Source organism: Saccostrea echinata, unplaced genomic scaffold (genome assembly GCF_033153115.1).
Source record: "Saccostrea echinata isolate AGI-Se365-2 ecotype Australia unplaced genomic scaffold, CSIRO_AGI_Sech_v1 ptg000051l, whole genome shotgun sequence".
Lineage (NCBI taxonomy): Eukaryota > Metazoa > Mollusca > Bivalvia > Ostreida > Ostreidae > Saccostrea > Saccostrea echinata.
The window spans coordinates 8,485,293-8,629,471 of NW_026889800.1; the positions used below are offsets into that span (position 1 = coordinate 8,485,293).

At 33.8% G+C, this 144,179-nt stretch overlaps 5 protein-coding genes across 5 annotated transcripts in view; 1 reads left to right on the forward strand and 4 right to left on the reverse strand.

Moving 5' to 3' along the window:
* Positions 1 to 24,139: 24,139 nt before the first annotated feature.
* Positions 24,140 to 59,034, forward strand: LOC133203604 (TBC1 domain family member 30-like). The gene is made up of 13 exons (XM_061339373.1): positions 24,140 to 24,246; positions 25,196 to 25,474; positions 28,420 to 28,584; positions 40,482 to 40,609; positions 42,755 to 42,880; positions 43,718 to 43,903; positions 51,720 to 51,888; positions 52,191 to 52,362; positions 52,587 to 52,692; positions 52,926 to 53,148; positions 53,298 to 53,495; positions 55,322 to 55,445; positions 55,690 to 59,034. Exons 2-13 carry the CDS (start codon positions 25,216 to 25,218, stop codon positions 56,888 to 56,890), a joined length of 3,057 nt encoding a protein of 1,018 aa, XP_061195357.1. The 5' UTR covers positions 24,140 to 24,246; positions 25,196 to 25,215; the 3' UTR covers positions 56,891 to 59,034.
* Positions 59,035 to 60,794: 1,760 nt separating this feature from the next.
* Positions 60,795 to 65,865, reverse strand: LOC133203618 (MICOS complex subunit Mic19-like). The gene is made up of 7 exons (XM_061339390.1): positions 65,757 to 65,865; positions 65,224 to 65,281; positions 64,005 to 64,018; positions 63,767 to 63,826; positions 63,105 to 63,175; positions 62,590 to 62,725; positions 60,795 to 60,963 (listed from the first exon to the last, which is right to left on the reverse strand). Exons 1-7 carry the CDS (start codon positions 65,814 to 65,816, stop codon positions 60,940 to 60,942), a joined length of 423 nt encoding a protein of 140 aa, XP_061195374.1. The 5' UTR covers positions 65,817 to 65,865; the 3' UTR covers positions 60,795 to 60,939.
* Positions 65,866 to 67,635: 1,770 nt separating this feature from the next.
* Positions 67,636 to 75,530, reverse strand: LOC133203610 (ADP-ribosylarginine hydrolase Tri1-like). Its single transcript, XM_061339381.1, has 9 exons — positions 75,450 to 75,530; positions 75,031 to 75,150; positions 74,637 to 74,786; positions 73,093 to 73,236; positions 71,404 to 71,558; positions 70,151 to 70,304; positions 69,202 to 69,360; positions 68,776 to 68,906; positions 67,636 to 68,490 (listed from the first exon to the last, which is right to left on the reverse strand). The coding sequence occupies exons 1-9, from the start codon at positions 75,528 to 75,530 to the stop codon at positions 68,439 to 68,441; spliced, it is 1,146 nt and encodes a 381-aa protein (XP_061195365.1). The 3' UTR covers positions 67,636 to 68,438.
* A 5,359-nt stretch (positions 75,531 to 80,889) lies between these two features.
* Positions 80,890 to 89,879, reverse strand: LOC133203548 (neurogenic locus notch homolog protein 1-like). The gene is made up of 7 exons (XM_061339318.1): positions 89,722 to 89,879; positions 89,515 to 89,638; positions 88,995 to 89,173; positions 86,861 to 86,979; positions 81,737 to 85,447; positions 81,402 to 81,549; positions 80,890 to 80,965 (listed from the first exon to the last, which is right to left on the reverse strand). The coding sequence occupies exons 1-7, from the start codon at positions 89,877 to 89,879 to the stop codon at positions 80,905 to 80,907; spliced, it is 4,500 nt and encodes a 1,499-aa protein (XP_061195302.1). The 3' UTR covers positions 80,890 to 80,904.
* Positions 89,880 to 104,874: 14,995 nt separating this feature from the next.
* LOC133203549 (neurogenic locus protein delta-like) overlaps positions 104,875 to 144,179 on the reverse strand; it is a 44,321-nt gene continuing 5,016 nt past the window's right edge. Inside the window, exons 6-7 of the mRNA XM_061339320.1 lie at positions 115,628 to 116,293; positions 104,875 to 105,812 (exon numbers count right to left, since the gene is read on the reverse strand). Of these exons, the coding sequence (XP_061195304.1) occupies positions 104,875 to 105,812; positions 115,628 to 116,293 (1,604 nt within the window). The remainder of the gene's footprint in view (positions 105,813 to 115,627; positions 116,294 to 144,179) is intronic.

Here is a 144,179-nt window from a genome sequence, read left to right on the forward strand (position 1 = left end):
GGGAAGTTGACGATAGAAAAGTTGAAGTCATATCACAGTAAATCATAAAGTTTAGTTGTTAGTTTGCCATCAATGATTCTCTGTCTTAAAACATCTAAATATGATACAGATGTGGTGTCTTTTATTTCAAGTTCAGTGGGATATATAAGGATGAAAATGAATATTTTTAATTGATGAAATATCGTCATATATCTAAATCGTAGAATTGAAGGCCACAAGAAGATACTTGTTTTCTTGCAGTAGTTTTTGAATAGATTCTGCTTCATAAGAATACACAACAGGTCTACTAATTGCACGTATCATAATTTTTGTGAAATATTAAGTCTTTTGTATGAAACATTACTATTTTTGTACCACGCATATTTCGTTACATGTCAAATATGAAAAAGCCAACAAAAAATGAAAAAAAAACTCGTTTTTTGACTCCCAAATGGCCTTTAGGGTGAATTTGAAAATTCTGAAACCATATTAAACATGTACAGGACATCACCAATCACATTTCAAAAGATGTTTGATTACCAGTCAAGTTCTGGGTTCTGGGAACTCGGCTTTTGTAGAAAATCGTCGTCTTTCCAACCGGCCAAATTGCATGACCCTCAGAGTAAAAATTTTAAAAAAAAAATTCAACACTATTGCAAATCTACAGGACACCACCAATCATAAGATGTACTGAGTAAAAATATGGTAGGAGTTATGGGAACAGATTTTCTAGGAAAAATGTTTTTCGACCCCATTTTGGACCCTAGGGTAAAAATGACAATTTCAAAACTTCAGTCCACTTATACAGATCTGACCACCAAATACTTCAAATGTAAAAGGTGAATATAACGAACAGTGATCAATCTTATAATCAAGGTAACAAAACGAATCGTGAACAGGGTAAATATACGGACCCCTAGAAATACCAGAGGTGGGATCAGCTGCCTAAGAGGAGTAAGCATCCCCTGTCGACAGGTTTCACCCATCTGTGTTTTGATCGGGAACGACGGAACATCCCGTAGTCAAAGAAAAAGGTACAGTTTCATTTCAAATCTGGCCCTGTATTTTTCTAAAATATGAAAGTGATGAAAAAAATTAAAATTCATGCTTTCTGAAATGTTGAAACTCCATGCACTAAGATCAAACAAATCGTTTTTGTTCAATTGACTTCCTAAATGCTTATTATGACGTCATAAACGTGCATTTTCCCGTATTTTCTTGAAAAAGTTGCAGAAGACATCAATTTTCAGTGAAATTTTCTTTCAGATAAGATAGTCCACGTGCATCCCCCACAAAGATTTTGAGAAATGTGATTTTTCAAAGAATTTTACATAACATATCCGATTATTAAAGTGGACGACGGCTGTGGACGCTATTTTCTCAAGGATATTAACCCCTGAAATGAGTCATTTTGAGGCTTTTTCTGCTTAAAATTTAGAGAAATATGGAATTCATGACGTCTTATTTCCAGAATGGTCCTCCTTCATGCCATATTCTTTCATGAATTATCACACTCATATACTCAACTCATATTTATGCCAATTTCAAAACTTTTTGAAAAATTTAATTTTTAGGGCACAATAAAGCCAAAACCGTACCTTCTTCTTTAGTATAAAAGCAATGAACTAACAAATGGAGCATGTCAGACAAAATACGACCCAACAAAAAATTGCTTTCACAAACAAGGACATTTTAACGACCATAGAATTTGCACAAAGCTGACTTTAAATGGGATTGTTTGATATCCTTGTAACATCAACTTATTTGTCAGTAGCTTGCAATGGTTTAAAATTTAATTTTATTCAGAGCATACTCTTGCTTATCGGGTCAGTTTGGAGACATAAACACCACAATTATGCAGGTGATGTTAGAATATTGCTACATAAATAAGGGAAGTGAAAAATTGTAGTCATCCGTTTGTCATACAGTTTGATTATTAGTTGACCATATATAGTCAATAAAACATCCAGATAGGAAACGGATGTGGCAGGCTTTAATCAATTTATGTCTTTTATTTGGAGTTAACTGGTATATATCGAGTCGACATGAATGAAAGTAACTATTTTATACTGATAAAACGTCGTGATATATATCAAATTGTCGAATTGAAGGCCACAGGAAGAGTATTCTTTTTCTCATGAAGAAGTTTTTGAATAAATTCTGCTTCATAGAAATATAAAAATCAGGTCGGCTAATATAGGAGCATAATTAGTGCCCATCGCAATTTCAACAGAATGGTGAAAGACCTGGTCTCCACAGATTAGTATATATATTGTCACTGAGGAACCCCTGCTTCCTTTTACTATCAATTTCAGAGTACCTGTATGTAGAATCAGAATAATTAACACAAGGTTATTTGTAGATGATCAATCACAAGATATGAAAATTTGCAAGTTTCGTTTTTATTGAGGAAGCAGTTGTCCGGACTTTTATAATTTATCGACAGGAATGGTTGTATAGAGCGTAGATAAGTAATATTTTTATGCTATTGATATTTGAAAAATTTGGAGATTTTAAATTTTCTAAAAGTTCCTTGGAGTTTATTTAGAATCAAAAGTTTCGATTTACACCACTTCTTGAATATGTTGTAGCACAAGACGTCTGAAGTTTCTCCTTCACAGCACTTAATATTTTGGTGAGGAGTAAGGATAGGGGCATGTTTGAAAAGATTCATTGGCTAATGTGTAAAATATAAAAGAAGTTTAAGGAAGAAGATAGTGTGCAAGACGGATGGACCAGTATAACAATATACCCAAAGGTCCTTTAGAAAGTGCGGATATAATGAACAAAGATTTCTGTACCAAATGTCTTTTCTATATCCATATATCATTGGTTTATGCCAAAGAAGTTAATTATTTCTAAAAATTTACACAACTTTTTTTTTGCCTTTTCTTTCTCCCTCTCCCTCTCTCTGGTATAAGTTGAAAAAATCTTGAGATTAAAAATGTTATAAAATATCTGAATATATTTTTTGCTTTCCATGTAATTAGCGAAATATGTCCTATTTCAAAGCATATTATATCTTTAGCATTCTTCCCTTTCTTAGGACATGAACCAAAAAAAATATGAAAGCGCTGCCATGTGTTTGGATGTCTGTATTTGTAACATGGAGAACATGGTCTAATTGTAAAGGTAAATGGCCATCACCTTCTTTGTTAAAAATAAGATTTTGATTTTTTGTCCCTTTTTGGGTGAAATATTGGTAACTGCATCCTAAGCTGGTCTGATAAGGAGCTTATATGCCAGAAATTGTTTTGAATTACCAAGGGCCAAAGACACGGTTTCTTTTTGTTTAAAATAGAATTCTGGTTTCTGATGGTAATGAAGACGTTTATCTCTTCATCATAATTTGATCGATGTACTATTTCGACTGTGATTGCTTTTAAAGTCACCAGGCTCAACTCCCTTTCATTCTAGAAACAAATGTTTTATAAGAGATGGAATAACGGATTCCTATGGAGCGACAATTTACAAACAGAAAAAGATTTAAAAAACTGAGTGATAGATAGTTTGATGAGGTCAGTTTTAATGGCAGAGGTGAAATTTCCTGTCTTTGCCGGAACTGGAAAAAACACATGAGTGAGGAGCCAATGACTAACAATGAGGGGCATTTTGTAGGTAATATATTACCATTAAAAGTTGCAGCTGGGTACTCAGGTAATCGTTAAGTTTGTCTTTTTTTTAAAAAAAAAATTCCTTGTAATCAGAAGTATTTCTGATATGCAGATACATGTCTTCTGCTGTTAACTGACATAAGTGAAACTAGCTCTCTGAACATTTCACCTCATGCATTGATTCAAAGGAAATGTCAAATTTATTAAGATTTCAAAAAAAAAGTTAAATAAAATAAAATATTTACATGTAATATAACCATCACAAAATATAGGAATACCTTTCTGAACGACGATACAAAAGCAAGAAAAAACTTTTCCCGCCCGAGATCTCAGGCTGCCAAATACTAGTATATTAATTCAGCTTCTTTTTAATATATCATATTCTGATGGGTGAACTTGAAGTCGGTAGTTATTCGATCCTGTTTGTAGCACTGATAGCTTCCTGTTTATTCCCTTCTGGTTGACTAAAATAATACAAAAGAAAAGATACTTATCACTTAAAACTGATTATCCAAAGAAATAAACATTGGTGGAGATTTTGTAAATTAATAAAGAGTCCTGTTATGACCTGTCGTAGTATGAACATTCGATGTTATACAATTTATTATTGTTATTTTGACAGTGAAAATTAAACATGAACTAAAATCTTAACTACACAAGGAGGTTTGCTATTTTAAGTATGATTTGATAAGTCATAATCACTCTTCCTGAATGATCAATTGTATTAATTAATTAATAAAACAATCAAAACGTATATGCTCCACTTTTAAAATTTCTTTGAATAAACTGTAGAATAGACAATAGTGTTGAAATTTAAACTTTAAGATTTTGATAAGAAAATAGACAATTGTGTTGAAATTTAAACTTAAAGATTTTCATTAGAAAGTCTCTCTTCTACAAAAATTCAAACAAATAATCATTTTTTATGAAATAGGTTTGAAAGGACATAGCATAAAATAATCTAGGTTTCAGATACAAGTAATTTTTTATAATTATTTAAAAAATTGACTTCTTCAGGATTTTTACAGCCAATATATGGTAAATAAGGTAGGATTCATATCTGATTTTCAGTTAGCTCTTTTGCCATACCAGCTAATAGAGAAAATTACCCAATACTTATCTCTGAATTTTCATCACATATATTGTGTGGCCAAAAAAAAAAATGTAATGCAAAAGATACCGGTAGGTGACTTACCAAACTCAATATTTATACATACTTTTAACTGAAACAGTTCCTTTTTCAGTTGTGCTACCTTTTCGTGTTTATTTTTCTGCAAAGTACAATTGAGATAATTGAGACAATTGATACTAAGACATATCAAATTAAGGAAGTTATAGTCTTCTTTGAAAGCTTAATATCAGTTAAATGATTTTTTATCAAAGTCCAGATCCAAACCTTATTCCTTATGCTTGCAGTCAAAGAATACAAAATGGGGTTCAAAGCCGAATTAATGGGAAGAACAACCAGGATCATCCAGGCATACACATCTGCCTGCACTTCAATTCCCAGAAATGTCAGCATTCCTTAAATGGACAGAAAGTATAAAAGACACGTGGTATAATTAGGTACCTGTTTGTCAAAACAGTTTTTTTACACAGCATGCAGATTAAAAGTAATGAGTTTAGGTGATCGCAAATATAATTGTCTTACCTATAGCTCCTATTGGTGTCCAACATAACACATCAGTGGATACGATCGCAAACAATGACATTGCCAGCGATGCTTCTTTTTGTCTTAATTTCATCGAATGGATACTTTCGTCTGCACTAATCACCGTTATAAAAATTGCCATCTGCCCAACAATGATGCCAAGAAAAAGAAGAAAGTTGATACCCACAAACACTATCATTGAATATTTCCATCCAGACTTTCTGGCGACTGAGAGGGGAAGGGAAATGCACACACCTGATTGTGTGTAGAATTTGTCGAGATCAATTTCAGGTACTAATGGTATCAGAGACAACAAGAGAGACAGAGTCCACGAAAAGATCAAGAAAAGTATTGTGCCTTTTCTGGTAAGTTTAAAATCTGAGACGGGGTATTTGACAACAATATATCTCTCAAGAGTAATTAAGAAAATGATAAATGCAGATACCTCGCTTGAAAGAATGGCTATTATTCCTGAAACAATACAAGTCATACTATGCCTCCACACATGATCATTCAGACCATATTTCCCTGTGTAATGAAGATTTGTGATGGCTGTGACAAACAAATAGATACCCATAAGAAGGTCTGCTAAACTTAAATTCATAATCAAAAGGTTATTCGCCCCTGCTCTTTTGTTTTTAAAGTTAATTATATGAAAAAGCAACACAGTCACATTTCCAGAAACTGCTATTAAAGCTATATACCATATAGCAACATTAATAATTGGTGAAGCGATCAAATTTTTACATGACGAAACTTCATTCGATGGTGCAATGCAGTTAACTTTATGTTTACTGTTTGGTTTTGCACAGCAGATCGTATAATGCCTAACTTGTATAATTCGTAGGTTATGAAGACCAGTAAACATCCCCTCAACAACATGAAAGGGATTTCCTTGCAAGAAGAGCTCTACTAAATCTCCCAGTGGCGAAAAGGTTCCGTCAATGATTTGAGATATTTCATTATACGACAAATCAAGAGTGATTAGAGATGTGGTGATGGAAAAAGCTCCTGCCTCGATAGTATGGATACGGTTCCTGGATAGATTTAAGTAAATAAGATTACTTGATAATAAGTCCCCATCATAGATGACTGTTATATAATTGTACGATAAATCAACTGTCCTTAGGTTGTCGTCTTGATCTTGAAGATATTTGGCTCTCCTGGCCGACTGAAGGCAATTGTTATTGAGGTATAAGACTTCTACACTGCTATATGAGTGAGAATAAGCTGTAAGCTTGTTGTAAGATAAGTCCACAACCCTGCTAGATATTTCATCTGCGTTTATCAATTTGTTATGACTTGCATTTACAATGTCATCAAAGTCCATAATGAACATAGGCAACATGTTTTCAAAGGTATTTTCAGATATGTCAAGAATTTGAGGTTGTAAAAGTATAATGACTCGGACAAGGTGGTATGGTGGTTGACTATTTAATTTCTTTTTCCCAAGTGAAAAATAGGTAGATGATGTATATCCATCTACCTTTCCTGTTTCAGTAAAGTAACTACCCACGAAAGAAGATAATGTAGTATTGACTATGTGAATAGATTTCAATATGGAGCGATCATGACCAATATCAATATCAACGATGGAACTGTCTTTAATGAGGATGCTATGCACTGAGTAGTTTTCAACTGTATTCATTTCTAGGATTCTTATAACCGTATTTAATATCTCAAGTTTGAAAATATGCTTGGTTTTAAAATCAGACACATCAACTCTATCACATTCAACGTTCTGTAATACGATTCTCTCAGCAAAAGCAGGGCATTCCTGTTTTACACAAATATAACTTACTGCTGAACAGTTGCATCGTGAAGGACAAAAAGGGTGACATTTTGAAGAACCTTCTGTATTCCGCTTACTGCATTCAGTAGAAGCATCAGTGTCTCCACAGTTTGTACCTATGTTTATATTAGATGAAGTGTTTTTCATACCTCCAGGTAAAGAAGATACATTTACATTCTCACAACCATCACATTTTGAGAAATTGTTTGGAATCGGGAAAATATTCTCTGTTACAACATCCAGTGTACAAACTCCGTACAGATTCTGTACAGAAGAGTTGGCAAGCTCTGAACAGTAGTCACAACTGATAAGAACAGCTGATACATTTTCTTTCCATATAGACATTGAATCATTGAGGATTACATTAGAAAAATTATTACTCTCAAAAGATGACAACCAACATTGTGTACAAAATGCTAAAGAACATTTATCAGTTTGGTTTTCAGGTTCGATGCATTTACGAATGGTCCTTGAATCACTGTTAGTGAAGTGATCACAGAAATATTCTAGGGTGAAATTTTGATGCTCATTCAACGATAAAACAAGCATTGTAATTTTGTTCACTCTGAAAACGTACACTGGCGAGATTGTTGAAGAATTATACACCCCATCCGAGGAACAATCAGTGCAAAAAATAAAATCAGACCCGTTGAGATCTAGAGAAATGTTAGATAGTGAAGTATTAAAATGAGGAGAACTCCCTTCATCTAGAAAACAAACACCACGAACTCTAACTGTTAAGTTCATACTTTCTTGTTGCTCGGAATCGTTCGAGATGCATTCTGTAGACAGTGCATTCACTTTTTGGACGGTTATATTTTCATTTATCTCTCTGACGTCATCAAAATCCGACTTGTTGTTTGGAAAAGTAATACCACTACAGTTCAGTTTGGATGTCTTATCTAAAAATCGAAATTCAACAGAAAAAATGTTTATCTGTATATATATACTTAAATTTTTTTTATCAACAATCATTCTGATTAGTCAAATACACATGTGTTGTCACAAAGAATGGAGAGACGGGAAAATATCTTATGATATCACAAACAAAAAATTATAGTCCCAGGGCATTTACAGTGCGAGTCTTTAGGTTCTGTAAATGTCCAGGATCTCTATATATCACATTCCATTGAGAAATATATATAGATATATAACAAGCAAAAATTTATACCTCTTTCAATCCTAAGATATAGTCAACAAGATGTGTTTGTGAAACACTGATGCCCCCGTATGGCAGCTTATGACGAAGGTTAAAGTTTCTCAAATGGAAGTCAAAATCCAGGACAAAAGATAAAAAATGTTAAATTTGAAAGCCCTAGCTCCAACCATTCAAAAGTTATGGCGAAGGTTAAAGTTTTTTAAAAGTAAGTAAAACATCAAGGTCAAGGTCAAAGTTGTTGGTATCCAAAGGAAGGTCTAGTCACAAGGATTACATATGTAAAGTATGAAAGCCCTAGCACCAACCATTCAAAAGTTATGGCCAAGGTTAAAGTTTTTTGAAAATAGGTCAAACTCCTAGGTCAAGGTCAAAGGGTCAAAGAGGTTGATATCCAGAGGAAGGTCTTGTCACAAGGAATACACATGTGAAGATTGAAAACCCAAGCACCAACTGTTCAAAAGTTATGGCCAAGGTTAAAGTTTTTCAAAAGTATGTCAAACTCCAAGGTCAAAAGGTCAAAGTTGTTGGTATCAAAAGGAAGGCCTTGTGACAAAGAATACATATGTGAAGTTTGAAACCCCAAACACCAACTGTTCAGAAGTTATGGCCAAGGTTAAAGTCTCATAAAATTTTGCAAAAGTGAGTCAAACTCCAAGGTCAAGGTCAAAAGGTCAAATATGATGGTACCCAAAGAAAGGTCTTGTCACAAGGAATACACATGTGAAATATGAAAGTCATAGCTCCAACCAATCAAAAGTTATGGGCAAGGTTAAAGTTGACAACAGACAAACAGATAAACAGCCAAACAGATAAACAGACAAACAGACAGACAGGACAAAAACAATATACCCCCGGGATCTTTCGATCCGGGGGCATAAAAATACTATAGACTGAAGAAGGAAACCTGGGCCTTGAGAAGATTTTTTTTTGTCTACATTTAATCACGATTTTCTCTATACATTCTTGACAGTGGAAGAAAGATTTTTGTGGAAAAACTGAAGATTAATCTTACTCACAACAAAACTTTTCATCTGATCTATCAGAACAATCAATGTGTTCATCACATATCTGCTCAGGAGGTATGCACTCAGAGTTGTCACATGTAAAAGAGTTCCCTGGACAAGTATCTACATAAAGAGATATTCAATTCATGGTTTCATGCAGCACAATAAATTGTTATTTACAAGAAGAATATTTTAATTATTACAGTTCTGATAAAAGTTTCGTATGCAAAGTACAAAGCTGTCTAAATTACATTGCCTATTAAAAGCAGGGTAAACGTTTGATATATATATGCAGCTCAAAAACCTTTATAACCTAATAGGCTTTTGTGACTTAATTAAATGCACATTTTGAAAATAAATACTGTACGATGGTTGTCCATAAAGTTCGTAGACATATGCTATAATTTTCTTAATAATGATAACCCTACCAAACGAGAACGATTTTTTAATTTAATATAGACCGTGATTTAGTGAATATATAAAAATTAAAGCAGTAAATAGTATTTTACGAATTTTATAGGTGTAAATACTTTGTATATGCAAGACGCACGGCAGGGTTTGACGTAAAGCTAAAGTTTCATGATAACGTCAAAATTTTTTATCACATGTTGTGTGTTGACACACGCAGTTTTTTTCTTAGTTGTGTCACTGCCAAGTGTTGGTGATAATATTTATATACAGAGCAGAAATAAGTTGTTTGTTTGTTTGTTTTTAAATTCAAAACAATATTTGATAATTTACGACCACATATTATATTAATAATTGATAGATTACTTTGTAGTACTTATACACAAATAAACAACCTTAATGCAATTAGGCATATAATAAATGTTTTCAAAGAAACCCCTTTTTCGAACTGAGCGTCATTCTTGTTATGTCATGCTGCTAAATAATACATAAGAATCATTTTCTGGGGAATATATACTTATCAAGCATACATGGTACTAATATATTTTAGTATCTCCAAATAAGCAGAAGAGAGGTTCTGATACGCACTGCATTTTCTACACTAACTCGGCCAGGAAACGATCCCAAATGAGACTTAATCTGAAACATTTAAGGTGAAATTAACTGTGAAATACGAGGATTCTGAAAACATGCCAAAGGTTAAAAAAAGATACGTAGAAGACACTTCAGAGGGAATGGAATGAAATATATGGAGATAACGAACAGTATTCAAGATCAAAAGTCCATATAAACTATACAAATCAGGAGCAGAGCAAACACAGACCTCTAAAACATCAGAGGTGGGATCGGTGCCATGGAGGAGTGAGCATCTCCAGCCGACCGGTCACACCCGCCGTGTGCTCCTTGTCATGATCGGGAAATATCGGAAAAATCCGTCGACAATTCAGTGTGTAAATAATGGCCTAACAATTAGTATGAAAAACATCAGTCAGCATTTGACTTAATGATAGATTGTATTCACAAGGTCATTGTATCGACCATAGATCTTATGAAATGAAGACTTTAAACCAGACTGTTGATATTCTTGTTTCATCAACTTGTTTGTCAATAATTTACCTTGTTTAAGAAATTGTTCATAAGTAGAGCATGCTCTTGCGTATCGAATCAACTGAAAGATATAAATCCTGTATGTAGGTGAAAATGGTATATTGTTGCATGTAAGGGAAGTTGAAAAGTTTAAGTCATCACGTTTATCATAAAGCTTAGTTGTTAGACTACCATTAACATCTTTTTCTAGTAAAATATCCAGATAGAAAACAGATGTGTCAGACTCTGTGGTATCTTTTATTATATTATATTATATGAAATATTATATTATGGAACTCCACTCCAAAATTGTTCTATGAAAACTTAATTGAAAGCAAACTGTGACATAAAGACTGCTTTTCGCGCAAGAGGGGTGGAGTGAGGTTAAATACTTGATGCGGAAATGCAAATTATAAATGTGAAAACTAATAATAAAAATTCAAAATTGGTCATATCTTAAGTCTGGGCCATTGTTTAGTAGAAATATTTATTTCCAAAATGAGCATTTAATCAGTTTACAAACGCATTTTAGAATAAAAAGTTTTTTTGAGCTGTATAGTTTGATATAGTAACCATTTTTTTTAAAAAATATGATGAAACCTTTAATGAACAAACCCAAGACTAATACATGTACATGAAGTACAAATAACTTAAATGAACTTAATGGCACTCGATTTCTAGGATCAATTTTACCGTTACTTAATGAAATGTTTTAAAATTTTAAACGCCTTTCATTGCCTGTTCATTCTTTTAAAAACACAAATATATCTGCCATAAAGTAAATTTACACTAATAATTACATATATATATATATATATATATATATATATATATATATATATATATATATATAGAGAGAGAGAGAGAGAGAGAGAGAGAGAGAGAGAGAGAGAGAGAGATTGAGAGAGATTCATGGTTTAGGTCTAAATCCAACAGTTCTTCATTGATGGCAAGCGAGACTCACAGTGAAATGTTTTCGTTTAAATCTATGTTAAATGTATCCTACCGATACAGAATCCGTCCAAAAGGCGAACATAATCCAGAACTGCAATACCATCTAGCTCATTCAGAAAGACTGCTCGAAATTGTATCTGCAAATACAGAAAATTATATGCTTAAGGTTATTGATTACAGGTAGATTTGCCCAATCAAATGTCGACTTTTGTTTTTATCATTAATACTGTTGTTTAATTAATTTTGTGGGGCCCAAACTTAATTTTCGTGTTTTAACAAAAATTACAATTACTTGAACATTTTGGATATGTATCTTGTTGGACAACTATGTTTCGTACTATTCTAACTTTAGTAAATTTTGTATTTTGTTGATTACTTAATTTCGTGGCTCTAAAATGAAAACAACGATTTGGTGTTCAACAAAAAATTAATAAACTACAGTAGTTGTTTAAAACAAAATTTAAAAAACATGGAAATACTGAAAGTCCTCAATCTGATGAAAAAGTTTTCTCTAATTAAAAACCAAAACAAATTATTCCTTGATGTTATCGATGTATTTTACATACCCTGATATCATTGATAAATGGCATATTGATGAATCCGTAGGTAAAATTATACGGGTCAAGAGGCGCATGCGCAATCAGTGGAGTGCCTGAGTAGATATCGTCATCAAATGCTGTCAAATATGAAACCAAGATATGGGCTTTCCCAGTTAAGAGATATCTATACTTTAAACAGCGGGGCGAATGGGAGGCCGAAATAGTTGGTGAATATAAAAGACTCGTTGTAAAGTCTTGTTGAAAAAGAGTAGTTATATACTGGTGGGAGTGCGTGTTGTCACTGTATGCAACTGTTTTGGCTTTATCTTTCAGATCTGAAAGAAATCGAATATAAATATATAAGATAAGACAAGATAAGTTTATTCCAATTTTGGGCCCCCCCGGGGGGGGGGGGGCATAGCAGCGAAGACTGTTTATAAAAAACGAATGTTCAAAAAGAACATAAACTACAATCTACATGTAGATGTAGCAATTTGCAAATCAACAGATACATATGATTTGCAAATATGGAATCATCAACCAGATCAATTTATCCTTATTTGTTAAATAGATAAGTTGTTTTTGAACCTGGATATATCATGAAAAAGACGTATCTCTCTCCTCAGTATGAAATGTGGAGATAAAGAACAATACAAATCGGGAGCAGAGCAAACACAGACCTCCAAAAACATCAAAGGTGGGATCAAGTGCCATGGAGGAGTAAGCATCCCCTGCCGACCGGTCACACCCGCCGTGTGCTCCTTGTCATGATCGGGAAATATCGGAAAAATTCGTCGACAATTCAGTGTGTAAATAATGACTTAACAATTAGTATGAAAAACGTGAGTCAGCATATGACTTAATGATAGATTGTTTTTGCTGACAAGGTCATTGAATCGACCATAAAACTTACGAAATGATGACTTTAAACGAGACTGCTGATATTCTTGTTTCATCAACTTGTTTCAATAACTTATCTCTTTTTAGAAAATGTTCATACGTAGAGCATGCTTTTGCGTATCGAATCAACTGACAGATATAAACCCCGTATGCAGCTGATAATGGTATATTGATGCATAAGTAAGGGACGTTGACGATTGAAAAATTTACGTCATCACCTTTATCATAAAGATACAATGGACAATCAATGAGAAAATGAAATTTATCTTATTTCTATACAATTTAAGTTACACAATTCACATATTCTTGCGGTTTTTTTTTTAATAATTTCGCCATTTGTCCATTAAGCGATAGTTAAAATACCAGAAAACGAAGAAAACCGCTTTCTTTGAGAGGCATTTAATTTTTATTAAGTTTTGGTTTGTTTTATGAAAAAAAAAATCATTTAAAACTCTATTTCAAAGTATATGATATTTTAAGCTCTATATGCGACCTTTAAAGACCGCAATTTTTAGAAAAAAATATTTAGTTCAAACAACCAAAACACTTTTGACTTGGATTTTCATAACAAATATTTTGGTATACAATAAGTATATCTAGGAACATACACATGATACAATTTGACAAAAACGTCATAGTTCACGAACTTTATGGACAACCCTCATACAAACAACATGATGACGTCACAATAACTGAATACTTCTGAACAATAATTAAACGTTCTTTATATAAGTTTTCTATACCTGAGACATTCGCAATTTTAAAATTCTGCAGAAAAAGTTCGTTTTTATTTCAGCTGATCAACATTCTTGAATAGGGGATCTCGTCTAATATTTTTTTAAAGATATTTTTATGATATAAAACGCACAATGCTTAACCATTGGTATAAAAATCGAATGCAATGCTTGTGTTGCATAAAAGTACATATTTTACCGAGGTACGATATTCAAAATGTTTGGGTCGAGGATTATGCTTTGATTGGAACAAAGAACATTTAGCAAGGAAATAAGCTCTAACATTTTTACAAATAAATGTACATGCATTCTGAAAATGAATGATAAAGATTTCATATTTTCATACCTTGTGGAATATTCTGCAGTAATAACGTGTTATTTGTGAAACTGGCTATCAGCCAGTGCCTTGCACTAGCAATAAAATTTGTAGAACGACAATTTTCAATCTCTCCACTAAATCCACAGAGTCTTTTCTCAATCTGTAGAAAGTCGTAATCTTTCCCCAGCATTTTCCAGCTGCAGAAATTTCTCTCAAATTCACAATCCACTATTTAAACAAAAAGACATTTACCTTTCGGAGTATAATGAAAAAAAAAAATGATGCATAGAATATATCTGAAAGGAACGTTTATGCTATTATGTTTAATTAACCGTAAACGTTTAAATTTTATGCTTTTTCATCATTAAAAAAACTTACCCAAAGAATCCGTTGAGGCAATGTGGAGAAGAGGGTAGAATAATAACAAGGTTACAACTTTGTTCATTTTAATCTGGAAGGAGAACTATCAAAGTCTATAGCAAAGAGAAATTGGATTACATAAGGGTTCATCGTCAATCTTATATACATGTACTAGATCTTTTAACTTAATTTGTTTTATTTGGCATATTGATTTTAAAAAAAAATGCAGCATCGTTAAAACATGTTAGATGATTTGAACATTTTTTTCAAGTTTGACAAGACGGAGATTCATATCCCTCTACGACCTGAGGTAAGAAACATTGATTGGTATCTTATTTTTGTTAGTTAGTTAGTAAGTACACGATTCTGCAATTTCAGGTAGAAAATCACTTTCTAAATTATAAGAAATAAGATACAACTAGAAATAAAAAAGGGACGCAAACATTGAATCATGTTTCTAAAATTCAATGAGTTCAATACAAACAGTAACAACAAAAGATGTTTCCCCATTAGCCAAACATTATTTCACTTTTAAGAAAAAAAAAAGATATGAGGATACATAGAAAGCACATAAATATACGTGTTCTTTGGAGAAAATCTAATGTAAAAATCTAGTCTGTAATTAATACCACAAATTTACTCCATGAGCATTGTACTTTACCCTTTCAGATTTCAGTATATTATAATTTTTTTTATTTCTCTTCCAAATCAACTTATCTCGTGGGGAACTTTAAATGGGAAAACTGAATTTTCCTCTATAATAATAAACACACAGAATTTCCTCCTGATTAGTTTATGATTAGTTTGAAGTTGGTTCTTAGAAAAAAAAAGTTATGGAAGTTTTGCTCAGTGCCCTGCCTTCCAATATGTTCTATTGGAATCATCATGGTTACAATTGTGTCCCATTATTTGCAAGCCTCTTTTTGTATAATTAGTATTCAAAAACTTCTACATGAATATAAATCCCTTCATGTGGCCTTCAAATTCGACATTTGAATATAAATATTGATGCTGACGTTTTATCAATCAACATTAATTATTTTTATTCCAGCTTGATATATCCAATTGAAACTCAAAATGAGAGACACTTGGATTCTGACTTAACTGCTTCATATCTGGATATTTTACTAGAGAAAGACATCGATGTCAAACTAATAAGAACTAACCTTAATGATAAACGTGATGCAATCTAATTAAAATTAGATGTTACGAATCCGCTACCGCTTCTCAAACATCGTTTGAGAAGCGGTAGCGGATTCGGAACATCTAATTTTAATTAGATTGAAACGTGATGACTTCGACTTTTCTATCGTCAGCTTCCATTATTTATGTAGCAGTCTACCATTATCACCTACATATAGGGTTAATGTCTCACAGATATAATTCGGTAGGCAATAGCATGTTCTTCTTACGAACATTTTTTAAAACAAATTTTTAAAACATTTTTTAAAGCTACTGGCACTCAAGTTGATGACACAAGTCAGTATTTCGCAAATTTTATGGTCAATGCAATGACCTTGTTTACAAATACAACTTGTCTTATAGCGATTGTTAAATATTTTATACAAATTGTATCATTTTTTTCATACTGAATTGACAGATTTCTCCCTTTGCCCACTCACGGTAAAGAGCACACCATGGGTGTGACCGCGGTCGATAGGGGATGCTTTCGCATCTATGATATTTGATTAACCTCTGATTTTTAGTCCCCTACCGGTGAAACTGGAGGGGACTATAGGTTTCCTCTGAGTCTGTCCGTCCGTCTGTCTGTCTGTCTGTCTGTCCGTCTGTCCCTCTGTCTGTCTGTCAGTCTGTCCCAATTGGTTTTCCGCACTTTTTTCCTAAATGATTGCAGATATTGAGCTGATTTTTGGTATGTGAGTGTAACTTGATGAGTTACAGATCAACTTTGCATTTCGTTCCGCTTCATTGATTTTTGACGGAATTACGGCCTTTTCAATTTTTCAGGGTTTTCCGCAATTTTCTTCTAAACACTTTCAAATATCGAGCTGATTTTTGGTATGTGACTTTACCTTGATTAGTTATAGATCAAGTTTGCATTTCGTCCCGCTTCATTGATTTTTGACGGAATTATGGCATTTTCAATTTTTAACGGGAACCAGATTACACTTGCCGGTAGGGGACTAGTATTGCGAATGCAATACTCAGAATGCTTGTTTAAATAGTGGTCGATGTTTGCTTTACTCACAGTTTGTATTGTTTCAATGGACTTCCGAATTTGAATATTGTTCTTTATCTTCATATTTCATCTATATCATTTCAGAAATAAAAAATAGAACATATTTCACCTTGAATGTTGCTTGCTTTAGATTCTTTCAATTTCGAAACCCTTCCATTTCTCATTCATTACATTTAGATTGCTTTTAAGTTCTCGATATTGTTACTAATAAGCAAACATAGTTAAACACAATCACACAATTGGTTCCTTTTCAGCAAAGCTTCAGATTATCCAGTTAAATGTGATATTCTGATGAAAAGACATTCTGGGTTTGCCTCTATGCTAAACAGTAATGTCTATATATTTTGATATATTATAATTTTTAAAAGTGACGATAATGAACAGTGATCAATCTCATAAACCCACTAAACAATTAAAACGAATCGTGAACAGGACAAAAACACGACCCCTGGAAACACCAGAGTTGGGATCCGGTGTCTAAGAGGAGTAAACATCCCCTGTTGACCGGTTACACCCGCCGTGAGCCCTTTGTATGATAAGGTATACGGAGAACTCTGTAGTCAAATTTGGTATAAAAGCAATGACTTAAAAACCGTATCAAAGATTTCGGACAAAAAACGACCAACGATAAGCTGTATTTATGAACAAGGTCATGATAACGACCATAGAATTTGCGAAAAGCTTACTTTAAACGGGGTTGTTGAAATCCTTGTAACATCGGCAGATTTAAATTGTCATTAGCTTGTTTCAGTTCCAAAATTGACAACTTCTTCTTCAATAAAAATGAAGTCTGGAATTTTCGATTTTTGTGATAAGTCATCAACAGATGATATTGAGAGGATGCTGGAGTTTCTCATTGATAACATTTATGTAGTCGTCGGAGACCAGGTCTTCCAACAAACTGTTTGGGTTCGGATGGGTGCTAATTGTGCTACTTTAATAAGGGAAAAGTTGAAGTCATCCCATTTGTCATACAGTTTAATTAATAGTTGGCCGTTATTATGTTCTGTAAAACATCCAAATGTGAAACAGATGTAGCAGACGCTGTAGCTAGTGTCATTAATTTCGATTTTACTGGGATATATATCTATAGTCGACAAATGAATGAAAGTAACTATTGTTTGTAATTATCAAAACGTCGTCGATATATCCAAATGTCGAGTTGAAGGCCACAGTAAGAGTTTTAATTCTTCATGTAGAAGTTTTTGAAGAAATTCTACTTCATAGGATATAAAAACAGGCCGAATGAAAAAGGGTCACAATTAATGCCCATCAAAATTGCAACAGATTGTTGGAAGACCTGGTCCCAAAGACTACAAAGATATTGTCAATGAGAAACTCCAGCATCTTTTAAATATCAACTTCAGAGTACTTGTATATAGAATCAGAAAGATTTTAACAAAATAATTTTGTATTCCTCTGCATGTTCCCTGTCACTAGTATTTTCCTAATCTATCCCAGGGTAATCTCTCAAGAACAAGTAGAGGGGACATTTTCTTACTTATTATAATTACCTTCGGGGTTTTCGGAGTTAAATTCTTCTCTCAGCTATTTCAGTCGAAATACTAAATTTTCCTGATTGTAAATTCAAACTGTCAAACGCACGTATTTTCATGAAAGTCTGTGTCTATTTTCACTTCATCGGTTAACATCTTATGGACATGCATAATTACACCAAGAAAATATACAATATGTACAATATACAATGTATATAACATTCGTCACATCACACCATGCATTTTATGAATTCTACTTTTTTCAAGACACTTTAACTATGAACTCATTTGTTCAAATGACCAATGGCCTAACGTGTCTGACTCCTCTGGAATTCTGTAAATTTATTCTTATGTGGGTCTGTGTTTGTAAAAACACCACCATTTTTCCAATCTTATTTACATTGTTGAAACCTTTTTAGCTCACCTGAGCTGAAGGCTCAAGTGAGCTTTTCTGATCGAAATTTGTCCGTTGTCTGTCGTCGTTGTAGTCGTCATTGTCGAAAACTTTTCACATTTTCCTCTTCTTCTCAAGAACCACTGGACCAATTTCAACCAAACTTGCCACAAAGTATCCTTGGGTAAAGGGGATTCAAGTTTGTTCAAATGAAGGGCCACGCCTTCTTCCAAGGGGAGATAATTATGATTTCGTGAAAAATTAATGACATCATTTAAAAATCTTCTTCTCAAGAACCACTGTGCTTGAAAACATCAAACTTACGTGGAATCATTGAGAGGTAGTGTAAAATCAAATTTGTTTAAATCATGACCTCCGGGGGTAGGGTGGGCCACGTTGAACGATCAAAGTTTTACATAGGAATACACAAGAAAAATCTTTAAAAATTTTCTTCTCAAGAACAGCAAAACCATGATTGGTCATATTTATATGGAAGCATCCTCAGGTAGTGTAGATTCAAGTTTGTTCAAATCATGACCCCCTGGGGTAAGGTGGGGCCACAAGAGGGGATCAAAGTTTTACATAGGAATACATAAGAAAAATCTTTAAAGATCTTCTTCTCGAGAACAGTAAAGCTATGATTGGTCATATTCATATGGAAACATCCTTAGGTAGTGTAAATTCAAGTTTGTATCATGACCACCGGGGGTTAGGTGGGGCCACAATGGGTGATCAAATTTTTACATAGGAACACAGGAAAAATCTTTAAAATTCTTCACAAGAACAGCAAAGCTATGATTGGTCATGATAATAAAAAGGCGTCCTCATGTAATGTAGATTTAAATTTGTTCAAATCATGTCCCCCAGGAGAATAGAAGGGCCATAACACCTAGGGGATCATATTTTATACAAAGGAATATAAAGGATATATTGATCAATAAAAATTTTGATCTTAAGAACAGCAAAGCCATTATGTATCATATTAATTCAAAAGCATCATTAGGAAGTGTAGATTCAAGTTTCTTCAAATCATACGTACCCACCCACCCCCGAACCACTTTTATATTTAACCTTTTAAATACTGAAATGATATTTCTGCTTTTTCCTAGCCAAATCACTCAGGTGAGCGATGTTGCCCCTAGACCTCTTGTTAATATTTCTTTATCACTCCTCCGATAATCTCTTTTGTCAGTTCCAGACCGCTAACCAGGCCCCAAGACCATAATTTAACGAGAACTCGAATTTGATTGTCATTTCTCCTCCCTGCACGTTACACTCCTATACTAGTAGGGTAAACTGATCGCAAGTCGAACGCCTATCTATATTCACCGACAGTGTTGACAACAGGGTACATTATGCGTGCCATAAACCCAGAGATGTATCGAAATGTGTGCCTAAAGCGTCATTTTAGCGTGTTGTTTACTGTGGCAACTGAATGAAACAATTGTTATTAAAAGAAAAAGCCCGAGATACCAAATAGATCATAAGTCGAACACATTCGACCACAAGTCGAACGGCTAGATATGAAGTCGAACGCCATTTATTCCCAGTCGCATGAATTACATAATTGTTAATAGGAACTGCTTTTCATGACATTAACATATTAAATAGACAAACTTCTGAAAAGATTTTTTTTAATCTCGTCTTTTTCTTTTATAGATAGATTTTGATTCATACCAAACATTTTGACATGATTTTCATTAAATTTATTTTAATATCAAGGAAGATTGTGAAACGTTGTTGGTAATACTGGAAATAATTTTAAATTGAAGGAGGAAAGTAATACATGTAATGTAGCATTCAGTCAACATTATCAATTTGCGGCAAAATTTTTCATTGATCCTCCACCTTTTCTGTTGATTTTATCTTATTTCTCTCTGTATTCAGTTTTTTTTTCTAGTTTTATATGCTTTGTCTCTCTTTTTTTCATCCTCCGTTGAACATGTTTGAAGCCCAATTTGAGTTATGGCAAAAAAGAAAAAAAACGTTTTGCTTTCTTTCTTTTTTTTTTTTTGACATCGATCACTGTTTGTTATCTTCATTTTTTACAACTAGAAGTCTTTTCTAAGGTAACATTTCGAATGCTTAAAGTATTCATTTCAGGCGAATTTATGTGGTCAGAACTCAATTTATTGTTTGAAGTTTCACAACTTTCTATGATAGGACTAATTTTCTTAAAGTTCGATTACTTTATTCAACGCAAAATAGTTTCAATCTAAACAATCTTGCCATGAAACAAATTCAATTTGACATATTTTAAAATCAGAAGACATAAAACGATTTACAAAATTGCATAAAAATTTGATGTTGAATATTTATTTCTTCAGAAATTTTTAAATCTTTCATGCGGATTTTAAAACCATTCAAATTATCTCTATAAGCTTTCGTTTTTCTTTTTCTTTAATCAAATGTTAATCCTCTGTTACGGCCCCTATTTTCCTGAGATCTCAACAAATCTTATTTTTTTCTGGAACTGGCGCAAATATACTTGCAGCATCGTTGTTTTTTTTTTAAAGGGGGGGGGGGGGGATTCAAGACAACCTACCAGAAAAAGGTGAAGATAGGGAACGGAATCGATCTCAAGAAAATCTACAGACAATACAAATCTGTGAAAAGGATATAAAACACGAACCCCCGGAAATTCCAGAGGTGGGATCAGATGCCTAGGAGAAGTAAGTTGACCAGTCACACCCGCCATCAATCTTCGAAATAACCCGGGAGTCCGATGCCCGGGACCTGGTAAAATTGCGGGCGGGCATGTAAGAAATGAAGATTCACGTGCCCGCTGGGCATGTGTAATGTTTTCTCCATTGTAGACTGACTTTTATGTAAAAATATTTTACACAGTGGATTGCAATCTATACTTTCGTTTCTGATATTAAAGTGTGTACGGTATTTTATTCCATGACACATCCTTTTCCCTTTTTGTTTCTAATTGGCATTTCTTGATTTTTTTGTGTGAAAATTTGAATAGTAGTTTAGTAAAATACCTCGGTAAATAAAATAAAAAGAAATTACATTTACGTCAGAAGTTATCGTTACCCCCCCCCCCCCTTTTTCAACATGTTCAATTGTTCAATACTCGTTTATTAAATTCAGATTTCTTCAAAAATAGCAATGATTATCACATTTCGGTAGATTTATTATTTATTGTAGATTCACTGACCTCTTTTAATTTTTTAACAGCCGTTTATAAATGTATTTAATGTACCAAATAAATATGCCGTCAGTAGTCAAGTAAATAGGTGAAATTTATTTTTTATTACCTAATGTAACAGTATCATTAAAACAGAGGAGTATATATACTAAATAAGTTGACCAAAGAAGTGCATACACATTTGAAATCAATTTCACAGGTGTCATATGCAATGAAGCGTAACTAACTAATCCCTGTCGTCTTTCTACTGTTGTTGAAATGCACGAGATAATCATGCCACATTGTGTACACAAACTGTAATTACACTGTAGGATTTTCACATGGAATCCAAATTCAGTATGTTAAAAACTGCATGCAGGTTTTTCCGTAATGATAAACTACTATACATTGCAAAATTTTCGGAAATGCATTCCAGCAATAAAAAGTTTATGTTCTTGACCACCCGAAAGAATATTTTTCATTCTTGGAAATTTTTGGTTGTTGGTCCATTCTTGTATAAACAATGGTTCATACACTGTAAAGACAGCATTTTTTTTTTATTTCATGAAGTTAAATTTTGAGTAGGGCATGTAAACTTGGTAAAAGTAGTAGATGAGATGCCCGACGGGCATGCGTTGAAAAAAATTGTTGTGTAGACTGCGCCATGAGCCAGCAAAAACAAAGAAGTAATTATCCAATCTCGAAAATTTTATGCGGTTGGGGGGGGGGGGGTCCAACTGTTTCAACAATAAGCTTTTTGGCTACATAAAACGGGGCGATTTTACCGTGCTGCAAAAAATTAGGGGAGGGGTTTACAGTAAAATATGTTCGAAAATATACTTCGTGCTTGCGGAGCGTCAGATCTTCTTAATTAAATATTCATCTTTGTTTGTCTTTTAACTGTCGTGGTAAATGGATAAAGCATTAAGAACCCACATGTATTGGGCTCTGGAGAGCACTGAAAACATTGGCAGGCGCAGACCCAGGAATTTTTTTTCCAGAGAGAGGGGAGGGGGCACTACATTAAAAAAAAAATCCAACTCACAAATTTGTTGATAAAAAGAAAAGAAAACTCCTTTCCCCAGCAAAAGGATTTTTGCACAAAGTTTAAAACTTGTTTTTAGACGTAATTGCCAAAATAGATAGCCTACATATAAATTTGCTATATTACGACTAGATGTTTACAGTTAAAATGATCAAGTAAATTGTGATCTGAATCATGGAATAATTAAAGTACTGGTGCCACAGGTTTGTTTGTTTGTTCATTCGTTTGTTTTTGTTTGTTTGTTTTTTTGTTGTTGTTTTTGTTTTGTTTTGTTTTTTTAATGGAAAGAGTTTGATTCATTTTCTTCTATAATATTATAATTTTTATAAACCTTATAAAGCTTTTATTCTCTCTTGTATAAATTGCGGTATTTTTATCGTTGTTTCTAGTGTCGAACACCGATCGACTTGCGATCATTTTCGGTCTTCGACTCCATATCATTTTTCGATATTAATTCAATGAGCTTTGGTTAATTTTTTTGCGAATTATGTATCCAAAATCATATAAACACAGCTTTTAAAAATATTGATTGGTATAAATCTGTCTTTTAAAGTATTGATTAGCTTATTTGGAAAATGTTTGGAGCTTTGAAACAACATGGCTAATTCATTTACGACAGAACATTTGGAGAAATCACCTTCAAATTTCCCGGCACCTACAACTATTTACAGAAGAGTTCGAATTAGAAAAGATAACTCTAATTGATTAAATGGATAAAAAAGAAGACAAATAATCAAGAGTTGCCTACTATTTATTGTTTATCAAAAGGTGTAGGTGAGGTTTAAAATGCGTTCGACTCGCGGTCATGTTCGACTTACGATCAGTTTACCCTATGCAAAACCAAGAAAGAAAAGTATATTTTTGCAGTACACTTTATGATAATATCTCCTGTGATATGGATATCTTATAGATTAGTTCTTGATTAGTTAAAAGTACACCCAGGGACGTGGTTTCAGGAGCATGGAACATTTTTAAAAAAAAAAATTATAAAATAAAAAAAATGCAATCAATTTAAGGTTATGAATATATGCACATGTTTTTTCTATTGTTAAAAAAAATTGGTTCTGCGTTGTGTTTAATTTTGAAGCTAAGACTAAAAAAATGTGTTATATTTAATGACATATTGATTTGACCATATATGATACTTAGTTATTGTTATGAAATATGTGTGTTTATATAGAGAGGGATGGGACTTTTTCGTTCTAGAGCTTTGATTGCTACTTACTGATGAAAGATCAGGTATCTGTGTACTAGATATCGAATTTTCTTTGGGTTTTCAAATATTCGCGCCATTAAAAGTGAAACAAAACTCTTTATCATTGGAGGTAAGAAAATCAGCGAACTCTTCAATGTTTTGCCAACAAGTCTGCAAGAAGCGTGAAATTTGGAATATACAACGAATGAACTTATCCGATAAATTAAATCATAATTTGTTGCACGGGAATAGGTAAAAATGCAATGCACTAGAAAATCAAGGTATGTACTGAGACAGTAAAGTAAATGTTTCTACGCTGATTCATTTCATAATGAGTTGATGGTCGTTATTGACAGATGCAGTGGTAGTGATGTTGAACTTGCAAATATATTAAATGTATTCATAGCCCGTGGCAGTGTTACTGAAAACACAGCTTAGATAAATGAACTGACCCTATTTACTGCCACAGCTGTGTGGTGTTCATTTCATTGCAAAGTGTCTTTAGTTTTAACTCAGTGGACGTTGATTATTTCTGATTTCAGTGTGCAGTCATGTGTTTTAAATTTAATGAAATGATCATGCAAATTATATATCAGACAGTGACAGTGGTTTAAAATTATTTATGACACTTCTGTTTTATCTGAAAACTAGTGAGGTCACAATAGTGTGGTCAACATGCATTTAGTTTCCATGTTGATCTTATTGATATGAAAAAAAAAATGACTTTGAAAGGAAATACTAGCCAATATTGTGAGTTGATTAGTCTTTATTGTCATATATAGATTCCAGCATGATAAAATGTAAAATCATTTATAAACTCCATTAGCAAGAACAATGATGTTCATTTTGCATATGAGTACATTATGTACAATGTATTGTGCAACTCGGACGTAATGGTGATGTTGAAATTTTGTACATTAAGCTTTTTAATTTTTTATGTATTGATTCTTACTGGGCACTGCAGATTTTAAATTGTGTCTTAACAATCACATTTTATGTTATAGTAAAATGTTCATCAATTACATGTAGTTTGTCGCTACCCAGATGGATATGCTGTGTTATGCTACTAGAAACATCTACTTTTACTCTGTGATTGTGCTAATGTATTTTTAGCAGGTGAAAGAATTGACATCCTCAAAATTGAACAAGCACATGTAAATATATACAGATAGAGTTTTATTCCTTTGCAAACATTACCATGATTACAAAATTGTTTTATTTTCTCTTTAGAAAGTGGGGAGCATCTTCAAATGCAATTTGAAATGTCCTCTTCATTTGGATTGGTAACTGATTTATCATACCAAGACCGCAAAACATCCATTGTGGATGATCTTCTCTTTGAGATATATGATCGTTGGCACGATGGGCGACATGACAGTTTTGAGAGCGACACCTTTACTGAATGTTCCAGCACGTCGGAGGTGTATCACTGGCGAAGGAATTCTTTTCAACTGGAGAATGACAACAAACACTCCTCTCGGATCCTCCCTTCTGTTCTACAAACACAAAGTACACCTTTTTTTCAGACATCCTCACAAGTCACTATCTCTCTTTCTCTTATAAACATCTGTTATGTATTTTAATGAATTTATTTTGCAATTTACACTAATTTCAATATCTATTTTATAATTTCAGTCTATGTGTTGTTTGTATAAAGTTTTGTCTACTAGTTGTACATGTACAGTTGAACTTCAATATCTCAAACACTTATATCTCGAATACCTTGGATATGTTGAAGTGATTTGAAAGTCCCAACCCCTTAATTTTTAAGTATTTTACCCTCGATATCTCAAATCCTCTGATACCTCGAAGTTTTCTCGCGGTCCCATCAAATTCAAGATAAGGAGGTTTGACTGTATTAAATTTGTTTTTGAAAGCAGGCAGTTTCATTTTCACCAAAATAATGCTTCTGGATTTTCCAAACAAGATAAAATTTTTCAGATACACTTCAATTTATACGTGCGTTTAATACATTATCAGAATATTTCCCCATATTGCTGTAGGATCTTTGTTTAATCCTTTGAGAATGTTATTTTTGCATTTATCCTGTTTGAAGGAAAACCAAATAAACAAGATAATTTTAAACAAGAAATACAGAAATTGGAGCTGAACCTGCTGGAGGCAGAACATGTAAACCCTCTGACTGTGATTTAAGTTTGATTTTTCAAGGTCATTTTTCACAGCTCATTTCCCTTTAAATTAAATTGAAATAAATTGACTGGTTTGGTCATAAAAACACTCTAGTTACTAGTACCATCTGATGACCTTTCCTTGAACCCATGGAGATGGATAATATTATTATTTCTTTATTTGTGAACTGCAATTGCATGTAAATGTATAATTTCATAAATTCTACAGAAATATGCACTTTTTAAAAAATATATCAGCTTATTAAAAGTGCCTACAGGTTAACCAAGTCTTAATAAATTGTATAATCTAGCTAGCTAATTCATACCAGAATATACAATTGTCAAAATAGATGTTATATGGTTATACTAAATACAATGTGCAATCTTCATTTTTCAGTCACTTGTATATAATATTGAATGCCTTAAATGCCTTAAATTGATTATACCTGTTCAATAGAAACATTTAAATACATGTATGCAAATTAATCTTGAAAAAGAGACTGTTCTGTATTCTGCATCATCATCAACTCCATTTGCTGAAGGCAAATATTTCTGATGGTCTATTTTTTCCAAAATGGAAAGTGGATTAGGTCTATATTGTTGATATTTACTTGAGTTTGTTATTAGAGGAAGTACACTGGCCACTCTACGTCAGGTGATGTTAGCCCCAAGCTGAGATTTAGATCAATCCCTAATGTGACGATTTCTGGTCCAAATTCAACTCGTAGAACCCCTAGCTGTTAATGTCCAGATTTTATCGGTGTTGTATTATTAATTTACACACCAATTACTGTACACAGTTGTTGATTTTAATGTACCTGTATATCAGTGGACTTTCATATAAGTCATTAAGTATTACCTGTCATTTCTGAAGCCCTGTGTGAGATATTTATAACTCTTGTTGACATATAAAACTTCTGGACATGTTAACATATACTTTAGTCTCAGTGTACCACTGAATTCGTGTGCTATATTATGTTTTCTATTGAATTTCCATACTTCTATCAATTTTATCCATCTTATTTACATAATAATAGGTTTAAGTCAATTCATTCATAATTATACAACATGTTCAATGGGAAATTATCTTTTTTTGTGATGGGAATGGTTTTCAGCAGGATGGTTGAACTTGAACAAGTTGAACTGGGGGATTGTAAAAATTTTATTCTGATTTGTAAATTGAGTGAAGAGAGTTAAAGGCAATAGATGTCTTCTAAAAAAATATGTTTAAATGTTATGCCATATTTACTATATAGGTGAAAAATTTATAATCATCTAAAAAAATGTGAAAACTTGTTTGATTATGAAATTTTAAAAAAATAAAAATCTTCAAATGGTTAAGGATAGAGAAAGGGGAAACATACAAGATGCTCTAATATTAAGGACATATTGATTTCTTTTGACAGTTTATTGCATTGCAAACTAATAAAACTTAATAAAACATTGCAACATCTGTTAGAAACAGCATAGCAGTGAATGTAAATACATCAGACTGGCAGGGTTTTACAACTACAGCTTAGGTTATATTCTGTGTTAATTTATATCAACTTAAGTCACACTCTATACTTCTCAGTCACGAGGTTAATACCTGTATAATTATGTCATTTGGAAAATATTGCTGATATTAATTTGTTATTGTAGTAAGTCTACTAAAACTAAAGTAATTGATGATCAGAATTTCATTCGACATATTTTTACAATACTAGCTGCTATTACACGTACTATGATTATTAGTCCCCTACAAGTAAAAAATCATGTATCCATTGTTTGTTTAGAAAACGAAGCTTACACTAAGAATTAAATAATGAGTGAGAAAATATTTTAAATATTTACTTAAAACGATTATATGAAGTTGAGAGATGAAAAGAATTTAGAGTCGATTTTCATGATCACTGGTTAGAGTTATCTTTCTTTCTCTAAGAGACCAGAATCAGCTGATTGAAGCAGACTCTATCATGGTACTGAGCAAGTATTGGTTTCGAAGTTAGCAGTGTTATTTTCAGTCAAGAGGGCTGACTATTAAAACTTATAAACAATTTGTCACATTTACATTTACTTTTATAACTTATGAAAAGATCTGCAGTTATTGTTCAATTGTAGCAGTGCAGAAGAGTTTCAGTGTAAGCTTTTAGGCGTACTCTTTTGTTCATGTTATGACATAACTGCTAGTTTTTATTTCTTTACTTTTGAATTATACATGTATGTCTATAATTAGGTGCATTTACTACTTGCAGAAAATGGTAGAATTTTTAAAGGTATTTCTCAGTTAAAACACATAAAGTATAAGTACATATAGAAAATTATATGATTTCAAACCTTTTGTAGGTGTTGATCAGTTGAAGAAGACAGTAGAGGAATTACAACATCGGATTAACTTTGTGTCATCTCGATTAGTCCGGCAACTGAAGAGGCGAGATCGGAGGGTCGCTAAACTCCAACACAACTCGGATCTTGTAACGGCCATACTGCAGGCTTCCTCACAGAAGAGAAGTAAGTATCAGATGTCTGGAAAAATAAGGTTTATAAATTTCTACTGTGGGTAATGTTTAGGAACTGTATACTCAGGTTGGATAGATATACATGTAGTCAGTGCAAAAGGCAATTTACTTTTTCATTTCTGACAACTGTAAAAAAAAAATGAAGCTGGGATATATGTTTGTGTTGTCCATTTGGTAGATTAATACTTTAAAATGGTCTGATTGATACATTATACATGTAATTGGTAATTAACCAACTATCCATTGAATGAGTCTTTTCACCTGCTCAGGGTTGTCCCTAAGACCCGGGGACCGGGGAATTTCCCTGCCTATAATTACATAATTCCCCAGTTATTTTGGTATTCCCCCTCAATCTTCTGTTAAGGGAGAAACCACAAACCCCCTTCTACTTTTTTAATGTCCCCGTCTACTTCAGTTCTTAGGGACAACCCTGCCTGCTGCATTTATTTATTTACAAAAATATTCCTAATAGATCAAGCATTGTCCATATGTGTGTATAAACACTGTCTTAGAACGTGTGAAAAAAAAATTCAAAATGGGAAGCTGAATAGAAGAATAGGTTATAAATTGTCAGAACATTATCAGGTTACTTGAGAATGTTCTGAAATGTGATAAAGATATCATGTTTACTTTTAATATGAGAGACATATACCAGTATATCAAAATGTATACTTCAGATGTCAACCCATATACTGCATTCAAAGCATATTCTTTTGACATTTTTTCTAATCTACATTTATATTGGTATCAGTGATATGCATTTTACTAGCTTCCAAAAGAGGATTATAGCAGTGAGATAAAAGATGACTATAACAGTAAGATAAAAGATGACTGTAGCAGTGAGATAAAAGATGACTATATCAGTGAGATAAAAAATGACTATAGCAGTGAGATAAAAAATGACTATAGCAGTGAGATAAAAGAAGACTATAGCAGTGAGATAAAAGATGACTATAGCAGTGAGATAAAAGATGAGTATAACAGTAAGATAAAAGATGACTATAGCAGTGAGATAAAAGATGACTATATCAGTGAGATAAAAGATGACTATAGCAGTGAAATAAAAGATGAGTATAACAGTAAGATAAAAGATGACTATAGCAGTAGGATAAAAGATGAATATGTCAGTGAAATAAAAGAGGACTATAGCAGTGTGATAAAAGATGACTAGTATACATGTAGCAGTAAGATAAAAGATGACTGTAGCAGTAAGATTAAAGATGACCATAGAAGTGAGATAAAAGATGACCATAGCAGTGAGATAAAAGATGACTAAAGCAGTGAGATAAAAGATGACTATAACAGTGAGATAAAAGATTACTATAGCAGTAATATAAAAGATGACTATAGCAGTAAGATAAAAGATGACTAGACTATAGCAGTAAGATAAAAGATGACTATAGCAGTAAGATAAAAGATGACTATAGCATTGAGAAAATAGAAGACTATAGCAGTAAGATAAAAGATGATTATAGCAGTGAGATAAAAAATGACTATAGCAGTAAGATAAAAAATGACTCTAGCAGTGAGATAAAAGATGACTATAGCAGTGAGATAAAAGATGAGTATAACAGTAAGATAAAAGATGAGTATAGCAGTGTGATAAAAGATGACTATTATACAATTACATGTAGCAGTAAGATAAAAGATGGCTATAGCAGTGTGATAAAAGATGACTATTATACATGTAGCAGTAAGATAAAAGATGACTGTAGCAGTAAGATAAAAGATGACTAGAGCAGTAAGATAAAAGATGACTATAGCAGTGTGATAAAAGATGACTATTATACATGTAGCAGTAAGATAAAAGATGACTATAGCAGTAAGATAAAAGATGACTATAGCAGTGAGATAAAAGATGAGTATAACAGTAAGATAAAAGATGATTATAGCAGTGTGATAAAAGATGACTATTATACATGTAGCAGTAAGATAAAAGATGACTATAGCAGTGTGATAAAAGATGACTATTATACATGTAGCAGTAAGATAAAAGATGACTGTAGCAGTTAGATAAAAGATGACTAGAGCAGTAAGATAAAAGATGACTATAGCAGTGTGATAAAAGATTACTATTATACATGTAGCAGTAAGATAAAAGATGACTGTAGCAGTAAGATAAAAGATGACTAGAGCAGTAAGATAAAAGATGACTATAGCAGTGTGATAAAAGATGACTATTATACATGTAGCAGTAAGATAAAAGATGACTATAGCAGTAAGATAAAAGATGACTATAGCAGTGAGATAAAAGATGAGTATAACAGTAAGATAAAAGATGATTATAGCAGTGTGATAAAAGATGACTATTATACATGTAGCAGTAAGATAAAAGATGACTATAGCAGTGTGATAAAAGATGACTATTATACATGTAGCAGTAAGATAAAAGATGACTGTAGCAGTTAGATAAAAGATGACTAGAGCAGTAAGATAAAAGATGACTATAGCAGTGTGATAAAAGATTACTATTATACATGTAGCAGTAAGATAAAAGATGACTGTAGCAGTAAGGTAAAAGATGACTGTAGCAGTAAGATAAAAGATGACTATAGCAGTGAGATAAAACATGATTATAGCAGTGTGATAAAAGATGACTATAGTAATGAGATAAAAGATGACTATAGCAGTCAGATTTAGCAGTAAGATAAAAGTTGACTATAGTTGTGAAATAAAAGATGACTATAGCAGTGAGATAAAAGATGATTATAGCAGTGTGATAAAAGATTACTATTATACATGTAGCAGTAAGGTAAAAGATGACTGTAGCAGTAAGATAAAAGATGACTATAGCAGTGACATAAAAGATGACTATAGCATTGAGATAAAAGATGACTATAGCAGTGTGATAAAAGATGACTATTATACATGTAGCTGTAAGATAAAAGATGACTAGAGCAGTGAGATAAAAGATGACTATAGCAGTGAAATAAAAGATGACTATAGCAGTGAGATAAAAGATGATTATAGCACTGTGATAATATACACTTATCCACTGGCTGTGAGTGGGATAGCTCTTTTATCAAACCCGCGACAGAAACTTTTCCCCGAGGGCTTGTCCGAGGGGAATAGTTCCTGTCAAGGGTTTGATGAAGAGCTATCCCACTTACAACCAGTGGATAAGCGGTTTATTATACTGATGTATATTATAATTTCTAAGGGTTGTAGACAAAACATGAAAACGTCAAAAGAATAATTATAAAACTTTTGAGGAAGTAATTTGAAGTAAGATAACACTGCAAGAATAAGCTGAAATTCCGATGACGTCACAATGCTCCTGAAGTAAAGATGACCTCATCAGTGTATAGATTTATCGCAGGAAATAAAATTGGCGTCAAAAATTGTATGAAAATTTTCCGAGGGGTGGGTAGCAAAAACTATACCCAGGGGTATAGCTTTGCTTTGCGTGGAAATTTCCAGACTATAAAAGATAGTTATTTTACCTTCTTAACTTTATATAGGAAACATTTTAACAGAAGTATAATAAAAGATGACTATAGCAGTGAGATAAAAGATGACTATAGCAGTGAGATAAAAGATGACTATTGCAGTGAGATAAAAGATGGCTAAAGCAGTAAGATAAAAGATGACTATAGTAGTAAGATAAAAGAGGACTTTAAACTATACTGTAGTTCAGTTATGTTTTAAGATTATAAATGAGAAATATAATGAAAAACCTAATCCCCCCAGCACCTCCCACTATCTGTGGTTAGCAACAGAAAACACCCTCCCCCTCCTCCCACTTTTTCTGTGGTTACAGATATAAAACACCCCCACTACAAGATCTCTAGAACAATACGTAGTTACTCGCAGATTGGCTGTCTCAGTGAGAAAAGATGATGGATTTTTAATCCTGTTAATGGTTGACAGAAAGTCCTTGTGTTTCTGACAAGGAATGATGTAGTCAACATTCATTAACTCTCTATTATCGTCCTCCATTTTCAATGATCTTTGTTTGAAACATTGGTAGTATAAATACAGCTTTATAAAGATTCAGCGTGTGTGGTAGTAAACTAAAACTATATATTATAATGTTTACTTGATTTGAAAAATCAATGTTGACTGACTGTTTAATGTCTTTTGAGGATTTGATAACAAGATCTAAATGCTTGTGATGTCATTAATGCTGCCATTTTTTTCTCACCATGTTTTGTTTACAGTAGAATATAGGGATTGTAAGGGCATCAGTTATACAGAAAAAAGATGATGGAAATACAGATACAGAAAAGATTTGTTAAAATTTGATGTAATCATATAACATTTTCATACCAAAATAAAGGGTCAGTCTTACAGGACAGGGTAAAATTGATGCAGGCACATTAAATTACTTTCTTAAGGACACTCTGTACACTAATAAAAAATGTTTTTTGGACTTTCAGAAAATCGTATTATATAAAGGTGTATATACTGAGTTTATTTAGTTCATTTTCACAATTTCTGTTCAATATGTGGGTAGAAAATTACACAAAATTCCAAAAGATTTTAGTATTTATAGTGGATTGTATTCCTTTGATGATCATGAAGATCAAAAAAGTTTTACAACTAAAGCAGCTTTTAATTGATTGGCTAATGCAATACTAGTATTTTTTTTTAATTAATAAAAATCTCTAGGAATGTACAATAAAAATAGAGCAAAATTGAATGGATGAAATTTACCATGATAAGACACCGATCATTCTCTGTGCTGTTTAATTGGATTTATTACTGAGCTTGCTACTTCTTTCCTGAGGAGGGGATTGGTCGGGATTTTTAAGTTGAGGAATTTCCATTAAGACTGCTCATATCTGCGTTTAGAATTGATTTTACCTTAAGTTTGTGGAAATGGTTTTCCAGTGGATATTTGGAATGCCATTGTGTTACTGTCAAATATAACATTTACTGTAAATGTACTTTTTTCCATTTAGTCATAATTCCATGGAATCGCAATTTCTGTTCAATCCGTGGGTAGAAAAATTATGTGAATTTCTTGTATTGCCATTGTATGTTTTAACTATGTCAAATTTCCTCGGAAAATTGATGACAGCATACGTAGCGTGAATTAATCCCACATGGAAAAAAATGTGTGTCTGCAGTATGCAGCATACTGTAAACTATTTATATTTTAATTTTATTTTTGCAAGACAAAAGCATTTTATGCTTTCACATAATATTTTAAATGACAAAATTTATTCATATTGTGTGGGGAAATTCCTGCCTAAGCTTGTTCTGACAAGAGTAACAAAATATTTGTAATAAATGTGAAACCATTACTCTTATAGGTTCTCAATGTGCCATCATCCAAATGTTAATTATGGGAATGTTGATGATCTCTATATATTTACATTCACTGAATATTCTCTCCTTTATTTCTTTTGAAGACCACAAATCATTTATAAATCAGTTAACACTACTTCCAGGTTACCTCTATGAAATCTTAAGCAGCATGCTTTTTAATCAATGAAACATATCAATAATACCATATTTAACATACAACCTACTCTGTTTGATTATTTATATAGACCTATGAATATAAACAATAAAATGTTTATCTTTGTGTGATAGTAGGGATCTAACAGTTGCAGTTATTTCAGAATCAATTATGCAGGTTATTTTTTTCTGCAATGACTGTAATGTTAATTCCCTACTAAGGCCAAAAAAAATAATAGTCTTGTTTCCTGCTACCCGACCTACCCTATTTTTTTGCCCCGACCCTAAAGTTTTTTTTAAGTTTTGAAGAAAAAAAATCGGGAATTTTCGGAATATCATCATTCTGTCATAGTAATCGGTTTTCGTGTTAACACAAAACAAGCATTTCATGAAATTCTTGTTTTAAATATGGACTTTTATAAAATACAACTTGAGTTGTGCATAAAAAGACATGAAATTTATTTTTTAAAAGACAATACTGACCTGTGACATTTTTAATTTGATCTTATATTAGTTCATATCCAAAAAATGCTGTCGGAAAAAAATAAAATAAAAATATAAAATAAAATAATTTTCCTACCTACCTACCCTATTTTTTTCAGGCTGGTAGCAGGAAACAAGACTATTATTTTTTTTTGGCCTAACAAACAAAGAAAGCATTTTATTGTTTAAGTAAAGCACCCCAAAAAATTGCAGAATCTTCCTCATCAACTGATTTAAGGGCAATCATGAATTAGCACACTTGGAGACAAAGTTCTATATTTGTCTAAATCATGTATTAATTATCATGAACTTGAATTAGTGGACAAGAAGCACTGAGAAAGGTAAAATATGATCATGGTTAATTTAAGTATGCGTATTTTAGTAAAATCCAAAAATACTTTACAACAGATGTGGAGTATTGTGAACCACTACATAATTTATATAAAGTGTTTTATAACTGAGGAATAACATTGACATTTTATATTATTTTGCAATGATTTTCCTTGATATGAACAATCATACTAACTTGAGATTCAGGTAGATCTTGAACTCTAATTATTATGTGTTCTTTAATTTACATGTATTTTACATGTATATACTAACTTATGAAGGAGAGAAGATAGGGCATTCATATTTGACAAATGCATTACCTGTGGCAAGACTGATTTTAAACCCATTACTTTTACCTTGTAGTTAGACCTTATTTTCAAAAATTTAAAATTGCATGCTGATAACTTTTGAATGAGAGATTATTTTTATATTTGACATGTGCATTACCTGTATATAAAAACCTGTATTTAAAGACCCAAATGTACATGTATTTTGGTTTTTGACCTCTTGACCTTAAAAGTTTAACCTACAGTCTTTTTTATTTTTTGTATACATTGGTAATAATTTTTGACTTGTGACCTTTACCCAGAAGTTTACCTACTTAACAAAAATTTTAACTTTGGCCTCCAGAAGAAACAGAGTTTTTATTTTTTTTCACATTTACATTACTTGTGACAAGACCTTTTGAGTTGTTTTATGATATTTGACCTTATGACATTGATCTTGAAGTTTGATGCTGAGTTTTGAGAAGAATCTTGTATCAATTCAAAAATTTATATCTCTTTTGTATGATGGACAGATAAGACAGTACACACAAACAAGACACTTACAATATGCCATATAAAATAATTGCATCCCAACCACAAAGACACCGAAAGTGGGGAACCACAATTCCTTGAATTTGCTTGTATATAAAACACAAAAATATGATCAATACAAAATTGAGATCTTTAAGAAGAGCAGATTCAAAGCAGAATAAATTAATTTTGCCACAGTGTTCTGAATGATAAAATATTCAGGTGAAACCACATTGATATTAGGTTCTGTATACCATTGAGTATTTGCATGGTAAAATCACTGCCACTGTAAATTCCCTTTTAAACTTCTTGATAAACATTCCACATACAAACCACAACAATAATGTTCTGAATCAGAAAATTACTTTAAAGCACCTTAAAATATTACTGAATCTTTGTCATTATTGAGATTCAGAATATTGCATAGAAATATACAAAAAAAGTCTTTGAACTTCTTTTCTGAAACAGCTGAGCCAAATTTTACCAATTCTATAAGTAAAGGGGGAGTATAAATTTGAAATTTTGTAGTTCTTACGTCCATGGGGCCGGATGTACAAGGGTCAAAACCATCAAAGTTGATTTACAAGATATGAGGAGCATAAACCACTCTACCAAAAATGTAAAATCATGAGTGCACTTGATTTAGGCAAGATTTGAATATGCATGAAATTTTTTGATTTTGTTTTCTTTCATGCAAACAGGCACATAGTATTACATGTATTTTTGAAAAGTTAAAAGGGGGGATGTGACAATTTACCTGGAAAAAACTTTGACCAAAAAAAAAAATTTAAAAAATTGTCCAAACTCACAAATCCTATTTCGTGCGGAAAGGGGTTGGGGGAGGGGAGGTGGGGGGGTTAGGTTCCAATTATTTTCATAACCAAATTTTGTTAATACATCACCATGATTCAACTGTACCGCAGTTAAAACCTGTGGAGGGAGGGGGGGGGGGGTGGCACCAGCTTTTCAAGGAACATTTTCAACAGTAAAAAAAGTCATGTTGGATCCCCCCCCCCCCCTTTTGATACTACGTGCCGGTCCTGGGTCCTGGACACTATAAAGTCACACATCATTATGTGAAGCATGAGCTCCACAGATATAATGAAATTGAACTCCAAAGTTTTTGCTCTTGCAGGCTACAGTTTGGGGCTAAAATGATTGGTAATGCAATGCATGTTTGAAAATCCCTTTCTGTCCTTGACATCTAATCAATTAATTAAACTGATTTCAGGATCTGAGAAGTTATTAGAGGGAAAACATTGAAACAAATCTTACATAAACGTATCATCTGTCAGTGATAATTGCCATTTGGCCTTTCTTATTTTCATTTACAAAAGTGTCGCTCAGCAAGTTCTTGTAATATTCTACTTTAATTTATAATCTGATCATGTTTATTTCTCTGAACTAGAAATAAAATATAGTTACTCACAGATGGTTCTGCTAAAAAAAAACAAAACAATATCCGTACTTTGGCCGTCTCCATTCCAATTTCAGCTGACGTCGTTAAGTTAGTTTTTCCATTTATTTTCATCCACCTCGTATAGAAAACAGAAGTTTTCACAGTATACTGAGAATTCTAGCAGGTGCTCTAAGTGGTTTACTTTTGTCTTTCCCTCGCGTTTGTCGGAACAACTCTCATCAAAGAATACTCGACAAACAAACACTACTAATAAACGTGGGTGTTTATCAAAGGTAGGGACAGCGAAAAACCATAAACGTGCACTGTCGTAAACGGTTATCGAAAGTCTCCTCTAACCTACGTCATTATTATTGGAAATTCTCAGAGCGAAAGGTGATAATAACCACAGGGCTTTCACCTTCTGAAGCCGGACTAACTAAATGTTCGATTCTTTTTTTGTAAATTTTATTTTTTGATGCTTTGATTGGAAATAACTTCACAGAGTGTCCGTATTCCATTACTGTACATATTCACGGTATACTTGATCTTCGGAGAAAAATATCGATATTAGACCCTCGTTCTGACCTTTAGATGCCAATATTGATCACTATGTTGTTACTCTATCTGTTTTTATTATTTTCTTCATCTGTAAAAGAAGGAAAATTTACTTAAGCGCAGAAAAAATGGATCGTCTTTGAGAATAGTTATTAAAGAGCGAACTCTTTGTCTTAAAGTCCTCTGGAGCGTTGATTACTAGTTTTGTGAATGATTTAGAGAACATCTATTGATAGAGCGGTGTTGTGAATAGAAGGAACATTGGACTTTCTTTCCATGATATCTTAGATGAGACCAAGAGAAAACGGAGAGCATAGAATCGATGTTTCCGGAGGAGGCTGCCCGTTTTTGAGTGGGTCGAACAGGCTCCCAGAGAGATAGCGAAATTACCAAACAGACTGGGTGATCATTCCGATGTGTGATTTTTAATGACAACTGAAGGCGATAAAAACTCTAAAATGGAGACGATATTTTATATTCGGACTTTTAAAAGTTAAAACTGAAATTAAAGAGATATTAAAACAAGATTTGCTCTGAAAAACTGCCGTAGATTTGACCGAAATATTTCTGAAATTATCACGACATCGAAGGGAACCTTTGTTTGAATTCCATAATAACGTTGATGACATATACACCTCAAAACTATCGATTTTTTGGACAGTGGATGAATTAAATCTATGATAGTCCCCAGGGATAACGAGTTATGACGACATCGTTATCTAAACTGAATATCACTACACCTGCTGTAACTTGTGTGTTACTTTAAAGACAATGACAATGCATTTATGTCAGTGTGAAAAGAATTTTTAAAACGATGTTTGGATTTTTAAATAGTATTGGACAGTTGTCATTTTCACCCAAAAGGACAAAATCTGGGAACGAAGGTACGTAGTTGTTGAAAATACAATTATGAGTAGGGGCTACGACCGTCATTATCTGTTTAATTCTTTCTAAAACGAATGAAAAAAAATTATCGTGTTCTAATCTAGCGTGCATGCACGAATAGAGATACTTTCAATAATTAACGGACATGTATTATTTCCATTAATCTAGTGTCGTAAGGGCTGAAACCATTTCAGTGTAAAAATAACCCCCCCCCTCCCAATTCAATTTATCAGACAAAATTGAACACTCCCTTGGTAAAATATTTGGAGAGACTTTAAAAAGTCAGTTTAAACACTGTTGTGTGACATACCTCCAACTTTTATGTGACTTGTGCGTTTATTATTAAATTTTTTCCCCTATCGAATTGTTAAAGTTGTATCCCACCTCAACACTATACCAAATTTATTTCTTACAGATCTGTCATTTTTTCCTACCATGAATGGAATAGCAGAAACGTTTGAATTGGCTAATGGTGTTTTAGTGTACCTGTTTTGTCACGACGAGATATTTTAAGAGTCCCATTTGCCCTGTATTAATTCTCTGGGTTTAGTTTCCTGAGAGATCTTAGAATTTTATCAACCAGTGAAATTAGGCTAATAATGGCCTTGTTCTTGTCAATTTGTGTGGGGGTGTATAATAAATCTATTTGCGTGCCATTGCGGTATTGAGGTATTGACGTAAAAGATTTGAAATGGGTTAATTTTGTCATCATCTCTGTAAGAATTTTTCAATATACTGCCTGTGATTTACATTGATTTATTTTTGAAATTCCTAATTGGATATGTTTGCCTGATTAAAAATATTAATTATTGTTGTATTTTGAGCTATTGATCATATTTAGAAAGATTTTATTCTGGCCTTATCTAACAGGTTGAGAAGTGAATGATTATTTTTTTGTTCAGTTTATTATTACATGTATTAAAATAAGAGTTAAAGCAATATGAGCTGCAACTTTGATGTTGGAAATATTTGTTGCAAGATTGTAATTAACTATTTCAATGACGAAAAAAAGGAACGTTTATAAACTTTTATTGTTTATATTTGCAATGGAAGAACTACAGTTAGAAGCTTTGATTGAAGCAAAATTACATTATTGTCATCCTGTACAATATTGATTTGTTATATAATACTATTAATTCCATTGTACAGAAATCTTTCTTTTGAAAAAAAAAATTATATCAGTCTAATTGATCATTAGGTTTAAATTACATACAGATTTATCGTAACATTTTAACAGCAAAATAAAATTCTCAAAAATGCAGCTCATATTGCTTTCAGCATGTGACTAGGGTTGCAACTTTAAAAAAAAATATACATGCATGGAACTTTTTTGGAATTCATTTTTATGCCTCTTTTTTATATGCAACTTTTAAAAATTAATTACGGTACATGTATTGTTATTTTTTTTTTATTATTTTGTGTATTATAAACAGAAGGGGGAAATCCAAAAACAAGAACAAAGAAAACAAAACTTTTTACCATGCAGAATGATGTTTAGGATAGAAATTTTGAATGGTGACCTTTTGCTAGTTAGACCCCCCCTCCCCCCTAAAAAGAAACAAAAGAAAAAGATAAGAAAGGGGGGGGGGGTATTTTTTTGGATAGTCCTTGTTTTACAGAAATTATAATTTTTAGAATTTGTTAAGATAATAAATATTTACTGTGAAATCACTAATTTTTTGGTTGGAGTTTAATTTCCATTGCATGTTTTCATGGTATAAAGAGACTCATGAAGTCCTGTCCTACTCAAAATGTAAAACAGTTAACTCAAATACTTTTCTTCACAAAATCAAATCCCCAGGAACCAATTTTTCTGCAAACTCCACAAAAATAAGTGATTTTACAGTAATTTGGCTAAGTAATAATGATGGTAAGAGCTCAATTTCAAGTCCAGCAGGCAAAGATAATAAAACAAGTACTTATCAGGGTAGTATTTGTTGTTTCAAAATTACACATGCTAGTTTCATAGAATTCTGCATTCTTGATATTTTGTGGTAAATAACAGATTGGTACATTTATTTCCATGTATTGTAGGAATTGACACTCGGATCAGATTTAGTTTGGAACCCCTGCCTGGAGCCAGTGCCTTTGACCAATGGAAGGACGCCATGAGAGCGGTGGCCAGACTGCCACATGGGATACCCGACAGCTTCCGGAAAAAGGTTTGTACTCACCTAGAAAAAGAAATATACGTACCCTGGGAGGAAAATTTCCTATATCAAAATGTTTATTAAAGAGATGAATTTAATTTTTGAGAATTCCTGAGGACATGAACTACGACGCTTCACGCCGGCATATTTCATGAAGCGCATTAGCATTACATTATTTTTCTGATGACTTGCCACATATTTTTGTCATTTAATGATCATTTTTTGAAAAAAAAAAGTTTGTACTATTTTTTGACTTCAGTCATATTGCAATGGAAATATTCTTACTCATCCCACAGTAGTTCATTAGAACATGAACTTTTTCTAATTTGCAAAGAATCGTAAGGAAAAATATTTGGAAATGTAAATGTAAATATTATTCAATTAAGTTAATTAAGTTGATTTTTCTTTCTATTGAGCCTATTATTTAGAAAAATATATTATGCAGCTGGACTTACTTTCTCTAATTAAATCTGGAAATATGAAAGTATTCAAAAGTTTAAAAAGCAGTATGCTAAATTTAGATCTTCAAACTATATCAGGTTATATGGATTCATTAATATTGAAAGCATTGGAAATCTACATGCATTATGTACAGTAAAATTATAATCTACTGGGTTTACAAGGAATTTGCATTAAATTGATTATCCATTGAAATTTTTAAAACAAATTTTCTTAAGGTATTCCATGGATAATGACCATATTTTGTATCTAATAAATGAAAGGTCCTATTTTGTAATTATGGTATCATTTTGATGGTGTTGTGAAATAAAAATACTCCACCAAAGAAATTAAAAAAAAAATTATTATTGTCAAATTAATTGCACCTTGAATTTTACATTGAAGTCTATGGGCAATGCATGTGTTATTAAGATACATGTAAAAAGTATTTTGAATTTCATAAAAAGCTCTTGGTGAAAATACGCATACACTCTCTCTTTATTAAAATATGAAATAAAATTAATCATTTAACACAGATATTTGATGAAATTAAAATTTTCTTCTTTGCATCAAGGGCAGATAAGTCTTCAAAAACTTTAAAAGTGCAAAATGACCAGCTTCTTATATGTTATCAGTCATGTGAATTTGGTTCATTTCACTTTCATCGTTATCTAGCAGTGCAATTTTAACTAGTATAAAATGATTCAAAATTGTTCAAAATCCCTTCATTATACTTTGAATACCTTAAGAGACTTTAAATTGAGTCTTTTTGTTTAAAAAGTCCAAAAATACAGTTTTTGTATACACAGTAACATTGACAAACTTTTTCGGAATTTGATCATTTAAGCACTTTCCCAGATATACATGAATTGGACTTTTTTATGATTGATATGAGAGGTGGATTTTTTTTAACCTGTCAAGAATATCTTAGTTATATGTATCCAGTTGAGTCAGCAGACATATTGTAGAGAGAATTTAATTAGTTTTCTGTATCCTGAATTAGCAACTGTTGAAATTTTATACACACCCACTGATGAACAGAAAAACTAAAGATTTTAGTAAGATAAGCAATAATGAACTTTATCAGAACTGCAGGCTTAATCTTTTTATGTCATATGCCATCTTTTAAGATTGATTTTAGAAATTATTCTATGCTAAATGTGGCTACAGCAGTCATGTGCGGGATGCTCATCTTTTGTACAATTGCAGGATGTACCATCATAATGGATTTCTTGTCTAGAGAAAAATACATTACCATCAGCTTCTAAGTCTATAGATGTACTTTAATGCATATCCATTACTAGCTTGGTTTGAATTGACATAATGTCAGGAATTCTGAATCTTCATACCCATCTTTAATTGACCATCACCAACCATCACCACATAAAAGGAATTTTGTTTTTGGAGTATTTTTTCATGATTGCTTAGTGCCATAGAGAATGAATGATAAATGGACGAAGTAAAACAACTCTTTTTTATAATTATTGATGAACAATTATGTCAGGTTACAAGACAAACAAATTTTGTGAGTTCTCAAATCAGACAAATTTGCACATTGATTATATGTAGAAGATCAATGCCTAACCATTGTAATATAATTGTCAGCTTATCATGAAAAATTGAAATGGAAGTTCTTCAGAAGTTCTTGTTCGGGCAGTAATGGTTATGAATTCCTGTAATGCCTTTCATTGTGTTTTATCTATTGAGTCTGTGTTTTAGGTTTGGCTAAGCCTGGCTGATAATTACATAAGGGAACAGAGCATTGATTGGACTAAGACTGTACGATTCGCATTTAATGACCGGAGTAATCCGGATGACGATTCTCTTGGGATTCAAATTGTCAAGGTAAACCATAACTAGCATGGTCCACTGTTTTATACATTTATAAGGAGAGAGAGAGTACAATTGCTACATATGGTAGTAGTAGATTCTATAAATATTTATCCCTCAGACAATGCTCTGCAGTTTATGCCAAAAGTATTAATTTTACAAGTCCATGCAAATAAAAGTTATGACAGACAAATATTTGAATTTAAAATTTTCCTAGATAAGAAATTTTTTTTAAAGATGACATTTCATATATTTTCATCATGGAAACTGACAAATGTGCTTAGATCAAATATTGTGATGCATGAAAAAATTACATGGGAAAAGAGTCAGCTAATGCAGAACCTAACATATTAATTAATATTTCATTGATTTTTTTCTGATATTTTTTTTAATAAGATACTGATATGTGTATTTGATAGCATAAGCTAGACTAGAAACATATGCTAGCCCTTTTGTCTCAAAATAATACAAGCAGCCGAAAATAAAAATTTCAAGTTTATGGTGAACTTGATCATATAGTTCATACAAGTTACATCCAGTGGTTTATTATCTCTGATCCACGATTAAATTATAACTGAAAACCAGAAAGTTAGTTATGCTTTGCCTGATCCTTATAGTAGTTTATCAACTATACAAAACAAGGATCTTTATGTCACCTAATATTTGAATGGTATTTTTAAATTGAATATTGTTCATCAGCATGGTTCCACATTTTGTCATTGTTACTACACAACTGCATTGCATTGACATGTAGAATTCAAAGTTATCAAAAAGACATATATAAAATATACCACAAACAGAGGAAAATATAGAAGAACAATATCTCAAACATTAAGATCTATTTTATGTCAGGACTTGCACAGAACTGGATGTAGTGGATTTAGTGGACAAGAAAATGATGAAGACCGATCAGTTCTGAAGAGGGTGCTGCTGGGATATGCAAGATGGAACAAGAGTGTCGGATATTGTCAAGGCTTCAATGTTATAGCAGCCATGTTACTGGAAGTGATGGACAGAAAGGAAGATGATGCTTTAAAGGTAACAGATGTCATGTTGTTTTGTCCATTCTGAACTCTCAGGGAATCTTATTTGGGGTCAATCTTCATTAATTGATTGGTCCAAAACTGAAGGATGGACTGAGAGTACAGCGTAACTCATTTAGTACAAACATGGATATGAATGAATTTACTAATACATATAGCCAATTTTTTTTTTTATCCTTGGCAAAATTCTTAGCATTTCCTTGTCATATCCTAGCAAACTCTGATGTAACAAATTTTTGGATGCAGAAAATTGATTCTGTGTCCTGTAGAGGTTAAAGATAACGAAACTGTGATTCACAAAAGTATATTGTTTTTATACTAGAGACAGAAAAGCTTCTTGTTTGGTACAAGTTCTTCATGTCAGTCTGTTCATCTGTTTGGCATTTGTAAACATATTTTGAACGCTTCTTTATTCAAATGTTTCATTTGAATTCATTAAAACTCAAGGATCACATATATATATTTACAACTAATTATTTTTGGAACTGATACACTATCTGAGTGGTAATCGACATTTCATGTGCCTTGGTAAAAATAGAAAGTAAAAGTAGAACAATCATAAACATTCTTTTTATCAATATTTCTAAGTTCCTGGCCTCCTTATAAAGTGAGATATATTACAAATAATGGCTCCTAGCATAGTTAATGATACCTTTGTCCTTTGTCAGAGAAGGTTAATGGCTCCATGAATCATATCAGAGGCTGCTTAATTTGTTCTTAGAGTACAGAGATCTGTCTTTTTCCCTAGGCTTCTGTTAAACATGCAACTGTAGCAAGTTTGCTTCTGTGTCATTAGAAATAGATAATGCAGATGAGACTGACATTAATACAGAGAGAGCAATTAAGGCTCAGATGATATCTCATTTGATTTCTAGATTTAGTACATGTATGGCTTTATGACAGATGATATCTCATTTGATTTCTAGATTTAGTACATGTATGGCTTTATGACAGATGATATCTCATTTGATTTCTAGATTTAGTACATGTATGGCTTTATGACAGATGATATCTCATTTGATTTCTAGATTTAGTACATGTATGGCTTTATGACAGATCTCATTTGATTTCTAGATTTAGTACATGTATGGCTTTATGACAGATGATATCTCATTTGATTTCTAGATTTAGTACATGTATGGCTTTATGACAGATCTCATTTGATTTCTAGATTTAGTACATGTATGGCTTTATGACAGATGATATCTCATTTGATTTCTAGATTTAGTACATGTATGGCTTTATGACAGATGATATCTCATTTGATTTTTAGATTTAGTACATATATGGCTTTATGACAGATCTCATTTGATTTCTAGATTTAGTACATGTATGGCTTTATGACAGATGATATCTCATTTGATTTCTAGATTTAGTACATGTATGGCTTTATGACAGATCTCATTTGATTTCTAGATTTAGTACATGTATGGCTTTATGACAGATGATATCTCATTTGATTTCTAGATTTAGTACATATATGGCTTTATGACAGATCTCATTTGATTTCTAGATTTAGTACATGTATGGCTTTATGACAGATGATATCTCATTTGATTTCTAGATTTAGTACATGTATGGCTTTATGACAGATCTCATTTGATTTCTAGATTTAGTACATGTATGGCTTTATGACAGATGATATCTCATTTGATTTCTAGATTTAGTACATATATGGCTTTATGACAGATCTCATTTGATTTCTAGATTTAGTACATGTATGGCTTTATGACAGATGATATCTCATTTGATTTCTAGATTTAGTACATGTATGGCTTTATGACAGATGATATCTCATTTGATTTCTAGATTTAGTACATATATGGCTTTATGACAGATCTCATTTGATTTCTAGATTTAGTACATGTATGGCTTTATGACAGATGATATCTCATTTGATTTCTAGATTTAGTACATGTATGGCTTTATGACAGATCTCATTTGATTTCTAGATTTAGTACATGTATGGCTTTATGACAGATGATATCTCATTTGATTTCTAGATTTAGTACATATATGGCTTTATGACAGATCTCATTTGATTTCTAGATTTAGTACATGTATGGCTTTATGACAGATGATATCTCATTTGATTTCTAGATTTAGTACATGTATGGCTTTATGACAGATGATATCTCATTTGATTTCTAGATTTAGTACATGTATGGCTTTATGACAGATCTCATTTGATTTCTAGATTTAGTACATGTATGGCTTTATGACAGATGATATCTCATTTGATTTCTAGATTTAGTACATGTATGGCTTTATGACAGATGATATCTCATTTGATTTCTAGATTTAGTACATGTATGGCTTTATGACAGATCTCATTTGATTTCTAGATTTAGTACATGTATGGCTTTATGACAGTTGCTCTTGAAATTCTCGGAGAAACTTTACTTAGTTGCTATTACATTAATTTAGAAGGAGGAATGAAAATATGCTCTGAGAAAGTTTACATTAACAGTGCTATATAGCCCTGGCATAATACCAGGTACTCTAACCAACAACCCAGTGAAAAATGTCTTCCTGTATTACTGTAGATTCCTTTTTTTACGCATTGGCAAGAACTTTATATTGCAAAATGACTCGTAGATGCCTAATTGTGAGATTATGAATTCGCAAATGGACATTTTATAGAGGGTTTTTCCATGTATTTCAGCTTTATAAAAATAAAAGTGAATATTTTTATTTCACAGTTGATGTCTCTTGCATAATTACACCATAATGAATTTCTCGCATATATTTAGGAATCTACAGAATAAACTGTCATAAATTCTTAAGTCTGAAGAGGTACCATTGTTTAGTTATTTGAATACACATAATATTAAAGAAAAGTAAAGGGAGAGGCAACATAAATTCATTATAAATACAATATTAGATTAATAGGATGAGAAATTATTAGGGACCCTCAAGGCATTGTTGGACAATCCATCTATCCATCTGTTTACTTATTTCTCATTTTTCTTAATGATTTTCCCCCATGATCATCATGTAATGTTCAAATCTGGTATGTTGTTTCATCAAATAGTAAGAATTACTTTGATGCCAAATTTCATTCTGTATGCTAGGCAATTGAGACTGGGATGGTGTGGTATATTTCTGACTTTTATAGTGAGAATGGTCATGGAGAGATAATTTTGTAAACAAAAAATTTTTACTAATTGCATGGAAGAGGAAAACTCTGATTACTTTTTCTTTATTTATCACAAGTAAGCCCCCTCAAACCCCAACACCTTTAGATATTCTTCAATCTTGCTCTTGCTGAATGGTCTTTTTTTATCATATGGTACAATTTTTTATTGGAAAAAATATTGACCAAGGCTCATGAGTTATTTAAGAGATGAATTTAATTTTTTAGAATTCATGAGGACATGAACTACGACGCTTCACACCGGCATATTTCATGAAGCGCATTAGCTTCATGTACCTCATGAATTCTAAAAAATTAAATTCATATCTTATATTTACATTATTTTTCTGATGACTTGCCACATATTTTTGTCATTCAACGATCATTTTTGAAGAAAAAAGTCTGCATTATTTTTTGACTCCAGTCACATTACAATGAAAATATTCTAACTCATCCCACGGTAGTTCATGAGAACATGAACTTTTTCTAATTTGCAAAGAATCTTAAGGAAAAATGTTTGGAAATGTAAATATTTGATGATTAAAATGACATACTCTGTAGTCATGGTACAGGTGAGCTTAGTTGTCCTTGAGTCTGAGGGAAGATCTGAGGAAGAAATGTCATCATCTCGTCTGTTTAGCTTAACTACAGTATCATAACTGCAAGAATTAACTGACAAGCAATTTTACAGTGTCAAAATAGTTTAACAAGGTTAATAAAAAGAATTAGACAAGTTTAAGACTTTTTGTTAAATCACCCTCGGATTTGTGTATTTCCATGGCTAATAATTTTGAATCTCTTTAGATAATTATTTAGTATAAAAAAATCGGTGAAACATTCTTTCTTTTAAATATGCAATGCTAAAGATCTTGGGAAACAGAAAACCTTATAGATATTTAATTAAATAGTCAGTGATGTAAGGTTCAATGTAGCTTTATTAAGAGTATACAGAAATCAATACCTATAACATCTCTCCATAAAGCTCTGTATAATTACGGGGGATAATAGTGAGAAATCTGTAGGATGAATATATATTAACACCTCTCTGTCATTTGATCTATTACTTGTTTCCAAGGTAACCATTTCTATTTAACACATAGTCTAAAGGTCACAGTTATTTAGTAAAATTGTCAAAGCAAAAAAAAATATCTAGCTGACTTCCTTCCTATACAGTGCCAATCCCCCATCCACCCCCATTTTTTTAAAAAAAATCTATATCAAAATAAAAAGATATGGGACACAATGAGTGGAGTAGGTAGGCGGAGATGGAAGTCTGAAAATTTGAGAGTTATCTGCGGACTAAAACACAGCAAACCATGAAATTCTTGTGGAAACAATTTTTCGATGGAAGGGATCTGATGGAAGCAACCATTCCTTATTGCTCAGCTATAATTAAGTTTTTGTTTCAGTAAAAAAATGCCTATCCCTTGAATATCGCTCTAGTTAAATTTTTGCTGTGGTTGCAATTCTATCACGCTCATAGAAAACCCATTCAGTCCTTCTGTGTGACAAACCTGGGCTTCCTGGGAGATTGGCAGGAAATTGGATTTTTTCTGAAGCCAAAGAGTTTGTGTGACATTCACACACTTACATTTACTATGAAAATTGATAAAGTGTGTATGTAATAAATTCCAACCAAGAAAAGCTAAAATTGTTAGATATAAAGCTTATAACTTGTACAAGTAAAGCCATAAAGGAATAATAATCAAAGAGGTAATGACATCAAATAAAACTCTGTAGATTAGTAAAGATCATCAGTCTTATTGCCACTTAATGAAATGTGCCACTTAATAGGCACATTTTCAACATCATCCCCCCCCTCCCCCACCACCACCACCACCACCACCACCACACACACAAAATAAAATAAACAAATCTACTTAAAAAAAAGTTTAACACTTTTTCTTATTAATTAGTATACTTTTACCAGTACATTTAGTATTAGATTGATGAAAATGAAGTGTGCATCTGTGTACATGGGTAAAAAAAGCTGCTACGTCATCAGGATAATTATGTGAAATTAGTTGAGCTGACTGACAAGGAATGTAAGAGGATCTGTTTATAGTCATTGTGTGGCAATAATTTATTGATATTCCCCGTATCAAAGGAACTTAATTTCTCATGAGGGAATTTATTGTACAAGTAAAAGCTTTTTATCTGTTGTCGACTTCTTTCTTGTATAAACATTTATTAATTCTGTACCTTAAAAAATTTCTTGAACTTGAACTTGATTGAAGATTAATTAAAATGATGATCAAACCTGGAGGACCAAATAGCAATAAAATTTTACTGTAATGATTCTGTTTTTTGTTTTGATTTGCTTTCATTGATGTCTGTTAAAACCTGTGCAAGCTTAAATGTATCTCCATCAGAATCTGTTAATAATTGTTAACATTTATTCAAGTGGCTAATCAAGATTCATAGAATGGACAAGGTCTTGAATATGAAATATTTTAAAAGATATCAATTAAGACTTGTGTTTCAATTTATAAGTATATTATTTTCTTGATGGAATGCTTTTCACCATCATGTTAAAACATTTTTGGTTAAAATAGATATATATATATATGTAATTACCATGGTATTCAAATTTGAGGGGGGAAATCATGTAAGAAATAGGCATGCAATTTTATTCTTCTGTTACATTGGTGACTGAAGACAACAACATTCATTCATTAAGTATTGAGGATATATTTCAATGTATATTGGAGGAAATTGGTGTGAATTTTTCAGAGATATCCCTATTAACATTTGGTTAATTTTTCCGGGTTGAAATATCTTAAGATTTGACTCATCAAAGTATTTACAATTTTTTTAAATATAGGGATAGAAATATTTTTTTTTTCCAGATTTTACTTTGTTTCATATTCCATTGTTGTATCAGGTCCTGTAAAGCAAGCAAATTCATAATGATTACACTTTCGTTACATGATGTTGATTAAATGTAAGAACATTTATAATATTTATTAAAATGTTAATGTTTGGTCAGTATATATACACTGTAGCAACAAGAATATTCTACTTCTCCTACATCAGTTCCTCTGACAATACGACAGTATTACTGTATTGATGAGTAATGGTAAGTTTCCTGGGTAATCAATTTGTACCAGTTTGCATGTCTGATTGACATAAAACCCTGGACTCTGACAGAGACTCGGAGGGATTCTTTCAGGCCAATTGCATGTGATGTGAAAGTAACAATGTCATTCTTCTTTCACCTATCAATTATCTGGTCAGTGAGTTGTCTTAGAATAATTAAGTTTACTGTAGAATTATATGAATCATCATTCCAGATTAGGACTGGCTCAAAGATCTTTTGATGCCCCCCCCCCCCCCCCCCCATTCCCTTCCTGACACCACCTGTTTCCAAATTGACAATATAGAATGATGTCTTATAAAACACCTATAGACATGATACTGGTTAAGTTGATACATTTGTTGCATTTTTTCCTGAAATGCCATATAGGGTCTTCCTTTTCATTCCATGAAATCTTTTATTGATTACAGTGAGTTATATTCAGAACACAATAATTTAATAGTTATACATGTATTCTGCTTTAAAATAGAAATTCCAGCCAAACTGTCTAGGAAAGGCTTTGCTTTTTGTATCAGTTGAATGCCATTCAGAATCTAGCTGCTACAGAAAATCTGAGCTGGCCTTATGTAGGAAGAGTTGTATGCATCCATGTATGTGGGTAATAAAGCTGCCGCATCATCACAGCTGATTTTCATGAATTAAGGTTCTAACATATTTGCGACAAAATTCCTATTTTAATTATATTAAAACAGAATAACATTGTATATGAGCTGTTAGTAGAGAAAACAGTTCAGTCATCACAGATGTGTGCATGGCTAGTAATCACTGGTTCAAATCCCATAGTGGGCTTGATGTGTGTTGTGTCCTATGTACAAGGCATTTCATCTGAATTGTCTCAGCTAGTCCTTACCAAGCTTAAAATGGATACTAGATTTACATTCTGCTGGTAGTTAACCTGCAATATTTGCATTTGCAAATATTTTTCTTTGATGAATTTATTGAAGAGCAAATATCTTCAATTCTGTATGAACTTATTAGGGGGTCAGAGGTCACAACATGACCGAATCACAATGCTCAATGATTTTCTGTCACAGTGGAACTTACCAGGCTTTAGAAATTCTAACTTGATAGTGATGACAGAGATAAAATAACTGAAAGATATGGATATTTTAGTCAACCAACAGATGCCCATTCAAGTTAATGAAGAGCAAATATTTAAATTCACCGAAATTTACCTTATCAATCTCTCAAACCTAAATATAAGTAATAAAAAACAAGGTTAAAAAGTTCACTAGGAAATGAACTTGGTTGGTATGTGATCAACCAAGAAGCCCTTGGGCTTTACAGGATTTGATCATGTAACCAACCAAGTTCATTTGCCAGTGAACTTTTTAACTTGTTATTTATTTCTTAAATGGACTGGTGTACCATCCAGGGGGATCAGGTCAATGATTGTCCACTTAGCACCACATGAACTTGGTACATGTATAAGCACCAGTCCTTAAGACCCCCCAGGTTGGCTTTGTAAGGATTTAACTCCTTAAATTATAAAGCTCAATATGAAGAGAAACACTCGTGTTCCTAAATGCTGAATTGAATAAGGGTTTAGAAGTGATGCTGATTCTGTTATTCTTACAGGTGATGATTTACCTGATAGACCATGTGTTACCTGAGGGTTACTATGCTCACAATTTGAGGGCCCTGTCAGTTGACATGGCAGTGTTCCGGGACCTTTTGAGGGTGACTTTTCCTAAGCTATCAAAACACCTAGACCACCTCCAGAGTGCTGCCCAGGACAAGACCACAGGTAAGTGGTACATCTCTCTCTCAAACTCATAAAGGTAACCATCACCTGAAGCTGGTACCTATTTACACTTATAGTGCAAATTCTCACTGCTAGATAAACTTAAAGAATCTGTGTTTATGTCTTTTTTCAATGGTCATTTTCATCAAAATTGATTGATATTGCAGTGAACTGCCTCAGCGCTTGCTCTTAATCAGCAATTTTTTTTTATCCTCATAGAAATCAAATGATTTACAAAGTAACAACCATATCATTTGACTAATAGCACCATTACGTTGCTAATATGGAAGTTTAATTTACTCTAGGTGCCAACTATGAGCCCCCACTGACAAATGTATTTACGATGCAATGGTTCCTGACTCTTTTTGCCACCTGTCTGCCAAAACATATTGTACTGAGGGTCTGGGACTCAATTTTACTGGAGGGCTCCGAGATTTTACTTAGAACTGCTCTGGCAATCTGGGGAAAACTCACCAAGTAAGTATATAGTCATATATACAATAATATATGATTGGTAGAAAATTTTAGTTTCCAGTGAGAAATGTTATGATATAAAGATGAAACGTAGTTACTCTGATATAAAAGTATACCTCTGTAAGCTTTCAGATTTGAGTAGTTTTGACATACTGTCAAAAGATTTTGAAAAATTATATGCATTGAAATTCAAGTAGACTGCTATGATTGTAAAATTGATTTTATAGGAGGATTCTGTCTGCTAGCAGTGCAGATGAGTTCTATTCCTTAATGGGTACACTTACTCAGGAAACAATGGAGGGACGAATCTTCAATGCTGATCTCTTAATCAAAGTAAGAATTTCTCTCTACAGTTTAAGCTGGCTAGTTTGAATTCCTGTTTATTAAAACTTTTAAAGATAAATTAAAAAAAAAACAAAGACAGACATTGTTTTTGTTACTTGACTTTGATAGTACATGTAACTCTTTCCAAAAAATACTCACAAACTAAATTTCAAATGTTTCCCAAAAAGGATTTTAAATTTTGAAAATTCAGTAACTTCATATTAAATTTTCTGATTTTATAGTTCATATATGCATGTGCACCTTTGCCCATGCAACAATTACCAGAACTCCGAGAGAAATATACCTATAATATAAGACCCTTCACTAGTGCTTCAAACACTAACAGGAGATCAGGGGCCAACAACATGTTGCCTAGCGATGAGGATGACCTTGATGAAGATGACCTTGAAGCCATAAGTTGTTTTACTGGCATCATGCCAGCAAGTGGGACCAGTAAAGGAAAAGGTAACCAAATGGCAGAAATACTCCATATTACTGTAGATCACCAAATTTTGTGACAACAGCATGAAATATTGTTTTTTTTTAAATAGGCATAGAATTTTAATGAAGTGTTCATGGATCTACTTGATAAATTCCTTTTTGTCTAATTGCAGGTGCTGATCATGACCCGAACAGCAGTACAGCAGACATTTCAATGGTGGGTCCTGGGGCATATGGAATGGGTGGAGACTCGAATCAATCTAACAATTCCTCTGTGTATCTGGAGAGGATGTGTACAGACATAGGCTCACTGAAGAAACAATATAGCAAGCTCAAACAGAGGCAGACACAGGCTCATGTTATTATAGCAGGTCAGTACAGTAAAATCAAACCGAGGCAGACACAGGTCCATGTTATTATAGCAGGTCAGTACAGTAAAATCAAACAGAGGCAGATACAGGCTCATGTTATTATAGCAGGTCAGTACAGTAAAATCAAACCGAGGCAGACACAGGCTCATGTTATTATAGCAGGTCAGTACAGTAAAATCAAACCGAGGCAGACACAGGTCCATGTTATTATAGCAGGTCAGTACAGTAAAATCAAACCGAGGCAGACACAGGTCCATGTTATTATAGCAGGTCAGTACAGTAAACTCAGAGGCATACACAGGTCCATGTTATTATAGCAGGTCAGTACAGTAAAATCAAACAGAGGCAGACACAGGTCCATGTTATTATAGCAGGTCAGTACAGTAAACTCAGAGGCATACACAGGTCCATGTTATTATAGCAGGTCAGTACAGTAAAATCAAACCGAGGCATACACAGGTCCATGTTATTATAGCAGGTCAGTACAGTAAAATCAAACCGAGGCAGACACAGGTCCATGTTATTATAGCAGGTCAGTACAGTAAAATCAAACCGAGGCAGACACAGGTCCATGTTATTATAGCAGGTCAGTACAGTAAAATCAAACCGAGGCAGACACAGGTCCATGTTATTATAGCAGGTCAGTACAGTAAAATCAAACCGAGGCAGACACTGGTCCATGTTATTATAGCAGGTCAGTACAGTAAAATCAAACCGAGGCAGACACAGGTCCATGTTATTATAGCAGGTCAGTACAGTAAAATCAAACCGAGGCAGACACAGGTCCATGTTATTATAGCAGGTCAGTACAGTAAAATCAAACCGAGGCAGACACAGGTCCATGTTATTATAGCAGGTCAGTACAGTAAACTCAGAGGCATACACAGGTCCATGTTATTATAGCAGGTCAGTACAGTAAAATCAAACAGAGGCAGACACAGGTCCATGTTATTATAGCAGGTCAGTACAGTAAAATCAAACAGAGGCAGACACTGGTCCATGTTATTATAGCAGGTCAGTACAGTAAAATCAAACAGAGGCAGACACAGGTCCATGTTATTATAGCAGGTCAGTACAGTAAAATCAAACCGAGGCAGACACAGGTCCATGTTATTATAGCAGGTCAGTACAGTAAAATCAAACAGAGGCAGACACAGGTCCATGTTATTATAGCAGGTCAGTACAGTAAACTCAGAGGCATACACAGGTCCATGTTATTATAGCAGGTCAGTACAGTAAAATCAAACCGAGGCAGACACTGGTCCATGTTATTATAGCAGGTCAGTACAGTAAAATCAAACAGAGGCAGACACAGGTCCATGTTATTATAGCAGGTCAGTACAGTAAAATCAAACCGAGGCAGACACAGGTCCATGTTATTATCGCAGGTCAGTACAGTAAAATCAAACCGAGGCAGACACTGGTCCATGTTATTATAGCAGGTCAGTACAGTAAAATCAAACAGAGGCAGACACAGGTCCATGTTATTATAGCAGGTCAGTACAGTAAAATCAAACAGAGGCAGACACAGGTCCATGTTATTATAGCAGGTCAGTACAGTAAAATCAAACCGAGGCAGACACAGGTCCATGTTATTATAGCAGGTCAGTACAGTAAAATCAAACAGAGGCAGACACAGGTCCATGTTATTATAGCAGGTCAGTACAGCAACCTCATATAGAGGCAGACACTGGCTCTTGTTACATGTATTTCAGTAGATTAAGACTTTTAATGGATACTCTGTATATATACCTGTGTATTACTAAGAAAGGCTTTAATGAACAACATAGAAGTAATTTTACTTATCATAAATTTTTCTTTTGTAGCTGCCTCGGCCAAGCAGCAGGCCAAAGTGAAAGCTTTAACTCCAAAAATGGAACCACCAAGAGCCATAAATCATCTGTTCGTTAGCAAGGCCATGCTTCCTAATGTTAGCCATGCCAGAAACAGGTACAGGAAATGTAACTTAGTCAGATCTAATATAAGACACATCAGATACAGATATTCAGAATCTGGTAAATGTCATTTCCATTGAATTGGAAAGATACAAGTATAACAGGTGTATTAACTAGATTTTTCAGTTTCAACAATGAATATGCTTACTGCAATTTATTGAAGTTCATACTTTTGTTTGATAAGGAGAAAATTTCTTTCATATAAAAAAGTGTAAAAGAATATATTATTCTTGTTTCAGGGGTGGGAAAGTGATGATGGTACCTCAATTTCTACAAAAGGAACAGAAAACCCCAAATAAATATGTACAAGAAATAGTTACTACAAAATCAGACAGTACAGAACCTCCAGTGAATTCTGAGAAATGTGTCAGTGGTGAAAACATTACGACAGAAAATCAGTCAGGAAAGGCATCAGAGATTAGTAGAGAGGAAAAGGAAGAGGAAAGGGGAAAACAGGGGGAAAATTCTGTAAATGAAAAGGAAAAAGGAGGTGCTTCAGAAAGAACTGATGGACTTGTTTCTAATGAGGAAGGTGGTGCCAATCAAAATGAAGATGAAAGAATTGCCAGTTGTTCAGAACAGAAAAATGGGGTACAAGAAAATGAGGAAGTACACAATGGTTGTGGAAATTCTATCGAGGCAGATGGAAGGTTGAAGACCCTGGACCGTCAGATCTCTGTAGAGTCAAGTGACTGTAGTGTGGAGGATTTCAATGAGAATTGTATCCAGAGGAGGAATAGGGGATACATGGAGCCAGACTCCGATGAGGAAGAATTAATGAGGGAGATTGATGATATGATCCAGGCTTGTTCCAGTCAGCTGACACAAGGCACTGAGGAGGAGGAGGAGGAGGATCCAACAGAAAACTCACAGGAGGATCCAAGTGAAAACTCTCCTAAAAATGTGAGGCAGGACAGCAGGAGGATGGATCTTCCTCTACGAAGCATTTCTCAGGATTCTGTAAGTGAAGATGAAAAATGTGTTTATTCTGGACAGAATGTTGAAAAACAAATGAGGAGGACTAGCTATGGGTCAAATTCAAGGGCTATTACCATGTCCCAGAGTTTAAGTTTAGCTCAGTATGCACACTCAAAGCGCAAAATGTCCAGTTGTAGTGTTGAGTCTAATGCTTCCAAACATTTGACCGATTCAGATTCTGGTTCGGTTTTCAGTCCTGATGATTCTGAGTCTCCAAGATTCTTTCCTGGTGAAAATGTGAGTCCAACAGCAGGAAAATCTGTGTCCTGGTCTAGTGACGTTAAATCTCCAAGCCATTCTCAGTCTCCCTTGTGTGCAATAAAGAAACCATTCAATCCTTTTCCAGTGAGGCATATCAATGAGAATCGTGCCAAGACTGGAATCAAACTGGGACTGTACAAAACTTCAACATTTAAAGAATTGGAGAAGCAATCTAAACGACGCACATTGTGGAGCAAATAAGTGTACGGAATTTTTTTTTTGTATGTATGATTTTGTTCCAAAATATTTCAGTTTATACTTTTGTTTTTGTGTGTGAGAATGCTTGTTTTTGAAAAAGGGAGATAATTTACATGTTTGTCTTAGTCAATAAGAACATTTTTAGACATAAAGTGGCTGTTGTGTGCAATTTAAAATTTAAGTATATTTCATGTATTCTACATTGTTCTAGCTCAATTTTTTTTTTTTTTTAAAATGTATCTATTGTTATTTTTTTCTTCACTAAATAATAGTATAACTATTTATATACAAAAAGAAATCCATTTACTTTTTTTTATTGGTGTTGGGTTCTATTTTCTGGATTTTTCCTCATGAGTTGTTTATTGAAATTTTCATAAGTATTGGTGTTAAGTGGCACAGGGGCTGGACACTTAATGTACACACTGGGGATCAGTCTGTTGACAGGTTACCAGCCCCTGTGGTAAGGGGCATTTATTACAGTACAGTTTTACAATGTGTACTACCTCATCCTAATTTGTGCAGAGCTGTTAACATTTTCTTTCTGGGTAAGCTATATAGATAACTCACGACAGATTTCGAAGTGCTGCATACTGTACATCGTGTAACTATTCGCTCCTCCTTTTCAGTATAACTCTGGTTATAACCTCAATGGATATGTACTTTTATATCTTCATGGTTCAAAATCTCTACAGAGTTATTGGACTATTTGTTTTCTTTTATAGAGTTGTGGCATGTTTAATATCTAAACATTTTATTTTGAATTCAAATCTTCAAAAATCTGGATACCTTAAAAAGATTTATTCTGCTATGTGAATCTCGATCATTATAGTATTTATCATTGTAAGCCGACCTGTATTAGGTATGACCTAATGTATAACAATGCTTATCTATTTGTTTAGTGCTGTTGTAATAAAGTTTACTACAATTGAACCTAAGTAGACCCATCAGTGTTGATCTCATACAGTGTATTTCAGTGTTTTCCCTAAGAACTGGCTACCGGCCAAATTGACCACTTCAATTGATAAAAATGCCTCTTCAGAATAAAAATATATATATAAATTTTAAAAAATCAAAATTAGATTGTTGTAAGGTCCACAGAGATTTTTCATAAACTTTAACCCAAAGCCTGTTACAATTGATATCTAACCTTTTGCTTTGAAATGAAGGGAAAACACTGGTATTTGTCTCGTGGAAAAAGAATTCTAATTCCTTGTGAGGATTTATAGTTTTGGGTTTTTTTATTCAATTTGTTTCTCCCTAATTTACTTGTTTTTCATTTGGAATATTCTATCTATTTTGATAGTAGTGTAACAGATTTTGTTTTCACAGCTGGGGTCAAGTTATATGAAACTTGACTGTTTGAGAGAGAGAGAGAGAGAGATTTGGAGTTATTGAGACACTGGTTAATAGCCATAATCTGGTGATACAATGGCTGCTGTTTTATATATCTGAATTGAATATCAAAGCAGAAATCACTTGATTGTTTTTTTAACAGGATTTTAAAAAATGCAGATGGGATATTATGTTTTTGGAAGTGGACCAATTGATTATTACAATCTTTGAAAAGTTTAGGCAATCTTAAACTGTATTATTAAATTGATTTATTCAAAAAACTTTAAAGAGGGACCCAGAGTCATTTTGTGATACTATTTGATTTAATAATGCAGTGATCACCCTTGGAATGTGTATTTAGTTATGATTTCATTATGACTCTTGTTGTAATCACTCAGATTTCATGGGTTTTTTTGGTTGTTGTTGTTGTTTCATTCATTCTTCATTCCCAGTGGTTGTGCATTAACATACATGTAATATTGACAAGTGGTTGTGAAATTTTAAAATTCTTGGTTTTGTTGTATAATTGTCCATGATATGAAATCCATTCTCCTTCTATAAATATTTACATTGTGTTCTTTTTTTCATTACATTCCTTTGTTGTAATTTCAAGGTTCATTTTGAACTCCTGTTATGTATTATATAATTCAGTTGTTATGATTTTTTTTCTTTGGGTCAGATTAGGAAAATTTTTAATTCAGCTTTATGAAAATCAGAAACCTGTTCTTAAATGGTTGTTATGATTTTTTTTTGTTCCTTGTTACAAGTCTGCATAATGGCTGGTTGAAATTAAATAAATTATATGGTGCTCATCTAGTTTGGAGTGATGTTTTGTTAATGTTTCAGGTAATTGAAAGCATGATAAAAGAAGATGGGTGTACTTGGCATGTGATCTGCAGGAATCGTGTGCGAAACATTTATGGTTTAAATGTGCACGATTTGGTCGGCTGACCAGAAGTGGACAGACTTTACCAAGTTATGCACATTGGAAAATGTTTAGATTTAAATTGAAATAACTTTCAAAGATATATGAAATGAATTAAGTTTCAGTAGGTTTGAAAAATTGCTTTCGCTCCCCGTGCAACTGAACCAAAATTTATCTCTTTTAAAACTTATAAATCAGTAAATAAAATTCACTTGATTGTTTGTATACAAAAGAAAAAACATCAATTGCTCCATGCGAGGATCGAACCAAAAACTTCTCGACTCCTTAGTGTGCTGGACTGTTACCTCATACTACTGAGCTATCATCGCTATATAAACATTCAAGAATTTAAAATGACAAAGAAGCAACGCATTTACACATTGGTATTTTTTTTTTTTGGAAAAGTTCATTTCTTATAGTCTGTGGGTCTTCTCTTCATTTTTTACCAATGTTTGTTCGTTTCTTTGAATACAAATGCACACAAGAGTCTTTTTTAAATCGTGGAGAGATGACCCAGAGATAACAAAGTTTTCGAAAAATGTTTAAAAATGAAACATTTTGTACCAAATGACGCATCAAGCCATGTTTCAAGTTATTTCTAAGGAAATCGAAACACATTATTGGGAAAATGTTTTCCTTTGTTATTTCATAGGAACATGAGACATCAAAAGAATGTTAAAATTTTAATTTTACAGTTTAATAAAGTTTTTACTTTTCAAGTGCGCCCTGATTCCTGCCAAATGTCAATCAAAAGCGCCCTTGTTCTTTAATATGTAAATAGTGTGGCAGATATTATGATATGGTTGCTTCTGCATTGAAGTGCTCTAGCATTCACAGACAAAAGGCCCATGGACCACAATGCTCACCTGAGTCACTAGAGTTCTCCCATGTACTTCTTTGTAAAACTTTGATCACATATTATGGCCCCACCCTACCCCCAAGGGGTCATGATTTGTACAAACTTAAATCTACGGTACCTAAGGATAAACCACGGCATTGCTGTTCTTGAGAAGGATTTTCCATTATAAACCTATGTTAACTTTGATCACCCAGTGTGGCCCTATACCCCAGGGGTACTATGTAATGAAGCTTTCACTTATTAAAGTTTTATCTTCTGGCCCGATGGTTCTTGATGAGATGATTTTTGAAAGATACCATTAAATTTTCACTAATTTTTAATTATCTTCCCTTGAAAGAAGGATTGGCTCTTTGTGTAAACAAACTTGAACCCCCTTGCCAGAAGAAGGCTTACTGGCATGTGGCCATCAGCTCAGGTGAGCTAAAATTGAAATGTTTCGCTTCTTGCTTTAAGTCAGATCTGTTGTCTCCCATGGATTAAGATGTAACACTTCTTTAAGGTTAGAATCAATTGCATACCTGACAATATGTTACAAATGTACTATATGGAAAGACACAATACGTAAGGAATTACTTTTGTAAATCATTTTAGTAAAATTTGTTCAAGAACTTTCAGAAACTGCAAAAATTTCTTTCCTCTTGGATTAATATTACACTCATTGCATGGTGAATGCTCATTGCTTGGTACAAGAATGCATTTTACATGTTCATCTGTGTTCTATAAAGGAGATACTGTAATAGTCCTTAATGAACCAGATTTTTGCAGTAACTCAGCAATAAGACAAGAGAAAGTATATATGCAATACAAACTTTATTACTGCATTGCCAATAATCACAACTAAAATGTCAATACCACTATTGTATAGTGGTTCTGTAACGTCACTTTATGTTATATGTGTAGTTAAGTGTAGTTAATAATGAAATGGACTCCTCCTCCTTATCCCTTTCTCATCAGAGCATTCTGTAAATAAAAACAGCATTCATATTAATCAGCTTTCTTGTTGACGCCAAAAATATTTAGCAAAATACTGAACCTACACCTCATCATCACTTGCATTTAGAATAAACGGAGAGCAAAAATCTCATTGATAACTAGAAAACTGACCAGTCAGCAAGGGCCCCGCCGAGGGGTAGAAATATAAGGGTGCAGCTTACAGAATGAGAATTTTAATTTAAAAATATATGAAGAAGAATATGCATTAACAACTGTATTTATAAAATTTAAAGATAATTCCTAAATATCCAACAACCTGTAAAGAGTATCCCTGTATTTACATAAGGCAGTAAAAAACATCACATCTATACTAACTCAATTAAATGTATATTTAAACAAGAATAAAGCATGTGTTTTCAAATATCAGCCAGGCTTGACCTTAACTTCAAAACAAACATCAGTTGTGGACAAAGGTTAATTTATCTTAAAGTGACAAATAAAGATAAGCCTGGAAAATTTTCTGCCCCAGACAAGATAATTAATCCCATGGGATTAATTGTACTGCTCTCTTATCCATTTCTTCCAAGTTTACAATCAGAACTCTTTCAGTAATGATAGAATGAGATTATTATTGGACTACCCATTAAAATTAATAGATTTCTTGAATTTACATAAGGCAGCCAAAAAAAAAAGAATAAATAAATAAAAACAAAAAAATAAAAAAAACATATCTTTATGTTTATCTTGTTTTTAGAATTCAATAAAATCATAACTCATTGTGTGTTTTACCAAAATAAAGTATGAACATTATTTAAATCCACATTTCAGAGAATGTAAACAGCATTCAAAATTGACCTTAACATTAAAACAAACTTCATTTGCAGACAGAGGTGTTAATTAATCTCAATTTGACAGAAACAGATAATGCTTTGGATTTTCTTCAAGAGGAAAGTTAATTAATCCCATAGGACTAGTTGCAGCTTTCATAGTTTACAATAGGAACATTCTCAGCAGTTATTTCTCTTTGCCCTGGCATTCATTCTAATGTAAAGTTAAGGTATCTACCCCACCACCCCAGCTCCAAACTGGATGACAAAGAGAACCAAACTTAGCATCAAAATATGTCTTACTGCCTCTTCAACCAGCATACCAAATTTGAACTTAATTGGTCAACTACAAAAAAAGTTATTAGAAAAAAACAGAAAATTTGTGGACGGAAGAATGACAGACGAACAGACAGACAGACAGAGTGATTACTATAGGGCACCCGCCGGGGCCCTAATTAATTTTGCAAAATATACAGAACCTAAATTGGAAAATTTCTTCTTGATTATTTGCATGTTAGTATCAAATGAGAACAAAAATCTTGAACACTGTATGGATGAACGAGTAGCATTGTAAAGACTTAGCATTTTGATTTTTTTTCATTCCAAGGGGAGTAACTCCTCTGTATAAAATTGTATTTACTCAGTTAAAAATGTACGTGTATTTTACATCTTTATAAAATGTCTTTCTTCCTTAATATTTAATATTTCTTCATTACTTAAAATTACTCTCATCTACATGTACTCTAGAAAATGGTAACATTTTTATAGATACTATTTTATTTTATTTTCACCCATTAGTAATCGTCATTAAAACTGTGATACATACCGCTCTTGCTCTCTCTACACATTCAAAGAAAGCTCTAACTTCGGCAGAACATAGCAATGTCTTTTTACTGTTTTCTGTGTAGCAGTGGAAAACCTTGTCCTGTAGGTCCTGACATACCGGAGATCCTGTGGTGTTCCTGCCAAGCAAAGGAAGATGTACATATGCAGTTAACAATTATATACAATTATTACGATCCCTCACATTTATCAAAGATGAAAGACAATATACTGGTGAAGAGGACGCTTAAACTAATGACAATATAGTCAGATAATACATATGTACCTGCGTTATCTATGAACTTAAAACATTAGTTAATTATGGTATACAATTTGGGATTTCAACCCTTGTAAAAAGAGACTACATGTATATAGGGTTCTTTACTGCAAGAAAATGTAACAGCTCATCAAGGAAGGCTATTGAATGTATTAGACAAATAGTTTGTTTCAATTCATTCATACAATAAATATCTAAGTACATAATTTTAACTAAGACTGTGAATGTATTCTTCTACTTACATAAATTTCTTTTCTACTTCTTGTACAGCTTGTGCAAATTCATTAACTCTGGCTTTTAACAAATCAGCATTCTAAATGACATCAAAACAAGTTCAATACAACAAGTAGTTTCATGATACATGTAGATGTGACTATACAATTAAATATTTATAAAGCTGACATTCATCATACGAGGTAAAATTACTGTGGTTTAGATTCTTAAAAGAATTCTAAGCAGAACAGGGTTTAGAATTCATTTCCTTGATCAGAACTCTTCTATAAAGGAAAAAAGAAAGATTTGGAAAAGAGCGACATGGGATTTATTCTAAGGAATAGATTCCCCAAATACTTCACTCTCTGTTGAAAGAGCTAATATACTATAGTATAAACTGCATGGTTTTTTTTAATTTCCTGATTTCAGTAGACAAGCTTGAATCATTAATTAATTTATTTTGAGGTAAAACTAGTCTTACAAGAATTAAATGGTTGTTATCTGAATTTAAATATTGCGTTTTGAAGATAATTATTCATTTTACTTGCAATTAGCATACTTAAGTTACTTCTCTTCCATGCCAGCCACATGATTTTAATCACTAAAATTTGTTTTCTCTTGTAAAGAGGACAAACGACCAAAGTAATTCATGAATATCCTATTCCTAGTAACCATTACAAAAAAATATCACCTTGGCCTCCAATTCTTTGATTTTACTGTTGTATAAATCTGTCAATTCTTCTTCACTCTCCTGTAGGCAAAGAGATAAACAGTAAATTGTCAAATCTATTGTTTATAATTATGCATTTTAGGAAAAAAAAACCTCATTGAACATCACAATCTGAATCAATCTCTATACATGTTATACATGTACAGGTCATAATGATTATTATAAACTTTATTTTACATTTCACTGTTAAAGTACTTACCAATTTCCTCCTTGCTACAATGAAAATATGAAAAAATATACTTTTTTCAAAAATTCATATATTTACAATCATATGATTTTTTTTAGAAAACCAATTGAAACAAACATAAATGCTGTGATACTGCAGATCATTAAAGTTAGTTTAAAACTTGGACTCTGTTGTGTGACATCAATAAAACATACAACTCCTTACTACATGTAGATAGAACATTCTGTCATCAAAATGACATTGTCCTTTCAACCAGTTTAATGACAGAATTTGGAATGTAGCAAAATGATCAGGGGCAGATAATTCTAATCTATGCTTATACGAGGAACAATCAAGAGAGTTCCAAATGTCAATATGGCATGTAAAGAAGCAAGGAAAAAACATTGAAAAAGTGTGATAACTTTTTTTTCTTATACAATACAATATACAAGTTCAAAAAGGTTTGTAATGATAAAGAACTATATATAGTAAAGGCATATCCCTGCCCCCATAAGAGTCAAATTTTGAAAATCTCCTGAAATGTGCACACCGTAAAAACTGTATGAAGCAAATCTGAATAAACTCTGAATTAACAAAATTCATTATTGATTGGTTAAAAATATTGGCATTTTTTGTTTCTGTGACGTCACAAACTATTGAGCTTTCTCAATATTTTTTTAAAAAAAGAGAGAAAATGCAAAAAAAATTTTCAATTTGACTTTAGTTTTTATAGAGTGCAAGCTTGCTCAGAAACTATTATCACATATTTTACTGATGCCATCAATCAATACATTATATCACAAGATGGAGTCGAAGCAGACCTATGCTCAATATTTTCCAATCAAATTATCGGGCTGAGGTAAAATGTACCGTTTTTTTTTTTTCAAAATCAGTAAAAAGTTGATTTAGCATAATTTTTTGATGTCATATCTAGCTTACCACATCACAATGGATTAAAATATTTATTGTTTTGAAATCTGTATATATCTTCCTGACTTAGAATTTAAGATTTCCCCAATCAAAGTTTAATATGTGGTGGTGGTGGTGGGGGGGGGGGGGGATATTGACCATCACCAAATAAGGTCCTTTAGTGGTTATTTTTAATGCAACTCCTTTTCTTCAAAATCATGTCAAAGCGGATCCACTCCACTCCAGTACCACATTGCAACTACACCACAGTCTATCTGACTGAGGACTAGGACTTGTCCTAAGAAGCAGTTTGATTTTTCTAACTAACGAGTCCTTTACTTACAAGGTTTACCAGGATTGTATGGATCCACTCCAATTCTCTTTGCCACATCTTGAGAAATCTGTATAATATATATTAATTATAAAAATTAAAGAAATGCTTTTTAGTTTTTACCAAGTGAAGATAACCAAAAGATTACACTGCATGATTTCAAAATGTGCTTCAGAAGTATATATTTATATACAGCAGTTATGATTTGAGAATTATGAACCCTCCATAGCTGTGTGTATGTGGAGGATTATAAACTATCAGTGAATAACTGAAGACAGCTGCAGGAGACTCTTTTATAGTTTGTTTCCATCTTAACACGTATTAATCTGCACCATTACTCAGAGATTGATAGACTAATACATAAACAGAAAACAAAGCCCTCTATTAGCTTATTCGCCGAATACTTTGCATTTTAAAGAAGGAGTTAAACACACGAACTAAGCCTATGGTTAGAAATTCATAGAGGAAATTCGAACTACAAGTTCTTTCATTAGTAATCTGTAATTTTCGTCCAAACGGTTCCAATAGTATAAGAAAGTACTGACCACAATTGGATCGTTTGGGTCATTAAATTCAACCCGTCTTTTACTGCTTGAACCCCCCATTTGTAGGGGAATTTTCTCCCGAAGCAACTTGCGCTTCGCAAGGTCGGCACCGGAAAGTAGGAAGTCTATTGTTATAAAGTAAAGGCAGGTTTACCTAATGCGGAATAGTTAGTTACGGAAAATAAGTTTGCAAAAATAACTTTCAAAAATAGTTAGAAAAAAATATATTTACTTCAAGATGTCACATAAATAAATTTGTAATGGCTAATTCATGCAAACAATATATTTTTTCAGTATTTCAAAATTTGGAGAAAGTTTTGGTATTTTTACTAGATAGATCTATGTAGACATAGATGATTCTTTCTAAAAATAATTTTTTTTTTTTAAATTCTCATTAACAGATAATTCACACTTTTTGCAAAAAATATGGTATAAAGTTCTATGAGTGGTTAATAATCACTTTAAAGTAAATTTATATCCCACTTTTTTATGTTTAGTAAAATCTGCATTTATTTGTTTGTCTGCCTTTTTGACATCTCACAATTCTGTAGTATGGAAAGAAGCCATTAAGAATTAGACATGGAAAATTCATAAATACAATTGATGAAGAAATATAGATAAATCAGGAATCAGTACCAGAACCATTGAATTACTGTTGACAGGTGCTCAAACCACTGAGCTACCAAGGCTCCATCTAGTCCAAATAACTACAATTTTAAAAATGAGCCAACATCAAATAATTTACTGGATATTTAATATCCGGCTAATAGCTGATTTGAATCAACCACTTTATAATCAAAGGTTTTCCATCTGTTAAACATGTATTCTGTTGAGAGCCAGCATTATCTTTGAAGATGTCTTGTAAAAACTTTGAATGATTACTCCAAATACTGTACACCAACTTTTAACCCAGTGTTAAAATATTTATGAGTTTTGCAACTTTCTCTTTTTTTTTTCTCTCTTTTACTTGCAAATACTTCTTGCCATGAACTGTTCATGTAGTGTGATTCCTATCACACATTCTGTTGTGAAGTTGACATTTAAAAAGAAAAGCCAAAAATAAGAAAAATCTCTTTATGTTTGTATACAGTTAACAAATTTACATTCAACAAAGCAGTATAACAATTTCTCACTATAAAATGTTCATACATGTAATATGTGATGTACAAGAGAAAATACTGACTAAATGTGTATAAATTCATAAAGTAATGATAACAATACTTGAATTTCCAGACGTAATGTAACAACGACACTTTTCTTGGGGTTCTGTTTGAATCTTAATTAAATAGATGACACACAATATAAATCTCCAGCCTGTAGCAATTCAATCTTTTTTTTCCCCAATGAAAGCTAAGAGTCAGAATTTAGTATATGGTTAAAAGGATCACTTCAACTTAAGGACATTGGCAAGTCAGGGTTTTCCGGGTAGAATCATCTATACAGCAAGAAATAAGTGGGTTTAGGAGAAATAATACGGTGAAAATTATGTAGGTCCCTTTTATCAACATTTTACATAGGAAATGCATTGAAAATTGTAAAAACACTGATTTGACAAAATCTAAAAAAGAAGGTTGGCTTGGTAGATTAAACAATCCAGAATATAGCATGTTTAGTACAATTAAACCTACTCAAGAGTTCTTGAAAAATTCTATACAATATCCAGGAACCTTGCCCAATGTCCTTAATCTATTATTTATCACTGACATACAGAAACAAATCAAATCATTTGATATCACTATTTTGATACAAACATTACAGTTCAAACATAGATAACTTTAAATCTCTTTCATCACTTATGTTGCAGCATACTACAAGAGAGGAAAAATACAACAGTATACTGAATAGATAAGACAAGAGATTTTTAAAAATGTTTCTTAAACAAAATATAGACCTTTATAAAATTTCTCAATATGGATAAATTTGGGCATCCAAACAATATCTGCTAAGAGCATAAATTGCAAAAAAAAAAAAAAGACAACAGCAGGCAACAACAAAGCTTTCTTTAGCCACAAAGACTGATATAGTGAAAATACTTGTGTATTTCAGACCGAGGATAGTTCTAGGCATTTGGATCCTTTGTACAAAGATGCTGCATTATTCCAACATAAAATCTTCAGCTTCTCCCAAAAGTTCAAAAGGTACAATATAAAAATACTTGGTTTAGTTGGGTAGGGCAGCTATCTAAAAAGACAGGATCCTGAATGAAATAGAAAAATAAGAGTCTGAAACAATCAGGATCTTATTAAAGTCCTTGTTCAAGGAAACAACATTAAATGACTACTATAACACTGGAATATTTCAGTTGGCAATCTACATGTACATCAGACAATGAAAACTTTCAACAAACAAATTATGTTCAAACTTGGTACATGAAATTATTGAAAATGAGGATGTCCACATATTTACTGATCACAGCACGGAACTGGTGCATTAGAAAGACAGCACAAACAATATAACAGATTGAGGGAATGTAGAGAGCACAGTACACTCTAAAAATATCATACTTAATAAAATTCATGGCTCTGACATTAACCCAGAAAGTTTAAATACTATAAGAATAACGTAACATACAAACATGTAATAAAATATGTGGAGAAATAGGTCATTTGGTCTTTACATTGTATATTGCACCAAATATATCTGATACTATGTATCTGTCCATATCACACAGGGTCTACAGTATCACAGCGTTGTTTCTTTCTTAATGTGTCTTCCCTCATGTATGTCAAAATATCTACAAAACAAAATGCAATGTATACAAATTAAACATTAAAATAATACAGAATGAAAGCACAACTCTACAACTTTCAGTCTGGATGTGAATAAAAGTGAATGCAAATCAATTTCAAAAGTCAAAGTACATAATATAAATTAAATGGATAACATTCAGAATCTAAGTTTTATTTTGTAGTACCACTTAATTATGACAATAAAGTTTATCCAACCATACATAATTAACATAGATATATGATAACATGTATGAATACATTGTATTTGATAAACAAATCAGAAAGTTTACCTATCCAGTAAAATGTCTAGCCATTCTCTGTGGATCAGGTTTTCTCTCCAGGATCTGGGTATGGCACTCAGTCCTAGCTTACAGCCCAATAAAGCCCCACCCACTGCAGCATTGGCATCAGAGTCACCTCCCTTTAAAAAAAATCAATGAAACCCGAAATTCACTTGCAGCATCATTTTGCTTGTACTCAGAAGTAGAATGATTCCATGCAACATTCAAAATGATTACAGCGATTAACCAAATGGACACGGATTAGAACAAAAATAGATACTAATTACCTTTTATAGTAAAATCTAAATTTATGATTCACGGTGTTCTTAAACTCTTAGTGAGATTCATTTGACATAGGCTTGTAAAAGTTAAACTTCAGAAACCATGAATATTCATTTCTGTGAATTTTAAAGCATTGTAAATGATGATTAGCACCTCTAAGACAATATCTTGTATGGCCTCTCGGAAGTTTTTCTGTCTCAATGCCCAGAAGCCAGCACCCAGGGTTTTATAGGTGTAGTTTGTCTTCCCTGGTTCATCTAATCTCAGGTCCTTCAGATTACTAGGATGCATAGCTCTCTTCAGCTCCTTAACCTGAAAATGTACAATTATTGAAAATGTTTAAAAGGGGTAAACAGTTTTAGAGTTTGGGGTGGGAAAGGTGTCATTGTCTATTCTTAACAAAAATAATAATGTAAAGATGATTGTAATAATTATTAAAAAGTAAGAGCTGTTTGTTGTTCAGACAAAAAAAATTTAGGTATCATTTTTAATCAGTCATTGTAACTTTTTCTAACCTTTACAGTTCTACTTAATACTTATGCAAATAGTCCAGTCAATTCATTGTTTATCATCCAAGGAATTGCAACAGAAATTGTTTTGAAAAAATAAACTGTAGTACATGTACTCACAAAATATATATGTGGTAAACAATCTAATAAAATTTATAGATGGAAAGCATTATTATGGGGCATACAAATTTTCTGTATAGACAACAGAAAAGGGGCATAACTCTTGTCATTATTGTGAATCTTGGTACGCTTTTCTGTCTTGAAGAGAGAGGAAGTGAATTACTTGAAGAGAGAGGAAGTGAATTAAACTTTTTATATTTGCATTTTCAGATGTAACTAAACATTTTTATATGGTACCCAGCAAAAAGTTTATTACAGATACAGTCAAACCTCATTATCTCAAACTCCATGGGACTGAGAAAGAAAAAAACTTAAAGATTTCCGAATATTCATGATATCAAGGATAAATACTTTTCTGTTGAAATTATTTTGAGGTTGAATCTATTTTTTCTTTTTGCTAGATTGACTAGACTAATGCATCTTGGAAAATACCCATATTTTTAATGATTAAAACTGCATCTTTTCAGACATACCTCTTCATAAGTTACTAGGAGTTTAGAAGCGTAAGTAAAAGACTCGTCGACCACAGCCTCAATGTCATAGCTGCCACTCTTCTTGATTTGTCTGTCATTTCTCTGAAGAAGTAGGGCGATTGTTGTCGTCAATGCAACACAAGATGCTCGACACCTAAAAAATGTCAATACAGATAGAAAAAGATTTCAAATACACACTTAAAATAAACCTTTTAAAAACAGAATCAAAGTTTCACTAAATCAATAACCACTTAATGTGGAATAGTGTAATACAGACAGGGCTCGACATTAACGCTTGTCCGCTTGCCCGGTACCAGTGAAAAAAAATTGCGGACAAGTGAATATTGCTGGGCACTTGTCCAATTGGACAAGTGTATTTTAATGTAAAGGAGTCTCTAAATAATAATAAGAACGACTGTGAAAGATAATCGGTAGTCTCAAGACAGAAGCTGTACATAAAAACCGGACTTCAATCCCGATAGGGATCGCTACTAATTGAGTTCACATTGATTCGGGATCGAAGTTCACTAATTGCATACTACTGAAAAGGCATGGAACTTACGAACTTAACGAAGTTTGCTTCACTTGTGGACATTTATGTTGTTGTCAGGACAGAAAGCCTAGATAAAATTTCGTTTTATGTGTTTGTTGTAAATATCAATGACATCACGAATCAATCAAGCACATGTCATGTGTAATGGACTTTATTTCAGTTTTCAAGTTAACAGTATTAGATCTTTATTGAAAAATTTTTGGACAAGTGAAGTTGAAGTTCGGACAAGTAAATGTCTTGGATACTTGTCCGAATGGACAAGTAGGAAAAAAAGTTAATGTCGAGCCCTGACAGATAAATATGACTTTTCAAAAAACAGGGATGGTAGCTTATGATGCTATTGAAGTTTTTCTACCAAAGATGAATAAAATACAATAAATGATATCTCAATATTTTTATTCAAAATAATTCTATATTTAACAGTTCCAAATACTTTGATTTTAAAATTTCTGTCCTTCAGTAACAAACATGACACACACACATATATCCATTCATAATCATATTTCTTTGTGACCTCATTCATGACATGCGTAAGGGGTTTTACGGATTCCATATACACATACAATTAGAATGAAAATGAAGACAAATTAAATATGGAGATGTGTGGGACTGATTGAAAAAGCATACAGACAAACAAATCTATTACCTCACAATTCATAAATAGACTTTAATGGTCACTAATTTGATGACATAAATGTACCTTGGATCTGGGTGTGTGATATTACAGATGTCCAGTGTGTTTTTTATCACAGTTCCTATTGTGTGGTACTGAAGAGTTCCCAAGATGGCTGTTCGTGACAAAGCACTGTTGGTGGCATTCAGCTTCCCAGAGTCTCGCCACATAATCTCAGAGGCCTAAACAAAGAACGTTTAATTTTGCTGTATTTTTAGCAAATTTTATTAGAAATCATTTTTTAGATGATTTGGATTAGAGTTTTTTCCAACAAAAACTGAATTCTTTGGAAAATCCAAAGAAAATGCATTTGGAAAGGTAACTGAACACTAGACCTGCAATGTTCAGTGTGTGCTTAAATGAAGAAAAAAAAATGAGTCTGATAAGTTTCTGTACTTTTAGGTGAAGCAGTAACTAGAGTTTTCCAAATAGGAACCCCTACCCCCATCCAACCCCAGAAAAGTCTAGGCAATTTTCTAAATATTTACATTCTCATACCATGATAACTTCAGTCTGATATGCAACTTTAGCTTTAAGTTATGAAACATCTTCTGGTTATACATGTATAAAGCAATGTATTTCACAAGAATAAGCTTCTAAAATACCTATCATAAATTATTTTAGCCAGGACAAAATTCAAAACTTCTGAACCTAGTGAACTTGTCTAAATGACTTAAAGCTGAACACGACTCATAAATAAGCATACACCATATTAGATTTCCTATCTCCTATATCAGCAGTGGGGTATATAAACCTTCGCATTCGATACACCTGATTGCTTTTAGCTGTGGGGTGTAGTACATGTATATCTCATGATGTCCTTTTTATTTACATTTTATTTCATTGAAGGTGCATTTGTGTTTATTTCACTTTTGTAATTCATTGACCTGTGCAGTTGATATCAAATATCTTTTGATGACTTTTTTCATGATGTGGCAGAGGCATACACAAGTCATTTTTGTCACTACCAAGAAATTCACAATGACAATGATGGAGACATGTGCTTAAGTAGAATCCATGAAGCAAAATACATTGAGCCTTGAACAAAGCTAAGGCTTATAATATGGCGGTTGGAAAAATGACAGGCTTGAGAAAACTAATACATGTATATAGCAAAAAAAAAAAAAAAATATATAACTCTTCCTTTTACAAATCATGTTCAACTTTAAGTTCCAACTCAAGATTCACTCTAAGGTCAAGAACAAAGAGATAGGGACCTAGTCATGACACTTTCTTGGGTCATAAGCAACATTATATCAGTTAGTTTTTTTTCAATCTTTGCTCCAAATAATAAAAAAATCACAGTTTTGATTCAAGATCCTTCTAAAATATAAAATGATTCAAATTAAGAGCATGACACACCTAAAGGTCCTCATCATTGTTTCAAATATCACCTTCTAGTGTTATAAAAGTTATAGCCCTGACACAAAGTTGGATGACTGTATGTAATATGGACATTAAGATAGATAGCATAGCGATTTCTGAATACACCACAATACTTGACTAGGGTGTGTATAATAACAATACATGTATTTCAAAAACAATGAGAAATTATTTCTGGACATTATAAAACTGGATTTACTTTCTTTAAAAGGAGAAAAAACATAATTAAAAAAAAAAACAGTGTCACAGACATTAAAATTTTTATACAAATATAACAAAGCCCTTCAAAGTTTACAAACAATTATTTTTTTTGTAAGTCCATGAACTGTTTACCTTCTCTGGTTCCTCAGAGAATTGTGGATGGGAGATAACTGCCTTTATTTGTGGACATAAGCCATTACCACAAACATCATCCAATTCTGGAAACCCCTTCTCTGCCCATTCCATTAGACAACGGGCAAAATAACGGGCATTTACCTACAAAAAATGTATTTATAATGGGCATTTACCTACAAATATGTAAGTATTCATAAAAGCCCACTCTATCAGACAATAGACAAAACATATGGACATTTACCATGTTAACCTATAAAGTATGCTAGTCTTTAAAATAGCCCACTTTGACCATCAGAAAATGGTCTAAGTAACAAACATTTACCAAGAAAACATATTAGACTTTAATATGTTAAACATGTTAAAATAGCCAAAACTTAAAATAAAAAGGATACTGAATGACTTTTTACCCAAAAAATCAATCCAGTTTATTTGACTGATTATATTATTGAGAAATGCAGCTGCGCATTCGTTCACATACAAGTCTTCAATGACTGGATCCAGAGAATCCAGGGGTCAACATCAGGGATAGACGTTAACTTTCAAAGTGACTTGTCCGAATGCAAAACTTGGTTGCCCAAATAGGAAAATAATTTATTGCTTTAAATATTATGATAAGAAAAAGTGTGAACAGATACACTACTGTAAATCTGGCAAGTTGAGGTACCTGAAAAAAATTAAGATGGTACGTTTGGACATAAATGTATACTACCACTTTCCTTGTCAATTTAATCTGTAAACACACACTGCAATGCATCAATAACCATCCGTTTCCTTTTTAATAAAAATCATTTTGGGTAGGATCGTTTTGTTTTGTGAATTTTGACTGATGCAACACTAAGGAAGATAGTTGCTATGAAACATACATATCTTGATCAGGATAGGTCATGTTATATTCTGTCAGTGTGAATGAATTAAGTAGTGAACAAAGTTATAATACGTAGAGCGTATTAACATGAAATAAAAAGAATAACGAACCCAATTTTTAATGAACAATATAATCTAGAAATCCAAGGGGGCAATGTCAGTCACGTATCTGGCGGAAATCAAGTGTTCAATCTATTGTTTTATTTATAATTAATGTAAACTAGATACCAGTACACATTTCTATCAGAAAAATTCACTTGCCCGATCGGACAAGTAAGTTGACAGTTTCACTTGCCCGAACTGAGAATTTACTTGTCCCGGGCAATCAGACAACCGTTAATGTCGATCCCTGAACATGGTCAACAATAACATTTCTTTCTCACTAGTCCATTTGGCCAAGTGACTAGGAAACTTGCTTGTCTTGACAAAATCTTAACTTGTCCAAAACATTTTTAAATAAAGAACTATTTGATTTTTACAGTTTGAAAAATAATATTGTCAATTTAGAGTCTATAATATACCTACTGAGTCTGTCCTACATAGTACATAATAGTCTGAAGTTATTAAAATTAAGATATTGTCACTAAATTAGAGGAATACACATATTCTATAATTATTTTTATGATTCCATGTTGACCTTGTAGAGCCTCCTTTTGGAATTATACATGTACATATACCTCTCCTTTATTCATGACAATTGTCTGAAGAATAAGAATCATCATGTCCGATTCATCTGTCCACTCTCCTATCAGCCATTTCCGTCTGTGTGCGTCAGGAACAATCTTTTTGTGGATGAGCTCTAAACTTTTATACACTTCTCTGTATCTCTGGATTAACAAGCATACTTTTACAAGACAGAATATATATGAAAATGGTATTATCAGCAGATTTAGAAGTTATAAGGTGGAATAATTGACCTAGTTTCCAAAACCAAATACAATCCAAATCAGTATACAATTTATGTACATATTATTATTTAAAAATTCCACCATTTCTGTTTCCTGAAATTTATTGTATGATATTTTTGTTATTAACACTGATCAAAGTAATAAAGATGCTACACAGTGGCACCTTTTTTGCCTCTGTTTTTGAAAATGTTTCTGTCAACAATCCAATTGCATCTCCAGCACAATGGCCATAGACACAGGCATATATTCTGTCAAATGTCTCATTCACTCCTTTACGAATTTGCTGAAACAATAAAAAAGTATAATCATGTTTACTATAAATACTGATACAAGACAAAAATGAAACTTTGATAAATAATCATTAAAATAATAATAATAAGTGTTGAGCACTGCAATAAACATGATAACACTATATCCCCTAAACAGCTGTTTGGTGTGTTTTCTATTGACAGTTTGTAACTGCAAGTTCACCGTCCTCATAAAATGTTCCCATGCTCCATACATGTACTTCCCCGCCTTCGAGTGAAACTGTCCACATCAAACCTAATGGATTAATGAAGAGTTCTGAATTACTTATTTTACCTTTGAGTAAGGATGATACTTTCTCGGAGTCAAAGGCGAATTTAAATTCCGCGGTCGCGGTCTCCGAGTTGGAGTCGCCATTTTGATATAAAACAAAACTAAGTCAATCAACCAAAATTATTCCGAAGTTGAACATAAGTATCTCGTACATTAACTTATTCGTAATCGTGGAAAATTAAATAAACTTTGAAAATATAGAATGAATATTATTACTTGATCAAACCAAAGTAATTGGTGTCATTTTTACAGTGACATGAAAATACAAATTGTGGGAATTGGTATAATTATTTTAATTATCCTGGTCTCAGTAGGCGGACAGCTATATATATATTTTCACAGTTGAACAGTTTTGCTTGATATACACATTTACAACATAGTTAAAAAGTTTCTGAATTCAGAGACAGAATAAACAGTTTCTCTGCATTGCTTTTGAAATTTAATTCATGGTTATAATTCAAAGTCATTATTGATGAATATTACTGACTTTCATGTTGCTTAGTGTGCACTTCACTTTCCAGATTTTTGTGTTATTTGACATTGCATGTGCTCCAATAGGCCCTTTTTACCATTCTCATTAAAACTATGACTTCCGAGTACAGGACTGTTGAATTTAAATCAGTCAGCTAGATTACGTTTGTAGTCTAGATACTCAGCATTGGGCTGATAGAGTTCCAAGATTTACATACTTTGCCTGCTACCTGGCCTTTTGGGGCCTAAGTCACGACTACTCTAGCTAATTCTATCCCGGTCTTTTTTCTCCATCTCTTTCCAAGTAATCCGTATTTTCTTTTTAAATTCTGCTTCCAAATCCCTCTTCAAAGTGTTTTTTGGGTGGGCTCTCTTTTTTATATTTTGCCTTGGGGATATCAGGTATAGTAAGTGCATGCCACGTGATATTAGTTGAGGGTTTAAGTGTACGTGTATACAAGCCATCTCCAACACCTCCACAAAATTTCTGTTTCAACAGTTTGTCTTGTGCCGTAGATCAGTTATGTTGATGGTGTTTGGCCAGTTTATACATTAAGGCATTATGACTGCCTTGACATTATTGTTGACTATGTCAATCTTAGTTTTGAGGGCAAGATCTTAGGATCCCAAAACTTTTTTTCACCTATATAAACGTTGCTCTTGCCTTTCCAGTTATAGTTTTAGCATCAACATCCTGGTCCTCAAACATGTCAAAAGTACCCAGGCCTCTAATTATTCAAGCTACATGTAGGGCTTTTATTTCAAGTTTTATTGCTTCAACATTAGCAGTGTTGGTTCTAAAGGCTTTTCCTATTGATTGTAAGTCCAGTTTGCGCAGCAAGTTCTGCCATATTTGCATTTGCTGTTCTGTATAGGGTAGTAGAGCTAAGTCATCTACAAATTCCAGTTCATCTGTGCCCACGATGTCCACTAATGCACTGGATACTATTCTTTGTGTCTGTTATGGCTTTTTTAATATTCCAGTCTACCATCAGTACGGACAAGAATGGTGAAAGCAAGAAGCCTTGTCTTACTCCTGTCAGACGAAGAAAAGTTAGTTTGCCTTCACGAATGACTCAATCTGCATGACAAACCTTCATACGTATACAATGGAAGACCATTTCTATTTTCATCAATGAAATACAATGTATACCTGATGAGGCTGCAATAAAGGCGGACATATCATCAAATTTCTCGCATTGTTGTTTATCCTTTTTGTTTACTAATCAATGTTTGAATATACAGTGACAATTTTGAAATTGTGACTTTTCATCCAAATAACGTCCTGCAAGATCAAACGCGTTCTTAGACATTTGTACCTGCTGTTAATGGATATGAATAAAATATATTTAAACTAAGATAAAACACTTGTAAAAGGTATAATAATGGTAATGGATTGTACCGTTTATCCCCTTTTCAATAATTGGACAGGAAATCATGGTAAAATTGGACATCGAACTTCATTTGAATTGGTACATTACAAATGATATATCAGTATTTAACAAAATGCCAGTATTTTCTTCAGTAATGTTTTTTGTAAGACTGTCAGACGAATGCACACTTCTGGTAACGCTACGAATTAATATTTCTAAAACAGACAAGGTAGGTGAAAACTAGTATCCTCTCAATTTGTAATTTATACTCCATCCATGGTATTTTTCCTAGAGATTTCTATTTGGTAATCAAGCAAGGCCATCTTTAAAAAAATGTTTTGTTGCCCTTTCCCGACAGACTGGCTGAAACTGGCCCGACTCAAACATTTTTTTAACCTCCAGCAAGCAATTACTTTTTTATGCATTCCAGAAAATAGATTTTGGAAATTCAGCATTGATTTTGAAATTTTATTTGAAAAAAAAATTTCTCACCTACCTACCGCCTCAATTTTCTCATCCTGAGTCGGGAGAGGGCAAACAAACATTATTTTAAAGTTGGCCCAACAGAGATTTACAAACCCTGTCAATGACTCCGATTGTGTTTGTCTACAATATGAGTAACACATACAAGATAGTGCATTAGAGTGACTCTTTACTTATTTTCTTTATCTGTTTCATTTGTTTTTCATACTGAAAGCCAATAAATAATTAAATAAACAAATCAATTAACTAAGCAATCAATAAAAAATAGGAGAAAGTTAAAAAAATTGGGACCTTTACAGGAAATTTATAACCAAGGATTTATCCTGAAGAAAAAAAGGAAGGGTGAATTGAGCTTAAAGATATTCCATGTAATACCCCATTCCCCTCCCCTTTCTTCGAGAAAAAGAAAACGAACAGTCGGATTAGAGGAAGGAACTGAAGTGAAGGTACATTCCAACTCAGCTAATAGAAAATTTCCCTGTTAAGACTTTGGAGACAGAAGCAGAAACAATCATTCATACATAACTGGATCCGCTTCGATTTAATATCATATTCAACGTTTTTTATACAAGGATGAAAAGTTCATGTACTCAGCATGTGGACAGAAATTTTGATTTTTTATTGACGGGTTCCACAACTGGATAAAGGCAATTTTCAAGAACAGGAAGACATTAAGTGTCATAGAAAAGCAAAGAAAAATCATTTGAACCTCCAGTTAAATAGATAATGAAGGATGGAGGAGAAAGTCTCAATACACAACACGTATATAGAAGGAAAGAAAGCTAACAGGAACATGGCATTGGGGGAAGGGAGTGTAAGGTTTAAAATTTCACGAGTTGGTTAAATTGTAAGCAGAGATCAATCCCTTTGTGTCCAAAAGAGACATTTCTATTTTAGTGGTTATTTAAGACAAGCCTTTCTTGAATTGAATTATAATGCACTCAGAAATGTTATGAAATATTTATAGAATGTAAACTTCCTAACCGCAGTGACTTACCACTGAAACATCTAATGTGGAACAGCTGTTATTTGCTTCTAATACCTTGATGCTCAATATGTGTGTCACAAGAATGTTTCTCGTTTCTATGAGTTCTGTTTTAAAAGTTTAAAGGATCTTCTCTACAACCAGATAATGCCTTTCTCACTTAATAAATTAGGTGACCGGTGTTTTGGTATCGCTGCGTATGAGTAAAAAGGAAAGTTTGAAATGAATGTACGAACAGTTTCTAAAACGACGTAAGTTATTGACAAACAAGTTGATGAAACAAGAATATCAACAGTCTCGTTTAAATTCATCATTTCATAAGTTGTATGGTTGATAAAATGACCTTATCAGCTAATATAATGTATCATTTAGTCAAATGCTGACTGACGTTTTTCATACTCTGATCTTTCAACTTTTTGACCCCAGTCTTTGGCAAGCTCTTCAGTCTTTTTTAATTAATATTTCGGATTTCCAACATTTCGGCATGAACATCACTGAAGAGACATAATTTGTCGAAATGCTCATCTGGTGCATCAAAATTGGTACCTTGTATGATTTATATACTTATTGTTAGGCCATTATTTACACCTGAATTGTCGACGGATTTTCCTGTCATTTCTCGATCGATCATGACAAGGAGCACACGGCAGATGTGACCGGTCAGCAGGGGATGCTCGCTCCTTCATGACACCTGATCCCACCTCTGATGTTTTTGGAGGTCCGTGTTAATACTGTTCGTTATCTCCATATATTTCATTCAAATAATGCATACTTTATCCAAGCTTAGGGTAGAAGTCCATAAAACGGTTCGGCATTTCATTTCACGGACACAAAAAATAAACAAAACCATTACACAGTTGGTTCTTCTACGGTACTAGAACATGCTTTTGAAGAAAAATATAGATTAAAAGAATTTTAAAGGTGACGTTGATATAGGATATATTGGATTGGAATAGAGGGTTCAATTATTCAAAAACTTTGGAAGGCGAGTCTAAACCCAGTTCACAGCAATGGGCCTATATTTCAGAGTTAGGCAGGAATTCAGAGAACATCATGTAGGTTTAGATAAGTTCTTCAGAAAGAAACAAATAAAGTTATCATTTTGCAAGTTCTATGGTCTATACAATAATATTGTCAGCAAATACAATCTATCATTAAGTTGAATTCTGACTGACATTTTTCATACCAATTGTTAGACAACTATTTATACACTGAATTGTCTACGGATTTTTCTTTACAAGGAGCATACTGAGGGTGTAACTAGTCGACAGGGGGTGCGTACTCCTCATAGCAGCTGATCACACCTCTGATGTTTTGGAGGTCCGTGTTTGCTCTACTCCCGATTTGTATTGTTTCATTCAGCTTTTGAGCTTGAATACTTTTCTTTATCTCCATATTTCATATAAATACTCAAAGAGTAAAATAAGCTGCAGCTTTTTCATGTACAATATTCCAAGAATGTGACATTAATCCTGTCCTTATTGAAGAGTTTTCTCTCCCCTGTCGTTTTTTTTTTAATTTTATCCCTTGCTTGGTATCATATCTGGACATCTTTCCCCATTGATTCCTGATGAGATAATGTGCATGTTTGTGTTGTCATTCAGAATCTGTGCTATTTCTATATCTGCATCCAACAGGAAGGTCTCAATATTGTTTTAGAAGCAGTTTGAATTGTGGTTCATGCCATTTCTCCTCCAACTGCTAGAGTGGTGCTTCAATATCCTCAACAGACTTATAAACACAGCCTACATCATTATAGAATCTCCTCGTCTGGCATGTCTATTGCATATAGCTTATTTTCCTTTTCCATGCCAAATAAAAAAAATGGCTGTATATTTTTGGTAGGTGCGTCATTTTCCCTTTAGGTTCTAACAATATAAATAATGATAAAAGTACAGGGATTAAAATTAAAATTTTCAGATGATTTACTTTTGTTAATAGATGATTGATTTTTCATAATTTACTCAAAAGCACTCAAAACAAAATGATGTGCACCATATTAATCTATTAAATGAAATCAATCATTCTCAAATGAATCATCAATCAATCAATCAGTTTAGTTCAATATATTTAATACAGCATAAAACAGGTAAATTTATACATTAAAGAACTAGTATAATTAAACTGAGTGGTCGCATAAACATCATCAGAAGTGGTCCTCTACCCCATTGCACCGATAGTTAAAATGTAGGTACAGTTTGCTAGTCCTGAAATTAAAAAGACCAAACTATCAAATTATTTATATTCCCTTATTATTTTTCGATACTGTTTTAAAACATACTGATAATTCATAATAAAATAATGTAAAGCTATAATAGAAAAATATAAAAACAAGGAAAAAAAACAAGCTCCAAAAGAGTCTCGGTGTCGATTGTTGTGACAAATTATGATAAAAAGAATGCGGGGAAGACCAAAATGGGGGGGGGGGTGCGGGGGGGGGGGGGGGCGCTGATCAACCCCCTGTTAAAGCCAAATAAGGAAAGCAGGATAAGTCAGAAAACATCAAATACTTTACTGGTATTTTGTGTAAATGATAATATTTAATTTGCTAAAGAAACTTTCAGTCTCAAAATTTTGCCTTGAAGTTAACGTCATAAAAATATCTTAAAGTTTTTACATCATAATTTAAAAATAGCAGATTACCCTTCTGATACCAATGATGTTGGTTGGAACAACGTTGGACTCGTTTGACAGAGCTTTTCGTCGACTAGTCGTTCAGCATTGACTATGTTTCTGTGTAATTCACTCTTGTCTATAGAATACTGCAATTCTAGGACACCATATTTCAACCCTATCAGAATAAACAATTGCATTTAAACTACAACAAACATTTTTAAGAAAGAAAAAAAATAAATAAAAATATCCGTGTAAAAACTCTTTTCATGAACTCAGTTGGATTATGATTTTCAACAGATTATGTTTTCAAAACACTTTTTAATCCCGAAATACTTCTGAAATAAACAAGATTTATAATTAACCTTTTGAAATGTATTCCCTCTTCTTCCTCCGCTCCCATAAACACAAATATCCACCATCTTGATTAAAACAGGTTGACCTTGCCGGACAAAGATTCATTTTGCATTCGTCTCTATCCTTTTCACATTGTGTCCCGATGTACCCGCCATGACATCGGCATTCATACTTAGTCTGATTCATTATACAAGTCCCATTATTTTGACATGGGTCTGAGAGGCACTGATTGAACACGTCGCATGTTTTATCTAAATAGCCCGGTAAGCAGGAACATGAAAAGGAATTTTTTTCACTCTGACAAGTCCCATTGTTGTGACAGGGTGAACTGAAACAGTTATTGTATTCTTCACAGTTGACTCCTTTCCATTCACCTGGACAAGTGCATGTGTAGGACGTATTCTTGTTGTTACAAATACCATCATTTCTGCATGGTAAATTTACACAGTGATTATATATTTCACAATCCCTACCCATCCAACCCTGTGGACAATCGCAAAAATATGTATCTAACAAATTCTGACAAACTCCAACTTTTTTACAAGGATGGTCAAAGCAAAAATTATAGAGCTCGCAACGTTCTCCATACCAGTCTTCGGAGCAAATGCAAATGAAGGAAGAGTTTCCATTATGACAAGTTCCATTATTTTCACAAACGTTTACTGCACAGTAGTCTTTTTCCTCACATAATATTCCTTTCCAACCAGATTTGCATTCACAGTAATATTCAATGCCCCTTTCAATGCATTTACCACTATGTTTACAAGGAGAGCTTTTGCAGGAGTGATATTCACAAGTAAAGGTACTTTTTTCATTGATGCAGATCTGAAGTGTCCCACATGGATCGTCTTTACAGAAATTGATTTCATTACACTGAGCTCCTGTCCAGTCTTGTGTGCATTTACAGACTGGCCCCCGCTCTGTATCAAGACATTTTCCCCCATTCAGACAATGAAAAATAGAGCAATCCTTACATTCAAATCCGTTTATTTTGTTAACACAGGTAGTGTTTCTTGGACAAGAAACATTGTTTTGACATTCATCTATGTCTTCTTCACAAAATTCTCCACTCCACCCTTTGGGACATGTACAATAAAATGACCCATATGTATTTGAACAAAATGCGCCATTTTTGCAGGGCGTTCTAGTCTTGCATTCGTTCACATCAATGTCACAATGTCGCCCAGTAAACCGATCGTCACATGTACAGAAGAATGTATCATCTACATCAAAACATGTTGCATTATTTTTACAAGGGTCAAGAGAACACGAATTGATGTGACTTTCACAATGACGACCTGTCCAGCTTGGTGCACACATACACTTATAATCTCCATACTTGTTGATACAAGTGCCATGAGACCCACATACAAAATACTGACACTCATTTATATCTTTGTCACACAGATCACCCTGGAAAAACGACGAACATAAGCATGTATAACCGTCAACAGCATCGACGCAGGTTGCATTGTTATGGCATGGATTCGATGCACATTCATTAATATCTACAGCACAATCAATGCCAATGAAGCCCTGCTCACATTTGCAAGTGAATCCGCCAACACTGTTTAAACAAGAACCTTGCCCATGGCAAGGATTTTTTTGCTGACATTCATCAACATCAACTGTACAAAATTCACCTTCCCATCCATTTACACATCTGCATGATGCAGTAGCATTAACAATTGATTCTATAGAAGAATTTGAATTTAATGGTGGAGTAAATAAATGGGCCACACATTTTCCACCATTTTCACATGACGTAGAGTTACACGGATTCACTACATCACAATCATCTCCAATCCAATCTGGATCACAGTCACAGGAATAAAGAGTATCCCTAGCGGCATGGCAACTTCCGTGAAGACACGTATTGTTTCTGCACGCATAAGCTTCACAGTTTTTACCCGTCCATTCTGGATGGCAGTTACAAACATAAGAATCTTCTAAGTTCTGGCAGGTTCCCATAGAACCACAAGGAGATTTATAGCAGTAATCTTTAATTGTACAATTTTCTCCTATCCAGCCCGCTGAACAGGAACATTTCACTTGCATATCAACTTGCAAACAATGACCATGTTGTCCACAAGGCTGAGAAGTAAAACACAGATTTTCCTTCTCACACAGCTGCCCTGTCCACACACTAGGACACGAACATGTAAATGTGTTAGCCTGATTGTGACATGTCCCATTATTAATGCATGAATTATTGTAACAATAGTCTGTGATTTCACAAAATCGACCATAAAATCCGTCTTTACAGGAGCAAGTGTAGTTGAACAAATTATTATTGCAAAGTGCACCATTCTGACAGGAAGTATTTGCACAATGATCTATCTCATCGCATGACGCACCTGTCCACCCAATGTAACAAGAACAGTTATATCCGATATCTTTGTCGTTACAAGTACCATGATCCCCACATGGATTTTTCAAGCAGTGGTCAATTCTATCACAGTTGCTTCCTACAACCCCATATGGGCATTCACACGAATATCCCATTATACTTTCCTTACAGACCCTTGGAGCAATACAAGACGATGATTTACAATACTGAGTTGATTCACACATTCTTCCCGAGAATCCAGGAATACATACACATAAAAAATCAGTACCACTGTTAAAACATGTTCCATGATTAGAACAAGATATATTGTGACAGTAATTATAAAACTGACATTCTGACCCAGTCCATCCAGCATCGCATTCACACAAGTAGTAGTTCTGCCCATTTGATGGGATTATTAACTTACGACAGATTCCATGTCCACTACATGTTTGATTAAAACAATGATCATACTCAGTGCAGTGTTGACCGTAAAAAGGAACAATACAAGAACAATTATACCCAGAATCACCATTACTACACAGTCCAGAATTTTGGCAGGGATTACTAGCACAATAATCACGTTTGTCACAAAGATCTCCCGTAAAGCCATATGAACAATGACAAGTATAGCCAGTGTTTGTATTTGAGCAGTTGTGTATACATGGATTACTATGACAATAATTATTCAGCTCACAGTTTTTACCAAGATACTGCGTCCTACACTGACAAGTGTAACCGTTTGGTCTGTTTAGACATTGTCCTCGGTTATTGCAGTTCTGTCCAAAACAGTAATCGTACGTGCTACAGTTCTGTCCCATAAAATGATCAGTGCATAAACAATTATATCCAAAAGCTGTATTAATACAAGATCCAGAATTTTTGCAGGGAAGCGTTGCACAGTAAGCAACTTTATTACAAAGTTCTCCCATGTAGCCTTTCGCACAATGACATATGTAATTTGTTCCAGATATCACACATGTAGCACCATTCTGACACTGATTATGAGCACACGAGTTTCTTATGGAACAGTCCGTACCGGTATATCCATTGTTGCACGTACACATGGTGTTGCTATGCTTAACATGACACTGTCCATGATTATTACACGTATCTCTGTGACATTGGTGAGCAGTCAACGATTCACAGTTTTTACCAGTTGTTCCGCTTCTACACTGACATGTGTAACTTCCGATCTTGTTGACACACTCTCCTCCATTACACGGCTCCAGAAGACATTCATCCTCATCCAGCTGACATTTCAGACCGTAAACAGAGGAGGGACATTTACAATGGAAACTACCAGCTGTGTTTGTACAGGTACCATGACCACAAAACCGTCGATTAGCACATTCGTTGATATCTTCATCACAATTATTTCCCTGCCATCCTACAATATATATAGTGATGCTTGACTTAACTGCATGTTATATGATCAATATTCTTCATTATACTCCCTTACTGTTTCAGGTTTTCCAGTTACTTTAATCAAATTACTAAACATTTTATTTGGTGCAGCATTTTCAGTTATCTAGATATTAGTGCTCAAAGATACTTTTGAAAAATAACTGTACATTATTTTGCTTGTTCTGGTGCCATTTCCCCAGATTTCATTTCAAGTTTTAAGTTTGGTGTATAAAATGGTAGCTTTTATTAGCCTTTATTTTCACAATTAGATTTTTCAATATATAATATTAATACTAATGTATGGATTTTTAATGACAATGGTAAGGCAATCTTCGATAAAATGATAATTCGGGATATAAAACATGAAAAATTAATTGTTTCAAATAGCCAGTTGAACAAAATTGATTTCTTAAGGACATAACAGTGTAGTTAAAAAGCATTGTTCACAAATCTATCTTCATATTTCTTGTAACAATTTCGATATATCCACGGTTAAAAGGGAATGTTATGGAAGTCAGTGCTTACATAGGACTTATTACCTAGTTCAATAAAAGAAATTAACATGAATTTGACCTATTATTTTTGATTTCTGGTGTTGAGTATAGAACGGAATAACATGGTTTTTGAAGTCTGACACGAATCTGATATTAACTAAAAATTCGGAGGAAATTGTTATGGAAGTTTATGGAACTTAATCGTTAAGAGAGTTAATTTTTAGCAATAAAAGTTGAAATTTTCTGCAAAGATGTAATTAAAGATTGTTTTAAGATTTTATCAAAAGTATAAAATATTTAGCTTTCAAATAAATAAAACTATTTTTACTGTAAATGAAAAAAAATCTATAATTACGGAAGTTAAATTCTGATTTTTGTTTGTTTGTTTTTAACGCCCCTCTCAAGAATTTTTCACTCATATGGAGACGCCACCACTTGCCGGTGGAGAGTTGCAAATTTTGACCTATACTCGGCACTCAGGGCCATTGAGCACTGAGGGTTCTTTTTCGTACCAGCACCTACTACGACACTGGACCTCGGTTTATACGGTCTCATCCGAAGGACCGGTCTCCACGTCCTTCAGTGGGATTCGAACCCGCGACGTAAGGATCAATTCCTTAATTACTCCTCGACTCTAGAGCAGACGCTCTAACCACCATGCATTAATGTCTAGTCATAGGGTTGAAACCGATCTTTAAATCATAAATATGATATTACAACGGTATAAATTTGTGAAGCAACATGATATATTTTTATCTAGTTTTTGTAGAATGACTGTAGCACAGTTCTAGCAATTGTAAGTTGGTTTTATAGTTATCCATTTTACAGGTATACCACTTTTTATAATGTATTGTTCTTTTTCATCGCAATTCACATGGACTAATTGAATGTTTTCAGCTTACCCATTTTACAGTAAGTATGACCGTTGACGACACACTTCTGTGGATTACCAGGACAATGAGCTGTACAGTCTGATCCATAGTAACCCTCAGAACAGTAGGCCTTGTAGGTTATCTGGATACTGAAATAAGAGTAATATGTAGGTAACTGTACAGTCTGAACCATAGTAACCCTTAGAACAGTAGGCCTTGTACGTTATCTGGATACTGAAATGAGAGTAATACGTAGCTAAACTGTACAGTCTGATCCATAGTAACCCTTAGAACAGTAGGCCTTGTACGTTATCTGGATACTGAAATGAGAGTAATACGTAGCTTAACTGTACAGTCTGATCCATAGTAACCCTTAGAACAGTACGCCTTGTACGTTATCTGGATACTGAAATGAGAGTAATACGTAGCTAAACTGTACAGTCTGAACCATAGTAACCCTTAGAACAGTACGCCTTGTACGTTATCTGGATACTGAAATGAGAGTAATACGTAGCTAACCTGTACAGTCTGATCCATAGTAACCCTTAGAACAGTAGGCCTTGTACGTTACCTGGATACTGAAATGAGAGTAATACGTAGCTAAACTGTACAGTCTGAACCATAGTAACCCTTAGAACAGTAGGCCTTGTACGTTATCTGGATACTGAAATGAGAGTAATACGTAGCTAAACTGTACAGTCTGATCCATAGTAACCCTTAGAACAGTAGGCCTTGTACGTTACCTGGATACTGAAATGAGAGTAATACGTAGCTAAACTGTACAGTCTGAACCATAGTAACCCTTAGAACAGTACGCCTTGTACGTTACCTGGATACTGAAATGAGAATAATACGTAGCTAAACTGTACAGTCTGAACCATAGTAACCCTTAGAACAGTACGCCTTGTACGTTATCTGGATACTGAAATGAGAGTATTACGTAGCTAAACTGTACAGTCTGATCCATAGTAACCCTCAGAACAGTAGGCCTTGTACGTTATCTGGATACTAAATTAGGAGTAATATGTAGCTAAACTGTACAGTCTGATCCATAGTAACCCTTAGAACAGTAGGCCTTGTACGTTACCTGGATACTGAAATGAGAGTAATACGTAGCTAAACTGTACAGTCTGAACCATAGTAACCCTTAGAACAGTACGCCTTGTACGTTACCTGGATACTGAAATGAGAATAATACGTAGCTAAACTGTACAGTCTGAACCATAGTAACCCTTAGAACAGTAGGCCTTGTACGTTATCTGGATACTGAAATGAGAGTAATACGTAGCTAAACTGTACAGTCTGATCCATAGTAACCCTTAGAACAGTAGGCCTTGTACGTTACCTGGATACTGAAATGAGAGTAATACGTAGCTAAACTGTACAGTCTGAACCATAGTAACCCTTAGAACAGTACGCCTTGTACGTTACCTGGATACTGAAATGAGAATAATACGTAGCTAAACTGTACAGTCTGAACCATAGTAACCCTTAGAACAGTACGCCTTGTACGTTATCTGGATACTGAAATGAGAGTATTACGTAGCTAAACTGTACAGTCTGATCCATAGTAACCCTCAGAACAGTAGGCCTTGTACGTTATCTGGATACTAAATTAGGAGTAATATGTAGCTAAACTGTACAGTCTGATCCATAGTAACCCTTAGAACAGTAGGCCTTGTACGTTACCTGGATACTGAAATGAGAGTAATACGTAGCTAAACTGTACAGTCTGAACCATAGTAACCCTTAGAACAGTACGCCTTGTACGTTACCTGGATACTGAAATGAGAATAATACGTAGCTAAACTGTACAGTCTGAACCATAGTAACCCTTAGAACAGTACGCCTTGTACGTTATCTGGATACTGAAATGAGAGTAATACGTAGCTAAACTGTACAGTCTGAACCATAGTAACCCTTAGAACAGTACGCCTTGTACGTTATCTGGATACTAAATTAGGAGTAATATGTAGCTTAACTGTACAGTCTGAACTAAAGTAACCCTCAGAACAGTAGGCCTTGTACGTTATCTGGATACTGAAATAGGAGTAATATGTAGCTTAACTTCTTCGACATTTTTGTTAAAGGAAAAAAGTGTTTTAAGTTAATGTACGATTGTGATGGTTGTTTATTCAGTTGGTTTGAATAAAGAACAACTTACAAAAAAGAATTTTTATCCGAGAAATAACTTGCCACCAAATTTTTTTGTCGCCAATGTTGTGAAAGTATGTTGTTTCCTATTTGAAGATTGTAATCGGCAAACTCTGTCTGGTAGATGAGTGGTGAGGAGGAGTGTTGTAAATCTACCACTCTCACGGATATCTTGTCCAGATATTTATTCTGAGTAAATAAGTTTGAAAATAGTTATAGGATCTACAAAACCGTTAAAAAATTAAAGAAATGTTTTATATAATATTCATACTGAGGGCATCTTTAAAATAATGCTTGCTTGCCCTCTCCCGACCAAGGATAAAAAATTGGGTAGGTAGGTAGGGAAAAAAACTTTAATAAAATAGTTATTTATGGGATTAGAAAATCTCGGAATGATTAAAAAAAATAATTGTTTCATGGGGGGTTAAAAAGTTTTGATCGGGCCGTCTTTAGTCAGTCGGTCTAGAGAGGGCAACAAAACTATATTCTAATGATGGCCTGACAAACAATTTGTATGAAAGTAGTTATACCCATGAATCAACTTCTAAAAACTGCGGGTTTGTTGTGTTCCCAACTTTAGAACCATAAAAGACGTCTTGTCGTCTCATGTTTAATGTTGTGGTAAAACTTGACGTACAGGAATGGTGATTGTTTCTGTGGCAAAGAAAAAATAGAATCCTTTACCTGCAAAATCAATGTTATTTAAATTTTAAGTTTTAAAGCCAAACATCACTTACTTAAGGCATATGGTGAGTACAGGATTACACAACTTGGTACAATGGGTACCCGTCACACCCTGACAACAGCCTCCCCCGTGAAGTTTATTACCTGGACTCTTTACTTCATCTATGTGCATGAAAAAAGTTATCCTCCCTACTGCCACCTTGAAAACCATGTTCAAAAATGTAATTGTGATTTGGAATATTTACAAGATTTTCACGAATGTGTAGAAAAACATTGTGACCAAATGGCTGTTCTGTATTAGATATAAGGTATCTACATATCCACATTAAAAGATGTCTAGTTAGTTAAAAATATCGTAGTTTTAGATATTCTAGTCCATGCTCACCTAATTCATTTATATCATTTTAAATAATTGTTATTGAGATTGGAAAATGAATGCATCACTGATATACAAGATTGATACTTGGAAATGTAAGATTGATTGATTGATTGTATGTTGTTTTTTCACTCATATAGAGACGTCACCATATACTGGTGAAGGGCTTCAAATTTTGATCAGGGCCATTGGGCAATGAGGGGTCTTTATCGTGAAAACGCCTTCCGTGACACGGGGCCTCGGTTTTTAAGGTCTCATCCGAAGGACCCGCAACTTTCACTTCAAAGTGCCGAGCGCATGGCGAAGGAAAAGTGGCTACCCATTTTTTATCGACTTTGGTCAGTCGCGGCCGAGATTCGAACTCACTACCTTCCGATCACGAAGCGAAATCTCTACCAACTGAGCTAACGTGAACGGTTAGGGAAATGTAAGAGAAGTTTGGTCTATGGAACCAAAATGATCACTCTATTAAACATTTCTTTGTTTTAGGTCAATGACTGTCGCACTTTGCTTTCTTGGAATATATGGAGATAACGAACAGTATTCAAGCTCAAACGTCTATTAAACATTACAAGATAGGTGCAGAGCAAACATGGACCTCCAAAACATCAGAGGTGGGATCAGGTGCCATGGAGGAGTGAGCATCCCCTGCCGACCAGTCACACCCGCCGTGTGCTCCTTGTCGTGATCGGGAAATAACGGAAAAAATCCGTCGACAATTCAAAAGTGGTCGAAATACGTTATAAAATAATTGTTTGTTAAAATGTAATGAATTACTTTTAGCAATTTCACGAATTATTACGTACCTTAATTATAAGTATCCATAGCATCAACAACAAAATGTGCTTTTCTTTAGCCATAGTAGAGTCGATATCACATTTAATGGATCATTGATAGGCAATTTAATCTATGTAAATGATAAATTCTTATGTTTATTTTGAATAAACCCTATTAGATAAAATGAAAAAAAGGTGAAGATAACGAACAGTGTTAAAACTAACTAATTCAGTAGAGAATACAAGTGAAACAGACAGAAACACGCACGATTGAAGACGCCGGTTTTAGGATATTTTGCTTGGGAAAGGTAGGCATTCCCTGTCCACCAACCAGCCCTCTGAATAATAAAAATATACAGCAGATTTGTGTAAAAGGGAACTTTTTGTATCTACGTGTTGTTGGCATCTATAGTTTGTTTATGAACATGAAGTGTCTGACCAGACTGACATCAGAGATCTACTATAAGCTCTTACTCCCGAGTTAATCCAATTTATTTCCTGAAAAGATAATCTTTAAATAATAAAGTATTAAATCCTTTACTAAGTGAAATATAACAGTATGTTTATTGTATGCGTTGTTTACAAAAATCGCTAATTTTCTTCGTTAATTCTGTGGTATCTTTTTAAATAGTGGGGATAAATTTTCAAGGACAAACCAAATTTCGTGGGGCGTAATTTCAGGTTGAGGCTATCTGGTACCGCTTGCAGGGTGGCTGGCAGGAGTTATCTCTCCATAAGTGCGTACGAGTTATCTCGCATTACAACGGTGATATCCATGAATTTATACCCTTATTAAAAGTTCCACATCGATCGTTCTCTAGAAAGGTTAATGTTTATTTAATATGTAAAACGTAATAATTAAGAAAAATAAAGGGAGATAGACAATTAAAGTCCTCTAATTGTTGATTTGGGAGCATATAGTGCATTCGAACGGGGGGGGGGGGGGCGAAGGGGTATCGTCACAATAATTTTAACATTATATAATATTTACTTGAAAAGAGTCTTACGGAGCCCTCTCTCTTTCTCTCTCTCTCTCCACAAAAAATGTATGATGAAGTTTATTTTTTAAATTATATAATTTTATATATACATGTATGTATATATATATATATATATATATATATATATATATATATATATATATATATATATATATATATATATATATATATATATATATATATATATATATATATATATATAATTTTATGTACATATTTATTTTTATTTATTTATTTATTTTTGTAAATACACACCTTTTGTTTATCACTCGAGACTGTGATGTTTTCAGTTACCTTTTGTTGTTATTCTTTTCTTTTGACAAATGTTTACTCGCTTTGTCATTCTCGCAGACATATGGCACGATAACCGAACGTATTTCTTCTTGAAATTGAAACCTTTAGCCTATAAATCAAAGTACAAAAAATTAGGAAATTTTAAATCCCCCTCCATGTATCAGCGAATGCCGGTGTGCAAAGACTCTTCATAGACCTTTTATTATTTACTTATTTACAATTTAATCAAGGGTCGAAAGGAAGTGTTTTTTAATGTCTCCAAGTTCTCTCTCTTTCTCTTTCTCTCTCTCTCTCTGACGGTGGTGAACCCCTGCCTCAATCCGTGCTTGCTGTGTTCTACATTTAGTCTAATTTTCAGACACTCTTAGCTTTCTAGTCATCATATTCTAATTCACCGAAAATTTTTCTGTTTTTTAAAAATATATTTCATTTCATATTTTCACAGTGAACATAACAATTCCATGATAACCTTGTACAATTTACTAATAATGATAGCGTTTATAATATAGGTCCAACTAGTATTTCAAAACTATCCCTAAAATAAAATTCGGCATCTATATGTATGCCCCCCCCCCCATGAAAAAAACTAAAATTCTTAAACCAGTATTTAATAGTGATATTTATTTTCTTTAATGTGTAATATGAATAAAGGAATGTTTTAACGCCGAGAATCAACTTTTAATATTCTAAACATGTGTATAAAAGTTAAGACATACTAAAGTCACCTCTACCGACCGCCTAAGTTTTGATAAGGTTGTCATATCTAAGCACGCTTTTAGTTACGGTATTAAATCAAACACTATACATTTAGCATCGTGTTAGACTTAAGTACCCTTTATGTTACGATCCCAAGAAAATGAAACATGCCCACCTCTAACAGGTACTACATTATGTATCAAGTTATGATACTTCCTACCTTTAACAGGTACCAGAGTTCAAAGTGACCTACCTCTAACAGGTACCAAATTTCAAAGCTACCTACCGCTAACAGGTACCAGATTTTAAAGCTACCTACCTCTATTAGGTACCATATTTTAAAGTTACTTACCTCTAACAGGTACCAGATTTTAAAGCTAACTACCTCTAACAGGTACCAGATTTCAAAGCTACCTACCTCTAACAGGTACCAGATTTTAAAGCTATCTTCCTCTAACAGGTTTGTTTGTTTGCTTGTATGTTGTTTAACGTCCCTCTCGAGAATTTTTCACTCATATGGAGACGCCACCACTTGCCGGTGGAGAGCTGCAAATTTTGTCCTATACTCGGCACTTACGACCATTGAGCAGTGAGGGATCTTTTTCGTGCCAGCACCTACTGCGACACGGGACCTCGGTTTATACGGTCTCATCCGAAGGACCGGTCTCCACGTCTCACAGTGGGATTCGAACCCGCGACGTAAGGATCAACTCCTTACTCCGCGACTCTAGAGGAGACGCTCTAACCACTGCGCCACGCGGGCGACCTCTAACAGGTACCCGAATTCAAAACTACCTACCTCTAACAGGTACCAGATTTTAAAGCTACCTACCTCTATAAGGTACCAGATTTTAAAATTACCTACCTCTAACAGGTACCAGATTTCAAAGCTACCTACCTCTAACAGGTACCCGAGTTTAACTTTCAATTTTTGTTTCAATTCCTGTAATTCAGGTGCTTCATTATAGTCTAAGAGGAATGTAAAAAAAAATTTCAAAGCATCTGAAAGATTTCGAAGATTAAAGTCTTTAATTTGCTAAAACCCACTGAGGTTTTGGAACACCCCCCCGGTCAGGACACTACCCTGGACCCACTTAGGAATCGGGTTTCCCCCCTACCCGAACCATTACCTCACTAAAAATTTGTGCCTAGTTACGGCCTTGATCTTATTGCTTAATATAGTCATACCAACAGTTTGACTGTTTGATGTTCAGGAGTATGATTTTAAAGATTGTATTACTTTTTATTGTTTTGACCCCACCTCTTAGGCCCCAGGGAGAACAAACCATGAATTATTAAAGTTTTGTTTTCCTTTGCCCTAGATGTTCTATGCCAAAATTGCAATACATTCAGCCATTCATGAGAAGAAGCAGCATGAAAATGTTAAAATTTTTGACCGATGCAAGACAGAAGGTGACGGACATACAACAAATGATGACTCAGGGGACCCAATGAACTAATAAAATCTTTGATTCACAAAGTAATGGATTGTTGGCATATAAATAAGATATAAATCCTTCTTGCTATTCTTCCAATTAAGCTTTTTCGTACAAATTTTCTGTATATTCCCATGAAAATGTTGCTCCCCTCTCTTCCACCCATCCTACACAAAGGGGTGATGATAATGCGCAATAATGCCAATTATGTTACCCCTACTGATCTTGAGAATATTGAAGATTTTTCAATTTTATTTTCGTGTAAAAGGACAGGTTTCCATAAGGCTGTTTTTGGCCCATATTGAATTTTAAATTAATTTAATTAGTAATGTCTAGTAATGTTTCCTCTGTTATATTTTATAATTTATTTGCAAAACCAATGTATACTGTCACGTGACCAAGGGGTATCTAAAGAGTCCGTATAAAAGCGTCTAAGACGGTTATGACAATTTATTAGATGTAGTAGACTATTCATTGTGAAAAACCAAAGAAAGATTAACAGTATATCATCACAAAATATAGAACAGGACTGAAGTAACACAAAAGGCTAACTGATTTAATATTTTTTGGAAAAGAAAACTTCTGTAACTGTAGCCATAAAAATTCAATGGAAATTGTGTACGCTTTCTTGTTCGATATATTTGCTATTTATAATAACATTAAAATGTATGAAAAACAATCAGTCATGAAAACAAAAGCTTTCAATATTAAGAAATATCATATATTGTGACGTATTATTAAAACAACAACTTTCCTTGCATCTCCTACATGCATTTACAAGTATAAAAAAAAGACCTCTACGCAACATAAGTAAGCACATCAATTTTAAAGTATTTGATTTAGATAGACACATAGAAAGTGTAATAATTTCTTAAATTGTTTTGCATGGCTAATGGGATTTTTAGAATAAAAATTCATTGTGCATTCAAAATGGATTCTGAAAGTGTATACTATGCACTATAATAAATAGGCAGTTATACATTATTTACATGTATATAATGCATAAAGATTTATAGATATAAAAATAGAAATTCCCATACACTTTTTTCTATTATATTTTATTTACAGAAATTGGAAGCAAGATTTCTCTATTATCAAACTTCATTTTCATAAACATTTTTTATTTTCTGAAGATATATCCTTTGAATCCATGTCTGTGCCTATTTTCGTGTGGAACGTATCATCAAAATGTTTCTGAAACCGCAAATACCAAATTGTGTTCATCAACCAATAGTTCTTGATCATACTTTGCACTGAAAATACAAACCAGTGATGGGGGAGGGGGGTTAATGGCAAGTGTCATCGAAGGATACTAGTATCTACAGATATCTCATGAAGATACATGGCATGATTGAATTCTTGCTCTCAACAGACCAGTATTAGTTTATGTTTAGAGATTCTGTTTGTTTTATTGGAGACAACTTTTTTACCATTACTTTGTTTGGCTAAATTATATACCGACTCTCAAAAAAAAAAATGTTCAAAAGTTTCATCAACTACGAACTCTTATACAAAATATAGAAAGTGTCCTAATGTTTTCATTTAAGTACATTATTACTGTGTCCCAGGGATGACCATTCAGAAAATCTCCCCTGACATCTGAGGTGCTCCTCCAGTCGCAAATTACAAAAGCCTTTGCAACACTAAAGATACGCGTTGGATTGCACATTTATCTTCAATATCCAGGTGTAAAAGGTAAAGAAAATATTTCTTTCTCGCAAATTCACCACCAGGGAGACATAAACGGCTTATGGTAGGGACTTTCAGCAATTCTTTTTTCAAAACTACAACTGACTCAAGCATTGATAAGACCACTGGTCATATGAGCAATAGCTTTTAGACTGATCGAGTACTGATCGAGGTAAAAACTACAAAATCAAGAACATCTTGTAAAATTCACATTAAGCTACATGTACAGACAGACGCACAGGAAGTTGACATTGGATTCAAATAAAAATGAATCCCACCGTACGACATGCCTAAACAAAGAGTGTGCTTAAAGCATCAAGCATCTATTATAAGTAGTTGCCGAGAAAACTGCGACGAAAATTTGTTACGGACAACACACAGCTAGGCAGACTGACAGACATGCAGACAGATACATAAGGGTGAAACAGTTTACCCCCCTCCTCCTTCGTAGTGGGGGTATAATTAATCTGTTTGATTAATTGGACCATGTTATGGATATGTATCGATCACTTTAAATATTTGAATGATTTAACCACAACTCAACAAATTGCAAAATTAGCAGTCATTAGTATCTTACTGCCTGTTGCATTGCGAACCACAACCATATTCCAGTATAATGTTCCTGTATATATAAGTAATCAATTATCAAAATATGGTTTTGGTTCTCAATGCAACACGTCGTGTACTAGAATGTTAAACAACATAACCCTCCAACATTTTCCCATATACTCAATATTAAAGTGGTTGAGGGCACCATGCTTCCATCATTTATTCCAATATTATCCTAATTTTTTTCTCCCAAAAAAATGTACAGCACAAAATAAGACATGTTGAAATAATGAAAATAAGTTTAAACTTGTGGACAATCCAATTTCATTTTTGGCAAAAATATGGGCCAGAAAACAGTCTTATGGAAACCTCTTCTTTTGGATCTTATTGCAGCCCCATACCTACTCCTGAGGGCCATGCTATGAACAAGTGGAATATGCACTACTTGAAGATATTTGCATATTATATGTCTAATCATGGTTCTGCTGTTCTTTTAAACAAGATTTTGCAAAAAGAAAATCGTACAAATTCGTAGTATAAATTTGATTCTGTATTGGTTTTCAGACCTCTCCCTAATGATCAAACTTTAAACAACCTTGAATCAACACTGTCTAACCTTAAACATAAGTTTGAACTTTTTTGGCACAATAGCTTTTGAGAAGACCCAACCATGTTTCCACTATTTCTGAATTATTTCTCCTTGAAAGATAGTGTAGCCTTTCATTTGAACAAAAAATAACATTTCTAATCACTAGAGACTGGTTTATGACAAGTCTATTTAGTGACTTGGAGAAGATTGCGAATGGGAATGGATAACGTACAGAGGACATACAATATACAGAGAGACAGACAGGCAGTCAGACGCTGAACACTCTAATCAGAAAAGGTTACTTAAGCTTCCGTCTTATGCTGTTTTGAGATAAACTTGTCATTGTGGCAAGCAAAACAAAGTCAAGCGACACATTCTTATTCCTAGACCTAAACTTTTGTCCACGAATATTCTCACAGATGGCTTAGAGAATTTTAATGGAATTTCAGAGATAGTCACCAACTCTAAATGTGCAATTTAGGTTTATGCACAGCAAAATCAAATGGCTTAAAAGGTTTTCAGGAACTAAATTGTAATACTAAAAATCATACAATTAAATTGCTTTCTAATGTTTAATTTATTATTAAAATCAATTAAAACTGTGTTTTACTGGAGACTTTAACGTATAAATAACAGCAGCAAGTAAAAGAACGGGATTATAATTGTCAAAACCATATTTTTGCTGCTGTACTTGATTCAAATGATTTTCTTATCTGTTGCTGATATATATTTTAATTACGCTCTGTAATCTTGATCAATCTTTTTAAAAAATTGAATTTTTCCTGTAATCTCAATTTTCCCTATTATGGCTCTTGGCAAAGTTAAATAAAACTCTGGAACTTGTTACAGGAAGAGTAATTCATCATTTAATAAATGTTACGGTACGTGATTCATAATCTGGTACCTGTATGAGTTAAATAACTTCAGGTAGCTTTATAATAAAGTGCTGCATAGAAGTATGTACATTATAATCTGGTACCTGTTATAGGTTGGTAGCTTTAAAATCTGGTACCTGTTAGCGGTAGGTAGCTTTGAAATCTGGTACCTGTTAGAGGTAGGTAGCATCATATTCTGGTACCTGTTAGAGGTATGTAACTTTGAAATCTGGTACCTAATAGAGGTAGGTAGCTTTAAAATCTGGTACCTGTTAGCGGTAGGTAGCTTTGAAATCTGGTACCTGTTAGCGGTATGTAGCTTTGAAATCTGGTACCTGTTGGAGGTAGGTAGCTTTAAAATCTGGTACCTGTTGGCGGAAGGTAGCTTTGAAATATGGTACCTGTTAGAGTTATGTAGCTTTAAAATCTGGTACCTGTTAGAGGTAGGTAGCTTTGAAATCTGGTACCTGTTAGAGGTAGGTAGCTTTAAAGTCTGGTACCTGTTAGAGGTAAGTAGTATTAAAATCTGGTACCTGTTAGTGGTAGGTAGCTTTGAAATCTGGTACCTGTTAGAGGTAGAAAGCATTGAAATCTGGTACCTGTTAGAGGTAGGTAGCTTTAAAATCTGGTACCTGTTAGTGGTAAGAAGCTTTAAAATCTGGTACCTGTTAGCGGTAGGTAGCTTTAAAATCTGGTACCTGTTAGAGGTAGGTTGCATCATATTCTGGTACCTGTTAGAGGTAGGTAGTATTAAAATCTGGTACCTGTTAGAGGTAGGTAGCTTTAAAATCTGGTACCTGTTAGAGGTAGGAAGCTTTAAAATCTGGTACCTGTTAGCGGTAGGTAGCTTTGAAATCTGGTACCTATTAGAGGTAGGTAGCATCTTATTCTGGTATCTGTTAGAGGTAGACTGCTTTAAATGTCTAATCCTTTTTTGCATATTTAGAATCAATTACCCTGAAAATAATTCAGTTCTCGATACTTTCTTTCTGTTTAATCTTAATGTTTTGTTTTAATTTCAGTAGAATGCATGAGGGGTTGATTGCTCAGTTATGTCTTAATTTTTTAAAACATCTTCTCATGTTTGTCCACATTTCTCAGAGTGCCAAATTTAGTAATACAACTTTAATAATAGTTGAAGCAGTTAAATTATTTGGATATAGGTCTATCATTTACCCAGTTACTGCGTGCAAAAGTTTGAATATATTGATGCGGGAATGAAATCGATAGTTGTCGCTCTCTGATCATTAAATTATTCGTCGCCCGCGTGGCGCAGTGGTTAGAGCGTCTCCTCTAGAGTCGCGGAGTAAGGAGTTGATCCTTACAGTGTACGTCGCGGGTTCGAATTCCAATGTGGGACGTGGAGACCGGTCCTTCGGATGAGACCGTATAAACGGAGATCCCGTGTCGCAATAGGTGCTGGCACGAAAAAGATCCCTCACTGCTCAATGGCCGTAAGTGCCGAGTATAGGACAAAATTTGCAGCTCTCCACCGGCAAGTGGTGGCGTCTCCATATGAGTGAAAATTCTCGAGAGGGACGTTAAAAAATTTAAAGACAAACAAACAAACATTAAATTATTCTCTACTTTCACAAACACTCTTTACAACCAATATATCGAATGATATGAAATAAACCGAGATTTTTGTCTAAATGTCTCTAGTTTGTTTTTTTTTTTTTATATGCATTTGATACTGCCTAATGGTGCCAAAGCATTAAAAAAAGAAATGAAATGAAGAATTATTCACTGAAAAATATCGAGCAGCTAGAATGAAAAGTTTTTGTTTGCAGGAACAAAAATCCATAAATTCTAAAATAGGAATATTATACATAGAATTATACCGTTAAACTATGTGCATTTTTTTGTAATGCTTTTTATATCAAGATGCATCCTGTTCATATAATTTCACATCTTACACCAATTGGGTGTATGTGTGTGTGTATGGGGGGGGGGGGGGGGGTTAGATATTTATTGGTCTGGGAATCGCGGCTCTCCATTGATCCAGAACTGTGCTCTCTAGGCAATATTACATGTAATTAAAAAGTTTGGGGGCACACAACCAAAGAGAAATTCCTTTAGAAGCCAAATTATATGAATTAAATACATTGTAAATAAATAAATAAATAAAATAATAAAATATTTAAGTAAATAAACTTCGTCATGCATATGTTTGTGTGTGTGTGTGGGGGGGGGGGGGGGGAGGCAGCTCTGTTAAACACCTAAGTTGTTTCCATTTTATAATCATTAATGTTAGAATTATTGAGACGACGTGACGACCCATCCCTTCCCCTTTTCCGCCCTCAAGTTCGCAAGATTTTAAGGTTAGCAATTAGAAAACATAAATTTCTATTTCCCTTTCTCTCTCTTAATTATTACTTTTTTACATATCAAATAAACATTAACCTTTCTAGAAAACGATTGATGTGGAACTTTTTAATAGGGTATAAATTCATGGTTATCACCGTTGTAATGCGAGATAACTCGTACGCACTTATGGAGAGATAACTCCTTCCAGCCACCCTGCAAGCGGTACCAGATAGCCTCAACCGTAATTTCATGGGTAAATCGTATATTTGTATGATTCAATGAATGACGACATTTAAGTTTGGTTCGTTGGGATATAAATCCGTGGGTAAGGTTGGTCCACGAAAATTTTCAAACACTGGTCCCGTACGAAAAATCAAAGTACTGAAAGTACTACTACGAGTTGATGGTATTGATTATATAATGTTTAAATGAGTTGAGGTCTCTAATTCATATTTGGATTATGTGATATTATGTGCAATGATGAAAACTATTACTTAATCTTTTCTTTTTGTTTTCTTTGAGAAATAAAATTGTATCATTTTATTTCCTCCTATTCTATCATGTAATTTCAAGAAGGGGGGGGGGGTCCAATGTCTTTTTTTTGCTTCAGTATATACTTTTAGTAACTGCAAATTCCAGGGGTGTTCGGTTCCCCGACCCCCCCCCCCCTCTAGATCCGCGCATGTAATTAGTTTTGGAATTTTTTGTAAAATGACAATGTAGCTTGCATTTAAAGTAATTTGTATTTTTACAAAATATTAAAGGATACTACCATCATTGAAATGGTCACAGAGCACATTCATTCATTCATACTTTATTTCCACTTTGCAGTGATTAATGAATACTGTACAAAATGCACAAAAAAGAATATCGTATATATAACATATAACTACATGAATTGAAATTCGTACACATACAAAGGTGAATTGCATGTAAACATATATATAGAAAAAAGAAATATTTACAAAGTTTGTGACCACAAAATAGTGGTCATTACCTTACTTCATACACTATGTCCTTGCGAGTTATCAAAAAAAAAAAAAAAAAAAAAAAACTATAGATGAACATTAGGAAAACAGAAAGATATAAAGGAGTGGGAAGCATCCCTCACTGACAGATTTGCAGTACGGAAAGATTGCGCTTATAGAGAGCACAAGAATCGGCAATGAGACGAAAGTTACGTAGCTGGAAGTTTCGGAGGTGGAATCAAGTACAGCTCATCTTCTGTAAGGGCACACAGTTCAGCACACAAGTTGATGTCAAAGTAGTTAATTACATCCTCCCACCATTGATTGCGTATATCATATGTGATACGACAAGTACACGACGCATGGTTAAAGAGATCAACATAAAGAGTTCCACAAAGGGGACAAATTTCTGTAGTTTCTCGAGGAGATTCGGAGACTAATTTGCAAATGAATTTGCATAACGAAATCTCATAACAGTTTTTGGGCAGTCGCCAGAATAAAGCCGGATTTCCATCCTGAAATATTTTCCGGAAACGGATGAATCCTGGATCACCTGAAACACGTGTGTCTCTCCGGAGCTTATTGTATCGAAAAGTCGCAGATCTCACAATTTGTTTCCAGGCTGACTTTGATGGAAATGAACCGAGCGAAAGCCACTCTCTCACATATTCGCAAAGGTTATAAATGCATAAAAGACTCAAAATATCAGGAATAAAACCTAGCTGCTTATGGGCGATCCCCTCCAAGTAAGAAAACAGCCTGGTTAAGAAGATTTTCTTAGACAGAGTTTTGTATTCCAGGCGACACAGACGGCCAAAAAATAGTAGTTTCCTTGTATCAATCTCGGCTTGTATTGGAAGAACTTCAAAAAGGTTTTCACAAATGTCAGACCTTGTTCTGGTAGGTAGATTCTGGGCGTTTTTGACCACTAGCTGTTGGAAGACATTCAAGCGATGTAAATCATTTGAGGACATGTCATTCCATAATTCACATCCGTAGAGTACCGATGGTAAGACGACTGATTTGTAGAGATGAGAAAGTGTTAAAGGGTTCAGGTACTGAGATCCAATATCATTAAGGGCGAAATACGAGTTTTTACCCTTTCGACATGTAGAAATTATCCTATCTGAAAGATTGTACTTATCATTGATAAGAATACCGAGATGATTGCAGTTGTCCAGACAAGGAATGGTTTCGTTTCCTAATAACCATACATAGTCGAAGTCTACTCTGACATTTTTTGCGCGGAATCTCAGAATGCAGGATTTGTGGGCATTGAACGTATATCGCCATCTCCTGGAATATTCGAATGAAATGTTCAGCATTGTTTGAAGGGATGCAGGTGAAAGTCCTATGCATGCTAGATCATCTGCCAGTGAGGGACAGCTACATGAAATATTAAGAATGCCTGAGTAGTTGGATGATTGTTCTAGAATATTAATCAAATCGTTAATGTACACAAGATAGAAGAATGTAGAAAGGACACCGCCTTGTCTGACACCCTGCTGGACAGGAAACCACCTGGACTGAGATTGATTAACTATAATAGCACTTGATGTATCAATGTGACAGTCCTTTTGTATAGACCAAAGTTTTCCTGTTACACCAAGTTCATACAATTTCAATAAAAGAGCATGTCTCCATACAGTATCAAATGCTTTTGTACTATCCAAAAAACTAACATAAACATTGCTACCCTGTTCTAAATTATGAAAAATAGTTTCATGTAAGTTGAGGGATGCCGTCAGACAACCTAGCTTCTGTTGAAAACCTTGCTGTTGGGGATTTGGGAATGATTTATTAATTAATACATGTTCAGAAATGCGGGTATGAATGATACTTTCAAAAATCTTTAAAAAGCACGACAATAAAGCGACTGGTCTGTAGCTATTGCACGAAGTTTTAAATTTATCCCCTCCCTTGTATAGCGGCACAATGAATCCCCGTTTCCATGCACAAGGTATCACCCCATGCAACACAATAGCATTAAACATTTTTACAGTACATGCAAGGGCACATTCGCCACCGAAAATAATGTGTTCATATGTAACTCGATCAGCACCGGGTGCTTTTCTGTATTTCAGCTTGCGAATGATGGGTGTTAACTCGGTTACAGTAATTTGGCCACCGGGAATGTCGCCGCTATAATGATCACACAGCTTTTCAATGTCTGCATACTTCTCTTCAATTTGGCGATGGAAGTCTTGGTCAAATGATGAATCATCAGAAGGAGTATAAATATTTTGAAAGTGCATTGCAAAGGCTTCAGCGACTCCAGAAGGATTGCTATAGGTAACTCCGTTTTCTCCGTGAATTTCAGGATAGGTACGGGAAGATCTGCATTTCTGTCCTTTTACCAACTTCCAAAATAGGCGAATATCGCTGTCGGCTGCTTCGTCAAGATCACGGTATACGCCACTCATATAGCGCTCGTTTTCTGTATCTAGTGCATTTCTGAACTGTCTTTTGGCTCTTTTGTAGTTTCGATAAGTTTCATAAACCATACCCCTAGGTCTCCCTTCATCAATCCAGAGACGCCGCATTTTTCTTTCTAACACATGGGATTCTTTTACCTCTTTGGTCCATCCCGGTCTTGTATGTGGATTAAAACCAGCTTGGGGTATATTGCGCTCAGCAGAGTTTATCAGAATTGAACACAAATCAAAGTAAAAGTTGTTAATGTCGGTGATAGACTGGATATCACGCTTGAGTATATCCTGAAGATCTTGCTGCATATATGACCTATAAGACTCAATAGCAACAGACGTTGCTTTATGCCATGCCGCTACTTTAAAGTTAGAGTGTATGAGATAATGGTGTGAGCACTTGAAGCTTAGTTCAGCAAGAACTGGTAAATGGTCTGAGGTGCTACAGATTTTACCTTCCTCAAAAATTTTATAAGACACTAATTTATCCATAAAGGATTTGTTGAAGAAAATGTAATCTAACATTGTACACTTTTGAATGAATGTAAATTGTTCACCTTCTATATTGAAATCTGACCCTGGTAAGCAGAGGTCACATCTCTGAACAAAATTGGAAAGGATCTGAGACTTAACAGGGTTTGTGTTGAGGGGGCTAATACAACTACTATTTAAATCACCTGCAATCACAACAATGCCATATGAACTATAATAATTGTACGGACTTTCAACCACATTGAGTTCATGCCTATATAAATCTACATTACCATCAGCGGGTAAGTATACACCAAAAATATACATGACATTGGCATAGTTATCTTTAACTTCAACCACACGGTTAGAATCATTACATGTTACCTCTTTGACAGAGTACTCAAGCGAATTTCTAATGAGTAGTGCAACACCACCCCTACCTACAAAGTGCGAGCTAGATGCCAGTCTTGGGTTTACATAGCTGTCCGTGTCTACCTTGACAAGGCTTTTATAATCTTTATGTATAGAATCTAAATACATTGACGGATTAAAGTTATCTTTAAGCTTATGCTCTGATATAATTGCAAAGTCACACTTTGTATGGTCAAGCATGTTCGAAAGACACAGTGTAGAGGACATAACTCCCTAACATTCCATGACAAAATAACTACCATGTTAAAATAAAATACTAAATTCAGAAAATAAATTGTAAGTCTATTCATAATAGTGAGCGTGTCTTTGAGATACATTAGTCTACTTTCGGCGGTCATTCACATCATTGTCATATTCCGACCACCATTCTCGGCTGCGCGAGTACTGTCCTCCGTTGTCTACATCATGATCCTGACCCGAACATCGCGCCTCCCAGTCTCTATTGTTATACCATCTACGGCAAGATACACCCTTCGGCCAGAAGTCATGACCTTCAACAACACACGCTTGTTCGTAAGGAATGTTGATCTTAGCGGTCAATTGTGAACGGGTAGTGCGTGGTTTGAATAAAACCATGTGCGTTATTTTCACACCTTTATTTTCAGTGTAATTTAGAATCCCTTGTTGGGTAGATTCTCTATCAATTCCCGATATATAAAATCTGGCTTTCCGCTTGTATTTCACGCCACGAAAAACATCATGTGGGGGTGTTGTAGCAGATTGTTTAGGGAGATCAATGCTGTCATTTAAACTCACTGAGTGCATGCTAACATCTCCGAAATTGTATGGTCGCTTGTTCGTTTGTTTCATGTTCGATTTTGTAACATTCTGTTTAATTGATGGCGGTTTATCCAACACACTGGAGCAGTCGCTCTGTTTATCCATTGAACCGTTAATAGGTTTAGTGGACAGTATATCTAGACATGCAGTATTTACGTCACACGAACCGTTACCTTTTGTGTTCTTCGAACACACTGGGGCACTCGGAGGGTTTCTATCAGGAAACGTCTGTAATTTCTGTCTTGAAACAGCATTACTGTCTTGTCTTGGGGAAGACGAGCGAGCCCGTGCTGGCGGAGTAATTATTACATGCTCAGATACAGTGTTTGCGTAAGACTTTTGCGGAGTTAATGAGTTGACTTGTTTTTGAAAGTTAAGACTTACTTTCGCTAACCGCTCGATCTCTGTGTTTGTTTTTGATAGAACAGTCTGAAAGTTATTCTGCTCTGCCTCAATGCGTCTGAGGTTATCGTCGTTAACTTATGATAGAAATCATATTTCGTTAAGTTAGTGGCTGCTTCTGTTTTGAGGCATTCAAATTCTGATCGAAGCTGTTCATTTTCTGTACGCAGTGTCCTAAGATCAGAATGCAGTGAGTATTCTTTGAACAAAGGGTTTCCTCTTGTTCGGACATTCGTTGAGTTAGTGATTGTACAAGAACTCTAAGCTCTACCAAATTGACTTTTGATACATCGGTAATACATGTTGAGCTTTTATTTCTGTCAAACACATTTTCAATACCAGATTTGTCACCGTGAATGAACATATGTAGAGTGAAACAATCCCTAGCATATTTCTCAATACTTGGACTACTCTTGGTAGACTTCCTGTTTATTAGCTTTCCAGGTGGATAGTCTGGTTGATCTTTGGCCCGTGAGCTTAATATATAACGGTACCAACAAACCATACTCTCGTTGTGTGAACAAAGATCCAGTAACTTACCGATGTATATATCTTTTGGCAAATTTTGAAGCACTTTATCTAAATTTGCTACATCGGTTTGATTTAGAACCATGTTTTAGGAACAGTTTTTGGGCACTCAATATCATTTGACAGAAATATTATATATCAAGTGACTAGAAATTTCATATAGGGAAAAATGGCACAACTGTTGTATAACATCATTTTACAGAACTAATTTAAAAACAACTCCTAAATAGACAAAAAACAAGAAAAAGGGTTAAACACACATATTTCAAACTAACAGGCCAAACCTACAATAGTATTACAAGTAGGGAATTATTATTTACAAATAACGCAAATTGAATTATTTCATTAACATGTTCATTGAATATTTTCACTGCTTTCTTAAATTGACAAACAATTTTACATTTTCAATGCACATCAATATACTCCAATTCTCGTGATAAGCCAGTCTTAAAATTCATATATTTTACTTTCATTTATATGTATATTAGATAATTCAATCTTCTTGATTTAGTTACTATTGAAATTCAACTCCTTGTCTTTCAAAATTTACATACACATATTATAATTCAATTTTTAGCTCACCTAAGCTGAAGCTCGTTTCTGATCACCCGTTGTCCGTCGTCCGTCCGTCCGTCTGTAAACTTTTCACATTTTTGACTTCTTCTCAAGAACCACTGGGTCAATTTTAAACAAACTTGATACAAAGTATCCTTGGGTAAAGGGGAGTTTAAATTGTAAAAATGAAGTGCCAAGTCCCTATCAAAGGGGAGATAATCAAGATAATACAAAAATTAGGTGGGGTCATTAAAAAATCTTTTTCTCAAGAACCAGTGGGCCAGAAAGGCTGAAACTTATGTGGAAGCATCCTTGGGTAGTGTAGATTCTAAATTGTTCAATTCATGACCCCCGGGGGTAGGGAGGGGCCACAATAGGGAATCCAAGTTTAACATTGAAATATATAGTAAAAATCTTAAAAAATCTTCTCAAGAACCACTGGGCCAGAGAAGCTGAAACTTATGTGGAAGCATTCTGGGGTAGTGTAGATTCTAAATTGTTCAAATCATGACCCCGGGGGTAGGGCGGGGCCACAATAGGGAATCCAAGTTTAACATTGAAATATATAGTAAAAATCTTAAAAATCTTCTCAAGAACCACTGGGCCAGAGAAGCTGAAACTTATGTGGAAGCATTCTGGGGTAGTGTAGATTCTAAATTGTTCAAATCATGACCCCGGGGGTAGGGCGGGGCCATAATATGGAATCCAAGTTTAACATTGAAATATGTAGTAAAAATTTTTAAAAATCTTCTTCTCAAGAACCAGTGGGCCAGAAAGGCTGAAACTTATGTGGAAGCATCCTTGGGTAGTGTAGATTCTAAATTGTTCAAATCATGACCCCCGGGGTAGGGCGGGCCACAATAGGGAATCCAAGTTTTACATTGAAATATGCAGAATTTTTTTTAAAATCTTCTTTGCAAGAACAACTGGGCCAGAAGGTCTGAAACTTATGTGGAAGCATCCTGGGGTAGTGTAAATTCCAATTGTTCAAATCATGACCCTTGGGGGTAGGGCGGGGCCACAATAAGTACTACGGGGGGGGGGGGCGATGAGAGAAATCAGGTGAAAAACAGCAAGGCCAAAGTTACTCAGGTGAGCACTGTGGCCCATGGACCTCTTTTTTTGATTTAGCCACTCTTGATATTCAGCACCCTGTCTTTTATGATCATTGATATGGACAATAAATATTTTAATTATCTTGATTAAGCTACTCTTGAAATTCAACTTCTTGACTTTTAACTGAAATGAGCATTTTATATTTCATTTCGTTTGGTTTAGTCACTCTTGAATTAAATATAACTACTTCACTTTAATTTGTATGCATATTTTATACATAATTTCTCTCGGTTTAGCCTTTCTTGAAATTCAACTACTTGACTTTCATTGATACATGTATGCACGTTTAATGTTTCAATTCTTTCGGCTTTTCGACTGAATTAAGACTTTAAATTCATCACAATGACAAGATATTGACTATTTACATGATCTATCTACTCTTGAATTAATTTGATTTCTTAATCTCTTCACATTTATAAATATGCATTTTACATTTAATTTATCAATAACACCCCGCTTGATTTTTTTGTTTATGTTTTTATTTATTGCCTTCACAGTACTAATTCACTTTATCACATGGTCAGCATCTGATAGCCAAAACACAGCTGGACATATTAAAGGAAACCACTTTCCAGTGTAGTGCCGACAATTAATGAGATAAGAATCACAGGCGTAGTAAGTGACCATTGCTGTATTTAAAGCTTGCTATGAAACAGATGTAGATTGTGGATGACAGGAATCTCAACAGTGTTTTTTACAGGGAAAAGGAAATTGGAACACAAAGTTCTCCGCTGATGAAAAAATCTAACCCTTTAAGCAATCGAAATCTTTTATTGCTTGCACAAGAAATAAGAACTTTAATTTCAAAATTGTTTTTTTTTCAACTGGTACAGCTCATTTCTTCCATTTGAGATTAGTAATTGGTTTACTTCGATCTTCTTTACTGCAAACTCCTTGCTTTGTTTACAAACTCTCTGTGTTGAACGATTCATTACTAGCGCGGGAAAACTGCTCTGTTCATGCATTAGCATAACAGCGCAAGAATATTAGTCTATTTATATACCACCAGCACGTCAATCTTGTAAAAATAATCTGGTTTGTACCATGTTCAATTTTGTGAATTTTCTTTAAAAATCTGTTTTCAAAATACTTCTTATTATATAAAACATTTATTGATTTATAAATCAAAACTTTGTTTGCACGACATGTCACTTTTGTTGACCGCATGTCTCTAACACTATGTTCTCTAACGGATAGACACCGATTCCATTAAAATCAATAATAAATATATAAGTTTATAAACACTTCAAAGCATATCAGGAAACATATTCTTGTTCTGTAGATTATGAAAATTGTAAATAAACCAATATTATACAAGAACCTGTAAGCAAAGTACTCTAATGAAAATGTGAATAGTTTCGATACATAACATAACATGAGTTGATACCATCAACTCGTAATAATGAGTCGAAAATTTCATCGTATTTCCTTGTTGGAAGCTGACATAGCAGTCTAATATACGGAGTATTCAACCTTTATATTTCTGCAATGGAGTAAAAATATGAAATGACGATTCAGAAAAAAAAGTGTTCAATTGATAAAATATGTAATGACATGTTTTTGTTAAATTAAGTAATTTTGCCACTCTCATAGAATAAACTTCATCCTAGATTTACTAAATGATCTTGTTAAAATCATTTATTTCAAGTAAAAACTATTTTTGCCAAGACCATCATCACTTCAGAAAATCATCGATGTATGCAAAGATGAAGTCATCAATAATCCTCAGAAACAAAATTAAGCAAATTAAAAACTATATACTTACTTTTTTGCCTTTCACACGACTGTTTAAAGCTTTCCATTGACCATTCTATGGTTGTAAAATGTAATTTTTGCTCTAGTTTCTTTTAGGGATTTTACATACATTTTAAACCCACACTGATTCTATAATATTATCTTGAACTTTGCTCCATTACAAGACTTTAGTAATCATCGTGCTTACCATTCTCTATCCACGTTCTATCTACGCTGTCATATCATTGTCAAAGCTTGCAAAAGAACTTGGCAAATATTTTAAAATTGAAAAAAGAAATCAAATTTTGATAAATCGTTATATAATGATATTATTCATCAGTAAAATGATTGATTTCATTTAATCTTTTATCCCTTGAAATGATTTTCTTAAAGATTTTATTCTCCGCAAATTAGTTCCACGTAAACATCGAAAAAAATATTAAGGAATGAAAGATTTAAAAATAAATAATAAATCGTCATCTCCATCCATAATCATAATAAGTGATAACGATTTTCTTTACAATTTTTCACTGTTGAAAACTTGTACAAGAATCTTGTACTACGTAGCGTGAACAACTCTGGATGAAGAAAGCCTTCTTACAGTTCAGGTGTGGATTATGGTGATTTATGAGAAATGATATAAAAACTATTATTTGAAATACTCTAAATAATTCTTAAATTGAAAACTAAAGTATAAAATTTTAAAGAAAGTATATCAAGAATGTGGTAGAATTCTGCTTTTGGTAAATATTAAGGAACACTCTGGGCTATTTTTCTCTCGACAAAAAAGAAAATGTAAGTACTATCACTTTGCATAGGCTGCCTTTAAAGAACACATATTTGGGCTCATTGCATGTACTAACGTACGTATTTCATTGACGTACTTACGGTTGCAAGTATAAATTTCATCATGTTTAAAACAAAGTACAGTCTCTATAATTCATCCGAAAAAAAACAATAATAAGGTTAAAAGAGAATGCCTCGAAAATTTTTACTTTTTATGATGTAGTTTTGCATCAAGATTTCAAACTTCCTTTCCATTTTGATATTGGATGATACAAATGTGTACAATTTTTGATCATGTTCCATTTTTCTCTTTTTGAACAAAAAGAAATAGAATTTATTAAGAAAAATAAAGGTTTACTCAATTGACATTGAACGATGTAGTGAAAATTGTAAATGCTAGTAGTTTGTAAATGTTAAACGTTAGTAGCACGTTCCTCGACATCAAGTTGACGTTTCGATAACGCTTTACTTAAATGTTACAGTAGTTCAGTTTCGGTAATTAACAAAAAAGTCTCAAAATTGTTTTGTTTGTGTTGTTTGTATGTTGTTTAACGTCTCTCTCGAGAATTTTTCACTCATATGGAGACGCCACCACTTGCCGGTGGAGAGCTGCAAATTTTGTCCTATACTCGGCACTTACGGCCATTGAGCAATGAGGGATCTTTTTCGTACCAGCACCTACTGCGACACGGGACCTCGGTTTATACTGTCTCATCCGAAGGACCGATCTCCACGTCCCACAGTGGGATTCGAACCCGCGACGTAAGGATCAACTCCTTACTCCGCGACTCTAGACTAGAAGCTCTAACCACTGCGCCACGCGGGCGACTCAAAATTGTCATTTATACACTAAAATATAGCAATAGACATTTGAATGTGTAATGCTTTTAGAGAGGACATATCTTAGAAGAAAAAAAAATTCGTCGGTACTGAAAATTATCATTCCCTTTTTAAAGGATATTGTAGAAGCTAATGTTTTACGATTTCTTAAACCTTCAGTAAACCAGTATTCGAATATATTGGTGGGAATGATCATTTTTGTTCTCCAACATGATGTTTTTTGTTACTTCATACTTAAAAGAAAAGTTCTTAACATTTATATTGTGATTGTAAATTTGAGTTTCACGTCAAAACATGTCCAAGGCAAAATGCATGTAATTCCCGAATTTTCTTTCTCATACAGACATTTCTGGACCTTGACTGTATATTTTTATGAGTTAAAACACTAAACGCTATAAATGTTGGTATGCTGCTTTTTGTAAGATCTATATTTTTTGGCATGTACTTCGATGTCACTTAGTATCGTGTGTGTAAAATTTCGTTGATTTCATGGTATGATTGATTGATTGTATGTTGTTTTACGTCCCATTCGAGAATTTTTCACTCATATAGTGACGCCACCATATACCGGTGAAGGACTTCAAATTTTGACCTTTACTTGGCACTCAGGGCCTTTGAGCAGTGAGGAATCTTTATCGTGCCAACGTCTTCCATGACACGGGGCCTCGGTTTTTAAGGTCTCATCCGAAGGACCCACAACTTTCACTTCAAAGTGCCGAGCGCATGGCGAAGGAACAGTTGCTACCCATTTTTTATCGACTTAGGTCAGTCGCGGCCGAGATTCAAACTCACGACCTCCCGATGACGGAGCAAGTGCTTTACCGACTGAGCTACCGTGAACGGTTTTTATGGTATGAAGAGTCCAACAAATTCACGTACTTTACGAAAACTAAAATTTAAAATTAAAAGAACTCAACATGTCAACCATAAAATCAATTCCCCGCGAACCAATTTCTTCCCTCAAACCATGAAATTTGATCCCTAGAAAATTTGTGATTTTACAATTCTTCATTTTTAAATAAGATAGAATTTGGCTGAAATGAAAAAGGTGAAGATAACTAACAGTGATCTAAACAAACTTTAATACAGGTAGACAATATTTTCGGTTTACTTGACAGCTGGCTGCATATAAATTAGTCTGTTAAGATGATAGGTTGACCGTTATCACCGTGGTCTAGAATTGAAACTCTAATCTATTATCTTTAGGTTAATTTGAGCGAACTATTTACATATGTTTTTATTTCATACCTCACTAAAAGATACTGTATAGGGGAATAATTTCACGGGTTGTAATTTTCACGTTTTTCTCTCCTCGGACACGATCGCGGTTTGTTGAATTCGCGGAATTTGTATATAATAAAAGTCACCTCCCTTGTCTTTATCCGTGTAATCCATAGCTAGTATAGCAAGAACGACATTTATCAGCGTTATGTATTCACTTCACGAACAGGGTAGGTTTATAAAAAATGATTAGATTTAGTAGTTAATTGATGATTAATCAATAGAAGTGCCGTTATTAAACTTTTTTGACTATAAACGTCAAATGACATTCCTATATGCTTTTACGATGAGTGCATGTGTACACATCTTTCCGAAGGTATACACATCGCAACGGAAAAAAAAACACTGGACGCTAGTAAATGTATTAATGTAGGTAGACGTAATAATATCCTTCCATATCTTCAGCAAATTCGATAGTCATTCGAATAATATTTTTTAAAACCAAAATTTCCATAACAACTAGTACTCATAATGCTAATGCAGGTAACAAATGCACGTGGTAACGTTATGCACGGGTAATCAAAACCCATGACCCGTGTGTTTTGATTGATAAAACATGTATCTATTAAAACAGCTTTTTAACAATAAATACAGGTTATTAGCTGCTTATTTGAATTAAAGTAAAATGTGATAATTAAGATAATTTAATGACAAGAACTACTCGTTATTACTGAATGACCGTGTACATGTACATATACCTGTCGTACACTGTCTATTTTCAAATTTCCAAATAAAACATTGAGGTCTAATACTTAAAACTTATTCACTGTTTCTTGAATTCACGGATTTATTAACACCGTGAATATAGCGAATATTAACACCGCGAGTTATTTTCCCCTTAAACAGAAAGCAATCATCAATTGACGGATTAAGTCACAGGGGCTGCTGTACTAAGTTACTCGAGAATTCTAGGATACCGAAAAAGAGAGAACATCAAAATGTGGTCATGTACTAGACATCTGTGTTTCACTGTAGGCATTATTAGTATTAAAGAATAAATTCTTGATCAAGAGGTAATCCTAGAAAACTACAAACAAATTAGATCCTTTGCAGTGGTACCAGATTTAGATTCATCTCTTCTATTTTCATGTATATAGTAGGCCGACTAATCCCCGTTGTTAAATCAGGCGTAAGATTATCTAATTTATGCACCATGTACCATATTTGAAATAAATGATGCATTCATAAAATACTCGATTTAATATTTTACAAGAAGTATGCAGTTGTAAATTGTATAGTTATATATACTCTCTATACAAAAAAATCTGATTATACGGTTTTCATCTTTTTATGGTTCGTCATACACAAAGTGTAGCTCATGTCAGTTTCTATAGAGGCCATCATGATTATGATTAAAGCAAAATTGAAAATAGAATTAAAAAGTATGCAGAATGGAACAAAGCCATTCCAGCCATCACACATAAAGCAGCATTCCGACACTGATTTGAATCACACGAGTGTTTTATGGAACAGTTTAGTCCACTATATCCATAGTTGCAAATACACACGGCTTTTCCTTCTTTAACATGACATGTTCCATTATTTTGACACACATGTCCCTGACACTGATGTGCAGTCAATGTTTCACAGTTTTTACCAGTTGTTCCATTCCTACACTGACATTGGTAAGCCCCGATATTGTTGACGTTGACACACTCCCCTCGGTTACTACATTTTTGTCCAAAGCAGTAATTGTGAATGCTACAGTTCTGTCCCATGAAATGATCAGTGCATGAACAATTATATCCAGAATTGGTATTAGTACAAGATCCAGAATTTCTGCAGGAAGTCGTTGCACAATAATCAACTTTATCACAAATGTTTCCTCTAAAGCCGTTAGCGCAATGACATGTGTAATTTGTTCCAGATATCACACACGTAGCACCATTCTGACACTGGTTGTGAGCACATGGATTAAAAATGGAACAGTCAGGACCGGTATGTCCCTCGTTACATGTACATATGGCCTTTCTTTGATAAACACGGCATTGTCCATGATTATTACACGTACCATTGTGACACTGGTTTGCAACCAGTGATTCACAGTTCGTACCAGTTGTTCCATTTGCACAGTTACATGTATAACTTCCGTTAGCATTGACACATTCACCTGTACTACAATTCTGATGGCAGTTATCACGTATTTCGCAGTACAAACCTTCATACCCTGGCACACATTTACACGTATAGTTAGAGTTACCATTAACACAAGACGCTCCATTCCGACATTGATGATGAGAACAGTAAGTTTGCTCACAGTCTTTACCCAGGTACCCAGCCATACATTGACACGTGTAGAAAGAAGGTCCGTTTTGACAGGTTCCGTGGTTAGAACAATGCTTGTTATAGCAATAATTCCGTGTCTGACAGTCTTTTCCTATAAATCCATTAATACAGGTACAGATGTAACTATTCCCTCTGATGTTACAAGTACCATGGTTAGAGCAGTGCTTGTTATAACAGTAATCTATTGCGTCACAGTTCTTTCCTAGATACCCTTCATTACAAGAACACTTATATCCTGTATTAGTGTTGGTACAATTTCCATGTCTACATGGATTGCTATGGCAGTAATTTTTCAGTTCACAATCATTTCCTCTGTAATCAGGCTGACAAGAACAAGTGTACCTACTTTGTCCATTATGACATGTACCATGGCTGCTACATGTTTGTCCGTGGCAAAAATCTCTCATTTCACAAAAAGTTCCTGTATATATGGGTGGACACGAGCATATATAATTAGAATTAGTGCTATGACAAGTAGCACCATTTTTACAGGTATTATTGAAGCAATAATCGTACTCACAGTGCCTTCCTAGAAAACCAGGATTACAGTTACAAGTGTAATTGTGCTGACCGTTCTGACAACGTCCGTGTCCATTACAGTTCTTTCCGTTACAGTAATCAATTTTGTCACACTTTATTCCGGTAAACCCATGAATACAAGAACAAGTGTAACCAGTGTTTGAATTTGAACATTTCCCGTGTTTGCATGGATTGCTTTGACAATAATTATTTTGCTCACAGTTTTTACCAAGATATTGCAACCTACACTGACAAGTGTAACCGTTCGGTCTATTTTGACATTTCCCTCGGTTATTACAGTTCTGTCCAAAACAATAATCGTAAGTGCTACAGTTTTGACCCATGAAATGATCAATGCATGAACAGTTATATCCAGACGCGGTATTAGTACAAGATCCAGAATTTTTACAGGGATCCGTAGCACAATAATCAATTTTTTCACAAAGTTCTTCCGTAAAGCCTTTGGAACAATGACAAGTGTAATTTGTCCCAAATATCACACATGTAGCACCATTCTGACACTGATTATGAGCACATGAGTTTCTTATGGAACAGTCAGGACCTGTATATTCATTGTTGCACGTACACAAGGTATTACCATGGTTAACATGACAATGTCCATGATTATTACACGTATTGTTGTTACACTGTTGAGCAGTCAACGACTCACAGTTTCTACCAGTTGTTCCAGTTCTACATTGACACTCGTAACTCCCGACCTTGTTGACACATTCTCCACCATTACATGGCTCCAGAAGACATTCATCCTCATCAAGTTGACATTTCAGACCGTGAACAGAGGAAGGACAGGTACAATGGAAACTACCAGCTGTGTTTGTACAGGTACCGTGACCACAAAACTGTCGAGTAGCACATTCGTCGATATCTTCATCACAATTATTGCCATGCCATCCTTCAAGATAAGGGTAAACTTTATTATTGGTACACTCCTTTGTATACAACTTGTTAGTATTATACTTGGGTTTCTTTTAATCACTTTTGCTCTGCCAATTAACTTATTTAGCTCTGAAAGCATGCTTTCCCAATCACCCATCACTATTTAGAATAATATTCCCTTAACCCCCGAAAACTCTTCTTTTGAACATTAACCGTCAGGATACTATATAACTTACCATGGATCTACAAGTAGCCTAGAATTGTTGCCGTACACGGAATGATTTCAGAGAAGGATTCATAATTCCTCGGTACTTAATTTCTAAAATTAGGTAAATAATTGACAAACAAGTTGATGAAACAAGAATATCAGCAGTCTCGTTTGAAGTCGTCATTTCGTAAGTTCTATGGTCGATACAATGTTCTTGTTAGCAAATACAATTTCTCATTAAGTCATATGCCGACTGACGTTTTTCATACTAATTGTTAGACCATTATTTACACGCTGAATTGTCGAACGGATTTTTCCGTTATTTCCCGATCATGAGAGCGGGTGTGACCGGTCGGCAGGGGATGCTCACTCCTCCATGGCACTTGATCCCACCTTTGATGTTTTAGAAGTCCGTGTTTGCTCTGCTCCAAAATTTATATTGTTTAATGGACTATTGAGCTTGAATACTGTTAGTTATCTCCATATTTTTGATGTAAGAAAACATGTTGAAAGTGGCTAGACATTCCTGCATGGTCAAAGAAATCTTCCTCCAACTACTTAACTGCTAGGCCTAATGTTTCCTATGAGAACGATTGGGGGGATTCAAATCTGTCATCGCAGTAGCCAGTGCGATACATTTAGAAAATTTGACATTACATTGAGCTTTAATGAGTCTTTTCATGTTTTTAACGAATATTTTTGCTCATTATCATTCATTTGATAACGCAGAACTTTCGCAAATAGAAGTTTCGATAAATCTACATCTTGAAGCGAGGGATTGAGTCAAAACAGGAAGTGCTATTGATAAAGCATACGCCTATATATATATATATATATATATATATATATATATATATATATATATATATATATATATATATATATATATATATATATATATATATATATATATTGAAAAGCATACACCTGCTGAAACCAGTAGTATTATAATGACCCACTTTTTTATGAGTAAAGGTTGCAGACGTTTCAAAGTTTGTGAGCCCTCCTGTACCTGTCAGAAATCAAGTAATGACAAAGATGATTAAAAATATCTATGAATTTATTAAGTTTAAAAGCACAGAGTCAAACGCGCTCTTTAATGTGGTTCAGGTCCTTAGGTATTGATATTTTCTCGGGTTGCTGCCTGGCTATTCATAAGAAGGTGTAGAAGTTCTGGGAAGGTGATAATTTCTGTTGATAACTAGAAGGTACATTTGGTACAGAGAAGGTGTAGAAGGTGACCTATCAACTGAAGGTGTACTCAAATATGGTACCTAACCAAGGTACATATAGTGTAGATAATATACAGACTATATAATTGCAGTTTTATTTCTAGTAGAAGGTGATGGAAGGTGTTGAACTCTCTCTAGTTGCACCTTCTAAGGAAGGTGAGTAGGGATACTGAATATGATACAGAAGGTGGTGATGGTGTTCCTACTAAACATCAATAGATCATGAATGGAACCTATGTTCAAATCTATGTAACTAATAGAGAAGGTGAAAAATATTCACCTTCGGAACCGGATGGTCTGGCTGGAAAAGTTGCTGCTGACTCATTTTGCTATGTGACCGAAGTGATGATTTCAGGTAGGGATCGGCCTTATATAGTGTTTATCACGTGACCCTTTCAATCGCATCATCTCGGGTCTTTCCGTTGGAGGTCGGAAAAACAACCTCGAATGTATTAACATCACCGGATGTTAAAAATTTATACAAGGTGGGGTCGCTTCCTATTTATTAAAGCATTGGAAAGACACAGTTAGAAGTCACTCCTGTAGTATATTTTAGGTAATATCTTTACATTCAATAAAGTTGAGCTCCAAACTCTACAGATAAGAAGTCTCCCTACATTTATTTCAAAGTTTAGGGGGGTTGTCATGGACGCCTACGTAACACATTCGAGGTTGTTTTTCCACTTGTCGGTAAGGCCCGAGAAGTTTCGATTGGTGACCCTTTATTATTATTCATGAAGGAAGATGGCGTCTGGGAATGAAAACACTGCTGAATTCTGCCTAGAGATTACGACTGATGCAGCTTATACAAAGTATTTAACGATGTCTTAACCTTCATACGTAAGTAATACGTAAGTCTGTTTATTAAGTCTATAAATCATAGTAAGTGATATTTAAAGCTGAATCATCTCTCCGAGGTGACGATGTGCTGAGCACGTGTTGACATAACTATAGCTGGCTGTCAGCTTAGCGATTATAGTAATAGTAATAATTATAGTAATTCTATATAACACAAGTTGCTGATGGACAAAGTTGATAAATAGTTGTCTCTGCCCCTCTAACTAATTGTTAAATCATCTTGGGGTTGTATTTCTTGCTGGATACAAGAATTATTCAATCCTTGTATACATTCACTGTAGTACAGTACAGCACTAAAGAAGACATCGACACAGACGATAATACATAATTTATGTATCAGGAATAATCCTTTAAATATTTGCAATAAATATTGTAACAACATCAACAATAAATAAATAATTATATATATACAGTAACATTAATAATAAATAAATAAATAAATAGATAAATAAATACTAGGCCACTAATAATATAAATAGATAAATAATTAAGTAAATACTGTGCCACCACAGGTCCATTACACTGCCCCACCTTTTAAAACATTTGCCCTCAAATGTCTAAATCACATTTTGTTCAGGGTGGCGAGTTGGCTACTTAATTCTTCACTTTTCAGCTCCATAATTTTCTTCTCACTTAGAAGTTCCAAATGCTTGAGTTCGTAGAACTTGGCTTCCAGAGTGATCTCTCGCAGAGTTCTGATATCGTTTGGAATTGCATCCAGTGGTAGGTCTCCCCCATTCCTCAAGTAATCTAATATGACAGAGAAGTTAATAGGATTTCTATCTATAAAGTAGGTATAAACATTGTCCACACTGTAGGGCTTGATGCCCGATGGCGAAATCATCCTGGCTAGTAGAGCCTGAGGTTTTGTCATCAGTGTAGAAACGGATGTCTCAAATCGCCTGCCTCCTATATTTAATATTAACCTTTTCCTCTGCGATTCTTTAACCCTTTTCATTCTTTCGTCTGTTTTAGGAGTTGCAATATAATTAGGCGCTGTTATAACCCTGTTCTCTTTCTGTGTTGGTGAGTAGGTGGAATCTTGCGGGTTAGTTTGAGAGGAAGAAGTGGAACAAGAAGCAGAAGTTGATGGTAGGTTAGCATGATCTGGTGTTGAAGGGGCTGATGATATTTTCTTCAATGGGGGAAAGGTCACTTCATTGTCAAGTCTGGGCATCGCTTGCACAATCTCTTCAAACGCCTCCTGTATTTCAGTGTCTGAAAACTCCCCGGCATAAAGCGAAAGACAGTCATCTTCTGGTCTTGAGGTTTCCACTGCTGGTGCCTTCTCCTGCAGTGATCTTATCTCAGGCTCCTGATTGGTGTTGTTACTGGTCTGGTCTTGCAGAGCTGATGGTCGAGCTGGCTTCACCTTATCTCTTGAATCCTTCTCCATGACTCTTCTAGTATCTTCAGATCTAGTTCGCTTTTTGATTTGTTGATTCTCTTTCTCCTCCTGTGTGTTACTCAAACTTCTCTGATGTGATCTTTTTCTGTTGTTCTGCTGAATTTGGTGGCGTTCTGACGCTGTTCGCCGTAGGTCTTCCTTCTTCACAAAAATCTTCTGACTCAAACTTTTCATAAACTTTCGGTGTTCTTCTGCCTCCTCTGCTGTGAAAGTCTTGGTTGATTTCTTCCTCAGCAGAAGTTCATTGCCCACGCATCTCCCTGAGTGATTGTCAGGTCCATTGAAGACCTTCAGGCAAATGGCACATTGATACCCAAAGCCGCTGTGTTTCTCAAACACGTGCCGCTCGCATAAACTCCGCCGCTCAAAAGATAACTCAGGGCACTCCGTACAGTGGAACATGGTAACCTGCAATTTTATATATAAGGTATCTTGAAGAAATTATAGTTACTAGATTATAAATTATAAATATATTTACTTTGGATGATGGATACAAGATGATGCAGCTCTGCGCTCATTTGGTGTATAATTGGTGTTGATATTAAACTTTAATGTTGTTTGTATATGTATATATTTTTCTGAGTTGTCATTCTACTGTTTGTTGTTTGCATAGGGTTTGAGGCGATCATGATGTATAATCTTGGCCTTTGAGTGTTTGTTTTTCTGGATTTTGAAAATGACATCATTCAATTTTTGTATGATGATGTAGGGACCCTCCCATTTACATTGTAGTTTGGGACTGAGGCCCTTAGACCTTTTGGGGTTGAAAAGCCATACTAACGCATTAGGTTCTAGTTGTAATATATTTGACTGTTTGTCGTAACGCCGCTTCATGTTCTCTGAAGATAGTTGGAGGTTTTCTCTCGCAAATTGATGAATTTTCTCTATTCGTTGCTGGAGTTGAAACGCATATTCTTCGCTATAGTCTGGAAGATTGCTATCTACTATAGGAGTACCATATAGCAATTCTATAGGCAAGGTGACTTGTCGACCACACATCATTTCATTGGGGTAACTTTAGTCGTTTCATGCACTGATGATCTGTAGGCTAACATTAATAAGTATATATGTCCATCCCAGTCTCTTTGATTTTCTGAAACAAAAGCTGACATGTGGTTTATGGTTCGATTTCCTCTTTCGACCATTCCATCAGATTGGGGATGCAGGGGAGTTGTTCTAGTTTTCTGAATTCCTAGCAAGGTGCACACTTGCTTGAAAACTGTAGACTCAAAACTCGTACCTTGATCGGTATGGAGCTGTAAAGGTGTTCCAAATATGGACACTATTCTATTGACAAAAGTTTTTGCTATTGTGGTAGCCTTTGATCCTTTATGGGGATGGCTTCTAACCATTTGGTGAAGTAATCTGCGATTACTAACAAATACTCATTTCCTTTATTAGTTCTAGGAAATTGACCCAAAATATCAATGCCTACACGTTCAAAAAGTGCTCCAACATTATATTGTTGTAAATGCGCCCTCCATTTCTTTGGAGTTGGCTTCTTGCTTCCAAAAAAAATGACATCAGCTCTCTATGTCTTTCTTCAAGCGATGCCAGTAATATCTCTGCTGAACTTTAAGTAAAGTTTTCTTAATTCCTTAAATGTCCCCCAGTGATTCCATCATGTAATTGTCTAAGAATTGTCTCTTTCGCTGATTCAGGTATTACGACTAACCAAGAGGTAAAATCTCTTGTGTTTTCAAACCTGTAATATAAAATATCGTCTTTCAGTTCTAAAGAATCCCATCTCTGCCAGTAGAATTTCAAAGTATTGCCCATTGCAGCAATGTCTGCCCATTCAGGTTTATGACTTTTCTCTTTAGCATCTATAATGAATTTCAGTATGGGATCTTTTCTCTGTTGTTCCTTCAGTGTTGCGGAATCTTCAGTGGATATTTCTGGTGTTGTAATCCTTTGTTTTGATCTTGTATTTGCATTTACTACTTTTCTCTAGAAGTTGTCGTTTCTTTCTGTTCTTCTTTTAACTCTTTATTTTCTATTCTGGTACAGTGTGAACATCCTGGTTCAACACAGGGTCTGCGACTAAGAGCATCCGCATTGTTGTGACTTCTGCCGGCTCGGTGCTGAATCTCAAAATCATATGTAGCTAGTACCTCAAACCATCTGGCCATTTGTCCCTCAGGACTCTTGAAGTTGAGGAGCCATCTAAGTGCTCATGATCTGTTCTAATAATAATGTGACGTCCATACAAATAGTGATGAAAGTATTTCAGAGAGCTAACTATGGCAAGAAGGTCTCGTTTAGTGACACAATAACTTCTCTCTGGCTTTGTAAAGGTTCTACTGTAGTATGAAATAAGTTTTTCTGACCCCTCCTGGACCTGAGATAATACTGCACCCAACCCAACTAGACTAGCATCACTGTCCAGGATAAAAGTGCCTTCCTCATTGGGGTAAGACAGAATTGGGGCTGTAATTAAAGCATTTTTCAAAGTTTTAAACGACTGTTGACATTCTTCATTCCATTGAAATCTTGTTGATTTTTCTGTTAATTTGTGTAAGGGCTTTGCTTTATCTGCATAATGCAATATGAATTTTCTGTAGTAGGATGTCAATCCAAGGAAGCTCCTTACTTCTTTTGTAGACTTTGGTGTTGGCCATTCTTTGACTGCTTTGATTTTGTTTGGATCTGTTGAAAGTCCATTTTCACTGACTTTGTGACCTAAGAAGAGTACTTCATTCTGACAAAGTTGACATTTATCTGGACTCAACTTGGCTTCTCTTAATCGATCAAACACCAATTTTAGGTTTTCAATTTGTTCATTAAATGTTTTGGAATGAACAATAATGTCGTCTAAGTAGACAAGGCAAATATCATATGATAAACAATGTAGTATTCTCTCCATAAGCCTCTCGAATGTGGCAGGGGCATTACATAGCCCGAATGCCATTACAGTAAATTGATAAAGTCCTCCCCCCGGATAAGAAAATGCTGTTTTCGTTTTGGCATCCTCTGATAGACCCACTTGCAAGTAACCTGACTTTAATTCAAGCGTACTGTAGTATTTTGACCCTGACAGTGCATCTAAGGTGTCGTCAATTCTAGGTGATGTCATTTAACTGGCGAAAGTCCACACAGAATCTAAGAGATCCATCTTTCTTTCTCACAAGTACAATGTTTGATGACCAAGGGCTCATGGATGGCTCTATGGTGCCCTCTGACCTCATTAGCTTCTTTCAATTTTGCCAAAGGTATTCTTCTTGGTATTTGTTTTATTGGTCTGTAGTCTCCGGTGTTGATTTCATGTTTTACCAAAGTTGTGTGGCCCAAATCTGAAGAGTTCTTTGAAAATAGTTCTTGATACGAGCAAAGGAGGTCTTTAAGTTTATTTCGTTCTTCTGGGGGTAAATGAATGCTTGATCTTTCAATCAGGTCTTTAAGGTGCTCAGAAACTTGTTGGGATTTTGTTTCTGAAGGATTTGTCTCCTTCTTCGAAATACTTTGAACTTTGTTAAAAGTGAAGATATCATCAGTTTCTAATTTCTCGAACGTAGCAGCAATGGTGCCTTTATAAAGCTTGCAGGGTTGATCGAATAAGTTGATAACTCGTAATGGTACTATATCTTTGCTGACGTTTATAAGTGACTTGGCTACTAGAAGTCCTTTTCGTTCAATAAATTTTTGTGTGCCCTTAATGAAAGCGGAGTGTCCTGGTAGATACCATCTGCAGTGGCGCCAGGTACAATCATTTCACTTATAGGGGGAATTTCAATATCTTCTGAAATCGCTACTTTACAGCAAGTTGACAAAGCATTGTTTGCAAATCTATGGCAGGGAACTTCTTCACCCTCCAATCCTATGTTCAAAATTTCTTTTGTCAAGTTGACATTACAATTGTGCTTGACCAGGAAATCTAATCCCAAAATTCCTTCATTGTCGATGTTTGCGATCAGTACATTGTGGTCATAGCACGTAGAACCAATGGACAAAGTAACTTTTCTCCGTCCGTGAAATGGAATACTTTCTCCTGTTGCTGTTACTAGACTGGTGTTGGCTTGTCCAATATCTGGTTTCAAAGAATTATCTCATCTGTTGATAAATTTTTCATTCGCAGTACAGTTAAGGTGCGCAATGGAAATATCGGCATTTTTTGTGATTAAAAAGATATTCTTAATCAGGATGGAGATTCTTTTCAGTACTTTATTGATTTCCGACAAATGTAATTATGGTTAATAACTACATATTGAAGACGATAAGATTTTATATTTAGACTTGTCACGTGATGCGGCAGTCGCGTGATATAACACATATACTGGCAATATTGAGGTCACCTATAAATTTCACTAGTGCAAGGGCATAATCAAGTTAAAATTCTAAATTTAGAGTATTAATATTTTCAACACATATCGAAGTTTCTGAAAAGTGCTGCGATCCTCTATAGATTCTGCTATTTCATTGTTAAAATCATATTTATATGACCGCATTCTGTATTTTTTGCTGGTCAACGGCATTAAATATAGATATAATTAATTCATTTTCAAGATTTCATAAGGATCGCAGCACTTTTCAGATACCTTAATACTTCTAGAGTTTATATGTAAAAGCTTACTGTGATCCATTGAGTGTATGCCCTTGCACTAGATTGATTTATTAAGACCCTTACATTACCCTCCGATGTACTTGCATACAAATATACGGTAGTATCAATTAAATAGGAAATATACGGAATATATATAAATAAAATCATAAAGAAGACATCGCATCCAAGTTAATGGCCTCTTAAATATCTTTAAATAATATTTTATTTAATTATAGGATACATTTTTCGGTGTTAAAATATCTCTTGATCCGCCTCTCACTGCATACAAACTGCGTCAGGTTTTACGAAATGACGTCACATCCACAAGTGCATCGCGATCAGTGACTTGTTTATACCTTGCTATGTGGAATTTAACTAAAGACAAAACAGCATAATATAGTAAGTTTAGATGTAGTTTGATGGTTTCCTATAGTTAAAAATAGCAAATCATTTCATTTTCTAGTATTTTTAAGAATTGTTGGTTTTGTATGATGTCATAGTTAACTTTTCCCGTACAAATTAGGCTCCGCCCCCTTTTTGTAGCCTTAACTGTGCTGCGTTTCTGGCTCTCTTTTATGCTGGTTCATGGGTTGATAAGATTGATTGTGGAAATATCTTCCGCCAACCCTATTTTGAAAATTAGAATCTCTTGTTCTATTTTGTTGATAGTATCTGTGTGGAGGAGTTGGCCTCAAACTGTTAACAACCTGTTTAAGATCTTGACATACTGATTTCAGTTCACTCCTCACACCGGGGAATTTATCCTTTATTGTTTTGCATATATCATCTGGTGACTGTTTTGTAATGTTAACCATTGTGGAGGAATCAGTACTGTTACGAAAATCTGTTTCTCTCTGTAGGATTCTGACGAGACGCCCTTTCCGTTTGTCTGCTAATCTGAAAGTTTCCAAGCGGATGCCTTGTGACTCTGCTTCACCGATGTTTTTAGGATGAGCTTCTCTTATTCTTAGTCTCATATCAATGTCAGGCAAAGCGTCTACAAAATGATCAATTGCCAATATATCTGTGATATCAGCTGGAGCGTTGGAGTATGCTTGCGTGGTTAATTTTCTTATAGCTTGTGCTAGCTCTGGTATGGATTCATCCTTTCCTCTGATTCGAGTTTGAAGTCTGGCAAGGAAAATCTCAGCCCTTTGCTCTGAACCATATCTAGTTTTTTTTTTTGTTTGTATGTTGTTTAACGTCCCTCTCGAGAATTTTTCACTCATAAGGAGACGCCACCACTTGCCGGTGGAGAGCTGCAAATTTTGTCCTATACTCGGCACTTACGGCCATTGAGCAGTGAGGGATCTTTTTCGTGCCAGCACCTACTGCGACACGGGACCTCGGTTTATACGGTCTCATCCGAAGGACCGGTCTCCACGTCCCACAGTGGGATTCGAACCCGCGACGTAAGGATCAACTCCTTACTTCGCGACTCTAGAGCCGATAATCTAACCACTGCCCACGCGGGCGACGAACCATATCTAGTATTTAGAGAGCGTACTATGCTTTTGTAATTTCGACGTTCTATTTGACGGAGTTCACTTAAAATGGAACGTGCAGGGCCTTTTAAGCATCCTGCTAAGTGAAGAGATTTGCTTGTGTAGTCCCACCCATTTATTTCAGAAATGATTTCAAATTGGGTAAGGTACTCTTTAAGATCTTCACTACCATCATAAAGTTGTGGTTTTGTATGAGTTGTTGCCCTTTGATTGTGAATTAAAGAATGAGAGGGATGAAATGTGTCCCTATTTTCCCTGTTTGTTTCAGGTGATGGTAGTGTAGGAGTTGTCTCCCTTTGATTGCAAACTCTTGGTTGAATATAAGAGGAGCCCCCAATTTGGCCAAATGTGTCAGGTGATTGTGTCAGAGTTCTCCCCCTTGTATTGTGTGGAGATGAGTCATGGGGATGTGATGTTTGATTAGAACTCTGTACATTTGGTACAATTGTTTCAATTTGTGGTGATTTGGTCATTATGGTGTCGGTTTGGCAGCTATGATTTGTAGAAGTCAATGTTTTGTTTGTTTGCCTAACTTCATATGATTTGGGGTTGTGATTGCTCAGATGTTGATTCTCAATTTGTGTGCGTCTATTTTTCAAGCATGACAGTTGATTTTCTAAGTCTGAACGTAGATCTGCAACATCTCTACCTGACCTATGCTGCATATCATAACAGATTTCTGTAGTTTCTGAACAAGCATTTCTAATTTCAGGTTTTAAGCTCTGCTTTAAAGATAGTAACTCTTGGAGGATGGTGAAGTTACCTCCCTTCTGAGCAGGACCATCACCTTCTGCATCATATGCACCTTGGATGTTTTGAGATACATTTGGGGATGTGTCTAATTCTCTATCAACATACAATGGATGTTGAGATGAATAATGTCAAGGATTAAATATCACCTCTTCGCTAGAATGTATTGTAGGTGCTGAGAGAGTACCTTCTAGAGTTGATGTACCTTCTATGCTTGATGTAGACATCTTGTCAAACTACTTAATTTCACAAGTACAGAATAACTAAGGGGCACCACGTTGGGCGCCAATTGAAACACATACACCTGCTGAAACCAGTAGTATCATAATGACCCACTATTTTATGAGTAAAGGTTGCAGGCGTTTCAAAGTTTGTGAGCCCTCCTGTACCTGTCAGAAATCAAGTAATGACAAAGATGATTAAAAATATCTATTAATTTATTAAGTTAAAAAGCACAGAGTTCTTTAATGTGGTTCAGGTCTCTAGGTATTGATATTTTCTCGGGTTGCTGCCTGGCTATTCATAAGAAGGTGTAGAAGTTCTGGGAAGGTGATAATTTCTGTTGATAACTAGAAGGTACATTTGGTACAGAGAAGGTGTAGAAGGTGACCTATCAACTGAAGGTGTACTCAAATATGGTACCTAACCAAGGTACATATAGTGTAGATAATATACAGACTATATAATTGCAGTTTTATTTCTAGTAGAAGGTGATGGAAGGTGTTGAACTCTCTCTAGTTGCACCTTCTAAGGAAGGTGAGTAGGGATACTGAATATGATACAGAAGGTGGTGATGGTGTTCCTACTAAACATCAATAGATCATGAATGGAACCTATGTTCAAATCTATGTAACTAATAGAGAAGGTGCAAAATATTCACCTTCGGAGCCGGATGGTTTGGCTGGAAAAGTTGCTGCTGACTCATTTTGCTATGTGACCGAAGTTTATCGCGTGACCCTTCATTATTATTCATGAAGGAAGATGGCGTCTGCGAATGAAAACACTGCTGAATTCTGCCTAGAGACTACGACTGATGCAGCTTATACAAAGTATTTAACGATGTCTTAACCTTCATACGTGAGTAATTAAAAGGTGTAGATTCTGTTTATTAAGTCTATAAATCATAGTAAGTGATATTTAATAAAGCTGATTCATCTCTCCGAGGTGACGATGTGCTGAGCACGTGTTGACATAACAAAAGCTGGCTATCAGCTTAGCGATTACGCATAGTAATTCTATATAACACAAATTGCTGATAGACAAAGTTGATAAATAGTTGTCTCTGCCCCTCTAACTAATTGTTAAATCATCTTGGGGTTGTATTTCTTGCTGGATACAAGAATTATTCAATCCTTGTATACATTCACTGTAGTACAGTACAGCACTAAAGTAGACATCGACACAGACGATAATACATAATTTATGTATCAGGAATAATCCTTTAAATATTTGCAATAATAACAACATCAACAATAAATAAATGATTATATATACACAGTAACATTAATAATAAATAAATGAATAAATAGATATATAAATACTAGGCCACTAATAATATAAATAGATAAATAAATAAGTAAATACTGTGCCACCACAGGTCCATAACACTATATATATATATATATATATATATATATATATATATATATATATATATATATATATATATATATATATATATATATATATATATATATATATATATATATATATATATATATATATATATATATATATATGGATAGAGCATAGGTCTATCTTATGGATGGTATCCACTACATGTATGAGATAAACAAATTAAAAACACGTTATAACGAGATAATTTTCTCGTTATGACTAGTTAGTATCTCGTTATAACGAGTTAGTATCTCGTTATAACGAGTTAGCTATTTCCTTATAACGAGTTAGTTACTTCCTTATAACGAAAAAGTACTTCGTTATAACGAGTTAGTATCCCGTTATAACAACTTAGTTCTATCGTTTTAACGAGTAAGTATATATTGTTATAACGAGTTAATTATCTCATTATAACTAGTTAGTATCTTGTAATAAAGAGATAGGTCTTTCGTATTTCAAGATAAAAATTGATCTAAAGAGTTGATATAAGACAGAAGCGAGTCCATGAAATTTGTTTGAAGTGTGCATGATAAATATTTTATGGAACTAGGTTTTAAGAAAATGTTTTTTATTTTATTTTATTTTATTTTGGCATTTTTGTAGCATTTGTTATTGAAAAGATTGAATAAATGTATAAATATTGGGAACCTATTGACCGCCTTGTGTTGTTGTGCTATACCTCAAAATGGCAAATCAAAGTTAGTGTCGTCTTCAAATAAAACCATCAAATCACTTCGAATTTAGTAACGGCTCATGAACTTTGTACCATGTGTATTTAGTATAAAATATTTTCTACAGAAAACAGTTTTGAAAACGAAATGGGAGGATATGAGCAGTTACATTGTCCCAAGGGCAAATATAAATTTATCATTCTTATTATAAGAAATAAAATGTCTGCAAGTCTAGTAAAAAATTTATAGGCCTAATTTCTTTATGTACCCAAAAAAAAAAAAAAAAAATCATCATTCTCTTTTTTAAATAAAAATTGCAAAGTAAACATAATAAACATGATAAAACTTAATTATGATTAAACCCCAGTGCAAATTAAATTTTCAATCATTTATCAATTGTTCAAGTTTATTTCGACTGATAATTATTTATAAAAATTCAATGACATTAAAAACTACAGCCATTTTATTCTATATTGCTATTTAATATCAGAAAATCTTAAAAAAAAAAAAAAAAAAAAAATTCGTTCTAACGAGATAATTAACTCATTTTAATGAGATACTAACTCGTTATAACGAGACACTAAATCGTAATAACGAGATACTAATTAAGGAATGAAGCTTATCTTAACCTATATTATACGATATAACATAACTTGGGGCAGTTTACGCTTTATAAAACGCGAAAAGATTTACAAAAAAGTGTAAACTGTCCCAAGTTATGTTATATCGTATAACATAGGTTAAGATAAGCTTCATTCCTTATAATTTAATTTCATTGTAGACAATAAGACAATTCTTCCACCAAAAATGGCTTCAAATTGAGCATATTTTAAAAGTAACGTAAAGCAGAGTAATACGTTTTTGACGTAACTCATTGTGAAATGACGTGTTACAACTAAAATTAAATTATTTTGTTATAACAAGATACCTAATTAATTATGACGAGATACTAACTCATTTTACGAGATACTAACTCGTTCTAATGAGATAACTAACTGTTATAACGAAATACTAACTCGTTATAACTAAATACTAATTTGTTATAACAAGAAACCTCACTCATTATAAAGAGATACTAACTCGTTATAACGAAATACTAACTCATTATAATGGGAAAATTATCTCGTTATACCGAGATAACTAACTCGTTATAATGAGATACTAATGAAATACTAACTCGTTATAACGAGATCAATAACTCGTTATATCGAGATAATAAGAGGTTGATACGGAAGGCAAGCGTAAAGGTCAATACAATTGTTGTGTTATAATTTGAACATTGTCTTATATTTTATTGTCTTATTAACATATATAGTATGTATAACTTTGTATTTTTGAACATGTTTGGAATTGATTTTGATAATTTAGTACACCTTCTTTTATTTGATTGATTTTATTGCCCTAAGTGTTATCGATATAAAGAAATGTCAATTTTTAAGATAGTGACTAGAACAAGATATTTAATCATATCAATATAGTATTGTCGATAAATAAAAACTAACGTCCGTATGGCAGATCCTATGTTAACCATTGGGTGATAAAACATAGAATATTACGTACATAGCAGTGTCACTTTTTAATATTGTTACTTTTAAGGATGTACAACACACCCACGCCCACAGCCAACTTTTCCGTCGTTTAATTTTCATTTCTTTTGTATCTGTTATACATGACTATATATACATGTACAACTTGTTTGCACTTTTTGGACAAAATCCTTCGAGTCGTAATTGGACAGGAAGTTTCAATGGTTATCCCCTTTGGGTGTTCACTTGGAGAAGAAATTTTCAACTGACTAACTATAAAATGCTTTATTTTTTTAAAAAAAAATGTCTAGTCAGCCTAGGTGTCAAAATTCGGTGTCTCATTCGTTTAACTATTAAACATACAAACCTTTCCCCTAGAAACACTAGCATATTTGTATCGATCTAACTATTATGCATATATTTTTATAGTTGTGTGTCGAGCTAACTACATCGATATCTTTAATTCTCAAATTAAATCTATATCTTTTAAATCAATATTTTGTAAAATCGATATAAATTTTAGCAATAAAACCCGGACAGAAGAAGCGATTTAAATTATGTGAAAATCCCAAATATAAGACAACATATGAAAGAAAAAAAGAAGTAATAACAGATTATATCACGTTTATCATAATGTATTGTCATTAGGTTATCTTTTATATTTTTTCTCGTAAAATATCCAAATATGAAACAGAAGTACCAGACCCTGTGGTATCTTTTATTTCAAGCTCATTGGGATATATCGAGTCGACATATGAACGGAAGTAACTAGCTGTTAATTGATATTACGTCGTCAATATATCAAAATGTCGAGTTGAAGGCCCCAACAAGTGTTTTCTTCTTCTCGTGTAGAAGTTTTTAAATAAATTCTGCTTCATATGAATATAAAAACAAGCTAATTCAGAGAATTTGTGTCCCCCTCTTAGGGGAAAAAGAAGAGCATGCACAGTTCGGGGGGTGGGATGGGGTCGGACCCCCCTGGATTTGTAGAATTATTAAATATATACATGTATATTGAAGCAAATAAAAAATGCCAATATTGGTATAAAGATTTGAATGCTTATTCTTTAATATGTATATGCATGTAGAAGATTCTTTTTATATAGAATATTTATCACATTGTAATAATGATTTAATGAGTTTGTACAAGCCAGAAGTCATAACTTTTTCATTTCACCTGCTGAATACTATCATTTATTAAATCAAAAAAAAAAAAAAAAAATTCAAAAGAAAAAAAAAATAAATAAGAAATGGATCGTCCGGGATTTGAACCCCGTACCTCTCACATGCTAAGCGAGTGTCATATCCCTAGACTACGGAGGCACTTGATTAAACGGCAAATTAAATGCAAACATTAGGTCACATATAATGTTTATATTTACGTTCGATATTGTCAAATTTTACATAATACATGGTGTCTAATTTAGCCTTTACTAAACAGTTCTAATAGATGTAATAAGAATATAAAGCCCGCCGACAACCTGTATTATACGTAATAATTCTCCACATGCCCCTGTGCTAAAAATAGTGCCAATATTATAATTAATACAATAAATAATTTAAAAAAAACGGAGCGGAACACTTTGAGAGGGGCGAGAGAGGCCATAGGGAGTTATGATGTAAAATTTCATTGCAAAAGCTCAAAAGCTTCTTGAGATATCGCACGGAAACCAAAGTTTTACACACAGACGGAATGTATGAATTTACAACCTTGAACTTTGACCTTTTGACCTCAAAATCAATAGAGGTCTTCCTTAGGCCACAAGGAGTTATTATGTAAAATTTCATTGCAAAAGCTCAAAGGATTCTCGAGATATCTTGAGGAAACTAAAGTGTTCAAAACAGACAGAAATTATTAATTTATGACCTTGACTTTTGACCTTTGGACCTCAAAATCAATAGGGTTCTTCTTTAAGCCATAGGGAGTTGTTATGCAAAATTTCATTGCAAACGCTTAGAAGGTTTTCAAGATATCGCGCGAAAACGAAAGTGTTAAAGACAGATAGAAATACAGAGGGACGGACGGACAGACAGACCCAAATTAACATCCCCCACTTTCAGTGAAAGCGGGGACAATAAGTCTGCTTATAAAGGGGTGCAATTAGTACCCATGGGAATTCCAACAAGTTGTTGGAAGACCTTATCTAAAAAAAAATCTATTGTCAATCAGAAACTAAAGCATCCTTTTAATATCAACTTCAGAGTACTTGTGTGTACAATCAGAGTGTTTTTTAACAAAATAGTTTTGCAATTGACCAATGACAAGGTAAGTATATATATTTTTTATTGAAAATCCAACTGTCTATGATGTCAAAAAGACTGAACTTTAATTTTTCATTGGGAATTATTGTATAAAATGTTGAAAAGTCGTATATTTTGATGTAATTGATTTATAAAATTTTGTGATTTCAAATTTTCTAAAATTTCCTTGGGGGTTTTAAATATTCGCTTCTGATTTACGCCATTTCTCGAATATACTGTTATACAGTACTCCTTAAGTTTCTCTTTCACTACTGTAAATATTTTTGTATTGATTAAAGAGAGAGGCTTGGTAGAACATTTACTGGAACACGCTACATATCTTTGTTTGTAAGAATTTTGTGGAATTTTGGAATGCAGTATAGGTATGATTATTCAAATTCATTTTGATTGTTGAAAATGTCAAAAATATCTAAAACTGACATATGATTTGAAGAAATTCCTCTTTAGAAAGGGAGCTAAAAATTAAGAACTCGACTCATGTGATGTTTAAAAAAAGAAAATTCACGGTAACCATTTCCGGAATAAGGAGAGTAATATGATTGTGCCCATGACAAAATGAAAAGAGAAAGAATAAGATAAAGATGTGATGTTGCGGAGTGATAGCGAGCGTCGATGCAGATTTTTTTTATCCATGAGTTTTTCGTTTTGACACGTCTAGCTTTTGTCGTATAGTTCTGAACATTGAAATCTATTTCTGTAATAAATTAATTTATATCTGGATCTTTATGTCCTCTAGTTTTAATTAAAATATTAGGATTTTATTTGAGATTAATTTCTTTACAATAGGATCTACATCTATGAGTATAGATATTCTTTTCCTAGAAGCTTCGGACGGCGTGATTATGCATCTCAATGATTATAATGAATATGGATGAACAGATGAACCAATGTGAATTTGATATATACGTGTAATAGACCAGTTTGAAATTGCAAAATGTTCAGAAATTGCAAATTGCATGCTGGACATGAATATTTTTTTAAATATTGCAGAGGAAATAAATAGTTTTCCTCTCTAAGATCTTTTCTAGCATTCTCAACACTTACATCGATCATGCAAACATTGAATCATCGGTGTATATATTGCGTAAACATTTGTTGTAAAATGATTTATGCGTTGTATTTGGTCAAAAATTGAAACTCAACACACTTCTTTGACGGAAAAAAAGTTTTTTGGGGGGCAAGTTTTCACAAATATAGCAAAAAATACACGTGTAAGAATGACAAAGTATTAATTTTCTCTAAATAAAGAGAGGAAACTCTGACAATCGAGGTACTACAGAGGTATACCAGAGAGGGACAATCATTTTTGGCATATACATTAAAAAAAACATTTCAACTCATCATGCTCAGGGAATATATTTGAAAAATGAAGTTAATTTTTAAAAATTGACGAGGACATGAACAAACACACTTCACGCAGGCATATTTCACAAACCACGTGAGCATAAAGCGACAGAAATTTATAAAAGTCATTCAACGAAAATTTTTGAAACAAAACTGTTTGCACTATAATTTTGACGTCAAGTGTGGCATTATGACCTCACAGTGGAGAAATTCTTGCTCATCCATGTACCTAGTCCGTGAGAAAATGAACTGTTTTCTAACTTGCAAAGAATCTGAAGGAAAAATATTTGCAAGTGTAAATATTAAAAAGCAAACCACTATAATTTGCCAAGTTAAATAATAGGATGCATATATCTTTATTGCAGGTACAAGTTCTGTGAATTAATCCCTGTTTATTCAATGTGTTCAATCAATGTCTAACACCCCCCCTCCCCCCCCCCCCCTACAATATTTCAGTTCACAGTGCAGAGACCTGGATGAGTGTTCAGAGTATGAACAATTTATCCCTTGGACCTCTGTGCACTGGTTTAGAATATATATATTTGTATTGATATAATAACGGAATTAATGAATGTTTGGAAATGGGAAAATGAAAAAAATGTGCTTTTTTTGTGAATGTGAACATGATACTTTAATCATTCTGCTCTACATATAAAATAAGCAACAACCGTAATATTCGCAGAAAAATGTAATTTGCATTCTATACATATTGATTTTATAGTATTTTAACATATTATGCAAATTTAGGGTTCAGCAACAAACCATCATATGAAAAATTTTCAAATCTTTTAATATTTTAGGAAGGGGGTATTGAAATGTACGTAGCATCAAAATAAATGTGATGACCGTACTTCATATTTTAACCATAAGTCACTTATAATAATTAGTACAAAATATATTAATTTTTGGAATTTCAAAATTCATCGGGTAGTTTTTTTTGTCAAGACGTCTAAAACTGCTCTTGAAATGAAAATATTACTGTAAATTTACAATGACTACTCCCCAAAGCGACAATGGCATTACTACATCTATCAAAAGTTTCCTATACAATTTCTATTTTCAGTGAATATAAAGCATATTATTTGATATGTGGTATAAATTATTAATTGTCCCCCGCTTTCACTGAAAGTGGGGGATATTAATTTGGGTCTGTCTGTCCGTCCGTCCGTCCGTCTATATTTCTGTCTGTCTGTATCACTTTCGTTTCCGTGCGATATCTCAAGAACCCTTTGAGCTTTCGCAATGAAATTTTGCATACCAACTCCCTATGGCCTTAGAAGAATCCTATTGATTTTGAGGTCAAAAGGTCAAAGGTCAAGGTCATAAATTTATAAATTCGGTCTGTTTTAACACTTTCGTTTCCGCGCTGTATCTCGCGAATTATTTGAGCTTTTTCAATGAAATTTTACACAACAACTCCCTTTGGCCTATGGAAGACCCCTATTGATTTTGATGTCAAAAGGTCAAAGTTCAAGTTTATAAATTCCGTCTTTGTGTAACACTTTCGTTTCCGTGCGATATCTCAAGAAGCTTTTGAGCTTTTGCAATGAAATTTCATACCATAACTCCCTATGGCCTCTCCCGCCCCTCTCAAAGTGTACCGCCCCGTTTTTTTTTAATTGTATTAAAAGTCGCTTGGTACTATTTTTAGCACAAGGGCATGTGGAGAGTTATTACGTATAATACAGGTTGTCGGCGGACTTTATATTCTAATTACATCTATTAGAACTGTTTAGTAAAGGATAAATTAGACAACATGTATTGTGTAAAATTTTGACAATATCGAACGTAAATATAAACATTGTATGTGACCTACTGTTTGCATTTAATCTGATATCTAGTCAAGTGCCTCCGTGGTCTAGGGGTATGATGCTGGCTTAGCAAGCGAGCGACCCGGGTTCAAATCCCGGACGATTCCCCCCTTTTTTTTTATTAACTAAATGATAGTATTCAACATGTGAAATGAAAATAGTTATGACGTCTGGTGTGTACAAACTGATAAAATCATCATTACAGCGTGATATTGATTGATTGATTGTATGTTGTTTTACGTCCCATTCGAGAATTTTTCACTCATATAGAGACGTCACCATATACCGTAGTTAGAATAATCTTACTGTGGTGAGGGACAAGCCCTCACCACAGTTAGAATACGTACCATATACTTGCAATGTAGCAAATCGGAGTGGATCCACTCCGAAATGATTTTGAAGAATACAAAGGGAGTTGCACTGAAAATAACTACCAAATTAACCATAACAAACCTTTTTGAGATTGTACATGTATATGCCTTTTAACCTAAAAAATAATCCACATAAATACGAAAATTCAACTCATTTTCTCAACGTTTTTTACTCACTTCAAATTTAACGGCATGTTGGCTTTCGGAACTCTCTGGATTGTTCATAGAAAATGCACAGAGTTCGAGATATCGCCCGTGTTTATTTTGCAACATTGCCAATACACGGAACGAAATCTATCGTTAAACCGGGTCCGTAGGACAATGTCATTTTAACGACGATAGAACGTTCTATCTACATATACCGGTGAAATGCTTCAAATTTTGACCTTTACTCGGCACTTACGGCTATTGAGCAGTGATAGATCTTTATCGTGCCAACGCCTGCCGTGACACGGGACCTCGGTTTTTAAGGTCTCATCCGAATGACCCGCAACTTTCACTTCAAAGTGCCGAGCGCATGGCGAAGGAACAGTTGCTACTAATTTTTTATCGACTTAGGTCAGTCGCGGTCGAGATTCGAACTCACGACCTCCCGATCACGGAGCGAGCGCTCTACCGACTGAGCTACCGTGAAAAATATTCTATATAAAAAGAATATTCTATACACATTTTAAAGAATAAGCAATCAAATCTTTATATCCATATTGACATTTTTTATTTGCTTCAATATACATGTATACATTTAATAATTCTACAAATCCGGGGGGGGGGGGAGGGGTTCCGACCCCCTTCCCCCAGAACTGTGCATGCTCTTCTTTTTTCCCTAAACGGGGGAGACAAATTCTCTGAAAGCTTGTTTTGTTTCAATTTTGATATCTGTATGGCATACATAAAATTTCATCATATAAATATCAAAATATTGGAAAACTATTGTTACCATGGCAACCATATCATCCTTATAACCATGATGATCATGGTTGACATTTACAGATTATTATACCATAAAGTAAGGCAAATTATGTATAAAAATGAGAAAAATTCGTAGAGCGGATTTTTTTCACGGACCCTTGCAATCTCTTCCTTAAATTACCACTTGCAGAATTAAATCCTAGTTCCTTTAAAATACAATTCAAATAATGAGCCTTACAAACAAAGACAATGTTGTTAACTGTTTTGTATGCGGGGACCAGTACACACTATAACTATGGATTAAATTTCACTTTAGACAAAGATTTTTCAACCCATTTATCTCCATGCATATTCAATCCATATAAAGTGACAAAAAAACAGTTTTGTTTAAATTGGAGAGCAGAAAGAAAGAGGAGAGTAGAACCAAATTGATCAACCACAGATATCGTGTGCAATAAAGAAGCCAAAATGTTGAAAATCTTATGTCAAAGTCACAAGAGTGGTGTAAAAGATATCATATATATAAGAAAATCTTTAAAAAAAAAATTGCTATTATAGGAATTTTTCTGCATTATTCCAAATAATTTTACGCTAGTAAATTTGAAATAATTTTTGATATTACTGTAGGATGCAGCAAAATAATCATTTAACCATGATTAGGTTTTAATATATTGTACATAATTATACATAGATAGGACCTAATTTTCTCGCTAGTTCATGTACTATGACGTCATGAATAGCGTCATCTTCCTCAAATCCTAGAAAATTCTTCAAAAAATGCCTAAAACGTAGGCTGTGTTTCAATATTTTGCATAGACATCAAGCTCTGATCTAATATTTTTAATCATGTAATTAAAGTAGTGTTTCAGAAAATTATAATCCATGTTTTATTTTTTGGATGGCGGGGTAGACTCTTCTTTGTTTTTTCTTTGTTGAAGGTGCTCAAATATACATATTTTCTTCAAAATTCAATAATTTCAAAAAAGCTTGTCTTTAAATACCTGGACCCACAAGGAATTTTTTTTTATTGGAAATGAAAACACTAGGTCTTTACTTTATATTGATGTTTGAAATAGGACTTTTGGACTTAGTCAGTTTATTTGTATATGGAGATGGCCATTTTATGGATAAAGTGAAGATACCTCTTTGCAATACAAAAGAGCATTATATTGAGAAGGACTGACATAGGACATAACCACACGCCTGCTCTATTGTCAAGCTGATATTTAAACAAGGGCCCTTTACCAAATCTCAAACACTCTGAGTTGATGATTCAGAAGCACAGATATACCACTGCAAAAGCAAGATTAAAAAAATGAAATGAACATACCAACAGTCGAAGTAAAAGAGACATTTCTTTTAAAAATGTGAAAGCTCTAGGAATCGATCAAATACATGAACAAATAGCGAATGCTGATAGAAATATTCACATTCAAACTTCTTATTTATATCCTGTATTTTACCAATACTTCGCAGATAGAACAGTGCCAATTATTTGGAAGTTCGGTCTGGCAGTAAAGCGAGTCAAGAAAGGTGACTTGATTATCATGAATAGATGGAGAGATGGAGAAGAAGTATACTGTTGTCAAATCCAGGAAAATTCTTAGATGAGAAATCTGAAAGAGAATGACCTTGATGGTAAACCAATATTTTCTTAAAGTAAAAGCTGGATTCTAAGAAGGAAAGTATTTTTGCTGACTAGATATTCTTGGAAGCAAATTTTAGATCAGTAACACCACCCTGTATGCCTACGTAAGTGACTACCAAAGCATTTGACAGCATACTCCGTCCTGCTTCATGCAAGCTCTTCATGTATTATGGTATCCCAAACAAGATCATTTCCATCAGGAACAAAACAGGCCCATAACTGACAGACAGTTACCCAATCCAATCAACAGTGCAACAGGGATGTCTCCTATCACAACTGCTTTGTGCATAAATTGGTTTATGAAAAATCACCAATAAACATACCAATAGTCACTGGTAGACCATGACTTTGCAGATGACATCGCTGAATTAACCCAGCGACTTAGGAATATTTAAAGCAAAACAGATGACCAAGCTCAATATTGCAGACAAATAGGGAAATATAAATGTTAACAAGACAAAATTGAAGATAAATGCAAAGACAGACTAGAATGTCCAATAGAAGTGGGCAATTGTGCATATCCAGGTAAAAGGATCTCAAGACGAATGTTACTAGTATTGGAGTTGAAGGTTATGAGCCCTGAAAGGTGAGAAACAAAATCACGCAAAAATTAGACATGCCAAATAAAATGCCTCCATAAAATACTCACAATATTCCAACTGAACAAATAAAACAAATAATGAGGAGGTGTGCGAAGGAATATTATTATATGCAATATCTGACCAGATTAACCCCTTCACTTCCACACAGGTCAATTTGACCGGTGGTGCGTTAAAACACGACTTCGCGAAAATAAGATCTCTGTATTTATTTTATGAAAGCATAAAGGTATATAAGCTATATCATCTTTTTGGAAATTTTCTCTACTTTAAAACTATGTAGAAAATTTATGTCTTAATGTCGGTAATAAATGGATTTCACGTTTTGAAGACATACATGACATTTTGAAAATGGCTCAATTTTCCAAAGCAATTGACGATTTTCCCGACGATTGACATTTTTTTCCTGATTAATATAATAAAGAAAGTGTGATATATTCTTAAAGCATATTTTCTCTGCTTTTAAAATATGTAAAAATTATTGTTATTACTTTAAAATATTTTGTAAAAACAAGAATTTTCTTGCACTTATGTGCTTTTTCTCGTTTTTAATCGTAATATTTAAACAAAGCTCATGTTTACGTGTATTTCTGAATTGAAATAAGGAAAACAAAATAAAGCTGGTAAAAGTAGAGAAAATTTCCTTTTTAACGAGCCTTTACTGATCTTTTTACTCTCAGTATTTTCTTAATAACGATAGTTTGAATTTGTGACCTTTGCATAATTTTTATAGAAAAATCGCGGATAATCAATATTTAACGTCGAGGTCGATTCTGTTGCGTCTTACTCGGAACAAAATATTGTTTTATAACATAATAAGTACTATTTTAATATATACTTTTAATGAAATAAATGCTTAATACAAAATAATTGTTTTGAAAAACATATATACTATCTTTCTACCTTTTGTGAAGTTTAATTTTTTAATATAATGAATTTATTTATCTATAGTACAATAATGTTGATACGAAATGTACATTCCCTAAACGTCTTTACGTCGAAAAAAAAAATCAGATTTAATATTGCTGTATGTCATATATTTTCTTAATATGAAATTTAATTAGATATATACCATGTATACTGACACGAAATTTAACAACTTTGAAACAAGCACAAAAACTCGCATTTACACGACTCATCACTGTAAGAGTTGATACGAATTGAGATTACCACGTGTTTCCGCTGCAGCAGTAAACAACAACAACATGATGATGTTTTCATGATTATTTTACAACGAAGAACATCACATCAATGCATCAAATAATACGGTTTTTCCTTTGGTATTAGAGGTGAGTAAGTATTGACTGAAGAGTTAAAACTGTCTTTAAAACGGATTAATTCACGTTCAAATGAAAACAAAATGTACACATGTACTAGGTCTTCATGTATCTAGGCACAGGAGTCAGCAGTTTTATCCATAAAACAAAGTAAACACTAACCAGTGAGCTTCGCGAGCGTAGCGAGCTCACTCGCGAAGCTCAATGGTTAGTGTTTACATTGTTTTATGGTTAAAACTGCTGATTCCTGTGATCTAGGCGTTACCCTGTTTCAGTGTTTGAATCTCGTAGATTGAAACTAGTTCAGCCAATTTTGTGTTGCTTTTGAAGTGTATACTTTTGACGACCACCCTTAAGTACCTTTCAAAGTAAAATCAAGTTGACATAATAATGGAGAGTTGTTGTCAGTATGTGTGTACATACACTATCACATTGAATTTTTAGAGTACTGGCACCATATGCTTCAGTACTTTCATCTGTGAAGACCCAATTGCTAACCCCACCATGCACTAGAAAGATCATTATGTGGGGACACAGGTGCTTATAATGACCAACGAACAGGTAAATTTTTGTTTTGGTAGTGAAAGTGTCTGTATCTCTAAAAATTCTAAATAAAGTGAAATTTTAATTGCATTCTCTTGATATTGCATTCACACAAGTTTATAAGAATTTGATTTATATTTTGAAAAAAGTGTGTGATGCACATGATATTTATGATTCACGATTATACATTTAAACACACTATTTAAACACACAATATTTATTCGAATTTATGCCCAGAAAGGGAACAAGCAGTCTAGACTGCTGTGGTATTTTCAATTTAGTAAAGTATGTGGTTAGAATTTCCATTTTCTCAATTTTTCACTCATGTACATGTATACATGGGTGGTCAAACTATATTCACCGGATGGCTATATATCAACACTCCCATGTTCATGAACAGCCTTGCCCCAGGAATTTTGCCCTGAAGTAACAGTTTTCAGTCCATTGTGTCCTTTCTCTTAACAACCCTGACAGCCAGGTATGCTATTTCTTTTAGTTCAATAATTCAACCATGATGGTTTATTACTAGGTTGATGATTTTTCAGTCCTGATACATTGACTTAACCAAATCATTTAACTACATGAATCACATAAATATACTTTTAATTTTAAAAGGAAAATTACATCAATGTATTAATTGTCGCATTCTAATTTTATATATGTAAATTCACATAATCTTTTTCAAAATATTTAAATCTTTTACAGGATAGTAGCTGATTACATGTACATGTACTTGACAGAAAATGATCATGTCTTAGACAACTCAAAGAAATTCCTCCAGTCTTTCAGAGAAATGACAGTTGATGAAAGAATGGTGGCCACAAAATAAAAGTGCTCTGGTCTTCAACATTTTGTGGAATATTAAATCAGTCTGATTTGGAATTCAGCTTGCAATATTTCTGGATTTGTATATTTGTATAAAAACATAACTTTTTCAACTTATTGACTAAACAGTTTTGCATTAGATATTGCCAATGCAATCTATTAATATTTTTTTCCTCCAAGAAGACATGTCAAGTCTTTATTGTACCCCTTAAGCACTGTTACCAGAAAAACCTTGTAATGAAATCAATTAGTTTATTTTTTCTTGTTAAATTTAAAGTCGGGGAAAAAATCAATGAAGCATAGGGTATTTTTAATGGCATCAAGAACATGGATTTGTTTTTGTTTAGCAGAAAGATTATATACATGTTGTAGTTACTGTTATGTAATTTTTACATCACTGTTCAGCCAGACCTTTTTGTCATTTTTTTTTCTTTTGGAGTGAGAAAAAAATTTAAAAACCTTATTAGCCACATTTTTCATGAAATGTATAGGACCTGTGGGTCTGTCAATTTAATTTGCACGTAAATATGCATCATAAATTGGAACAAAGTTGCACTAGTGGAAAGTACTGTTTATTTTTTAATTTACTTGATATTATGGTTGTGATTTTTTTTTTTAAATTAGAACACAAGAAACCCTGTTTGTAAATTGTACTTCAAATTTTTGACAACCTGATTTTTAATTACTTGCATTGTCAATTTATTATTGCCTTGAAAGACCAAATCAAATGTTTCTCATCAAACATGGCTAGTGAATGTCGTCTTCACAAGCGAAGGGATTTGCTGTTCTTCTCACAAACCCATGGTCTATCTTGCTATCAAAAGTCAGGATTATTTTCACAAGTTGTGGTTAGAGTTTATTGACATCATTTGACCAATCAGCAAGTTCTATAGTAAATGACGATATCTTCATTCAGGATATTTCTTGACTCTCTAGTCTCAGTAATAAAAACCCTTGTAAACAATGATTCATATTAAGATAACATTCCATTCTTGAAATTGCTATGGCATATCATCCAACGTGAAGATTATGTGCACATAATGTAATCTGGAACCTATATTGCAGATAAAGACTTGCAAACTTACTAACAAATAAACATGTCTGCTTGTTAATTATTTTTCAGATACTTCACGTTTTATAAATGCTCTTTATTTCTATGAATGATGCAAGCTGTGATTCAAGATCAGGTGACTTAAACAATCCTGATTTTTGATAGCATGATAGGCTAAGGGTTTGTGAGAAGAATAGCAAACCAGAATCCTTTGCTTGCAAAAATGAACAAATGCATGTCACATAAATAAGATGAATGAAAGAATTGTAATGCAAAAGCCACTCATTTGAAAAAGAGATTCCAAGTTCCATCCATTGTCCATCTTGTGAGGTTTCTTCATGCTTATCAAATGAAAAAATTGTTTTAACAAGTAACTCAGTAAAGACAGGAAATCTGTTAAAAATTGGAAATTTATGATAATTCTTTTTTTTACCATATTATTTTAATATGTGTGTCATTAACGTTGAATTATATGCAATCACATCTTACAAATTTTATTTCAGTTCACAAATTTTAGATGGATTTATGGAATGGCAACCAAGATATGCAAAATAAAAAAGATTAATTCATTTTTATAAATTTCTCTCAGGATTTTGTTGTTCACAATTTGTTTACGTCATCTATTAGATGATATATCCGTAGTGATTGCAGCATTTCAAAATTGATATATACTTGCAATTTAAGGCAGAATTCTGTACTGATATGACCTTGACCCCCCCTAAGAACAGAAGTGTCAAGGTCAATACTTAATTCAATAATGTTCTTTACATTATTTTGGCCCATATCTTACTTATAGTATCATGGAATTCACAAAAAGTGTCTAGAATGAGCAATAACAAACATACAATGTATACAGCCAAAAAATAAAAAAAAATGTTGTTGCTAAGCAACCACTTAAAGGTCATTTAACAAATATTTGAAATGAAATGGTGTATGGATATTGCAGT

What these genes read in the sequence shown, in the direction of transcription:
- LOC133203604 (XM_061339373.1), top strand. Translation starts at nt 25,216, where the DNA reads ATGCAATTTGAAATGTCCTCTTCATTTGGATTGGTAACTGATTTATCA. An exon ending in GGCTCATGTTATTATAGCAG is followed by an intron (nt 53,496 to 55,321) that starts GTCAGTACAGTA and finishes TTTCTTTTGTAG; the next exon opens with CTGCCTCGGCCAAGCAGCAG. An exon ending in GTTAGCCATGCCAGAAACAG is followed by an intron (nt 55,446 to 55,689) that starts GTACAGGAAATG and finishes TTCTTGTTTCAG; the next exon opens with GGGTGGGAAAGTGATGATGG.
- LOC133203610 (XM_061339381.1), bottom strand. Translation starts at nt 75,530, where the DNA reads ATGGCGACTCCAACTCGGAGACCGCGACCGCGGAATTTAAATTCGCCT. An exon ending in ATCACACACCCAGATCCAAG is followed by an intron (nt 70,305 to 71,403) that starts GTACATTTATGT and finishes GACATTTTTTAG; the next exon opens with GTGTCGAGCATCTTGTGTTG. An exon ending in CTAGACATTTTACTGGATAG is followed by an intron (nt 68,491 to 68,775) that starts GTAAACTTTCTG and finishes TTTGTTTTGTAG; the next exon opens with ATATTTTGACATACATGAGG.
- LOC133203618 (XM_061339390.1), bottom strand. Translation starts at nt 65,816, where the DNA reads ATGGGGGGTTCAAGCAGTAAAAGACGGGTTGAATTTAATGACCCAAAC. An exon ending in ACCCAAACGATCCAATTGTG is followed by an intron (nt 65,282 to 65,756) that starts GTCAGTACTTTC and finishes TATATTATACAG; the next exon opens with ATTTCTCAAGATGTGGCAAA. An exon ending in GAAGTAGAAAAGAAATTTAT is followed by an intron (nt 62,726 to 63,104) that starts GTAAGTAGAAGA and finishes TTTGCTTGGCAG; the next exon opens with GAACACCACAGGATCTCCGG.
- LOC133203548 (XM_061339318.1), bottom strand. Translation starts at nt 89,879, where the DNA reads ATGGTTTTCAAGGTGGCAGTAGGGAGGATAACTTTTTTCATGCACATA. An exon ending in TCATACTTACTGTAAAATGG is followed by an intron (nt 85,448 to 86,860) that starts GTAAGCTGAAAA and finishes TATATATTGTAG; the next exon opens with GATGGCAGGGAAATAATTGT. An exon ending in ACATCATTGGTATCAGAAGG is followed by an intron (nt 80,966 to 81,401) that starts GTAATCTGCTAT and finishes TTTTAATTTCAG; the next exon opens with GACTAGCAAACTGTACCTAC.